Source organism: Wolffia australiana, chromosome 3 (assembly GCF_029677425.1).
Source record: "Wolffia australiana isolate 7733 chromosome 3, ASM2967742v1".
In the NCBI taxonomy this organism is placed as follows: domain Eukaryota; kingdom Viridiplantae; phylum Streptophyta; class Magnoliopsida; order Alismatales; family Araceae; genus Wolffia; species Wolffia australiana.
This window is the reverse complement of record NC_135837.1, coordinates 485380-622117: the sequence shown is the minus strand read 5'-3', so window position 1 is coordinate 622117 and position 136738 is coordinate 485380. Positions and strand designations below refer to the sequence as shown.

General features: G+C 41.2%; 17 protein-coding genes, 2 long non-coding RNA genes, 1 other non-coding gene and 1 pseudogene across 33 annotated transcripts in view; 11 read left to right on the top strand and 10 right to left on the bottom strand.

Annotated features, from left to right (window-relative positions):
• The window catches only part of LOC144700517 (Acyl-CoA N-acyltransferases (NAT) superfamily protein), an 11527-nt gene extending 3297 nt beyond the window's left edge, over window positions 1-8230 (top strand). Inside the window, exons 4-5 of one of the 4 annotated variants that reach the window (XM_078571922.1) lie at window positions 35-1137; window positions 7909-8230. In XM_078571922.1, the coding sequence (XP_078428048.1) occupies window positions 129-1137; window positions 7909-8123 (1224 nt within the window). In that variant the 5' untranslated portion in view covers window positions 35-128 and the 3' untranslated portion in view covers window positions 8124-8230. Of the gene's footprint in view, window positions 1138-1466; window positions 4148-7908 lie in introns of those variants that run through there. The other 3 variants (XM_078571921.1, XM_078571923.1, XM_078571924.1) reach the window with 3 other exon arrangements.
• Window positions 8231-8734: 504 nt separating this feature from the next.
• LOC144700519 (DNA-directed RNA polymerase subunit beta) lies at window positions 8735-10430 on the bottom strand. The gene is made up of 7 exons (XM_078571925.1): window positions 10206-10430; window positions 9808-9850; window positions 9630-9722; window positions 9477-9539; window positions 9285-9380; window positions 9052-9129; window positions 8735-8931 (listed from the first exon to the last, which is right to left on the bottom strand). The coding sequence occupies exons 1-7, from the start codon at window positions 10376-10378 to the stop codon at window positions 8845-8847; spliced, it is 633 nt and encodes a 210-aa protein (XP_078428051.1). The 5' UTR covers window positions 10379-10430; the 3' UTR covers window positions 8735-8844.
• Window positions 10431-13038: 2608 nt separating this feature from the next.
• Window positions 13039-18682, bottom strand: LOC144700515 (DNAse I-like superfamily protein). Its single transcript, XM_078571919.1, has 15 exons — window positions 18547-18682; window positions 18026-18434; window positions 17693-17859; window positions 17508-17573; window positions 16647-16699; window positions 15911-15992; window positions 15742-15788; window positions 15520-15607; window positions 15322-15414; window positions 15188-15220; window positions 14961-15099; window positions 14343-14881; window positions 14054-14139; window positions 13343-13427; window positions 13039-13238 (listed from the first exon to the last, which is right to left on the bottom strand). Exons 1-15 carry the CDS (start codon window positions 18640-18642, stop codon window positions 13182-13184), a joined length of 2040 nt encoding a protein of 679 aa, XP_078428045.1. The 5' UTR covers window positions 18643-18682; the 3' UTR covers window positions 13039-13181.
• Window positions 13694-13804, top strand: LOC144701539 (U6 spliceosomal RNA; annotated as a pseudogene).
• Window positions 18683-18823: 141 nt separating the features above from the next.
• LOC144700516 (Transducin/WD40 repeat-like superfamily protein) lies at window positions 18824-25367 on the bottom strand. Its single transcript, XM_078571920.1, has 7 exons — window positions 24840-25367; window positions 24207-24342; window positions 23800-23881; window positions 23550-23725; window positions 19687-19824; window positions 19228-19367; window positions 18824-19143 (listed from the first exon to the last, which is right to left on the bottom strand). The coding sequence occupies exons 1-7, from the start codon at window positions 24955-24957 to the stop codon at window positions 18908-18910; spliced, it is 1026 nt and encodes a 341-aa protein (XP_078428046.1). The 5' UTR covers window positions 24958-25367; the 3' UTR covers window positions 18824-18907.
• Window positions 25368-25555: 188 nt separating this feature from the next.
• Window positions 25556-25715, bottom strand: LOC144701532 (U1 spliceosomal RNA). The gene has a single exon (XR_013581031.1). It is a non-coding gene; the product is annotated as a U1 spliceosomal RNA (small nuclear RNA).
• Window positions 25716-39884: 14169 nt separating this feature from the next.
• LOC144701459 (uncharacterized) lies at window positions 39885-40553 on the bottom strand. Its single transcript, XR_013581004.1, has 2 exons — window positions 40402-40553; window positions 39885-40088 (listed from the first exon to the last, which is right to left on the bottom strand). It is a non-coding gene; the product is annotated as an uncharacterized LOC144701459 (long non-coding RNA).
• Window positions 40554-41887: 1334 nt separating this feature from the next.
• On the top strand, window positions 41888-50664 carry LOC144700512 (boron transporter 4-like). Of its 2 annotated transcripts, none has more exons than XM_078571915.1 (14): window positions 41888-42048; window positions 42497-42664; window positions 42734-42816; window positions 42979-43171; window positions 43263-43401; window positions 45479-45644; window positions 46564-46730; window positions 46823-46996; window positions 47587-47682; window positions 47782-47895; window positions 48995-49317; window positions 49818-50100; window positions 50171-50275; window positions 50461-50664. In XM_078571915.1, the coding sequence occupies exons 2-14, from the start codon at window positions 42561-42563 to the stop codon at window positions 50545-50547; spliced, it is 2034 nt and encodes a 677-aa protein (XP_078428041.1). In that variant the 5' UTR covers window positions 41888-42048; window positions 42497-42560; the 3' UTR covers window positions 50548-50664. The 2 variants fall into 2 exon arrangements, with proteins under 2 accessions (XP_078428041.1, XP_078428042.1); XM_078571916.1 differs by having other exon boundaries at window positions 41946-42053.
• Window positions 50665-54733: 4069 nt separating this feature from the next.
• Window positions 54734-59096, bottom strand: DNMT2 (DNA methyltransferase-2). 2 transcript variants are annotated; one of them, XM_078571918.1, is made up of 10 exons: window positions 58985-59096; window positions 58791-58901; window positions 58607-58700; window positions 57971-58089; window positions 57785-57907; window positions 56756-56975; window positions 56423-56517; window positions 56278-56340; window positions 56132-56196; window positions 54734-54896 (listed from the first exon to the last, which is right to left on the bottom strand). In XM_078571918.1, exons 1-10 carry the CDS (start codon window positions 59042-59044, stop codon window positions 54878-54880), a joined length of 969 nt encoding a protein of 322 aa, XP_078428044.1. In that variant the 5' UTR covers window positions 59045-59096; the 3' UTR covers window positions 54734-54877. The 2 variants fall into 2 exon arrangements, with proteins under 2 accessions (XP_078428044.1, XP_078428043.1); XM_078571917.1 differs by having other exon boundaries at window positions 54746-55079.
• LOC144700514 (uncharacterized) lies at window positions 55284-57117 on the top strand. Of its 5 annotated transcripts, none has more exons than XR_013580783.1 (4): window positions 55284-55421; window positions 56487-56571; window positions 56645-56675; window positions 56765-57117. It is a non-coding gene; the product is annotated as an uncharacterized LOC144700514 (long non-coding RNA). The 5 variants fall into 5 exon arrangements; XR_013580784.1 differs by having other exon boundaries at window positions 55419-55557; XR_013580782.1 differs by lacking the exon at window positions 55284-55421 and adding an exon at window positions 55444-55613.
• A 9562-nt stretch (window positions 59097-68658) lies between the features above and the next one.
• On the top strand, window positions 68659-73967 carry LOC144700509 (G protein alpha subunit 1). The gene is made up of 13 exons (XM_078571911.1): window positions 68659-68775; window positions 68893-68975; window positions 69098-69170; window positions 69335-69372; window positions 69442-69531; window positions 69636-69713; window positions 69805-69912; window positions 69989-70090; window positions 70161-70216; window positions 70325-70553; window positions 72996-73055; window positions 73154-73233; window positions 73694-73967. The coding sequence occupies exons 1-13, from the start codon at window positions 68685-68687 to the stop codon at window positions 73869-73871; spliced, it is 1266 nt and encodes a 421-aa protein (XP_078428037.1). The 5' UTR covers window positions 68659-68684; the 3' UTR covers window positions 73872-73967.
• LOC144700508 (pentatricopeptide repeat-containing protein At5g50990-like) lies at window positions 73033-75528 on the bottom strand. Of its 2 annotated transcripts, none has more exons than XM_078571909.1 (2): window positions 73660-75528; window positions 73033-73251 (listed from the first exon to the last, which is right to left on the bottom strand). In XM_078571909.1, exon 1 carries the CDS (start codon window positions 75411-75413, stop codon window positions 73959-73961), a length of 1455 nt encoding a protein of 484 aa, XP_078428035.1. In that variant the 5' UTR covers window positions 75414-75528; the 3' UTR covers window positions 73033-73251; window positions 73660-73958. The 2 variants fall into 2 exon arrangements, with proteins under 2 accessions (XP_078428035.1, XP_078428036.1); XM_078571910.1 differs by having other exon boundaries at window positions 73033-73243.
• LOC144700511 (alpha/beta-Hydrolases superfamily protein) lies at window positions 75503-85819 on the top strand. The gene is made up of 9 exons (XM_078571914.1): window positions 75503-75640; window positions 75720-75825; window positions 75945-75981; window positions 76096-76165; window positions 76340-76444; window positions 76517-76667; window positions 76844-76926; window positions 85327-85420; window positions 85504-85819. The coding sequence occupies exons 1-9, from the start codon at window positions 75610-75612 to the stop codon at window positions 85589-85591; spliced, it is 765 nt and encodes a 254-aa protein (XP_078428040.1). The 5' UTR covers window positions 75503-75609; the 3' UTR covers window positions 85592-85819.
• Window positions 85647-88038, bottom strand: LOC144700510 (uncharacterized). The gene is made up of 3 exons (XM_078571913.1): window positions 87886-88038; window positions 85904-86985; window positions 85647-85818 (listed from the first exon to the last, which is right to left on the bottom strand). The coding sequence occupies exon 2, from the start codon at window positions 86934-86936 to the stop codon at window positions 85977-85979; it is 960 nt and encodes a 319-aa protein (XP_078428039.1). The 5' UTR covers window positions 86937-86985; window positions 87886-88038; the 3' UTR covers window positions 85647-85818; window positions 85904-85976.
• A 4230-nt stretch (window positions 88039-92268) lies between these two features.
• LOC144700506 (Translation elongation factor EF1B/ribosomal protein S6 family protein) lies at window positions 92269-94864 on the top strand. Its single transcript, XM_078571908.1, has 3 exons — window positions 92269-92454; window positions 93001-93255; window positions 94427-94864. The coding sequence occupies exons 2-3, from the start codon at window positions 93073-93075 to the stop codon at window positions 94703-94705; spliced, it is 462 nt and encodes a 153-aa protein (XP_078428034.1). The 5' UTR covers window positions 92269-92454; window positions 93001-93072; the 3' UTR covers window positions 94706-94864.
• Window positions 94865-109735: 14871 nt separating this feature from the next.
• On the top strand, window positions 109736-111292 carry LOC144701457 (RNA-binding protein involved in heterochromatin assembly dri1-like). 2 transcript variants are annotated; one of them, XM_078573265.1, is made up of 4 exons: window positions 109736-109801; window positions 109900-110315; window positions 110821-110891; window positions 111033-111292. In XM_078573265.1, exons 2-4 carry the CDS (start codon window positions 109903-109905, stop codon window positions 111044-111046), a joined length of 498 nt encoding a protein of 165 aa, XP_078429391.1. In that variant the 5' UTR covers window positions 109736-109801; window positions 109900-109902; the 3' UTR covers window positions 111047-111292. The 2 variants fall into 2 exon arrangements, with proteins under 2 accessions (XP_078429391.1, XP_078429392.1); XM_078573266.1 differs by having other exon boundaries at window positions 109744-109801; window positions 109903-110315.
• Window positions 111293-114135: 2843 nt separating this feature from the next.
• Window positions 114136-117841, bottom strand: LOC144700463 (cytochrome P450 94B1-like). Its single transcript, XM_078571862.1, has 3 exons — window positions 117336-117841; window positions 114824-114895; window positions 114136-114610 (listed from the first exon to the last, which is right to left on the bottom strand). The coding sequence occupies exons 1-3, from the start codon at window positions 117839-117841 to the stop codon at window positions 114136-114138; spliced, it is 1053 nt and encodes a 350-aa protein (XP_078427988.1).
• Window positions 117842-126104: 8263 nt separating this feature from the next.
• On the top strand, window positions 126105-129565 carry LOC144700503 (Single hybrid motif superfamily protein). Its single transcript, XM_078571903.1, has 9 exons — window positions 126105-126244; window positions 127298-127525; window positions 127872-127942; window positions 128036-128095; window positions 128186-128443; window positions 128527-128589; window positions 129094-129162; window positions 129236-129281; window positions 129394-129565. Exons 1-9 carry the CDS (start codon window positions 126235-126237, stop codon window positions 129465-129467), a joined length of 879 nt encoding a protein of 292 aa, XP_078428029.1. The 5' UTR covers window positions 126105-126234; the 3' UTR covers window positions 129468-129565.
• Window positions 129566-129696: 131 nt separating this feature from the next.
• Window positions 129697-131157, top strand: LOC144700504 (zinc finger CCCH domain-containing protein 39-like). 3 transcript variants are annotated; one of them, XM_078571905.1, is made up of 4 exons: window positions 129697-129775; window positions 129845-129892; window positions 129975-130705; window positions 130790-131157. In XM_078571905.1, exons 3-4 carry the CDS (start codon window positions 130048-130050, stop codon window positions 130963-130965), a joined length of 834 nt encoding a protein of 277 aa, XP_078428031.1. In that variant the 5' UTR covers window positions 129697-129775; window positions 129845-129892; window positions 129975-130047; the 3' UTR covers window positions 130966-131157. The 3 variants fall into 3 exon arrangements, with proteins under 3 accessions (XP_078428031.1, XP_078428032.1, XP_078428030.1); XM_078571906.1 differs by having other exon boundaries at window positions 129972-130705; XM_078571904.1 differs by having other exon boundaries at window positions 129697-129892.
• Window positions 131158-131173: 16 nt separating this feature from the next.
• On the top strand, window positions 131174-132390 carry LOC144700502 (exosome complex exonuclease). Its single transcript, XM_078571902.1, has one exon. It carries the CDS (start codon window positions 131174-131176, stop codon window positions 132371-132373), a length of 1200 nt encoding a protein of 399 aa, XP_078428028.1. The 3' UTR covers window positions 132374-132390.
• Window positions 131952-133443, bottom strand: LOC144700505 (aspartate-glutamate racemase family). Its single transcript, XM_078571907.1, has 2 exons — window positions 132776-133443; window positions 131952-132693 (listed from the first exon to the last, which is right to left on the bottom strand). Exons 1-2 carry the CDS (start codon window positions 133301-133303, stop codon window positions 132412-132414), a joined length of 810 nt encoding a protein of 269 aa, XP_078428033.1. The 5' UTR covers window positions 133304-133443; the 3' UTR covers window positions 131952-132411.
• Window positions 133444-136738: the final 3295 nt, after the last annotated feature.

The following is a 136738-nucleotide window of genomic DNA, read 5'->3' as shown; positions in this document are numbered from 1 at the left end:
TTTTTCTTCTAAAAATTTCAATGGGAAAGTCCAGAACCAGAGCCACAGCCAAAGCAGAAAAGGAGGCTGAGGAGCTGGCTTCCCTAGCTGCCTCCACTCCAGCTGCTGCCCCAGCAGCCCCTGCCGCCATGCAGTTCACCACACCAGTCCAAGGAAGGCCTGTCCTACCGGACCTGAACATGAAGTACAATGGCCTAAATGGCCAAAAATGGATCACTATGGTACAGAGGGCTCTCAAGGCAGCCTACCTTGGGAGACACCTGACTGAAGAAGCTACGTCAGAAGAGGAAGCCGTTTGGGAAGTATGGGAGTCGGAAGAGGCTCTCATTATGAATTGGATGTTGAAGAATATGGAAGACGAACAGAAGGATGACTACCTTCTGATCGACGGCGTCAGGGACCTCTGGTTAGAAGTCAACAAGTCATGTGCAGAAATGCACAGCAATTCTTGGGTCTATGATCTCCGCGAGCAAGAGCGGACGCTAAAGCAGGGAAATCTGACGATCTCCACCTATTCGGCCAGGCTGAAGGCGATTTGGCGGGAATTAGATCTCCTGTGGCCCACAGGTGATAAAAATTCCCCCTCATACCTCCGTGAAGTAAAATTCAGAACTCTGCAGTTTCCGATGGGCCTCAATTCCGAGTACGAGACCCTCCGAAGTCAGCTACTACACCGAGAAAGATTTCCCACGCTAGTAGAGGCAATTTCAGAGCTCCAAGGAGCAGAAATCAGGAAGAAATTGGGTAGAAAGGGAGGGGAAACCTCCAAACCTACCGTTGCTGCTCACTTAGCGAAAAAGGAGTCTCAACCTGGGGCACCACCACAGCCTGTGGCACCATCTTCTCAGCAAGCCAAAGCCCCTCCAAAGGAAGGTAACACCTCAGAACTGATCTGTGGGTACTGCAGAAAGCCAGGGCACATCAAGCGGGACTGCCGAAGGCTGGCGTGGAAGGAGGAGCAGATCAAGAAAGGGACCTGGAACCCAGGTCAGCAGAAGAAGGCCTACGTGGCCAGCGAAGGCGACCAACCACCCTCCACCGAGAAGGAGGAATCAGGGAGCGACATTCAGAAGCTTATTCAAGCGGAAATAAGCAAAATCCTGCAGAAGATGAGCTCAACATCCCTCGTGCAGTCTGGTAAGTGTTTCGCATTTACCACTTTTACAAATACTAAATCAATTTCAGTATCATGGGTGTTGGATTCAGGGGCGACAGATCACATGTCACCCCACAGGTCCTTATTTCAGACTTATGAGTCTGAGAAGGGGAATCTTAAAGTTTTTACCGCCAATGGTGGAGTCCTACGGGTAGAAGGAAGAGGAACAATCCTCATTAAAGGAAAAATCTTGCAGTGTGTTCTTCACGTTCCTGAATTAAAGGCAAATCTTTTGTCTCTAATTCAGCTAGTGGAGAATACCGGGTGGCGGTTCTCCTTGGATTCTGACTGCTGTTTTTTATGTGTAAAGGACACCGGACAGAAGATTTCATCTGTTAGCCGGAGAGGTGGTCTTCTCATGCTAGATGAATCACGGGAAGGAGAAGGGCAGTCGATGGTCTATACTGCCCAGAGCGAGGAGCGGGTCATCCTTCTTCATAGGAGACTAGGACACCCCTCATTTCATATCTTAAAACAGTTGCATCCTCATATGTTTAAAGGAATTCCTTTTGAAAATTTAATTTGTGAGAGTTGCCAATTCGCGAAACTCAAACGATCCCCATACGTCAGTACGAACCACAGAGCCTCCTCGGCCTTCGAGTGTGTTCATAGTGATGTATGGGGCCCCTGCTCCATATCTGGTTTATCCCACCAGAAATGGTTTGTTCTCTTCGTAGATGATTTCACAAGGTATACATGGGTATATCTAATGAAATCCAAGGCAGAAGTACCATCTATTATTCTGTTATTTTGCGAAATGATTCAAAATCAGTTTGGGAAAAGGATTAAATGTTTGAGATCAGACAACGCCAAGGAATACTTCTGTGGAGAAGTAAATAACTACATGGAAATGAAGGGAATTGTTCATCAATCTTCATGTGTGAATACTCCTCAGCAAAATGGGCTTGCTGAAAGGAAAATTGGCCATATTATGACATCGGCCAGGGCACTCCTATTTCAGGGAAATTGCCCTAAACATCTCTGGACTGAGGCAGTAGCTACGGCCACACACCTCATAAATAGGACAGTGTCAAAGACATTGGGACTCAAGGCCCCAATCGACCTATTATCCGCTGAATTTCCTAACATAACATTAAAGACTAACCTGCCGGCCAAAGTATTTGGCTGTGTTGTGTATTGACTACAATGAGACATTTGCCCCGGTCGCAGAACTAAACACGGTCAGAATTCTGATTGCACTAGCAGCAATCTACAAATGGAAACTACACCAGTACGACGTGAAGAATGCTTTCCTACATGGAGAACTTGAAGAGGAGGTATATATGGCACAACCTCCTGGATATCAGGTAAGCGACAAACCCAGCGACGTCTGCCGCCTCAGAAAGTCCCTATACGGACTTAAGCAGTCCCCCAGAGCATGGTTCGGTAAGTTCTCTCGGGCCATGTTGACAGCAGGATACTTCCAGAGTGAAGGAGACCATACACTTTTCATAAAGCACGGTAAGGAAGGTAAGGTAGCAATATTAATTGTTTATGTGGATGACATAATCATAACAGGGAACGATGACGAAGAAATTCAGAACCTTGAAAGGTACCTGTCTTCATCATTTGATATTAAATCGCTTGGACTTCTAATGTATTTTTTAGGAATTGAAGTGGCATACTCAGGGACTGGGATTGTACTGTCTCAGCACAAGTACATTCTAGATTTGTTGAAAGAAACCGGTAAGCTGGACTGTCGTCCAGCCGCCACATCGGTCGACATTAATGTCAAACTGAAGGCACAACAGCATGAGAAGGATGCTCCGGTGGACAGGACCTCGTTTCAGAGGCTCATTGGTAAACTCCTATACCTCAATCATACGAGACCTGATATTGCGCTTGCAGTTAACTCCCTGAGTCAGTTCATGAACGATCCACGGGAGTCTCATCAAGGCGCAGCAGACAGAATTTTAGCCTACCTGAAGAGAACTATTGGACAGGGACTGTACTTCCGGACAGGAGGTGAGCCTAGTGTTACTTTATACACTGACTCTGATTATGCAGGGTCCTTTGAAGACAGCCGCTCTACCTCCGGGTACTGCAGCTTCCTCGGTGGCAACCTTGTTACATGGCGCAGCAAGAAGCAAAAGGAAGTTTCCCTCTCAAGTGCCGAAGCAGAGCTTCGAGCCTTGAAGAAGGGAGTCTGCGAGGGCATGTGACTCCAAGGCATCCTGAAGGACCTACGCTTATATGACGGTAAAGGTATGATTTTGCAGTCAGACAGCAAATCAGCCATTGCGATGGCGAAGAACCCCGTCCAACATGAGCGCACGAAACACGCACGAGTGGCCAGGCATTACATCAAGCAGAACATTGACGAAGGACACATAGTCCCGCAATATGTTCCTACGTTGGAACAGACCGCGGACATCTTCACGAAGGGCATCCCAGGCCCACAATTCCAGGTGTTGGTGTCCAAGTTGGGCATGATCAACATCTATACCCAACTTGCGGGGGGGGTGTTAGGTCATGGAGGATACTTAGTAGGGTTTAAGCTAACTAATGGGCCCAAGGCCTTGTACTCTGTAATAGCCTAACCCTAGGACATATTAATAAAAATAACTACTTCAGGCCCAACATGGGCCGCCTAACTTCCCACTTAGGGCCCATTAAGGGCCCATTAGTGTAGGCCCAGTAGGGCCCATATATTAGGCCCAGTAGGGCCTAATATATGTTGGGCCTGACCACAGTCAGGCCCAACTCTCCAACGGCTGAAACCCAGCCGTTGGAGAGTCCAGCTGCTTTAAAAGCAGCTGGACCTCTCTGTTTCAAACAGTCATATATTCAAAATATATGACCGTTGGAAACAGGGAATATAGGAATATTCCCTTTCTAACAAGTGAAGTTTTTCTTCTATAAAAGGGGGCCCAGTTCAGCAATAAAAATGATTCCTTCTTGCCCCAAATTCTTCTCTCTTCTTTTTTCTCTTTCCATTAATCACATAAACCATTTCGCAGTATTCTTTCTGACTGAGTTCTTGTGGGTGATCCCGTGCAGTACTCTTTTATGATATTGGGCATCTTTACTGGTTATATCTACTGCTTATGCCTGAGATGCCAATGGGAAAAGCCCACAGTTTGATCTGAAGTTATTTCCTGTACCTGCCGTATCTTTGGGTGAATATGCCAAGAATGCATATGAGCAACGTAAAGTCCCAGAAGTTTATGGCCTGAAAGGTCCGAACCTACTGGAATGGTCAGAATATGTGAAGATGATTTTGATGGGTAGGCGCAAGATGGAACATCATCAAAGTATGGTTATTTAGAAAGAATACATACCTCTTTCGTCATTGCATCAACTTTTTATACAGGGCACTGTATAAGCTTCACTCAATGCAAAACGATAAGTTGTATATTTCTGTGCTGATTCTCGAGTCTTTTATTTTGGTTCAAGGAGATATGAGTGTGTATGAGTCTGTCTCAGCAATCTAATGTATATGACTGATCTGGATCATTATCTACCAGTGGCAAACCCAGACTCAGAAGGACACGCTCATGTTCTGGAGGATCTGGTTCACTTACTCATCTGTGAGATAAATTCTCAGTTTGATGCTCTGAATACAATGCTGATCGACGAAGATCAAATTCCTACCTTTGAAGAGGCAGTCAGTATGGCCTTTAGGAGAGAAAGTAGACTCGACTAACTGAATGATGCAGTTTCTACTATTCAAGGGACTACTGTGTTTGGAACCAAGCAAGAAAATCTGAATGGTGTTCAGATTGCAGAAACCCCTGGTACGACATAGAAGCTTGCTGGAAGATTCGTAGAAGACCACAGTTTGGTCTTCTGAAGACTTTTGTTGGTCAACCTGGTGAAGGAGAGCTATGTCTGGTCTCTCCTGGAACTTGTCTTCTTGGGACATTTGGCAAATGCTCTGAACTTTTGATGGGAGAGGCTCCGCTGTAGCGGCTGCTTCCATGACTGTCTCAGCTGATGAAATGGAGAAATTTTGCCAAGAATTGAAACGAATGTATCAGCTGTTGGCAGATAATTCTGCAGCACCACCTTCGACTGCTACCATGAGAAGTATGGATTTTGGATTCAAGAGCTTCTGACCATACGATGCCCGTTAAGAGTTTCTCATGGTTTTGACAGGAAATCAGATGACATTCTAGGTAATAGAACACAAGAGATACCTGTGAGTTTCTTTATCCAATAAGAGTTTCTTTATCAAGTATTCATTTTTTCCCAAAGAGAAAAGTTCCTACTGCAAATGGACTTCTAATCCCGTCGCCAAAAAGTTCTTACGGCATATGGGCGTGCTTGAAATTCCAAAATTAGTCGATTTGATGTAACTATCCATGTTCCACATCTCTCTGCCAACAATATATCTCTTAATCAATTGAGGAAATCTCATGCTCATGACTTTACTGTTACTAAGGATTGACTTTACTCTTACAAAGAGATGGGTTGGATGACTGGTCTTCTCACTGAAGAAAGAGAAGTTCCAAGCCAACCTGCTCAAGTGCTCCCGAGTGCTGTCCTGGATCATTGACGTATGATTTTGCTTCATCAAAGCTTAGGCCATCCAGCCGTTCAGACTCTTGGTCTTATGTTATCAACATTATGTGGTGTGTTAATGAACTGGAATGATGTTGTGCCGTACGTTAGTTGACAACACACATTGAACCAGTTACAGCCAAGTTTCTCAAAAATGTTCTCTTCTGTTTGCCTTAGTGCATAATGACATCTGGGGGCCCTCCCCAATAAAGATGGTCCAATCTCGTTACGTACGCAGTTGTTGTGCAGTGGTGTTCAAAATTTTGATCCATACTTGCCGCAGCCCCCGGAGCGTCCTCGGCACACACCACGCAGACCCTCAGGCAGAGTTGTGCAATTTCAGACAGTTTTTTTCCTTTCTCTCTTATTTTCTTCGCACTTCGCTTTATCTCTCTCTATCGTTTCTCATATCTTTCTCTCTATCATCTCTCTTGTTTCTCATCTCACTCTCTTGTGGATCACCTTTCTTATGTCTCTCTCTTGTGGCTCATCGTTTTCTTATGTCTCTCTTGTGGCTCATCGTTTTCTTATGTCTCTATCTTGTTGCTCATCTCTCACTTCTTGCCTCTCTCTCTTGTTGCTCATCTCTCACTTCTTGCCTCTCTCTCTTGTTGCTCATCTCTTTCTTATGTCTCTCTCTTGTGGCTCATCTTTTTCTTAACTCTCTCTGTCTCGTGTTGCTCATATCTCATTTCTTGTCCCTCTCCTTCTATTGTTGCTCGTCTCTCTCTTATCTATCTTTCTTTCTTGTGTCTCATCTCTTTCTCTCTCTCTCTCTCTCTCTCTCTCTCTCTCTCTCTCTCTCTCTCTCTCTCTCTCTCTCTCTCTCTCTCTCTCTCTCTCTCTCTCTCTCTCTCTCTCTCTCTCTCTCTTTCTTGTCTCTCATCTCTCTCTCTCTTTCTTGTCTCTGATCTCTTTCTCTCTCTCTCTCATCTATCTCTCTTTCTTGTCTCTGATCTCTTTCTCTCTCTCTCTCATCTATCTCTCTTTCTTGTCTCTCATCTCTTTCTCTCTCTCTCTCTTATATGTCTCTTTCTTGTCTCTCATCTATCTCTCTCTTATATGTCTCTCTCTCTCTCTCTCTCATCTCTCTCTCTTTCTTGTCTCTCATCTCTTTCTCTCTCTCTTATATGTCTCTTTCTTGTCTCTCATCTATCTCTCTTTCTTGTCTCTCATCTCTTTCTCTCTCTCTCTCTTATATGTCTCTTTCTTGTCTCTCATCTATCTCTCTTTCTTGTCTCTCATCTCTTTCTCTCTCTCTCTTATGTCTCTTTCTTGTCTCTCATCTATCTCTCTTTCTTGTCTCTCATCTCTTTCTCTCTCTCTCTTATATGTCTCTTTCTTGTCTCTCATCTCTTTCTTTCTCTCTCTTATCTATCTCTCTTTCTTGTCTCTCATCTCTTTCTTTCTCTCTCATCTATCTCTCTTTCTTGTCTCTCATCTCTTTCTCTCTCTCTCTTTGCTCATCACTCTCTTATCCATCTCTCTTTCTCTCTCTCTCTTATCTATCTCTCTTTCTTGTCTCTCATCTCTTTCTCTCTCTGTCTCTTATCTATCTCTCTTTTTTGTCTCTCATCTCTTTCTCCCTCTCTCTCTCTTTGCTCAAAGCACTCTTATCTATCTCTCTTTCTTGTCTCTTATCTCTTTATATCTCTCTCTCTCTCATTCTCACCTCCTCTCATTTCTTTTCTCTTCTGTGACGGTATTGAATGGTTCACAGTTTGGATTTCCCCCCGAGGAAATCTCACTCCATAAGACGTTTGGGGCAGTTGGAAATTTGCCCACATCATCGGAATTTCCACACCAAACTGCTACACTACTATTCCTACTCCCCGACAACAGCTCGTGGTGGAAGATGACTTGTGTCTACCTTATGACCCAAAAATAGAACTCGACCTAAATGTGGAAATTCAGTGATTTAGATCTGATAACTCTAATGACTTCAAAAATGAAGGTGTGAGAATTTTTTTTGTAGACTGAGTAATCCATAACCTATCGTGTGTTGTGTGTGTGTGTGTATCTTCTCACGACTGTTCTGCTGATAATCGCCATTGCTACCCTGCTAACCATGTGCTTTTCTGCCGGTGATTAAGTGGTGTTATGTTATCCTTCAACAACCCTCAAGTTGCTGAGAGAGCCTTTTCAGTCTAAGTTTAACTACTTGCCTTCCAAAAAAAGATTATTGAATGTGTTTCTTATTGAACCATGTGATTTCAAGAATTCTAATTTGGGTCAAATTTTTATGACAGGCAAAAAGTTGCTGAATCACATAATGGATCTCTCAGCGAAGCAGGGGATTCCAGAGATATACATGCATGTCCAGACAAACAACAATGATGCGATTGCTTTTTACAAGAAATTTGGGTTCGAGATCAAAGAGACGATAAAGAACTACTATGCCAAGAACATATCTCCGCCTGATTGCTATGTGCTCAGCAAGTCCATTCCTGCCCCCCAAAAATGAGATTATTTCCGGGAATTATTCAAAATTTCCGGAGTTTTTGTTCTAATACTCTCTTGGATTCTTTCTGATTTTGGGAATGGCGCCTCTTTGCTGACCTAGTAATACAATGGGTAGAAAAATATATATACACACATTTATGGATAGGTAGAGAGGTTTTTTGAGCTTTTTATTACCCTGAGGTTTCTGAAATTCACATCAAAGGTTTGTCTTTGATCTGGCGCAAAAACGGTATCCAGGAGAGAAACAGCGTCTTTGATCCGTCCGGTCAATCAAGAAAAAAGCGCCTTTGATAGATCGATTGGACTATTCATGAACAAATCCTGTCGATCAATCTGATAATTCAACAGACCGATCAGGTTTGATCTATAAAGAATAATCAATTGATCGATCAGATCGATCGAAACTTGATGGCCGACCGGTGGTAAGAAAATGTATTTATAAATTACACTTCCTATTTAAACGTTATCAATCAATTGATTACTTTTCCATAATTATCAATTTTAAGTTATATCAACTGGCCAATAAGAGAGTATGACATAAGTTTTAAATGATACTTCTTTGCCACCAACGGCGATATTTCAACCACAATCCCAACGAGCGGCCCTCGGCGATTCATCAAAAAGAAAAAATCGGCTCACTTGTGGCACGCAGTGTGTGATATATTTATATTTACAAGTATAAGAATATACAAAACAAGTATCCAACCAAGTGGGCATTATATTTAATAAGCGATTTTACTAGAAAATCCATCGCCGTCATGGAGCAGGCTCTCTGTGAGCCAGTAGCCGTCCCAGGAACCCCCTACTCTCTATTAGCATACAGGAAAAATAAAATAAAATTAAAATTAAAATTAAAAACGCTAGATTTTCTCCTGTGAATTAAAAATTTTTGAATGATAGGAAATATTCAAGGAAATTAAACAATGGACCTGAACCATTGTGAATTCGAATTTTTCTTCCTCCTCCGGGCGTGATCCCTGCACCCATACCCTCTGCTTGAACCGATTCTGCCGATATAAGATAAAATAGGAAGATAAATAGTCTCATTTGGAAATTTGAAACGGTAGAAAATTCTAAAAAATAAAAATAAAATTAGATATCGGAGTAGAAGCATCAGTTCTTATGGAGATGAAGAACACATATCTAATCGCAGGAGCTGAACCTCGTCCACCCAGAAACTACTGAGGACCCTTCTCTCCTTGTGACAGAGCAAGACCCTGTACTTGGAATGATGAAATATTCGCCTAAATCGCTCAAACTGAAATTAATATTTCTTCCATTATTCGATAAATCTAAAAAAAAAGACCAAACTGAAAGTAAGCATATAACTAGGTAAACTCGGGGAATTACTGACCTGTCCTAAATCAAAGATTGGTCCAAAATAGGTCGATCTTTCAAATGGGTCGAATCCAGCAAACTATGACCACAACTACCCCGGAAATAATTCAGAATCATTTAAGTATCAAGACATTGTAAGCTAAAGTTTATGAGATAATAGGGCAATTACCCTGTACATGACTTCTATGCCGTAATCTTGGCGTGGTTGGTCGTTGTGCTTCAGTGCATCCATCTGCCATTGGACAGCTTCCTCTGCACTGAACTAGAATTGCATCCTAGATTACATGAATTTTTCGAAATCTAAAGTAACAGAGGATATCGGAATTTTTTTTTCTAAAGCTGAATACATTAAGCCGAGGGCCGAAGGGTCTCTTCTTTCGAGATTCAAGCCTGCGAGTAAGGAAAATCATTGAGCGATTGAATTAAATAGAAGGAAGAACTGAAGCTATCCTCACAGAGGCAAAAATAATATTAATCGATTGATATGAAACTATTGTTCACAAATAATATTACTCAATTACTACGAAGCTTTGGAAAGGCTAAAAATCTACATTGAACGTAAAAAAACCAAATTATCATCATTGAACAAGAGGGTGATGCTTTTTCTAGGGAGAAGTATCTAAGTAATGTAGAGAAAGGAACGATAGTGAAGTCAATTGAACCTTTGTCCGACGTATGTGAGAGGAAAAATTATAAGAAATTATATAATACAACAAGGAATACCCGGAAAGGACAAGCTTTTTACCAATCGGAAGAGAGGAAATCGGGCACGGGGACGCCCGAAGAGGAAGACGGCGATGAGGATGAAGAAGACGCCCTAATTCGAGATGCTTTGAAGGTTAAAGATCTGGGTCGAGCGCCGAATTTCGAATTTGCCAAGGGCAGGGAGATAACGTTGATCGGAGCGGCTTGCGCCATTCTTTCTCCCGCCCTCTCGAAAAGCTTCGTTCTTGAAAGGAAAGCGTAAGACAGTAGATAAACGCAAGACGGAATAGAATAAATGGGCTTTACATGTAGAATTTGTGGTATGAAGTCCGTTAAGAGTCTATTCAGTATAGTCGGCCCACGGAGAAACCTCCATCTCTCTCTCTCACTCTATCTCTCATGCTTTCTCTCTCCCTCCCTCTCTATCTATCTCTCTCTCCCTCCCTCTCTCTCTATCTCTCTTGATTTCTCTCTCTCTTGATTTATGTGTACCTCCCTCCCTATCTCTTTCTCTGGCTTTCTTTATACCTTCCTTGCTAGCTCTCTCTCTCTCTTAATTTCTAAATCCTTCACTCCCTATTTCTCTATCTTTTTTTCTCTATCACTCCCTCTCTCTCCCTTGCTTTCTCTGTCCCTCCTCTCTATTTCTCTCTCTCTCTCTATGTCTCTCTTGCTTTCTTTATCCATCCCTCAATATCTCCCTATAGCTTTCTTTATCCATCCCGCAATATCTCTCTCTAGCTTTCTTTATCCCTCCCTCAATATCTCTCTCTAGCTTTCTCGATCCCTACATCTCTCTCTTGCCTTTACTCTCTACCTCCCTCTCTCTTGTGCCTTCTCTATACCTCCCTCCCCATCTCTCTCTCTCTTTATTTCTCTATTCATCCTTCTCTCTTGTGCCTTCTCCATGACTCCCTCCCTATCTCTCTCACTTGATTTCTCCATACATCCCTCTCTCTAGTTCTCTATATATCTCTCTCTTTATTTATCTTAGGGGAGAAGTCTGGGCCCCCTAAATGGGTCAACAAAAAGGGAGACGAGGTCCATTATGGGGGCCCTTATAAATTGGGCCCCATTACAAAACAAAAAGGGGAAATTAAAGAAATAAAAAAAGAAGAGGGAATCAAGGGAAAAGGGGCAAAGGGAGGCTCCTCCCCCTTGACGATAAAACGGTGGACGGACGGAACACATCGCGAACGTGACGAAAATACGACGACGATTACAGGAAAAGACAAAGCACGCGAGAAAAGAGCGATGAAACAAAGCGATTTTTCGAGCTACTTTCACCCGGTTGCCGACGTCGAAGGCGCGCGGCGCAGATGACATCGTTGACGATCCTTGATGGCGTGCGCCATCATAAATAGTGACATAGAATATTTAAATGCCTTCAAAAGCACTTCATATCTACTGTCATTGCATATTCTCAAAGATAATATGCATGGATTTTATCTCCATGTATTTTTTATAATTAAATTTTTAGAAATTTAGATTAGGGTTACTTTAGATCTCAAAGATAATACCTGAATCTCAAAAAAACATAAGATACCCATGTAATGCATCTGATGAAAGTAAGAAAATGATGTATGCATGAGAATATCGAGCTCGTTTAAAAATAAATAAAAAATTATTTTTAAGTGCACCCTAACTCCAGTTATCATTTAATCAACTCAAAGGTTCAGAAGAAGAAAATTTGATCCCATTATGTCAAGTCTTGCCTCTAGTTCAGGATGTTGATAATCCCGTGTATCTAATACAATGGTAGAAGAATTGTCAGTAGAGACATGTTATGCATGATTAAGTTTGCTAAAATGTATATAGCAAATTTTAATTATAAAAACGAACATTTAGATCATACCTAGTTATAGGTTATTATCCACGTATGATACAAAGCGTTTGTAATAATGTGAAAAAACCATAAATAATGCTATGATGGGCGAATCTCATTATTTATTGACTTCTATCACTCACTTCTATATTTGAGCAACTTTAATTTCAAACATATGATTTAGTATTTAAATTTAAGTAATCCAGGGTGAAGTTCCGTTAAAGATTTTTCTCATAAAATATTTTGTTGTATCACATCAATAATTTAAGGTAACATTTTGAATTATTCTTAGGAAACTTTTGATGATTCATTTCAAAACTTTAGGTTCGAGCCGTCAATGGTTTAATAGTTTGAACTATGTCAATCAATGGATTATGACATGTATTCAAGGCAATAAAGTTCTTCCATTCCATACATGTATGACAAATTCTTCTGTGCAACACAGTGGAATTCCCACCTTATTCAAACTGATGATCACTTGAATTGTGGGGAAAGTGGGATCCCCCAATCATAAAAACATACCAACAGTATTCAATAACCCATTCCAAATGACTAGGAAAATTATGAACGTTAGCCCTGGAAACACACCTGATAATGTTCAACAGATGACTATACATATTTTTATCAGCACCAAATCCTACAAATTATACTATGGCTAACACAATGTATGAGTCCTGAAAGAAGAAGATAGAAATCCAACTTTTAATGAAAAAGTTTTTCCTTTCAGATGTTTTTGTCCAACATAGGCTTATCACTTGTCTTCTGTAAGACTAACAGAGTAAAGAATATAAAAATCTCAGAATCTCTAATTAACATGTTCCTTTGAATGTTTTATTCCAACATAGATTTCTCACTTCTGTTGAAAGGCAAAAAGGGTCAACAATCTAACATTTACAGGGTAACCAGTTGTTCAAAAGATTGAAATTCAATATAATCAGGAATTTAATATTTGATTACCGTGGCGAAATGTAACAACTGTTATTTCACTGTCTCTTGACTCAACATTTGCCAGGCTCGTCTGAGAGCAGCTGCCCGACTCACCTTGGTATGGACATAAATATATATTACGAAACACATATGTCAAGAATTATCTAACGTGTATGCTCTATAAAGAACTTTTACAAATTTCCATTACAATAATCAGATATTGACCTGGTCAACGTCCAAGAATCCAGTGATTTTCCCGTCTGCTCAAGACTTCTTGAAGGCAAATTCACACACCAGAGCAATATGATCACTGCCCCATTTCTGCAAGAAAATTTTAACAGTAACTCGTACAAGGATTTGGTGGAAAACTGGGAGGTGAGGGAGAGAGAGAAAAGAGAGGCCACATAGACAGGGATAAGAAATACCCTTGTGGGGAAACCGGCAGTTCGTCGCAGGACATTCGGTGGTATAGTATCTAGGACTCGAATCGTCTGCAAGCCTTCGGAGCGCCTGATCAACAGGAAGAGCCAAGAACTTCAGCTCAACAGGACTCGAAATAATTGAAGTATCTCTATGTAAAAGATTCTGATAAAAACCTTGAAGTAAGATGCAGCGGAACGAAAGGGATTTTCTAAGATGGAGAATCAGAGAGCCTAGTGTGGGCATCGACTGGAGATGGGAAGATACTGATCCCAAAGAAAGTTTGCTGAATGTTTGGTGATAGAGAAACTCAGAGAGCCAAAGGGGAGGACAAGGAATAGCTGAATGAAGCCACAGTCTTCAATTCATTCTGAGGGCACCCTATAAAACTGGATCAATACAGAGAATACAAACATGGACCCTACGCGAGGATGACATGAACAACTTGAGTAATGGTCCCGAGAAAGGCAAATTTAGAAGTAGACAACCTTAGAAGGAAAAAGAACCTAACCCAGGGGAACTGACAAAGATACTCTTGAGAGCGCATATGATCATATACATGACAGTTATAAAAGACTTGTTAAAGACTCTGTCTCACACCCGAACGATAGTCAGAACAGGTACTCTCGCCAATTAGATATCAAGGATAATAAGATTGAAAATGATTGAATGACTGGCAAGAAAAGGTGTAATTTCGCTAGCAACTGTCAACGTACCATATATAGTCAACCGTACCCATGAATTGCCTATGGTAGCTCGTCACCATGGGCTCTCTGTTAGTACCCTTCGTTCCTGCAAAATCCTACCAAAAATATGCATCATATTAGAGGATTAGAAGAGAGAAAAAACTCAACAGTTAAAAGTGAGAGAGAGAATGAGAGGAAGAGAGAGAGAGATGGAGAAGGAGAGGGAGGGAGTGAGAGTGGGAAGAGCAGGGGGGTGAGAGAGAGTGGGGGAGAGGAAGGGAGAGAGGGAAGGAGGGAAGGGGGAAAGAGAGAGAGAAACCTCCACTTCTGTGTAGGCACTCGTCAGCTTGAGACTATGCTCAATAATTGTTCTTTCAGCATCACCTGTCGGCGCAGCGATTTCCATGGGGGTCCACGCGTAAGGATCAGAATACGAAAACGACTTTAATTCTTCCACCGGCTCCCTTAAATCGGCTGGGCCATGAAGTTCTTCCAGAAATGAATGATTTGGTTCACCATCCTCAGCATCACTGTTATCACAGTTCTCCAATTCAAAGGACTGGCTGCTGGACAATGCTAGGTTCTCGTCCTCGCCAGAATTACATGGCTGAACTTCAAGATCCTTAATTTCTACATCCGAGATGAAGGTAACAGATTCTGAGATCCAACTGCTGGAAGAGGAATTGACAGTAACTGCCATATCTCCATCCTCAGAAACAATACAAAGGTGAGACATTGACCTCTCTTCACTTATTTGAATAACAGTTAACTCTTGGCTTGCAGCTTCTTCTCTTTCTTCGGTAGTTGTTATTTTACTTTGCTGAGGCATATCCACAACCGATGTGTTTATCTTAATTTCTGAAAACCATACGAAGAAATGATTATATCTTAGAGGGAGAGGAAGGGCAATAAGGCATGATAGAAAGAGATGCTTTACCAGAGAATGCATTCTCTTCGTTGTTGGAGTTGTTGGTATTGCTTTTCAGAACCGCTTCCTGAGTGAACGTCCGTGGTGGATAGAAGATGTGGGAATATTGTCCAGAGACCTGACTCCTTGCTAATCCAGACAAATTTAACTGCGCCAGAGAAAACAATGAAATTCATATCATTTTCAGCAGATAATTTCCAAGGAAAGGAACCCAATGCCGAAGAAATTAGGCACACCTTCTGCTCAGAAATGAAATTGTAAAGCGGACTCTGATACAAGAAAAAGAATGAAGCAGTTAGTGAGGCTCAACAAATAACCAAAGAGGGAACCGTGAAAGAAGAGTTTGAAATGCGGCAACAATAAAGCCTACCATCGGGATGCTGTTGAAATCCCCACAGATGATGACTGGGGCGTCATTCCAGGCTTTAGAAACAGTGTGCGCTTGATTTAAGAGTGTTCTGACCTGTGCCACAATTTTAAAAATGAAGTTTAGCCATATCGTTACAAAAGTCGTAAAAAATAAATTCTACTACAATCTCGAACGTTTTGAGTTTTACACTGTCTTTACCTGGCCAAGTTTAATATCTCCTCTCTTTGGATTGAACAGCACATGAATGTTGCACACTACGATTCGATCAATTCCCGGGGGATCCAATCTGTAATTTTCTTTTCTTTGTAAGCTATCATATTCCTAAGTTCTTCGATTTTAGTAATTTCTGATAAAAATCTAATTCTCCTAAGCAAGATGATCTGTAAATCTGGAAAGAAACAAGAAAAAGATCCGATCTACCCGTCTGTTGATGCCTCGGCGAATTTCGAGCGCTGACTCCTTGTTGACTGGCACAGAGAACAGTCACACATCATCATTAAGGGAGGACAGATTAAAGTAGAAAATGCGAAACACAAGTCGAAAATTAATTAACCATAAACTTTTTGATAAAAGTAGTCTTTTTTGATACCTCAAAGACACAAATCTGAGCAACATTGTCTCGAAGGCCAAGTTTGGCAAACTCGATATGCTCCACATGCCTCAGCACAAATCTAAAGGATTAATACGTCCCAGGGGATCAAGGTTTGATTCGGATGTCAAGAAAATGTCGATGGATCTGATAAGGAACTCATCGCAAAAATATTTATAGGAAAGCTGGCGTAGCAAAAAATGGAATAAGAAACTCGAGAATGCATATTTCTGTACATAGTTTATAATAGAAGCAACTAATATAAAACCGAAATAACAAGTTTTAGTAACCATTAAACACCAAAATAAAATATCTTCTTTGGCTACATATACTGACCAACGCTGGCCTAATCTTTCTTTTTGCAAGGTATAAAAAAAAATATATCAACATGATAGAATCGATTCAAACTAAAAATTCTAGGCTCAGCAGGCATTATAAAAAGTACCGACAAAGTAAGAGATGGAAAGTAGACAAAAAATTGAGTATTGGGAATTGAAGATAAATTTGATCTTATCCTTTTTTTTTGAAAGAAAAATTTGATCTTATCCTATAATTAAGAATCTATCCTTCACTGTGCAACTCTTAATTGAATACTTTTGACCAAATACACAAATAAACACACGAACCATGAAAAAGAGAGGCAGAAGGCCAACAAAATGGTCAAAATGAGAAATTTTGATTAATCTAGAAACCGGAACTTCATTCTAGAGATATGGAAATGAGAACAGTACAATACCTACTTTCCCGCCAAAAGATAGCACACCCATCTACTGCATCACCAGTGCGCATCTGTAGATAAGAGCTGTTGAAGTTAATGCCAGGCAAGAACAGAGATGATTATTCACACAAACAAATAGGATTAGTCCTAATTTATTTCGTATTCGTAAACACAAAACTAAAAACAAATTGAGTTCCCCCCTTATCATTTTAACATATTCCCATTACTGTGAATAGGGTTTTTGGAAAATGACTAATTCGTCATTGTTGTCGTTGTCGTCAACCACATGCTTAATCATTGTTATCCATGTTTTGCTTGAACGAATACAACAATGATGATGATAATGAAGACTTCAACAGATGAATGAATGACAATGATGATTATGAAGACTTCAACACATGGATGGATGACAAAGATGATGATGATGACGACTCCTGGAAACCAGATGATGACGACTAGTACGATTAATCATTGTCTTTTTCATCTTCTGCTGGCACTACTTTAAAAAACCTTCCTTCTGACGATGATGATTTGTCAACATCGTGGCCATCTAATTTCCACAAGTTGTCATCATCTTTGTCATCCATCCACCCGTTGAAGTCGTCATCATTATCATTTTTATCCATCCAAGAGTCGATGATGACAATTAACATTATGATTCATCATCAACAGATAGATAACGATCATGATGATGATAATGATGCAGATGACAACGCTTGGAAACCACTGTGAACCAATGCAGATGACAATGGCATGACGATTTGTCATCATCATCGTTTACTCCGCAGCGTGAAACATTAGCTACAAAAATTCGACGACATCAGACGGTGGGAGAACCAAAATCCGTTCCATTTTTTGAGATATACTTAGCTAACCGACCTTCCAAACACCACTGTATCCTCGGCGGTTCAACTCCTCCTCTAGGTCCGGGAACCTATCAACCTCCTGCATAAATATCCAAAGTCAGCAAGCAGTTAAAAAGAAACTTCAAGGGTCATGAAGATCAAATAAACATGAATCTACAAGAAATCTTCAAATCTGCAAGCAGATGTAAGATGAGCAACCTGAAGGCACATGATGTCGGGAGACCAGAGCCCGAACTCTATCAACAACCTATGTTTCCGCCACTCCCAATCCAAAATCTCAGGCGGTACGTGGAAGTAAAGCTTCGAGCGATGATCTCGAGCCAGATAATCAGCAAGGATGTTGTAGGAGAGCACAGAAAATCTCCCTAGAATCCAAAGAGAAACCAAAATTCCCCCATAAGATAACCAATTTTTAATCAAGAAGAAATAGAAAGGCTTCACAAGATTGCATTTGAACATATCTAGAAAATCCGTCATGAATTTGATTATGAATGACTAGAATGAAAATTCGTCACGGATTCGATTACGCACCAGTGTCGGGCGGCGACGGCGACGACGAAAGCAACCACTTTCGGAAATCCGCAGGCGGCGGCCTCTGCCATGATTGCCGAGGCAAAACGCCATTACAGTGAGAACGAATTCCTGAATCCGGACGCAAAGCGCGCCAAGGCGGCGCAGATCGGGGATTATACGGAGGCGCTTGGCGGCGAAATCCTGACGGTTGAGGCTGCGGCAGCGGAGCTTGAAATCGATGATTTGGCGTTCCCGCCGCCGCCGCTGCCGCACCAATTCCAGATCCCCTGTCGACGATTCTCCTTTCGAAGCGATGCGCGTAGTTCTCCTCGCTCGCCGTCCTCTGATGCTCATCTCGGCCGCCGATGGCAGCCGCGCTCTCTCGACCATCGCAGAAGCCCCTTCGCCATACCCCTCGTCCTCCGACCTAGGCCGAAAAGACACGATTCGACGAACAAACCGATCAATCCATCCATTGCAGATCCCGAAATCAGAGGAAGAACGAATCACCAAGGAAATAAGACGGTAGAGAAGCTCACGCGACCACGCGAAGAGGAGTACGCCGCCGCCGCGCGCAGTCGCTCTCGCATCGCCCTCTCCTGCATCGAAGAAACCGCCACTCGAAGAGATGACATTTTGAATCTGAGCTCTTATTATACCTCTTCCTCAACCGACATTTTTTCCCGCGCAAAATGAACTCCGAGCTCACATTTGAATGTCTCTCAACCAACGATATTTCCCGCGCAAACATGAACTCGTATTTAAGCCCCTCTCCATGAACGATCTTTCGGAGCTCGCTCGAGATGGGGGAGGATCGGCGGGAGAAGGTTCTTGCGGAAATCTGATTCGAAATTACATACAAACCGCGGAAGATTTATTTGATAGAGCGGCGAGACGGATTCAGCCGGTGCGATCTGCTTCCTCGTCCTTGCCGATCTGCAGGCCGCCGATCTTCCTCCCGAGATCGTTCGCTGCGGCTCTGTTCCTCGCTCCGTTCTGCGGGACCGCCTCCGGATCGTCGGCGAGGCTCGTCTGCCAGATCCTGATCGTCCCGTCCTCCGATCCCGACGCATAAGATTCTCCGCCCGGGGAGAATCTCACGCAGTGCACAGGTCCGTGGTGCCCCTTGTTGCAAGCTGCGGAACGAACAGCCACCTCAAAAATCTCAATCTCCACGCATCCTGATGATGACCATGACTGCAATCACTACGATGACTCACCGATCTCGTCGCCGGTGTGGAAATCGAAGACGCGGATCCACATGTCTTCTCCGCCGGCGATGAACTTGTTCCCTAGCGTCGGCTCCAATGAGGCAGACTCCACGGTGCAGGGCATGGTGTAACTCTTCACGAGGCCGAAGCTGCGAAGAAACAGATATCGAGTCAGGGAAGTTCAAGCGGAAAAGAAGGAACAAGGTTTGCCTTTCAATAACCGTTCTCTATACAGTTAACACAAGAGATTAACTTTAGTGGATGACGATATGTCAACTCAGTTATCGTCATCCTTACTGTTCTCATTGCCCTTGTCGTTTTGATATCTTACGGTAATGGTACACTACAGTAACATTACCCAGTATCTGATTGCACTACCAGATGACGGTGTCTGGTATCGTCATCCGAGCTGTTCATGTCTTCCATATATGTTTCTGTTGTGGAGAAGGAGAGGGAGGAGAATCTTACTGATTTGCATCCCAGAACTTGACAGTGGCGCCGTCAGCGGTGGTGATGTAGCGGCCGTCTTGGCTGACCTCGGCGCTGGTCACCGGGGATTTGGTCTCCAGAGTGTGGATGACGCTTCCGCTTCGCACGTCCCACAACCTGTACGAGAGAAATCTCTATCAAGAAGATTGAAAAGACTTGAATTTTCTGCAAGGAAACCGAGCAAAAACGTTGGGTACAGCCAGGTGAGATAAAAACTGACAGAAGATTCATTACTAATGGAATCACATGAGATCTTTTAGAATCAAGAATTAGTGCATTTTTTTATTGATGAATGGGCCGACTTTCAGAACATAGCTCGGACCCTGCACGAGCCTCAGACAGTGAAGAACCCACCCGAAAAGAAAACTCCTAAAGTCAGTACATTTAGGGAGCTCAGGAGAAAGCTAATTTGTGACGTGCCACAACTGCTTCTTTCCTCTTAAGAAATCTCTCTTCTTCATGCACATACATATACATAATAAACAGCCAAAAAAAGGAGCCGGGCACTTTGACTCTTGAAGTTCAACGGCTTGGGGAAGGGCTTGCAAAGGTTCTGATTCCTTAGAACAAGAAAAACACCGCAAAGGTTCTGACTTCAGGAGCAAAATGTTATGAATTTAACGAAGATTAAAAAGGTTCTGATTCATCAAAGTTCAAAGGTGCAACAGAGCAAGAAATGCAGATGAAGATGAAAGTTACAAATACAATGAAGATTCAGATAAAGTTCTGCAAGGCCGACTTTTGAGCAGAAGGTTACAAAGTCAATGAAGATTAATGTGAATGTCATAAAGTCAATCCAGTAGAAGAAAAAGGATACAAAGCCAACAAAGATTCATCTGAAGATTCACGCTGGGAATCAATGAGCAGATGGTTAGGAGAAAAGAATATTATGCAGTCAACGAAGATGAAGATTCAGGCGAAACTTCAGGAGCAGAGACTCGGATTTTCTTTTTTTGAACAAAGACTCAGATAAAGAAGATTCAGAAGAAGAAGCAAATTTTTATTATAATTTTAACAAAGAGTTTTTTTTTGAAAGAAAAGTAGGGCAGACCACCCGGAAACCAGTGGTCCACCTATTCCATTAAAAATGCGAAGAATATGTACACATCATATACAGATATGGCCACTTAAGGCCTTCACTCTATCCCCCAGCCCCCAAAAGATAATAAAGCCACAACGTCCGAGATGACGTTTTCAACCAATGCCCGTCCTTCCCTTGAACACCACATCATTTCGATGCATCCATGTCGCCCCCTATTCCGCTCTGCTCCGGTATCTACCAGTCGTGAGTGATGCCCAAAAATCCGAGTCTGAGGAAATATTCACCCCAGAGATATGTTGCGATGCCCATACTCCCCAGGCAATAGGACATGCGAAAATAAGGTGTGAGCAGTCTTCATTGCCCCTGCCACACAGAGGACACGAGACGGGCTGCGGTAGACCCATGTGACCTGTCTTCTCCTCCTCAGCAACCAACCGAAAAGTCTCACCTTTAGGGGGAGTTTTTGCTTCATTATGATATGGCATGTATTACCATTTGAGATGTCGTCCCTCGCTTCCCCTCGGATTTTCAAGTATGCATCCTTTACTGAGAAAGGCGGCCCCTGCCATACCCACCCGTCCCGGGAGACTCCCGAGGGGCTGAGAGGTAGGATGGTCTCATGCATCCCCAACAATTCCACGAAACGATCCACCAATAAAGTCCTAGGAAGGTTAGGGACCCAAGCCCCTTCCCAACATTCGCAGACGAGTCGATGGGAAAAGACACGCCACTGCTCAGCGCGGATGTGTTGAAATGGGACCCCAACGCGTTCATCTGGGAGGAAATCGATTGTGGGAAACATACCGTAAAGCTTTTTCTGGTGGGGTCCGTGGCCTCACATCCCGACGTGTTGGAGGGCATCGCGGCGAATTTCAGGCCTTCAACCAAGCAGGCGGGAGATCTCCTCTGGACCAGCAAAGAAGATCACCCCATGTCCTCAACAGGGCAAGATTCCGGCGGGATCGTCCAGGCGGCGATTTTTGGGGACCACTGCAACGAAGTTCTTGGAGTTATGACTACCGATCGTCACAGTTGCATCCAGACAGCAGGCTCCACCACATCCATGGGGGAGGGTCCCACCGTGCCCAAGGTGAAAGGGCCCCACACACCTCCACATGGAAGGAAAGGGTGGGGGGAGGACTTGGTTGGGGGCCAGGGGGGAGCCAGGAGGGGGTCGTCCCAAGTCTTAGCAGAGCCAGAACAGAACCTGATCCGCCGGAATGGGCAAGATTGCAGCATTCGGACGACGTGAATGGAGAAGGATAAGGGTAAGAGAACCATGTATGCACATCCTGGGCAAGGGCCAGAGCTCCGAGATAGGGGGAGCAGTGTCATCCAGAAGGGGCAAGCGGAAGGAGGGCCCACACCACACGAAATGGAGAAGAGGGGGCGCCGCCAAGAGAGCACCGTCCCCCCCCCCACACAAGCAAGGATGGGGAAGCTCAAGAGGACCATATTTTTGCTGCCGCGGATAGAGCCACGCCCGAAGCATGCCAGAATTGCAAGACGGGAAAGGAAGCCAGGGACGCGGAGGTACGTGACGATGACGGCTGGGTGGAGGTGAGATCCCGTCGAGCAAAGAGGGATCAGCATGTCCCTCAGAGGCCATTCGGGGAGAAGAACATATGGTTCAGATGTTTAACATAAGAATCATATTCACAATCTGCAAATGACAAGAAAAGTTGTTTTGACCGTAAAAAAGAAATGAACTGCACGCAAGGAAGCGAGAAAGTCAAAGAAATCTTCTTCTTCTTTGAAAGAGAGAAGTTGATGAGAGAATGTCAGGAATAGATCAGTTCTGAACAGACTCATGAAGCTGCTCCTTGGAGTATCGTAGAACAATAATCACTCCTTGCAACTCCCCCCATTCAAAGGCGGTGCCAGATTTGCAAAGGCTCTTCAATTTTGAGAAACAACCTAGGAAAAGAAGCTAAACTCGCTCGGAAGCAGCCTTTGCACCCCTTTTATGAAAGTGAGAAAGAATGCACACAAGCTTCCCTGACAAACTAATCATCATCTCATCTGGCACGAAACTAAAAAATTATCCAGCCCTGCCATCAAAGTAGCAGCCACCGACTTACTCATGCTGGGAGCTCTATCATAAGTCAATGATAAAAAATAAAACGGTAGGTTTTTTGCATTATTTCTTTGGGTAACCCTAACAGGACTGGTAGTTGGCAGTTGCAGGTGGAAGGGAAACAAATCAGGAAGTTAACAATCCAGTCCAAAAAAGAGTAAGTGAGGCAGCTGTGAAGGCGCTTGAGGAGATCTGGTATGAAATTTCAATGAGAAAACTTAACATTTTTACACTCCTAAACTTGTATCTCAGGTCTGACATAGTACTGGAGGGGAAATGAATTGATGGTGATTTTATATCATAACAGAGTAGAGAAATTTGAACGCTCCTGAACACGGTCATTTTCTAGCAACCCTCAACTTGTTCAACGTTCATTAAGACAAAGATGAAATAAACGTGAAGACAACGATCAATGAACAAGAGGAAGTTAGTTTGACCCACATCTTGTTCATCATTTCGACAGAATTGCTTAAGATCATTGAGCATCAAAAACAACTTGTTCGACGTTCATTGATCGTTGTCTTCAATGATGAACAAGATGTGAAGGACCAGTGATTCGACATTCATCAAAAACAAGATGAAGTAAAGTCGACCCACAACTTTTTCGACATTCAAAGGAATTGTCAGAGATCATTGAGCATCAAGAATAAATTTCAAGTACAAATAAGTCGGAACAAGAGAAGACTAGTAAAAATAAGATATCGATTGAGAAAATAACTATACCTTACGCCACCCATGTCAGTGCAAGAACTGAGAAGCGTCTGATCGCTATGGAGCCAGGCCGCTGTTCGAACGGACCCAGGCGATTTAGCAACTTCCCTTGGAGGAGCATCCAAACGATTCAGGTCAAAGATGCGCAGAACCTTCTCGATTCCTCCGGTCAGTAATAAATTCGTGTCCTGCAGCAAGTAGATTAAATTTAATTAAACCAATTATTATTTTATAAAACTGATTCTCAGAATTTCAAATTCACCTCTGAGAAAGAACATGCACGAACGATATGCTTGTGCTCGAAGGAATGCAACTCATCCCCGGTCAAAGCATCCCATATCTTACTGCATATCAATGAGCAACATTAATTCAAATAAAAACTTTTCAATTCAAGCGTGTACAAACTGCGCTAAAACCCATTGCTGATAGCGAGGCGCAACTTTTCATCTTTAAGCAGGATGTTGTATTTCGACATAAACACCAAAAATTAACAGATCATTATGACTGTATGTTATGATGTCCGCATGTTCTTCATTATAGAAACTTTGGATGGTGGAGCATTGACGCTTTTATTAAAATCAAGATTTCCGGAATTGCAGTGGGAAAAATTTTTAAAACTTAATTATTTTGAAGAAGGGGAAATAAAAAAAGGGGGGAAGAGAAGTATACGCTGAAAAGTCTGCTGAACCAGATGCAGCACGAAGAGCATTCCTATCAAGACAGCAACTCCATACCGCACCTTTGTGTCCTTCAAACGTTCCAATCCAGTCTCCTGTTTCTCCATTTCTCAACATCGGGCTTGAATCTGCCAAAATTATTAAAAAATTCGTCAACCAAAATGCCAAAAAAGAAAACACAATTGCTACTGTAGTTACCAAAATCTGTAGATCTGAAGAGCACGGGACTATAAGAGAAGCGTTTGATTAATTACTTAAGACGCAAGAAAAAATAACATAATGCCAGAAAAAGGAGAAACAAACGCGTTGACCGGAAGCATATTCAAATAAACTTCCTCGGATGTTAAATGTACCACTCCGTAGAAATTACTGCAATGCAATTCAATCTAAACACGTCGCACCAATCTAAATACCACCCATGACAAATTTCGCATGATTAAATAATCAAGGTTTGCTACAAAAAGCGAAAAAATTAGTACATTTGAAGGAAAAAGGATTGAACTAGAAGTCTTCCATCAATTTCTTGAGACGCAAGAAAAAACTACACAATGCCGGGAACGGAGAAACAATCGCTTTAATTCGTAAGCATATCCAAATTAAATTCCTCTGAGGATACAATTCGTACCTTTGCTGGCGCTGATCAAGAAGAACCCATCTGGGGTAACAGGACTGTAGAACAGGTCCACAACAGGGCGAGAATGTCCATGGCAAACGAGAGGCACGGCCACCTTCTTCTTATCCATTTTTCACTCGAGAAAAAGCCTTTTTAGCACCTGTTTCTCGCCCTAACAAATCTTTCTGTTCAGCGAGCGATGACAATAGAAAACAGACCAGCTGCGGCCCTCGCACAATCGAAATTGGAAAGAAGGAGAAGTAAAAAAACCCTAATACAAGCCGCAGCTAGAAAATTGCGTTCGGCGCCCGACGGAGAAGATAGAACAAGGGAGAAAAAAAAATAGAGAAATCGATTGCTCGCGAGCGGGATAACTCCCAAGGCAGGAGAATCACGAACCAGATTTATACCAACATCTAACCTGTTAGAAATCTACAAATTTCTGGGGAGGGGAAAAAAAACGAAAGAAAGAATCGGGAGGAACTGTTAGGGGCAAGCCGGCGCAGAACAGAAGCCGTTCTGCATCCTTTAAAGGGGCGACTCCGCGGCCGCCACCTAATAAAATCTCTCTAAATGAACTCCAGCCGTTGGATCTTACGCCATGGCAATCGCCCCAATTTTCATTCGATAATTAAAATTAGAAATTTAATCAATTAACAAATTCAATCTAATGATTAAATTTCTATTTCTTGACATTGGTTAAATGCGAGAAATTTAGAGTTTATTTGGAGGGGGCCGCGCGAACGCAGGCCCCCGCTGACACAAATTACGACGTACAGTCTCCTACTTGAGGAGATGTTAGGCTAGCGCCGCACAGAGTGCAATGTGAGCCGCTGCCTTAGGCCATGGGCCTTCTTGATCACCCCTTGACCACGCCCAGGTAAGTGAGGATTCCGAGTGTGACAGGTCTTTATTTATAGGCCCGTTCACAAGTTTGGTTAAATTTTTCGATATGGGATATTTCTGCGCACAGCGCGATGAGTAACCATTGGACGTGCCGCGTGCGCGCGAATTTTTGCTTTTGGGACGGAGTAAATAAATCAAATTAATTCAAGATAATACTGTTGTTACGAGTACATATTGGGCATACTAAATAAGACACCTACTAACAGAGATGTCAACCGATGGAGATGCAAGAGAAGCTTGCAAGTGGAGTTGATGTGTTCATCTGGGTGTTAGAAAATCTGGTGTGATTCATGTTGACGGAAGATAAGGTCAGAGGTTAGAAGTTGAATATGAGGTTCTTACAAAACTAAGCATTTTTTGTTTTGTTTTTTTTTGTTTTTTGGGGGGTTTATGGTTTTTTTTGGGTTCTTTGGATTCTTTGGGTTTTTTGGGTTTTTGGTTTTTTGGGTTTTTTGGCTTTGAGGGTTTTTTTGAGGTTTTGGCTTTTTGGGGTTTTTTCAGGTTTTTGGATTTTTTTGGGGGGGGGGTTTAGGTTTTTGGGTTTTCTGGTTTTTTGGGTTTTTGGTTTTCTGGGTTTTTTGGCTTTGTGGGTTTTTTTTGAGGTTTTAAGTTTTTGGGGGTTTTTTTAGGTTTTTGGAGTTTTTGAGATTTTTTTGTTTTTTGGTTCTTTTGGTTTTTTTGGCTTTTTTTGGCTTTTTTGGTTCTTTTGGTTTTTTTGGTTTTTTTGGTTTTTTATTTTTTGGATTTTTTTGGTTTTTTGGATTTTTTGGTTTTTTGAGGGTTTTGTGTTTTTTGGATTTTTTGTTTTTTTATTTTTTATTTTGTTTTTTTTCATAAAGCATAGTATTCAATGTATATTGGGGTAGTGTTTTTGCTGCTGGAGCAAACTATTTTAAGGCACATCAGTGGTCGAGAGTTATTTCCAAAATTGATGAGATTGGCTTAAACCATTTGACCCACCCAATGGAGCCATCCTAATCATTTAGTTGTGTGCTTTTACTGTTTGTTAATGGACTGCATAGCACATTGAACTATTAAGCTGTTTGCATAAATGTGGGGTCATGATCAAATGGTGCGTATTTCCCTGTAGACTTCCCAGATCTGAAGTATCAGGAACCTAACTAGCAATGTTGATGATGATATCAGCATGACTGGATCAAGAGATGACATATGAGGTGATCAGAACAACTATACTTAAAAGTCATTAGAGAAACAAATTCTCTAGATGTATCCACAAGTATATGCAAATCATGTTAGAACTATATTTTTATTGAATGATGCGAATCTTAAGCACTGATGACAAAGCTTTCAACTCCAAAACTTGCCATAAACATTGCTATGGATTTAAAGATATGAAATTAGAGAAAGTTTGCAACAGCTGTCACTCGATAATACAGAATAGGACCATATCATATGCTTCGTTACATTCCAAGAATGACAGCTTTTAAATTATGCATCTACGTGGAATAAAATGCCCCACTACCATATTGTACTTGAACCATTGTTGGATCATAATCCTACTTATGATGTTGGTGTAGGAGGGCAAGGGTCAAGAATACGGCATTGTATGGAACCCTCTCAACTCCAAGCTCAACTCAACCTTAACCAATGATCCATGGCTAGTTGATATTAAGAGGAATATCTTTGCTTGTTACACTAAAATATTTATTTATTGAAAAAAACTAAATTTGTGTGGAAACTCAAATCATGCAAAACATTAACAAATAGAATATTATGGTTTTGTAAAAATCATGAAAATTTGAAAAAATCATATTTTAAATACAACATAAAGTTATCATAAATTCAAAGGGACTGTATTAAAAATAATTGAATGTCATGTATCTGTGCGAGTTAAATTCCTGAGTCGATGATATGTTCATGCATAGATTATGTATTATAATTTTATTTAATTGATAATCATGCTAAGAAAATTATATTTTGTGTGATTTAATTTATGATATGAATAATTGGTGTGTAATCAAAAGTTTATCACATATCATATCTCATATTTTTCCCAAGAATTTTCGTGAACCTAGGAGTTTATCTTTGTTCGATACCACAACTATGTATACATTAGTATGGCGGAAAGTGAGATCAGAAGGCAGGTAACTTTGATGATATCCTTCCCCCAAGTTTAAATTAATTTTTCCATTATATAAGATTCTTTCTTGGGTAAAAAATATATTTCAACTCTTAAACGATGTTGATGGTTTTTACTCACATTTTTTTTTTGTTATTTAAATTAAGATAATAAGGCGTGTTTGGGACGACATGCTTTTATATTTCTATTAATATGATATAATGATCTTAATAACACTTATATATCTCTGTTAAATTTTTATTTATTTATTTTAAAACAATTAAATAATGGAACGTTAATGTTATTAAATATACACAAACTTAATTTTATGTAATGGTCATATGAGTGTCATCTTCAATGTTTTTAGAAACAATTCTTCATTTCAAAGTTGTAATGACTCAAACAAACTGAGAAAGAAGGGCCATAAGAGATCAGGATGATAACACCCATTATTAAAACATGAAACATAAAATATAAAAATATCCCACTTCCAAAATATATGAAAATTTATGAACTGAAACAACTAATCTACATCCAGACATGCATAATGATGAATTTGGAGAATATCGATCACCATCCATTCAAAAATTGTCCCAATCTTCTTCCGCTCTTTGGACTTGATCCCAATCAGTTCATAATTCTACAACGAAATTATAGATTACTCTGATTTTTTTTCTTCACAAAATAGGATCTAACAATCCGCTTACAAGTTTCACAACCCTCCAAATAATCAAAGATAGTAGTGTTGGGTTCTAAGGCCCCAATCTGGATGAAACAAATGGGATTTATGTAGTGGAAGACTAAAAAAAATTGAAAATGGCGTCAAATCATTGGGGCACATATCGTATGCGTGATTTCTTGGATCCTTAAGAAAGACGTGAAGCCGCTAGACATATATGCATGATCCATGGCACGTCTAATCTCCTCTTTGCCTTAGCGAGCCCTTTTTTATGATCCACAAGTTGGGTTATAAAGGCCTAGATATGGATGAAGAAATCATAACGATACACAGTGGAAGACTTTTGCAAAATCGTCCTACATCGATAAAACCATTGAAACGAAGTACCTTTGCACAGACCGCATCCATGATTTCTTATATCCCAGAGCACGACTAGTCAAGCTTCTAAAGTGTGCATCCTCTATAAGTATCCATGTGGTCCTCGGCACGTCGGATCTTTTCCTTCTTGTTGACAAGCTCTGTTCAACCTTCATCGCCGTCGTTATGTAGTCTCGATCGCATCAAGAGTGCAGAGAGGTCATGGGGAGAGGGGAGAAGAAGGGAAAGGCCCCTGAAAATTTATGGCCTGGGTGAATCTCACTTACGGTCTTCCCCTATTTATACTAAGTGGGTAGTTTTCATAAAAAAACCCCAAACTTAAGTATATCTTTCGACGTCCAAAAGACCATGTGCGTGTGACCCTCTAGGCCAATGTATCAATATAATTAATAACTCGAGCGGCCTAATAACCTTTATTGGCCTTCCAAATTATTAACTATATCATCATATAGATTAATTAGCGCCATATCGATTTAACCTAATCAATAGGTCGAGTCTCTAACACGTGGGGTGCAAAGCTACACCTCCTGCTTTAGAAGAAGTAAAGTAGTGTGTACCGACTCATTCATGTTCATCATCTGTTACCATCCACTTTATGCTCCTTGGAAGACTTAGGGTATGGTCAACTATCAAACCCTAATCGGTCATCCGAGTTAGTACTGATGCATTCGGAAATCATCAGAGAACTCTTCTCCGATATTTCACTGCCTTGGCCAAGGACTTCATCGCATCATCTTCCTTGAGCTGTCGCCTCTTATATCGAGGGTGGACTATCCCATCTTGACCACTCAATCATCTTTTGGAACTTCTTGATGCACCCGAACTAAGACCATATAGAATCCCATGATTAGAGACTCGTTGGCAATACCCAAAGTACAACCGTCTGTCCACAAGACATCTTTGGTGTCTCAGGTCTAAGGACCACTTACACAACCGTGACGTGAATAAACCTGATTGACAGTTTAGTATAATACCATTCAAGTATTCGTACGGATCAATTCAGTAAACTCTTTCCACTAAAGAGCACCCCCTATCTATCCTTAGTGTCGCCACACTAATGGCTATGGGACCGACCATACTCATCATATAAGTGAGGCTAGATAGTGTTATTCTATCTGGATACTTCAATGTCCTTCTCGCGTATCCTTCGAATAGGAATGTCTAGAACACATGCTTAAAGACTAGTGATCTCGGTATTACAATCTCATCATAATTCACTAAGTCCGATCATGTATTCATGGACTTCATTATGAACATCACACGTGCACTATAATGAATATGTTCTATTAATGAACATGGAATGAGATGTGGAATATGTGATTGGCTTGCTGGCCACATATATTTCCATCACTATAGTCAATATTTTATATTAATTAACATTGAATGATATATGAAATGTGCGATTGTCTTACATGCCACATATATTTCCAGCTAGTAGGCTTATAATGTCAAGAACTTTGTGGTCCAATGGAATCACCTTACCACTTCATATACCATGATGGAATTTTGGTAAGAGGTGACTTAGTAAATCATAATGAGATCGTAATACGGAGATCACTAGTATTTAAGCATGTGTTCTAAATATTCCTATTTGAGGGATACTTGAAAGGATATCGGAGTATCTTGCCTCACTGATATGATGAGTATGGTCGTTCTCATAGCTATTAGAGTGAAGACACTAAGGATAGATAGTGGGTGCTCTTTAGTGGAAAGAGTTCACTTAATTGATTGGTAAGAATCCCTCGATGGTATTATACCATCAGGTTGATTCACGCCACAGTTGTGTAATTAGTCCTTATACCTGAGACACCAAAAATGTCTTGTGGACGGATTGTACTTTGACAATGACACATGAGTTTCTAATCATGGGATTCTAAAGAGACTTAGTTCGAATCCATCAAGAAGTTCACGAAGATGATTGAGTAGTCAAGATGGGATCTTTCACCCTTGGTATAATAGGTGATAGCTCAAGGAAGATGATGCGATGAAGTCCTTAGACAAGGCAACAAAATGTCAGAGAAGAGTTCTCTGATGATTTTCCTATGCATTAGTACTAACTCAGATGACTGACTAGGGTTTGACTGTTGTCCATATAAATCATCCAAGTAGAATAAAGTGGATTAGGGGCTGTACATACACAGTAATTGATGATGAACAAATTCAATGAGTGAGCCAATCACATATTTGTATTTTCTAGAGCACGAGGTGTAGCTATCGATTGAGTTAAATCGATCTGACATTAACTAATCTATATGATGATGTAGTTGATTAATTTGAATGTTCGATAAAGGTTATTGGGCTAATGGAGTTATTAACTAGACTGATACATGAGCCTAAAGGGTCACACAAAAATAACCTTTGGAACTCAAAAGATATACTAAAGCTTGGAGGGTTTTATAAAAAATACCCACTTAGTATAGAAAGAGAAGGCCTTGAACATAATTGATGCCGCACATGGTCGGAAAGGTTGTCCGATAGGTAATAACCTAAGGAGATGTAACTAGGTGGTGCGATGCCCAAGGTGGGAGTACGTGCAGGCATGACTATTGGGGGTTTCATCGAGCTCCAAGCCTCGAGGTGAGAGACTGTGATGATGCAGATGAACTCCTGACCCTCATCGGAGTGACGATGGCGACTACGACACCGAGCGGACTATGTCCATTCGCGCTCATGCGTAAGGGACGGGCTTGGCCGGTACCTATGAAATCATTTGAGTAAAATCTCTCGTTGTAGTTTATCCTCTCAACTATTCTAACCCGAGCGCGATGTAGTGCAGCCGAAAAGTATACGACATAAGATAAATTAAATTGGCAAGCTAGGGGAGAGAGGTACCTCTTTGGTGGCATCATCCAAAGTCGAAGATACTCATCGGCGTAGGGAGTCGCACAACCAGATTTGGTGGAATTGGGCCAGAGATGGGCACTGCGTCACTCAATTGGTGACAGGGTCGTGTCTCAAGAGAAGTGACGCTGGGAGGAGGAGATGGGGAGCGAGTGAAGGCTCGAGGACGGCATGGTAGCAGTTGACGGTGCGGCATGGTGCAGAGCAGCATGGCATGTGGGCGGATGTTCAGTACGGGTGCACAGGCAAAGGAGTGCGGCGGCGTACGGGGGCGAGCGGGTGTTGGCAATGGGCGCTGATTATGGGCACGCAGCGAGCGCACGCGTCAGGATCAGAAAATTAACAAGGGTGTGTAGTGAGCAGCACTGGTGGCGCGGTGGCACCGATAGCGAGGCATGGGTGGCATGGGCGTCAACGGCGGCCAGGCGGCAACCGAGTGACGAGCGTCATCGGCAAGGGCATGAGCACTAACAGCAGCACAGCGTGCATCGACGGCGGCAGCATGAGTGCTAGCGGCGGCACGGTGAGCGTTGATGGTGGCAGTGCGAGCATTCGCAGCGGCATCACAAGCGTTGGTGGTGGCGCAGCATGCATTGGCGAAGGCGATCCAAGCGTGAGCAGCGACGCGATGAACATTGGCGGCGGCAGTCCGGTAGGCGATGGCAGCACCGTGGCAGTCCAGGGGGTGATGGCGGTGGCGTGGCGAGCGTCGACGGCGGCGGTGGCACAACAAGCATCAACTGTGACGGCGGCGGCATGAGCGTTGGTAGCGGCGCATCGAGCGGCAGTGGCGGCGCGAGTGTTGACAACGGCGCAGCGAGCGTCAATGGTGGCAATTCGAACGTCGGCGGCAGCGTGGCGAGAGCCGACACCGGCAGTCCAACGGGCGATGACGGCAGCATGGTGAGTGTTGGTGGCAGGGGCTTGACAGCGACGCGCAAATGCAGCGCGATGGCGGTTGGGCGGCTCGACGCGAACGGTGATGGGCCATGGGCCGGACGAGGTGGCTTGATGACTCGCTGGACACTGCGTCTCGACGGGTCACGGTGGCTCCATGGCGAAGCTGTGTGAGTGCACGGGAGGCGTGGCCAGCGGCGAACAGTGGCAGACCAGCGGCAAAAAGCAAATTCCTCTTCCCCTCCTTTTTTCCTTATTCTCCTCTTTCTTCTTCTTCTCTCTCTCACACAATCATGAGTGGGTCCCTTCCAAAAAACTTAACTTGACTTTGACAAGGTCGCTAGGGCGCCCACTCCATCCCTTATGTAGGGATGGTAATGGGCCTCTTTAAAGAGGTCCACAAGAGGGGGATCATTAGACATAGTGGCCCCCTTAAAAACCAAAACAAACGAACAGAAATAAAACATAGATTTGGAAAAAAAGAAGGGTCATGCAAGTGGATATGTCCCAAAACCTATGAGCATGGGCGTATTTTTGCCTTTGCCTTGGCGTGTCGATCAGGCTGGGCTCAGACTGGCGGATGTCGATGACGATGTTGTGGGCTTTGACGACGTCCTTGATGGAGTGGGATTCCTCAATCCATCAATAATTCACCCAAGCCAGAATTGTTCAAGGGAGGTCCCCTTCTTCTCTGTTCTCCTCATACCTCCTCTCCACTCCCGATTTGATCGGGATGGCGTAACGTGATGATGGAGGGTGAACATAGTTTTCAAGGGTTAAGGAGGAGATTCAACACGCCGAGGATAGAGTGGATACATCTAGAGGCCACATACTTGAGCATCTTGACACATCTTGCTTCCCGATCCAAGAAATCATGGATGAAATCCGTGCACAGGCGCTTCGCTTCATGTTTTATTGATTGCGTTATGATTATGTTATGTATCTTCCACTGTGTGGAATCCTCATGCTCATCTTGATTGTCTGTAGAATCCAACATGAATTTTGTTCACATCCTTCCCCTATTTATACTAAGTGGGTATTTTTCATGAAAACCCCTCCCAAACTTAAGTATATCTTTCAACTTCCAAAGATAATTTGTGTGTGACTCTCTAGGCCCATGTATCAGTATAGTTAACAAATCTAGTGGCACAATAACATATATTCTCTCTACTCGTTAATGTCACTGTTGATTCATACTTCCCATTTATGGATGAAATTTCCCAAAATATTCATTGTTTAATGATTGGTGCACCTTTTCAATTATCATCTCTGATTTCCAGGTCCAATTGGAACACATGTTGTGCATAAAAATGATGAATATATATGAGGATTAATATCTGACATGGTGACAAAAGAGACAAAATATTTCAATCAATGCATGATGTGGTGAAACATATTTCTGGCCACATCAATGATAAACTAAAAAAATAGGGTTTTAATTCATTGTTGGTATTTTTAATTTAATTAAAAACCATATAAACTTTCAATCAATTAAAAAAAAAAGCTAGTGATGAGTATGGATTGTCTCCAAAGGAAACACTAATTAAGGATTTAATATTCTTTAAATAATGATTTATTTGGTAAGATGAGATATGTATAAAATATGGAATTAAGATAAGAGAAACTTTAAGACAATCGGGTGATAAAATTAAGATGATCTTAATAAATAGCAGATAGTGATAATTAGAAGAAAGATAGAGATCAAAGTGGAGTGATGATAATGATATAATAAAGTTAATACATAGAAGCTATGAGATAAGAAGAATGAGTTGTGCAAGGAGGATGATGAGTGAGATAACGATGAGACGGTGACATAAGAGATGTGACCATATATGCAAAGATGTAATGTAATGGTAGAATAGAATGGTAAAACGATTGTAACTTAATGATGATGCAAAGAAGAACCAATGTAAGGCAATGATACTTACGATAGATCTTTACATTCCTCTAGGATCATAACAATTTACAAGCGCATGTAAGCTCCCCCTTTTCTCTGTTGTCTCTCCTCGCACACCCAATACAACACAAACAAGCTTGACGGATCTCTAAAACTCAATAGCTTTCAACAAGAACAGAAGTGCAGGAAGTAAGTTTACCATTTTATTATATGCTTATTTCTCAACTCTTGAAGCTCTTGAGGCTGCAACATATGATATTTTTCTAAATTTTCCAAGGTAAGATTCAACTTCTTAATTACCCAATAGGCTCAGTGTTCAATCTCAACAGGAAGTTGGCATGATTTTCCGACGCTCATCTTAAAAGTGGATATCTCAATAAGTCAATTATAGAATGTTTTATATGCCCACAAAGTAACCATTGATAATCATAAATATCTTGTTATTTGTGTTAATAATTTCATGTATTTACGGGCTTATTTCCATTGAAATGATCATAAGTCCATGTTCTTAATGGTTTAAATCATTTGTTTCACTTTTAGAATGAATTTCCCATTTTTCTTGATTTTATGGTGTTATAATGTAATTTTATGTCATTAATTTCATTAACAAAATAATTTTACTAGCCATAAAATATTTATTTAGATTTATTTAAATATGATATCCTGATTTTTCTGGATTTTATAGTTGCTTTATCGAATTTTTTGAAGTAAAATTCATTAGTAAAGTAATTTTATAAGTTAGAAGATATAGTTTTGAATTTATTTAAAGAATTTTAATGAATTAATAGACTTTTTCTGCTCCTACAGGTGTGTTCTGCATTGGCAGTCTGTCATACAATTCAGAGGAGAGAGAAAATTGGATGGCTCATATTGATCCAAATTGAAACAATGATATTTAATGATCCATAATAAGTTTTGGGCTGAAATCTTGAGGGTAGTTCCACCTTTCCCTCTTTCTATCAATATTGGATCTAATTAAAGTTAATAACCCCCCATTTTTGTAAAAAAAGCACCCTTGGATTCTGTTCCTAATTAATTTAAACAAACTAATTTTCTCATTTAAAATATCATTTGGGTTCGTTCTTGTAATCCTAGAATGAAGGATTGAAGGAGTGATGTTCAGATCAAGACATGTGAAGAAAAGGCAACACTCGGCTCGTGGGCCACATATCAATGATTCTTAGTGTGATCTTTTATTTTTCTATCTCACATCACCATCCTTTTCCTAGGTTATCATTGCTGATAACCTAGGTTTTCACTATCATGCATTCCATCTCCAACACCAATTTTTGGTGCATATCCCTCTCCACTCGAGCGATGGTAAAATCACCATCACTCGCCTCATTCTACCGCTTGTCAACACATATCAGCCATTATCTTCATCGCAACCAGCGCAGTATCTTTTTCATCCATTCCACTCCACTCACATCCATTGCCATCAACCATCATCGGGCACTCTCGAAGAGTCGGCTAAGGTACTTAATTTAGTAGTAGTTATTATTTTTACTATAAATAAGATTGAAATTCTCAAAATTATTATATAAAAATTGAATAAATTATGTTGATTAAGATAATTATTTTCTATTATTAGAATTAATTTGATTTTAATTTCACTTCTTTGCTTTTGTTAATTTAGGTTTATTATTGTAATAAACTCTAGAAAACCAAAAAATAGAAATTAAAGCTAAATTTAACCCTTGGTCTTTGTGGATTCAACCCTTACTCGCCCTATGCTCGTAAGGAAAATTATAAATAATGTTGTATAAACGAGAAGACTTAAATGACATATTTTACTCTAATTTATGGTTCATCAACCATCCAGGCGTATCATCTTTTTTAGCATCTTCTTGACCTCTAGATTACTTTAATTTGGTGATTAGCTTGAGGATGTTGAGTAGTCATCTAATGATACAGCCATTCATTTTTAGTGAAGACTTGAGCATCTCCTTAGGTCTTGTTTGCATACTGGATTCTTTCAATATGTGGACCAAGCAATGCTCCTACTATAAACTTGAAAGCATCCCACATGAGTTGAAATGGGTTATTCCAATTGGGAGTTTCTTCAATTTGTGTTTTCTTTTGAGCCTACTTTATCTTCACTAAAGCGTGTGTTCCTGCATCATGAATTGAAAATTTCACATCTTTGGCCAGTAGTTAAGTTAATGGTTTATATAATTAAGCAAAATATTTGATAAAACATCTGTAGATTTATGTGTGGTTGAGGAACCCTCTAATCTCCTTGATGTCGGTGGAAATTAGAAGATTTGTTATCACATCCATTTTGGCCTTGTCCCAATTCTATTCCCTCTTGGACTATAAAAAGTGAATTTTCCCATCTAAGCACTCATAGTTTCTCCAATAATTTTGACCTAAAATAGAGAAGTCATCCATAAAAGATTCTAAACAATCTCCATTTTGTTTTGAAAATAGGGCAGTTGTTCATCTTTGAAAGGTAGCAGGAGCATTGCATAATCTAAGAAGCACTCCTAAACTCAAAATTTCTGAATGGACAAAAAAGTATTCTTTTCTTGATCTTTAGGTTAAATATCTATTTGATTATATCCTCGGTATCCATTTAGAAAGCATATATAATTTTGACCTGCAAATTTATCCCAAATCTGATTTACGAAGGGTAATTGATAGTCATCCTTTTTGGTGACTGCTTTGAGTTTTCTACAATCTATGCAGGTTCTCCTACTAGCCAGGAATTTATTTTGAATTTCTTCCACTTGATAATTTATGGTCACAGTGATTCTCTAGCAGGTTTAGCATTTTCCTTAGTAAAGATTCTACAAACTCATGTGGATGCCCTAAATCCCTTGACATCATAAATAGACCAAGCAATGTAAGATTTATAGTTTCTAAGCATATAGAGTAATTTATTCTCCCAATGCAAAGACAAAGATGAAGGAATGATAACCGTGAGGTCATTTTTTAATCCTAAAAATCCATATTTTTTAAAGTCGATGGTGACGGTTTCAAATAAATATTTTCTTCAAGGGAGTACACATAATTCTCAATAAATTTCAAGGTATTAGAAAATTTTAAGATGATGCACATAAATAGCTGTAATCATCATGCTAAAAAAACATCAAGAAAGCATATATATTTAGATGATATAAGTCTATATGCATAGGAAAAAGACAAAAGGCACTTTTATTACTCAAAGAATCAATGTGATGTGGCAAAGCGTCATCACACCATGTCACCACTTTTTTATTTTTCAATTAAACGGCACGCGTCAGCATGTCAGTCTCACCAGAAAAGGCTAAAATATTCCCAATTATGGTGCTACATGATGACACATTTCCACATGACAGGTCAGGATCTTCTGCTTTTAATCAATTAGGGTGGTACATGAGCCCGCCATACGTACCACCATAACTTTTGACTTTTCAAAATGAGTTTTATTCATTTTTCTCTCGATATTCAAATCACACTTATTTTTATTTAAAATTATATTTTTTATTGGTCGATGTAGCCCCTGCGAATAAAAAATAAGAAAACATGTCAGTAATGATTGGGCATTATGACCTCCTTAATTTGTGATGCCATAATTTGACATTTTTGCAATGATTAGCGCGGTTAATCATTGTCAAAGCTCTTGATTCGTCACCATTCAACCCAATCGAAGGGCAACACGCAGTGGCATGCAATTTTATATATAATATAGTAATAAATCCATATAAAATAAATTGTGAGTCATAAAAATCTAATAAATATATATTCCAACATTGTATGAAAATTCTCAATATATCCACAAATGTAATGTGAAAATTATTTGTAGAATTATATTCCAAGTAAGACTTAATTTATTTAAGAATATGATGCCACAAAATTCCATTAAAGTAACATTGAATCCATATAAATCATAATTTTACTTTAAAATATATTTAATCATTTTAAGCTTGATGACATTCATAAATAATAATTCATAATGCATAAATATATAAAAATTGCATAGAAATAACCCAATAATTTGGGTGTTACCAGTCAACACATGTTTTTACTACCTTAACTTTGAGGAACACATATCCTTATTTCATGGGGATGCCATTCTGACTTTTATTATATTTTAATAATGTATTTTTCTATTAGTCCACATCATCCTGTGGATTTAAAAAATAAAGAATCATCAAATAATCATGGATCATTACAACATTGTGATTGGAGATGCCATAATGATTCCTTTTACAATGATTAGATGAACTAATTATTGCCGCAAACCTGTATTCACAGCATTATATTGAATTGAATGGCTACATATGGTGGGTGAAAATTTAGGACCGAGAACATTAAATAAACTCTACTAATTAAAATGCAAGTTTTAAATTGTAAGAAATTTAGATTCTGACTTTGAAAAATAATATGCACCTGAATTTTAAATAAAAAAATCATAAAAATATTTTTTGACGCAGAAAAATAAATTCTTTAAAAATGTGAAGTGGGAAAATCCTGTAAAACACCAATGAGTCAAAAAAATAAGAATATCTTTTCAAAATAGATTTAACCATTTTAGGCGTGCTAATACTGATACAAAATTATTTTAATGCAGAAACATGTATTAACTTGTGTGTTATCAGAAGTCAATCATTGTCTTCACATTAAAATCAAATGAGAGGTCATTTTTTTTTAAATGAGATGTATTCTGACTCTTGTTCCTTTGGTGATAGACTATGGTTCGTTTTCACAGTTGAGATATATTCTCTTCAAAACATGAGATCACACAAATGTTGGACCTAATATGTGGGCTAACAAGCATAAGACTGGGACGACATGTTATCCCAATGAAAATTACACTATAAAGGCTGAGATTAAGGATATTCCTATGGGTATTGATGAAAATTCATGTAGAAACCAGGTCAGTTACAAATACTGTGATGTGTAGCTTTGTAGTTTGGTAACCTTAATGGGGGGCCTATTTAAAGGTTTGTGGTCCCTGTACTAGAAAGTACGAGAGGCTCTCTGTTAAGGAGTCAGCACCAAGTGCGCCAATTCGCTCAAATCAGAGGCCTGCTGAATAGGGACTAATCAAGATTAGTTAGTAATTAAATAACTAAATAAATATACTCGTCAGAGAATTAGTGGCTAGGATCTAACATAGGGTCAAAGATTTCAGGATTCAATATAGAGGGCCAGGATTAAATATAGAGTGTTCAGATCAAATCATAGATAGAGGGAGCACGAGATCGACTCAATGGTCGAGATCAGTGCACCTACTCTTATTATAACAGTCGGGATCTAATCCCCGTCATAACAGGAAAGACTGGTGCACCGATCAACGGTTATATTCGGTGCACCCACATCAGTTATAACGGTCGAGATTAAATCAACCTATTCAAATATATAACCATTGTATCTGTTACAACGGATATATGATTATACGGAAACGTACTATTTTACGATTATGGTATTACGATATAAATATCAACCCATGTTATCCAAAACGATTCGAGGAATACAATGATCTAATCTCCATCTATTTTCTTGGTGTGTTCATCTTCTTCTTCTTCTTGTCTCTCTCCATCTCTTCTCCTTCTCTCAAATCTCTGTCGAAGATTCTTTTCACTCTCAAGTCTCCACCTGCATAGAGAAATTATTCACTACTGTGAAGGTTCGGAAGATCCACTTTCCATCTATCTAACTTGATGGATTGTGGCCTCTCCAGTCTAAATACATTTCTATCAACAGATTGATCAAGAATCAGGCGAGTAATTGAATCTTGAATCATGGGATCTATCACAATAAGGAATCCATGACGAATCAACTTTAGACAAAGACCCATTAATTTTTCTGCAAAAACCAGGCTAACGTTTATTATTTAGTATTAAGCATAGCATTAACTCATGTATTTAAGGTCGTAGCCACGGTTGTGAATGTTAAAGATCAAGCTAACCCAAACAAATCGGACCCCGGTAGTTATGTTGCTTCTGCCTTCACCCCTGCAAACATAGAAAACCTTCTGAGAAAACAAATTTCAGATTTCTTACGCTTGAACTGCTGAGAAAACAAAGCCCATTGGCTCCTTAAATAAGGGTAGGAGGATAAAATAACAGCGATGACTCGGCATGTCAATCCGGACATGGATAAAACGGCGAAGACATCAAGGATGGACTTGCCCAATCCCACGGCGCTGTACGCGGCAACAACTTGGCTATTACTTCTTGATACAGTCAACGTACTTACAATTACAACTCTGGCGGCGGAGAAGAGAAACTTCCATACAATCCCCATTGAAAATAAAACAATAGTTTTTAAGGTTTTATACGCGCTTTGCCTGACGGCGGCATCTTCCAAGAACAATCCGTATCGTTGTTCATTGCGCCGACAAGCTTGACCCAGTAGGAATTCGCCAACTGTCTCGTTCACCTGCTCGCCGCATGCAGCATGGAGAATTAGATGGAGACGGAAGAGAGGACGATAAATTAATTCAAGTTCTCACTCGCCCAAGATCAGGCGACAGCCTGGAAAACATAGAAAACAACTTATTCTCATTAAAACTTCCAAAATCGACGTGGAAGTTTAATCAGACGGATATTGGATCGACAGAAAGTCCACTATTTTCCTCTTTTGATCGATTTTCGTTTGTAGTTTGACCATAGAGTCAATCTAACTCATGAATAATCAGAAAATATCATCGTTACCGGCAGACCTAACTTTGGGGTCCCACAGTCCGTGGCTATAAGTCGATTGCTTTACGTTTCGATGGTTCTCGGATCTTAATAACCAAAATTATCTTAGATAATTCATAAAATTTCCACATTAAATCTTACTCTTCTTTAGTCCTCCGGGTAGGATCATTCACTTCAACAGAAATTATTTTTCACTTTATCGATGTAGTGTCCAGATAACTCATAATTTATCGCAATAGACATATCTCTGTGAGTCATAAGATTATCCACGAGTGGGGGATAGAGGAGAGAAGCATGATAAAGAACTTTAAAATCTTTTAGCTGACCTGTGAAAAATGAGTTTGTACAATATATAAACACCCATCTCGAGTAAATCTTCAGAACATCAACATTGAAATAGATATTAATCACTGGGTGGATTGTATATTAACTTCTTTGTTGGAACTGGGGTCCCATTCTTGCAAGAACTCGCGTTAAAATTGCGCCAACCGTTGACCCAAGAGAGAGACAGCACACCCACACACGTTTGTGCAAAAAAACAGGCTGGTAACAGTAGATATTGGCAGCGTTTAATTCCAGGGGCGGCTCCCAAGTCTCCATCTGATGGTGACAGTCTACCTTTCTTATTGGGCCCAACGTGGCGTGATCTTGGGGTTCGATCCAAAGGCCTCTTTTGTGAAAAACTAAGCAGGGCCTACCAATCGAAGCTCTCCGCTATTGGGCCGGTCTTTGACCGGTTTTCATGGCGCCACCCCCCGTCCTCTGCGATCTGCCGCGAAGGTGATACTAGAGAGAGAGAGAGAGAGAGAGAGAGAGAGAGAGATAGTTATATATAGTGAGAGAGGGAGTATTCTCTTTGATCATTCTTCAGTTCTGTGGAACGTGGAGTGATGGGTTGTTGATTGTTTGCGGTAAGGTGGTCTTTTTCTATGAATTGATGTTGCTCAGATTCCTTGTTTTCGTTTTGATTCTGACCGCAAATAATTTGCGGAAGTTTTTTGTGTTGTCGTGTTTATTTGAGAGTTTTATGATGTTTTAATTCTTGAGTATGTCGATTTCGGGTGATTCTGTCTTTCTTTGATCGGTTCATCTTCTCGATATCCGTTTTTCACTCCCCCCCTCCCCAATTTTACTGATCGATTCATCTCCTTTCTTCACGTTCATCCTCTTATTGAGGTGATTTCAGAGGTCCTCGATCTCATAAAAGAAAAAAAATTGTTCGGAAACGTGAAGTCAGGGATGAATTCAATCTTCCGTGACCCGATTGAATTCTCTGAATGCCCACGACCAAGATTAATTCAGTCGTTTTTATCGCTCAATTGGATAATTTACAATGTATCTTGGTTTCTGATGTTGCAGAGAAGACCGCCCCATGTTTCTTCGAATTTCTCGAACGAACTGACGCAGAAATCCCACGTTGGCGATGGAGCACTTGAAATCTCCAGGTCGCGGAATCTTGAAAGATGTTAAAGCGAGATTGTCCTGCTATACCGAAGATTGGAGAGCCGGCATACGATCAGGATTTCGGTAAATCTTTCATACTCAATCTCTTTAATTCCAAAAAACAGTCTTTCTTGATCCCAATTTATCTTTCAGACTGCTCGCTCCCACCACTTACATCTTCTTCGCGTCTGCCCTCCCCGTCATAGCCTTCGGCGAGCAGCTTAGCCGTGAAACAGGCGAGTGCATCATTAAAAATATTACGTTTTAATCTTCTTTAATGGACACTCATTTACGTTATCGTAGGTTACAAGCTATCATACTGTTTGTTATACGTTCGTATTTATTTCTTTCATCATTCAAAGTAACTTTTTTCTTCTTTTTCGTGAACTTTAATGAAGATGGATTGCTGAGCACGGTAGAAACGCTAGCTTCAACAGCAATATGTGGGGTCTTGCATTCTCTAGTGGGAGGCCAGCCGCTTCTTATACTTGGAGTTGCAGAGCCAACCATTGTCATGTACTCGTACATGTACAATTACGCAAAGGGAAGGAAGGATTTGGGCAGTCACCTGTTTTTGGCCTGGGCGGCGTGGTAAGAAGAACGAGGAGGAGAAGAAGAGAAGAGAAAATTGAGTTGTGGGTCGTTCCATCGCAGCCGTTGAACTCTTGATATATTGTCGCAGGGTGTGGATATGGACGGCGGCGATGCTTCTGCTTCTCGCGGTGTTCAACGCCAGCGCGCTCATCACGCGGTTTACTCGGGTGGCGGGGGAGCTCTTCGGGATGCTCATCGCCACCCTCTTCTTTCAGGAAGCTATTAAGGTTTTTCCTCGCCCATCATTCCTTCACGGGTAGAGAGAGATAGAGAGAGGGAGGCGAGAGATAGAGTGAATGGGAGATAGAGAGTAAAGGGAGAGAGAGAGACAGAAAGAGAGAAAGAAGGAGAGGGAGACAGAATGGAAGAGAGAAAGAGAAAGAAAGAGGGAGAGGGAGACAGAAGGAGAGAGAGAAAGAGGGAGATGGAGACAGAAGGGGAGAGAGAAAGAGAAAGAAAGAGGGGTAGGGAGACAGAAGGGGAGAGAGAAAGAGAAAGAAAGAGGGAGAGGGAGACAGAAGGAGAGAGAGAAAGAGAAAGAAAGAGGGAGAGGGAGACAGAAGGGGAGAGAGAAAGAGAAAGAAAGAGGGGTAGGGAGACAGAAGGGGAGAGAGAAAGAGAAAGAAAGAGGGGTAGGGAGACAGAAGGGGAGAGAGAAAGAGAAAGAAAGAGGGAGAGGGAGACAGAAGGAGAGAGAGAAAGAGAAAGAAAGAGGGAGATGGAGACAGAAGGGGAGAGAGAAAGAGAAAGAAAGAGGGGGAGGGAGACAGAAGGGGAGAGAGAAAGAGAAAGAAAGAGGGGTAGGGAGACAGAAGGGGAGAGAGAAAGAGAGAGAGGGAGACAGAAGGGAAGAGAGAGGGAGAGGGAGACAGAAGAGGAGAGAGAAAGAGAACTAGAGAAAGAGGGAGAGGGAGACAGAAGGGAAGAGAGAGAGAGACAGGAGGGAGAAAGAGAGAAAGACGGAGAGAGACAGACAGAAAGAGAGAGAGAGAGAGAGAGAGAGAGAGAGAGAGAGAAAAAGGGGAGGGAGATAGAAGGGAAGAGAGAGACAGACAGAAAGAGAGAGAGAGAGAGAGAGAGAGAAAAAGGGGAGGGAGATAGAAGGGAAGAGAGAGAAAGACGGAGAGAGACAGACAGAAAGAGAGAGAGAGAGAGAGAGAGAGAGAAAGGGGAGGGAGATAGAAGGGAAGAGAGAGAAAGACGGAGAGAGACAGACAGAAAGAGGGAGAACGAGAGAAAGATGGAAAGAGACAGACAGAAAGAGGGAGAAAGAGAGAAAGACGGAGAGAGACAGACAGAAAGAGAGAAAGACGGAGAGAGACAGACAGAAAGAGAGAAAGACGGAGAGAGAGACAGAGATGGAGCAAGAGACAGAGAGAGAAAGAGGGAGAGAGAAAGGGTGGGCATTCTTTACCATTCAACGTCATGGACATCGTTGGCGTTGATGTTTCTGAGATCGTTAACGTCAACGTTAACGTGGATACAGTTGACGATGATGTCCATTGACGCCAACGTAATGGGTTACCGTCAACGGCAACATTAGGTTGACTGGACTTGCGCTAGTTAACCTTCAACGTCATTGACCTGGTTAACATTGATTCCTCTAAGGTAGTTGACGTTGACATTGACCATGGTACAGTTGACAATTGCGTCAACGGTAGAGTAGATCTCCAACCCATCAATGTCAACGTTATTGACAAATAACGGTGCCGAGTACGACAAGCTGGGGCCATAATGGTGATCCGATCCAGTGGTGCCCTGGTCGCCTCCCAGGAAATTTTATTTATGTAAAAAACAGAGTTCAAGGCTATGTTGAGGGCCCAATAGAAAGGCCATAACAGAACTCAGAGAGACTTTTCAGCAATAGATACCAGTCAACGTTGTAGACCTTGCTGACATTGACATTTATGGGTTGACTGATGCTAACTTTGACGAGTCTACACTTGTAGTTAACGAAGACATTTCTGGGTTGACTGATGCTATTGTTGACGAGTCTACAATTGTAGTTAACGTTGACGGGGGCGATGATGTCAACCCATCAATGTTGACCTTATTCGATTAGTCGACACTGGCATAAAATTTCGAGTCTGAAGGTTGACGAGGACGGATAGTTGAAGAGATGGTGAGAGATAAATAGATAGATAGATAGAGAGAGATAGAGAGATGAATTAGAGAAAGAGATAGAGAGAGATAGAAATAGAGATAGAGAAAGAAAAATAAAGAGAGATGGAGAGAGAGAGAGATGGATAATCTCAAATGGGTTATGGTGATCAACGTCTATAACGTGGTACTTCTGCTTGTCAGGGGTTGGTTAGCGAATTCAAAGTCCCAAAGAAAGGGGATCCGAGCGACATCCAACGACGGTTCGAATGGCTTTATACAAATGGCCTGCTGGCGACAATATTTACTTTTGGGGTGCTTTATACTTCGCTCAAGTCCCGGAAAGCGAGATCATGGCGCTACGGAACAGGTCTGTGGAATCCTCTCTCCCCCTGTCTTCCTCGTCGTCTCTCTCCCTTCTCTTTCTTCCTCACCCTCCCTCTTTCTTCCATTATCTAGCCTCTTTCTTCCTCGCCCTCTCTATTTCTTCCATTATCTAGTCTCTTTCTTCCTCACCCTCTCTATTTCTTCCATTATCTAGCCTCTTTCTTCCTCACCCTCTCTATTTCTTCCACCATCTAGCCTCTTTCTTCCTCACCCTCTCTATTTCTTCCACCATCTAGCCTCTTTCTTCCTCACCCTCTCTATTTCCTCCATCTAGCCTCTTTCTTCCTCTCTATCTCACTCTTTCTCCACTATATTTCTTCCTCTCCCTCTCTCTCGATCATTTTTATTCCTCTGTCTCACCGTCTCTGATCTCTATCTTCCTCTCTCTCTATTTCTTTCTCTCTGTCTGTCTTTGTTTATCTATGTGTGTCTCTCTCTCCTCTTTTTTCCTCTATGTCTCTCTCTTCGCTCTCCCCTCTTTTTTCCTCTATGTCTCTCTTTTCGCTCTCCCTTCTTTCTTCCTCTATGTCTCTCTCTTCGCTCTCCCCTCTTTCTTCCTCTATGTCTCTCTCTTCGCTCTCCCCTCTTTCGTCCTCGATATCTCTCTCTCCCCTCTTTCGTCCTCTATGTCTCTCTCTCCCCTCTTTCGTCCTCTATGTCTCTCTCTCCTCTCTTTCTTCCTCTATGTCTCTCTCTTCGCTCTTCCCTTTTTCTTCCCCTCTCTTTATTCCTTGCTCTCCCTCGCTCTCTCTTCTTTCTTCCCCTCTCTCAATCTCTTGCTCTCCCTCGCTCTCTCCTCTCTCTTACTATCATTCTCTCTCGCTCTGTCTATTTCTTCCTCTTCTTGTCTGTCTCTATCTGTGTCTCTCTCGCTCTCTCCTTACAAGGGTTGATCGGTGTAGGATGGCTGCGAGGCTTCATCGCGGACTACGGAGTTCCTCTAATGGTGGTCGTGTGGAGCGGTCTGTCATTCGCAGTGCCGGGGAAGCTCCCGGACGACGTTCCCAGACGACTGGACAGCCCTCTTCCTTGGGACTCTGCTTCTACCTCCCACTGGACCGTAGCCAAGGTCAGCACCCACCTTAATTCACCTCGCCTTAACGCAGTAAACTTCGTTTCTTCTTTGAATTTTGAACAAGTTCCGCCGATATGAATGCGCAGCATCTTCTCGACGTTCCGCCAGCGTACATCGCCGGTGCGCTGATTCCGGCGACGATGATCGCCGGTCTTTACTTCTTCGACCATAGCGTGGCCTCGCAGATGGCGCAGCAGAAGGAATTCAACCTCAAGAACCCCTCCGCCTATCACTACGACATCCTCGTACTCGCTGCCATGGTCAGTGCTCATGCTCCATACTTTAATCTTCTTCACCCCAAACATATCTATCAATCTATCCATCTACAATGCTCTATCTATCTATCTATCTATCGTATTCCATGAATATATACCCTCCCCTCTTATATATATATATATATACACACACACACACGTATAAATATATTTCAATCTATCCATGTATAAATCTATGTATGAAGTCCAGCCAGAAACAGGGGATATCCTCTCCCTTAATTAAGTCGTAGTCATTCATCGAATGATAAATAACTACCAGGGACGGAGATACACTATTTAAATAATGGAAAAACCGATATTTGACAACTGTATATAGAATCACTGGTAAAGGGGGAAAAAGACCGGATATAATTTGATCATTATATGTCAATCCAAAATCGTTATATTTATATATTGGTCTTTCTGTCTATATGTCATATCTCTATATTTATGTAATATATATGTAAATACATATGTTTGTTTGTTTATCCATCTACCTATCTCTAGATATGCTTGTGTATCCATCAATCCAATTATCGTTCAGTATCTGTTTCTCTCAAATTCTCTTCTTGATCATTGGATGATGATAATGACAGGTGTTAGTGTGCGGCTTGCTCGGGCTGCCTCCAGCAAACGGCGTCATTCCGCAGTCTCCGATGCACACAAAGAGCCTCGCCGTGCTCAAGAGACAGGTCTAGCGTCTTTTCTTCTTCTTCATCTTCTTCTTTATCGGGCACGAAATCATTCCTTGCAGACGAAAGCCTTTGTTTGATCTCGCCTTCTTCCCGCAGCTTATACGCAAGAAGATGGTGAAAACCGCCAAGGCTGGCGTGACGAAGAAGGAGAGCGGCTCAGAAATCTACGAGAAAATGAAAGAAGTTTTTCTCGATATGGACGGCGGCAGGGTATATCCCGCTCACTCTCTCTCTTTCTCATTCTCTCTCTCTCTCTCTCTCTCTCTCTCTCTCTCTCTCTCTCTCTCTCTCTCTCTCTCTCTCTCTCTCTCTCTCTCTCTCTCTCTCTCTCTCTCTTTCTCTCTCTCTCTCTCTCTCTCTCTCTCTCTCTCTCTCTCTCTCTCTCTCTCTCTCTCTCTCTCTCTCTCTCTCTCTCTCTCTCTCTCTCTCTCTCTCTCTCTCTCCCTCTCTCTCTCTCTCTCTCTCTCCCTCTCTCTTTCTCATTCTCTCTTTCGCTATCTCACTCACTCTCTCTCTCCCCCCCTCTCTCACTCTCTCTCACTCTCTCTCTCTCTCTCCCTCTCTCACTCTCTCTCTCTCTTTCTCATTCTCTCTTTCGCTATCTCACTCACTCTCTCTCTCTCTCTCCCTCTCTCTTTCTCATTCTCTCTCTCTCTCTCTCTCTCTCTCTCTCTCTCTCTCTCTCTCTCTCTCTCTCTCTCTCTCCCTCTCTCTTTCTCATTCTCTCTTTCGCTATCTCACTCTCTCTCTCTTTCGCTATCTCACTCTCTCTCTCTCTTTCGCTATCTCTCTCTCTTCTCTATCTTCCTCTCTCAGCCTTACTTTATTCTCTCTCTCCTCTATCTTCTTCTCTCCAGCCTTATTTCCTCTATCTTCCTTTCTCAGCCTTACTTTATTCTCTCTCTCCTCTATCTTCCTCTATCCAGCCTTATTTTCCTCTATCTTCTTCTCGCAGCCTTACTTTATTCTCTATCTCCTCTATCTTCCTCTCTCCAGCCTTATTTTCCTCTCTCTGTCTCATCTATCTTCCTCTCTCCAGCCTTATTGTCCTCTCTCTCTCTCCTCTATCCTCCTCTCCCCAGCCTATGTTCCTCTCTCTCCTTCATCTTCCTCTATCATCCTCTCTCCAGCCTTGTTTTCCTCTCTCTCCTCATGCTCCAGTCCCATTGTCCTCTTTCTCTCTGTAGTATGGAGCATTATTCATTTCTCTCTCTCTATCTCTATCTATCTATGTACCCATCAATCTCTCTACATATTTGTATGTTGCTAACCAGATACAATAATGGAAATTGGTGGGTCTGCACCGCAGAATTCCAACGGGGTGGACGAACTGAAGAAGCTCAAGGACGCGGTGGTTAACGGGGAGAACGGACACGGAGCGCCGCAGACAAGAGTGGAACTGGAGAAGCACATCGACGCTCACTTGCCCGTGCGAGTCAACGAGCAGAGGCTCAGCAATCTGCTTCAATCGCTGCTGGTCGGCGCCTGCGTGCCCGCCATGCCCTTGATCAAGAAGATCCCCACCTCCGTTCTCTGGGGCTACTTCGCCTACATGGCCACCGACAGTCTCCCCGGCAACCAGTTCTGGGAGCGTATCCTCCTCCTCTTCGTCCCCCCTCAGCGGCGTTACAAGTAAGCCCTAAACCTTTAAACCTTAAACCCTGAAACTCCAAATCTTCGACTTACCCACTAAAAAAACTCGAATATGATACCCTAAACCTGATTCCTAGACTCTAAACCTTAAACCCTGAACCCTTAACACCTTTTTATCCCTCAGACTATGGAAAGGAGAACCCTACAGACCATATCTTAAAACCCTTTTTTAAGCTATCTATGTTTCATTTCTAAAAAAGAGAATTATTCAGCCCAAACACTAAACCCTAAGGTTTTTTAAAACTCTCTAATATTTCCTTTCTTAAGAGGAGATGAAACTAAGCAGTTTTTTTTAGCTCTTTCATGGTTCATTCCTGAAAGGATGAACCCTTCAGCATAAAAGATCTTAAACCTTAAACCCTGAACCTTTTTTTAACTCTCTAATTGTTCAGTTCTAAAAAACAAAACCCCTAAGCCTGAATCCAAAACCCTGAGCCCTCTTTAAACCATCTAATTGTTCACTTCTTTTGGTTTCGCAGGGTGCTGGAAGATGCCCACATCTTGTTTGTGGAGACTGTGCCCTTCAAGTACATAGCCTCGTTCACGATCTTCCAGTTCTTGTACCTGCTAATGTGCTTCGGTGTTACGTGGATCCCCATAGCCGGGATCCTCTTTCCACTGGCTTTCTTTCTGCTTATTCCCATAAGGGAGTACGTTCTGCCAAGATTTTTCCCCCCTCAGCACTTGCGAGAGCTTGACGCTGCTGAGTACGAGGAGATTGCCGGAACATTCAACCGAAACCTCAGCTTCCGGCCAATTAACGTAAAGAAGAAGACATGATATCCTGCATTCTAGAGCTCGAGCTTATGTTGGTTTCTGAAATTGGTTGCAGGAACAGGAAGAAATGAACTCCGACTGTGATGCCGAGATCCTCGACGAGCTTACCACCAACCGCGGTGAGATCAAGCTTCGAAATGTCAGCTTCAATGAAGACAGGGTAAGTCTCTAGCTCTACCCACTTAGTCTATATATCCATCTCTCTCGTGTATAAATATATATATATGTGTGTGTCTCTGTCTATCCATCCATCTCTCTATCTATCGAGATATCTACGCATCTATATTTATTTGTGCATTTGTTTAATTAGTTCTATTGTCACCCTTATGGGGATGTATACTTCAGGTGCATCCAAACTCCCCTCGAGGAGCTGAACTGACGCGCAGGACATCAAATTCGCCGTCGGGATCCCATGAAGTCCGGACGGTTTGAGATTGAAGGGCTCATGAGCTCAGCGGCGTAGATTCACTCCATTGATTCTTCTTTCATACCCCTCACCCCCTTTAATTTGTCAGCGGATAGGCCTATCAGGTTATTTTTTCCTCTCTCTCTCTCTCTCTCTCTCTCTCTCTCTCTCTCTCTCTCTCTCTCTCTCTCTCTCTCTCTCTCTCTCTCTCTCTCTCTCTCTCTCTCTCTCTCTCTCTCTCTCTCTCTCTCTCTCTCTCTCTCTCTCTCTCTCTCTCTCTCTCTCTCTCTCTCTCTCTCTCTCTCTCTCTCTCGATATTCACACCGCAGCTACCAGATAGACCGTATGCAAACCCAAAAGGGATATCACCCCAGCGATTATCATTCTTTCATAATCAGTGATTACACATTAATCATGAATATTAGCATTAGCGTTTCATTTTGCTTTTTACCATTATTTCCAAGTAGTTATGTCACTTCCAGTATGGGGCATCTTGTTCAAACAGATTCAGGAGAGGTGAAGAAAATGAATTCAATCTATGGCCTACACATCCTTGTATATGAGTGGGAAATCTTCTAGAGAGTACTAGAAATAAGAGAGTCAGGAGTATTGACCCATCCTAATTGAAGTGTATTCGATTAAATCCCATTTAATCTCAGAACTGAAGATGGACAAGGTACCCCTATTTTTCATCTTTGATTAGAGGGAGAGGCTGTTGGGTGCAACCTGGAGAGGATATCATGTGGCAGTGGGAGAAAGAACGAATACACAGTTTTTTTATCTTTCATCTCCATCTGAATTTTTCTCTCATGGATTTTCAGCATCTTTGTGCATTTTGTGGATCCTCTTTCCGTTTATGAGTATCATTTGCTGTTTATAAATCCATGAGTTTAATGGCTTCATTCTGATCTTTTTGCCCATTTCAATTCCTACTTTGCCAAGATCCTCGACAAAGAGTATGATTATGTCTCTAAACTATGACGCCGGCTCGAGTCCTTCTAGGCTTTCAGGCTTTCTTTTACATCCACCAATGTATGCGTCACATGTTATAGCTAATTTTTTTAAAATTCATACCAAAGTCATCAATCATTGACAACCTTACCATTAATTATTTTTGAATGATTAAGCATATACCTTATTATATATTACAGCTACAAACTTTTTCATACACCAAAAAACATAAAATCGAGTCGTAATTTACAAAGATTCATCATATATCCATTTGATGCGAACATAAATTTTTCAAGGTTATTTGACTACGTTGATCAAGTGGAACTAAGGCTTCTATCAGCTCCATCTAGGAAAAGAATTTCAATTTTGACTTTGCAACATGATCCAGTAAAATTTCAAAATAAAAACTGGCGCAACTCGTCTGATGCACATTTTACCTCATAAGATGCCCTTTCATGCTCACTATATAATTCAGTTGGAATTTATCAATAAAATCAGTAAAAGGTGATAAGACCATCACGAATGGCATTCAATGTCAGAGGCAAAAATTGCATAAAGCTTGTCATTGGTACCATAGTTCTATGAAGCTAATTAAATGGATTTCTTATTTAATTCAGATGATAACTCGCATGGAATTTTTTTGTGTACATCAAATAGTCGCATCCATTTAAAATGATTAATAAACGAAGTCAAATATCCTAATAGTGGCAACAGATATTTTATTTTAGCGTTATAATTTAACTAAGTTTCATTAAGTTATTTTGTGAAAATTAATTTAACAATTATTGATCCGAATACAAAATCTTAAACATCAAACATTAATTAAAACTTTACGCCTCATAAAGAGCTTTTTTATTTCATGGTAGTCCTTTCCTGACCATTTCGTGACGATAATATAATTTAAAATAATTCAAATTATGTATTCAATTTATTTACATGATTTCAAAATTACTTGATGAACTTTCTTTGAAAACCTATATTTCCAAGAACGGCTCTAAATTCTAAGACTTAATCGAGGAGCAGAAGGTGTATGATAACATCAAATGTTGCCTTAAACCATGATTAGGCGATGATTAGGCAGCCAAGCACAGTTCATCCATAAACCATGAAGTTAATCACTGGATACTTCTTAGTGCATACATGTAATACTTCAATCAGATTAGCTAATAAAAAATTTTCCAGAAATCTGATAACCCATTCCTAAACCTTTTTTGTCGGTCGCCTAAAACGTTATAGACACGTAAGACATCTCATGTATGTCTCCAGCGCACTGAATTAAACGAAGGACATGCTCTGCAAAAAAAAATCCCACTGGACATGAAAAAATGATGTTTGACTAGATTCTCTCAGGAACAAACATATAAAAAGAAATATTACGTTTATTTTTTTTATTTTTCCATGTGATAAATGATAGTAATGGATTGAAACCTCAAGAGGTAAATTTAACAAAAAAATCTACACTGAAGTATAAAATTCCGACTAGAAGTGTTCCTGTTTGATCCTTTGTGGCTTTATTCAAAGCTAGTATCATTATACCTAATCAAACTTGATAAAAAAATAATCTGATTCTCGTTGATTTTCCTTGCTGTAAGAATAAAGCTAGAATATCTTGTGACGCCGATGGTGAGGTTTTTGGTGGCCACTTATTTTATTTGAGGTTATCATAAACTTACGACGAAGGGTTTACTCAGATAATAAGACCATCAAAAAATCTCAATTTTCTCTATTACTATGCGAAGATGTCACATATCATAAATCCCAAATCACATGCGAGGGAAGAAAATGGGCTCCAACTGCTCTCGGGTCTGAGACTTAATATTAGGGCTTCACAATGAAAGTATAACAAATTGTAATGATTTATACTCAGCGGGGAAATAACTTTTTTCAATAACCTCATTCATAAGAAATTTCAATATCACAGCAAGGAAATTTATTTTTTTCAATAACACAGGGGAAATTATGATTTTTCAATAACGTGGTTATCGTAAAACATATTACAGAAGAGTTTTTTTTAATTTGTGTTATTCACTAAATGTATTTTCATGAATAAAGTATTTCATGTTCTTATAAATAGCTCTATGCTTTTTGTATACAGGGGTACAGTTGGTCATGAATCAATCCTGTCGTTGGTTTTGGAATGGTCATGATGGGATCCCCGATCGATCAGCCAGTCAAAAATAATATTTGAATAATCATCGGTCCATCCATCCAATCAATCAATTTGATCTAAAAGATTAAAAAAAGAGAACAATAATGACGAGGCAAAAGGACCTATAAGTATGCAAAACATGACTAAAAATATAGGAGAGGAGACCAAATGTCCCCTAGGTTTATTTAAGAGTATGAATTCATGTTGATCAAACCAGGATGGATCATCATGATATGATTGATTTGACAGATCTTTGATTAGATTGATCCATCGAATCAATATTTTGGTCAGATGAATTTGATTGAATCCTCAACTTCAATAAGAATTTAATATGAAATAAATGAGCAACCCGACTAATATATAGAATAGGATATGCGATTAACTCAAGAAATCCTAATTTTTATAATTGCTTAGGTTAATTCCCTCACCCAGTTCCAGAAGAACGCAACAATTCTCTCGTACTTAGCTGCCTCCATTGTTCTATAACACGCCTTTAAACTACATTTTTTACTCAAATGCCAAGTTCGATTGAAATGGACAGTAACAGTAGGAAAGCATCATGCGATCAGACCTCACAGAGTAAGGTGAGGTTATTCAATTGAAGATGCGTATGTATTTTTTATACACAGGTAAAGAGCCAAATTGGGTAGTAAATCTTATGGGCGATTGGACCCAAATAAGGATCTATACAAAGTTTCATAGATACATAAAGAAAGAAATGGAGAGAGAAAGCGCCATGGTCACTCAACCGGAGAAGACAAGGAAAGCAATACACGGCCATCATCTCTTTCGCTGCTCATCATCATCAGCCCCGCCACCGGCAGCCCGTCATAAACGGGCAAGTCTTCATCTCCGCCACCAACGCCGACCTCGGTCAACATGCTTAGCCGGCCATCGCTACTTAATCCGACCTCTGGATAAAGAGCAATAATTTTAAGAACCAGGGAAGACGATATGAAGGGAACAAGAAGAAGGGCTTCGAGGCTTACGTGGGGAACTGGAGAAGAACCAGAGGATCATAACACAGGCGACGAGGACGATTGGAATCAAATGAATGAGGTTCTCCGCCGACCCGGGTTCGTGCCTGTCTCTTTCCCCCGACAACATCCGCTTCGTCACCATCTCAGTCGTTGCTGCCGCCGCCGCCACCACACCAAGCAAACCTCTTCAGCAAGCGAGAACAAGAAAACTCTGCCGGAGAAGAACAAAATGGCCAGCCAGCCCAACCTTAAAAGGGCCACAATTGATGTGACTTGCTAACCACCTCTCTCAAACCTGTGGTGTTGCGGGAGAGTTAGGTAGAAATTGACCGAAGTGTGAATAGAAGTGGAGTCTGAGAGATGGGTTTGAAGTAACAGGGTGCTGCGTCGATTGAATTTTCATAGCGGATCGGAGAAGAGGTACTGGAGAAGAGGGGAAACTACGGCGATGCTTAGGCTGTTCCCTAACAACGCATACCTGCGGAGGAAGATTCACAGAAATATCAGCCGAAAACTTTGACTGGTCAATCGTTGACCCGTTCACATGGATGATTGGCTAACCCGAAATAAAAAAACTCAGCGATTGATCCACGGCATGACGATTTTTATTTAAAATCTCTCTTCCATTTTTACAGAGAGACACAAGTTCAGATTGCCGTGAAACTGGATGAAACAGGTTCAGAATTCTCCTCTCTTTCTGTCTCTCTCTGTCTCTCTCATGAAAAATTCAAGACTATGGATGAAACAGGTTCAGAATTCCTCTCTTTGTCTCTCTCTCTCGCTCTCTCTCATGAAAAATTCAAGACTGTGGGTGAAACAGGTTCAGAATTCCTCTCTCTCTCTCTGTTTCTCTCTCTCTCATGAAAAATTCAAGACTATGGATGAAACAGGCTCAGAATTCCTCTCTCTCTGTTTCGCTCTCTCTCATGAAAAATTCAAGACTATGGATGAAACAGGTTCAGAATTCCTCTCTCTCTCTCTCATGCAAAATTCGACACTATGGATCAGACAGGTTCAGAATTCCTCTCTCTCTGTCTCTCTCTCTCCTCCTTCTCCCTCGAGATCTCTCTCTCTCTCTGAACAGGTTTATATTTTCATGAAATCTTCAAAATTCTAAGACGGGTTTGGAATTTCTCGCAGCCTCTCTCTCCTTCATGAAAATTTCATGAAAATTTGACAGGTCCAGATTTTCAAGAAAATTTGACAACTTTTACATAGATTCAATAATTCTATCAGCCTCTCTCTCTCAATTAGAAAGACTGAGGTTCAGATTTTCATGAGAATTTCAAGACTCTGACACAGGTTCAGGTTTCTCTACAACACGAGAAATTTCACGAAAATCCCAATACTACGAGTTAAGATTTTTCTTTCTTATTTAAAGAAACAGGTTTAGATTTTCAAGAAAATCTCAGTTTTACCCTCTCTCACTTGAAATGATGAAGATGAATTTGCTATTGGGCGAACATAAAGTTTCCTTAAAAAAAGAAAAATTCCCTTAATATCAATCACGACATGGGCGCAGTTGATTACCTCTGTCGAAGGCTGACATGAGCAGGAAAATCGAAATCTTCGGGGAACGAATGCAAATTGGCAACCTAGCAATGAACACAATCAAATTGAACTATATGAAAATTTTGTCAAGAATAAGCATAATCCAAAGCCAGCAAAATCGTCACCTCTTTCGGGGTGAAATATCTCAAACCCAGATCTCTCAATGCTGGTTCATCCTGATCAGAAGGCTGCCCAAAAAAAGCAAATATCAGCTAAAAGAAATTACCGCTTTATATTAAGGTTAAAGAATTAAGTTATTTGATCCCTCACTTGAAGAGTCGCCAGTAGTGAGCCAGTACCCTTCACGTAACGATAGTAGCTCTTGGTGAAACAGCAGCAGCGTTTGGAGCTGGGGAAGACGACATCTGTCATCAAAGTCAGCGATGAAGCACAGAACCAGAGTAAATTCTCTCTGAAAAGTACAAGTTTACCCAGACAGTCCTTATCACTATGTCTAAAATCCTGGTTATAAGGGGTGTTTTGTTCTTACAGAACTGTTCTTGCCTGCATATGATACGAGGGGGTACTTGGGTTGAGAACACACTTATTATCTATTCTCATAAATTGTACCCCTATAATTGACACCTAATAAGTGTATTTTACCCATGGCAGGTCCCCATCTCTCGATCAGATGGTGGGGAACAGCGAACACACCACCAGTTCCATCAACGCCTGCCTGAAGAAAATTTCCCAGCGATTGGCAAAACTCGAAGCTGCCATCCGTCGCTAAGACGCTGCTGTTCTTGTTCAGAAAGGTGGACGGCGAGGTGAGAAGTTGCCCATCTATGGAAGAATTCTGAAAACAAAGGGGTCTCCTTTTCGCCTGCAACCAAGGGAGAAATCGTCGGCATCTGTTTCCATTATTCATCTCGGGAGAAAAAAAAAATTAATAGAATATAATTTTCTCCACTAGATGCGACTCTTGATGCCTCCTTTCAGATAATGAGAAGAAGAAATTGATTTAATCCCCAAAATTTTAAAAGCAAGTTCGCCACCAGCGTTCGTATGCCGCAAGGGTGCCCATGGTAGTACAGCCATCCATATCCAAAAACCAGGGGTTGACAATGCAGATGCCATTTTTAGATGAATTCAACATCATCACTAAAACAAGAAGACGATGACGGGTCAGTCAGTGTCCCCTTCTCTCTCGTCCTTGCGAGAATGATGATATGATCCCCAAAACCCTTGGTGACATTTTCCGTAGTAATTATAAATAATATTGCCCACCCGCAGAAGAGTGGACAAGAAATCTCCCCGGGGTTCTACCCGTGAGGCACAGGTACAGATCCGGACCTATCAACATCGCTACGATTCTTTCTTTATTTTCATAGCTCTTTCCCTTCTCTATTCAAGATCCCTCACTGATAGAAATCTAAACAGTGGTCTCTATCTGATGATCATGAAGTTTATGTCAAATCATCCATCTTTTTGTTAACCTCGCTAATATAGAAACCGGCATCTCCATAGCCCCTCTGCCGCGGCAGGATAAGAATAGCGAAATGGCTCTGGACAAAAGCGGCAGTCAATGATGATGCCACGTTTTTTGAATGGCGATGACGATGAAAATTTTCTTCATCATCTGCAAACAATCTAACCCTAATTCACGAGCTTAAGATCAATGAATGAGCTTACCAGGCAGAAGTATCGAGGCCGGGAGTAGGGAACCCCAAACTGCACCGGGCTCAGGATGAACTCTTGCAGGGTGAAGCCAGCTTTCGTCAAAATCTCAATCAAGTGTTCATGAGTATCCGATTTCTGCACAGAATTTTGATTCACGAACTGTTGCTGATGGGCCAGTGTTTGAAGGGAAATATTTACCTCAAAACCGACGACATTCTCCACAAATAAGATTGACGGAGGCTGCTTTAGGTGCGGGATGAGCTCGATAATCTTGATAAAGGATGATGCCCGAGCATCTGCTGAGTGTCTCTGGAGACCTGAAGATAAGATAGCTTAATATCCTTGCGAAAAATGACATGGGCCAATTGAGGAATCCCAATTCATCAATCCTTTCGATTCAATCAAGTAGATTGCCACAATGGCGTGATATTCAAGGACCCCAAACAATGTGATATAATAAAATCATCATCTATCTGTTGCGGGTTGAGGGTTCCTTTTTTAGTAGAAGGAGAAGAAACCCTCAATCCGAAACAGATAGATGATGATTTTATGAAATCACATTGATTGGGATCCTTGAATATCGCGCCATTGTGGCAATCCACTTGATGAAGACGTGTGGGTGCAATATTACACGGCAGGGATGGCAATTTTCCACAAATTTCCCATTTTTTCATTCAACGACGGAATTCATCTGAATTCTTTTCCTGAGGATTGAAGAAAAAAACTGATATCTCTGGCCCTTACTCTCCGTTTGAATCAAACATTTACTAGAAAAAATTTTCAGCTCCGGTAATTTTACAATCCAAGAGACGAACATTAGACAAAAGAGGGGACCTTGGCGAGTATAGGGCTGGCAAGGCGGGGACATGAGCCAAGCATTTGCTCCGTATCTATCCAGCTCGTCGGAGGAAATACTTTGGATATTCCCCTATGAAGACCCATCAAGAGAATGTCACCACAAATGCGAAGGCCGCGACGAACCGAGCAAAAATCAAAAGAGCGCAACTTTTAAGTTCACCTGGAAAGGCCGATGGCCGAAGTTGTGCTGGTAAACGTCGTTGGCGCAGTCGTTAATGTCGAACGCCTCTACGATCTCGCATGGGAAACCGGTCTGCTCCAAGGAGTACCTCTTCGAGAAAAAACCAACGGCAATGGCGTCAAAATCCGAAACCCTAGAACGGAATCAAAGGGGAAGATGCATAGCCAACATACCATGCCTCCGATGCCGCTGTAGAATTCAAGAACTCTCCACGGCGGCTTCTCTGCCTCCATGGCCGGATTCGCGCTCTGCAAATCTTACCGTTGAAATAGAAATTAGGGCATGGCGCGTTCTTATAGCGTCGAAGTAGAACGTTAACGACGACGGTGAAGGACGGTTGACGAATAATCAATGACGCCTAAGTAGGGATTAGTTGATTAACATCGTCAACCGTTGATACTATGAAACTGGCTAGGGAGTAGTTGATTATCTGATCGATTAAATGTGAGACCATGAACATGCAAGAGAGAGAGAGAGAACGAGAGAGTTCTTATTTTTTTAGAACTGTTTGATGTCATCTGTCAAACAATTAGAAGAATTTTTCAATTGATTTCAATTATAGAAATCAGATCAATTGATTATATAGATCTACCTTGAACAATTACATTGTTTGATTGAGAAATCCAATCAATTTGGATTAAAGTGAATTATAATTGAACGAATCTTTCTATCAAAGTTTGAATGATCTGATTTAATTTGATCCCCAGTCGCAATCTGCAAATACAGAAATATTCCAACAATTAAAACTTTATTAAGCTATCAGCCAATGAAAGGCTTCAATTGGTAAACCTAAAAATGAATGAATGAATAAATAAACACTGAAGGTTGATTTGGCTAAATGGCTACATAATACCATGCTCAAGTTGAAGACAAGGCTTTCTCATCTAATACTTCTGGTTATGCGAAAAAGGCCAACGGTTGCTTCAAACTTCATTAATCAAGACAAGTAGTAAATCACTTTCGACATTCATTATATTGATAATATTAGTTTTCTCCTTTCGAAACTTTCCCATGGAATATGTTTTACTCTGAATAAAATTAAATACTATAATTAATGGAATTTATAAAATGTTTTTTTTTTAATTATGAAGCTGTTTCTTAATCATCTGAACTGTAAACATGTTCATACCCTTGGTTTATGAATGGTAAAACAGTAATAATGTTTTCATTCCACTTGCTCAATTGAATATAATTAACGAGGCATTTTAAAAGATAAATATGGAATTTTATGCATGATACCTTAAAACTCAAGTATATATGGCCAATACTTTGTTTAAATTTTAAGTTTTTTATTTATATGGTATTTTAGTATTTTTATTGAAAAAATGAATCTTAATTCATTGTAGAAAAACTAAGAATGTACCACTGGAGCTTAATTAGTTGTAAAAATGGGATTTTTTTAATGAGGAACTCAAAGGTCAAAACACAACTTTCCATTAAAAAGATGTATTTGGTGGTCTTAGGTCTAAGAATCACTTGCACATCCATGACATGAATTGGCCTGGTTAATAGTTAGGCATGAAACCATTTTTGGACTCGTACGTCATAATGAAAAAATAATCATCTTTCTATTAGAAAATAAAAGGTTGTATCTTCTTAGTGCCTCCACATAAATGGTCGCAAGATTGACCATTCTTATTGTACTTGAAGTATTATATCACATTATTCTATCATAATATTTAGATGTGTTTTTTAAAATCCTATGAATAGGAGTGTTTGAAAGGTGCATTTAGGATAGGTAATCATCTTATTATAATCTTCCATTACTTCACTACTCATTGTACATATACTCGGAGTTCATTATAGCCATCACACATTCATAATAATGAATATTGTTTGTACGAATGAATATTAAACAATATATGGACTATGTACACTTTTAATCAATGTTATGATGAACGATAAAGACATGATACATGATATCATGATTAATAAGGGTTTAATCCGCAAACAACTAGAATAAATGATATTAAAATAATAGATAAAACTGATTAGAGGGAAAGAGGGAGTGTTTGAATCGTCAAGAATGTTCTGATCATATTTTAATGATCAAGAAATTTTAAATCAAGTTTAGAAGAGTGTGATATGTTTAAAAGATGGTGAATGATTGATAATGCACTAACTAATTTTAATGGTTTTAAATGTTGAAAGTACATATGGCATCTAAGCCGATCACACTTTGCACATTTTTTCAAAATACATTGATAAAATGTATATTCACTACAATACATGTGTAATGATTATCATTAAAATCAATTAATAACTGCAATCGATACAAGAATTATGATGAGATCATAATATGGCTTTGAGTAGTATTTAAACATGTGTTCTAAACTTTCATATTTGGAAAATATTTGAGATGGGCATCAAAATATCTGAAAGAATAACACTATTTAGTATCTGGCCGCATGATGAGTATGGACGATCCCATAGCCATAAGTGTAGAGTTAGTAATGACAGATAGTGGGTCATATTTGAGAAAAGAGATAATAATCATAAATAACATGTTATGTTATTAGTAATTTCATATATTCTAGTCATTTATTTTAATTGAAATGACCATAAATGCATCTTAATTAATCTTAAAATGATTTCACAGTTTTTTATTATGGATTTCCATTTTTTCTAGAATTTCTAATATTTTTTGTTGGGTTATCAAGATATAGTTTGGTGCTCAAAAAACACCTTTCAATGTAGTGGAATTTTAAGATAAATTCTTAGTTCATCTTTAAACTAACTTGTGGGGTGTTCCACCTTTTACTTGCTCCTTGGGAGAGTGTCTTTAAGCCATTCATGTGCTCGGCCTCTAGAAGTATATGTGTAATCAAATAATTATTGGATCTCTTATCCTTCGTCTCAAACTCTTATTAAAAATTTCAGCATTAGAATGCTATATCATCCTTATCTTTCGGTACCTTTCCTTGTTTATATTTTTCTTTTTTTCTCTTTCTATTTTCTTTTCTATTTCAACGGGCCCAATAACATAAGGGCCCATTTTTAACCCCATTAATGGGGAAAGACGAATAGAGGTAAGCAAGTTGTTTTTGTTTTCTTCTTAGAAACCATAGCCATTGCCTGGTCGGTCACTAGCAAAAGAGGAGGCAGGAAGGTTGATGATATGATATTAGAATGGGTAATTTTTGTATTCTGTCTAACCCTACCTTGAGCGATTCAGTGTGTGGATACTCGAGTGAGCAGGGAAGTGAGATATGTGGTTCACTTAACCATGTCAGTTTACCTTGGTGAGTCAAGGTTAACTGTTTAAGGGGATACTACAAGCCGAAGACAGTGTCGAGCGTTGTTTGAGTCACTTATTCATCACACTCACGACTTGGCAATGACACGCTACTTAGGATTGATGACCAAACTTGTTGAAAGTTGGAGAGAGGGTGAATATTTACTAGACAGTTGTGGGAGTTGATCTTTAGTTGCTCCTATTGATAGAAATATATATGTGGCCGGCAAGCCAATCACACATTTCACATCTCATTCCATTTTCATTATTAGAACATATTCATTATAGTGCACGTGTGATGTGTATAATGAAGTCCATGAATACATGATCGGACTTAGTGAATTATGATGAGATCGTAATACAGAGATCACTAGTCTTTAAGCATGTGTTCTAAACATTCCTATTGAAAGGATACGCGAGAAGGACATCGAAGTATCCAGATAGAATAACACTATCTAGCCTCACTCATATGATGAGTATGGCCGGTCCCGTAGCCATTAGTGTGACGACACTAAGGATAGATAGTGGGTGCTCTTTAGTGGAAAGAGTTCACTGAATTGATCCGTATGAATCCCTGAATGGTATTATACCGAATTGTCAATCAGGTTGATTCACGTCACGGTTGTGTAAGTGGTCCTTCGACCTAAGACACCAAGGACGTCATGTGGATGGACGATTGTACTTTGGCTATGGCCAACGAGTCTCTAATCATGGGATTCCAAACGGTCTTAATTCGGGTGCATCAAGAAGTACACGAAGGCGATTGAGTGGTCAAGATGGGATTGTCCACCTTGGTATAAGAGGTGACAGCTCAAGGAAGACGATGCAACGAAGTCCTTGGCCAAGGCAGTGAAATATCGGAGAAGAGTTCTCCGATGATTTCCGAATGCATCAGTACTAACTCGGATGATCGATTAGGGTTTGACAGTTGACCATACCCTAAGTCGGCCAAGGAGCATCAAGTGGATGAGGGATTATACATAGAGGGTAACCTATGACGAACAGGTTCCATGAGTGATTCGATACACACTCCTTTGTATCTTCTAGGACACGAGGTGTAGCTTGGCACCCCACGTGTCGGAGTCTCAACCTATCAATCGGGTTAAATCAATCCGGCATTGATTAATCTATATGATGATATAGTTGATTAATTTGGAAGGCCAATAAAGGTTATTGGGCCGTTGGAGTCGTTAACTAGACTGATACATGGGCCTAGAGGGTCACACGCAAATGGTCTTTTGGACGCTGGAATATACTTAAGTTTTAGGGGTTTTATGAAAAATACCCACCTAGTATAAATAGGGGAAGGCTCTGAACAAAATTCACCCATGCCAAAATTGTTCAGGGGCCTTTCCCCTTCTTCTCCACTCTCCCCACACCCCCTCTCCATCCTTGATGTGATCGGGACGACGTAACGACGCCGACAGAGAAAGAATGGAGCTCGTCAACGAGAAGGAGGTGATACAATGTGCCAAGGACCACGTGGATACGTCTAGAGGTTGCACACTTGAGCAGCTTGACTAGTCTCGCTCCGAAATCGAAGAAATCACGGATGCGATCCGTAAAAAGGTACTTCGTTCAATGGTTTTTGTCAATGCCATTCAATTCACAAAAGTCTTCCGCTGCGCATTGTTTTGTTCTGTTCATCCAGATCTAGGCCTCTAGAACCCAACACCTATGACTTGTCAGCAACTTACAATGACTACCAAACTCTCTGAAGAGACAAAAGGTCGAGGAGATCAAGCTTATGAAAGTTGACACTAGAGGAAGATGTGAGGATATCATTATCCGATGAGAATGAGGGGGAAATTTTAAGCCAATAAATTTTCCCAAATTTCCCTGAAGTGGCAACATATAATGGTTTCAATCCGATGGATTGGAGCCAATATATTGAGCAACTCCTATAAAGTAAAGGATTAGTTCACCGCTTGTATGGAGGAGGTGGATCTAAGCAATCCTAATTATAGAGTTCAGAAGAAGGAAGACGCCAATGTACATTCATGGCTCCTAGGCAGCATACGTGGAGACAGATTTTGAAAGTATATGTACTTAAAGATTGCCAAGAGAATCTGGGACCAACTACACATGAACAATGTGAAGAAGAGCTATGCCTAGAGAGCCTTCGAACTAGTGACTAGGACCACCACATCAGTACAAGGCAAATTTTACATCACTGAATTTTTTAGGAGCTTCAGGCATTGTTGTGAGAGATTTACCACCTCAGGACAGTTACACACCATTAGAATGGTAGTGTACACTACAAGACTGTGGGTTTATGTGCCTTATGGGATTGAACAGGTAATATAACGGGTTACAAAGTTAGATCCTCAATCAGGAATGTGTTCAAGACCTAGAGGAGGCAAGCCAACTTGTGTTAGACAAAGAGAGGTGCATAGCGTATGGGAAAAACAAGGAGGACAAGGGAACATGGCTGATGACCAAAACTAAACAACAAAAGTATCCACCAGATTGGCGCAAAATACAAAGAAAAACACTAAAAACATTTTAGACTAATTTTTAAATTTTAAGTAACACTGGAAATAGGAAATAAATATTTTTTGAATTTTCTTGAATTTAATTAACACCAAAAAACACTAGAAATATTAAAAATGAGAGATAAATATTTTTAAAGAATTTTTGTAGATGTTAAAAATACTGAATATTGATTATATTAATTTTAGGGATTTTCTGACTTTTTTGATAATTTTAAATACGGAAAATAAGGAAAATACCTTGTCCGGCTATCGCTGGCGGCGTCGGAGCGGTGGCAAGGCGACAACAGCGGCGGCGGTGGCGGATCAGATGAGGCGGTGGTCCTTGTTTGGCCCTTATAGGGCTGGCCTTAGTGCGTCAGCCCACTAAGGTTCAGCCCAATTCGGCTAAGTCAAGACTTAGCCAAATGGGCTAAGCCCTATAGGGCTTGATCCAATATGGTCAGTACTTAGTCGATTCGACGAAGTCCTACACACTCCAATTTTTTGCCCTAAATGATGGAATTCAAACACTTTTTTTTTTTAATTTGAAAGGAATAATGAAGTATGATCTAGAAATATACTAGTATGGATTTTAGAGAGAAAAATAAATGGTTTTAGAGAGAGAAAATGACTGAAATGAATAGATAGATAGAGAAAATGAACAGAGGGTGTACAATAAGTTTGAGATAGAATTTGAAGGGCAAATGAAGTATACTTTTTATGAAATTTCGAGAGGTTGAACTAGGGATATGTATGGAGATCTAGTGAGAGAATGAAACGATTCTCGAGAGACAAAGTAGGAAAAATTAAATGTTTAGGGTGAGAAAATGATGAATTTTAAGGGTAAATGGATGGATGATGATGTGAAAATGGAAACCTAGATTCCATAAAACTCAATTTAAGGCTGGTGAGTCCTCAATGCTTCCTCTAAAGTCTGGATCCTTATATTTTTCCAGGATCAGGCATTTTTCAATGCAAACAAGAGATGAGATTGAATGAAAACTTCAACAAACTTACATTGAGCAGGTTTAACAACCTGGATTTTGAAATATGCCTTGTCCTGCTGTCCAGAAACTTGATAGAGCATGTCCAGAATGAGGGGAAATGAGGGAGAGAAGATTATTTTAGATATTGGAAGAATTATTAAATTACCCTTAGTGTATTTTCGTATTTTCTTTTCTTGGCATTTTTTGCCTCTTTTTCTCCATGGGTTGAGAGTTCCTCCTTGTAATCTTCAACTTCTTTCTCTGGAAGGCTTTTGAGATCCCAATGGACAGGTCAGTTATGGCCCATATTCCTCTGATTTCTCATTTGAAGGCCCAAAACACCATTTTTCTCCTTTCAAGCCCCCTTTTGAGAATCACTAAACTCTCAAAAATTGTCCAACTCATGAAGAATTATATCTTCTCATTCATGTGAATTTCTGCACTTGTGAAACTATAGAATACTCATCAGTAGTAAAACTACTTGACTTCAAAGAAGTCTAGGAATTCAGTCAAAAATAACCATAATGTGCAAAAAATAGAATTTATAGATCATGCATAAATATTTAGTTGATTCAAATAATAACATGATAAATTCTGAATTAATAATACCATAATCATTTAAAATGTATCCAAATATCCATTCATTTATCATATTACCAGATAAAACTTAAACTATAATGAGACCTTAATGAGACCATGACATGATCTAATAATGCAATTCCAAACCTTCGTAGCTTCAATTAATAATGAAGTTCATGAATAAGATTTTTGAGCCATTATGGGATCATTCACCCTTGAAAAAGAGGAGGCAACCTAAGAAAAATTAAGTGATAAAGACCACAAATACATACAATGACTAAGTAAATTGTTATAAGACCATAATACAATGATCATTAATCTGTGAGAATGTGTTATAGATATTATTATTCAAGAGATACTTGATAAAGACATAAAAATGTATACGATGAATAACATTACTAGTCCCACTCATATGATGAGTATGACCAATCATGTAGCCAATTGTGTAGAGATACTAAGGACATATGGCATCCATGTAGGGCATTAATGACAATGGTGACATACAATTGACAAATAATCCATGACGCCTATATCGTCCTTGTCATCATCAATCAATGATGCAATTAAATTTGGGTCAGGGAGTAGTTGATGTTCTGGTTGATCAAATGTTAAAACTTGAACAAGCAAGAGAGAAAGAGAGAAATAATGAGCCAGATAGTGCCAGAGAGCAAGAGTGTGTGTGTGTGAGCACGAGAGAGCTAGAGAGTTCTCATTTTTTAGAACTGTTTGATTTCATCTATCAAATGGTTTGAATAAATTTGCTATCAGCATTGATTATTGAAATAAGATCAATCAAATCTATAGATCGACCTATAACAATCACATTTTTTATTGAGAAATAAAATCAGTTCAGATCGAATAGATTTCTGACTGAAAATTTTGAACGATCTCATTCAATTCAAGCTCCTGTCACAATCTGATTATATTTTTATCATTCATCTGAAGCAAGTAGGATGATCATCTTATGATCTACCTAGTTTTACCATTATTAAACAATGGTTAAGATGGGATCAAATGTGAATCAGATCAGGCATCTGAGTATGATCCACATCTGATATGACATCTGATCAGATTCTAATGCATGATCCAGATTAGTATGATCAGATTTTGATCAACATGTTTCTAACCTGTTATTAAAATCTGATTGGGAGGTGCAAAGGTCAGTACTGGCTTTAGTCTATATACCCCAAGAATGTTGTAGAACGAGATTTCCTAGTAACAAAAGGGGATCTTGGCGGCCTGGAAAGAAGACAACGCTCTATAGAAGTTTGTTAAGTGTTTCATGTAATAGATTGTTTGGTATTCATCTCATTGAAGCAATCAAAGATGAATTTAATTACGGATGATTTAATAAGATGGATCTTTTGCTGATTGACACAATCTGACAGTTTATTTTTAGAAAAAATAAACATGAATATGCATCTATTAGGTCTAAAAGACTTTGCTTCATGAGCAAGGGAAATTATAACATAGCAATTGACACAATCTGAGAATTTATTTTTAGTAAAAAGAAATTATATGAAGTATATGTTGGGTTTGGTAATTTGGTTCGTCCAGGGAAAACACATTTACATGGATGCGGAAGCATGTTGATCGATTCATAACCGATCTTTAAAACATATATGGAATGTAGATTTTGGGGAACTCGTTCCACCTTTGACTTTGCCGCTCTGAGATCATTCTGAAGCCTACATCTAGAGATAAAATAGTATTCAAAATAAGCGACATGTGTCAGTCTGACTCGACAGCTTCTAAAATAGGGTGGCGCTGACCTTGTTTTGGCAACAATAATGATGTTGGAGTATCGTTGTGCCCGAACTTTATTTATATTTGGACGTCTGTTTGTCTTTATTTCGAAGAGGTCTCTTCTTTTTTAAAAGTAATTTGTTTTTTTCATTTCTCTAGGGTGGAACAAGTTTAGTACGCAAAAGAGCGGGCAGAATATTTGCTGAATAAAATAAAAGTAGAGGAGGTGCGCTCTTCTAAATTGATCCCATTTTCATGTGAATCATTTGTGCCATTTTTATTTTCTCCTAATTTATGTTCCATTCTGCATCTACATTCATTTCATAAAAATTCAATTTGTTAAACCTAATGCTCTTAAAATATTAATCATAATGCCCCTAAGTTTGAATAGCCTTATATTTATTATCTATCCTTTGTGGTGGAATCCAGTCATTATAAACTTAATTCGTGACTCATAAATATTTTATAATACTTCAAGCCCACCTCAAACCTTATCTCCCTAAAACATTTATCATAATGACCCTACGTTTGAATAACATCATGTGAATTCAAATATTTTTTGCACTGAACTGGTTTTGAAGTTTTTTAAAGCATAAGAGGGCCCAATCATTGGTGAGAATTTTTTCGATGTGCGCAATACAAACTAAGTTTCTTGATCGGAGCCTTACACACTCCTGCCTCACTTTCTTGATGTTTTGGTCAATCTGAAGAGCCTAGTTAATGAAGTGAACCAGATGGAAAAATTCTCAAGCTTTGCCAGCCCGGCCCATTTTGAACTCGGCCCCCCAGCGGGCTCGACGAATAACAGGGAAAAACTCCATCTTTTCAACTCTTCGGTCACTTCTGAACGCTGATGGGGGACGCCACAGTCTCCCCACCAGGACACCCTTCAAGCCCAGAAGATGCCATTACACTTCTAGGCTGCTCTCTCCGCCAGCTCTTATGTGGGTATCATCTTTCTTGCAAAATTATACTTTCTTCTTCTTCTTCTGATGTTCATCTCTTTGCCAGATTTTGTTTATTGAATCGCATCTGGGTATTTTCATGCATTTCCATTGGAGGGATTCCTGCTCTCAAAGACATGGGCTGCTTATTCGCCAAACAGAAGCCCTCTCGTGATGCTGACGCTGAAGCACATGCGAAGGTGGAAGACTCCCAGTTGAAGCCTTTCACCCTGTTGCATTTGAAATTTTAATTTTGAATTTTTTGTCGATTTTTCCTGGTATTGTATGATTTCTTGCTGTAATCGCGTGTTTTAACGTTCAGGCTGTTGAGATAGACAGACGTATTGCTCAAGAAACTATCGCCGAGAAAGGCCTCCAGAAAATATTGCTTCTCGGTTGGTATTGTGAAATGTGATAATTATTTCTTTTAATCTTATATCGAAGCAAATTGATCTTGATTTTTTGCTTCCATTTTCCTCTGTATGATTTTTAACGTTCCATGAAGTTTGTACTCCTAGATTTTAATATGTTTTACTTTACTGATATTCCGTCTCATCAGGGGCTGGAGAATCAGGAAAGTCCACTATATTTAAACAGGTCCGCATTACCTGCTAAATTTTAATGAAAAAAATGACCCATCTGATTCTTATGGGTCAATTTCCACAGATTAAGCTCCTGTTTCAGACCGGATTTGATGAAGGAGAACTTCGGAGCTTCATACCGGTCATTCATGAGAATATATTTCAGACAATAAAAGTATGGATTCCTCAAAAGGGTGTGCTTATTACGTTTCTCCGATAGGAATGAACGATCCTTGAATAATTTATTTTCGTTGAGACTCCATTGCTTGTCTCCGACAGATCTTGTTCCAGGGCGCTGAAGAATTTGCCCGAACTGCTGTAGATTCTACTCAATTTACTGTCTCCCCCGAAAATAAGGTTCATAATACTAGTCATTTGGTTCCTCCTTAATCTGTTTTAAGAATGTAGCCGTATATTCTTATATTTTAACGCATGGTTTGTTTTATAGGTTCTAGGGGAAAAAATTTTCGGAATTGGGATTGGAAAGAATTGCCCTTCTCTCACTGCTGAGCTAGCAAAAGAGATAGAGGCTCTGTGGAATGATTCCGCAATCCAGGTTCTCTGGTTTCTTGCATCTTTGATTGTAAAAAAGGAGGAATTTCTTGATTTTCATTGTGTAATTTCCAATTTAGGAAACTTTCCAACGAGGAAATGGACTTCAAATACCAGACTGCACCCAATATTTCTTGAAACACCTTCACCGGGTCTCCGATACCAACTACCTTCCTACAAAGGTTCCGAATCTGAATTTCTTTCCTTTATTGCTGACGATGAACTCAGACTTTGTTTCTACACAAAGAACAGGAGGACGTCCTTCATGCTAGAGTGAGAACAACAGGAGTGGCGGAACTCCAATTCAGGTACCCCCTTGGTGTTTTTTTTCTTGTATAAAACAATGTAATATTAAGAAGAATACACAGTCCCGTTGACCGTTGACATTGACGGTTGACGGTGGACTGGTGGTGCAGTCCTGTGGGGGAGAAGAAGAAGAAGGGGGAGATGTACAGCGTCTTTGATGCCGGAGGGCAGCGGAACGAGCGGAGGAGATGGATCCACTTATTCGAAGGCGTCAGCGCTGTCATCTTCTGTGCAGCCATCAGCGAGTATGACCAGTCACTCCTCGAGGACGAGAGCCGTAACAGGATGATGGAGACCAAAGCCCTTTTTGATTGGGTCCTCAAGCAGCCCTGCTTCGAGGTCCTCCTCTTCTTCCTCTTTTATCTCTTTCTTCTTTTTAGGCTTCTTCTTCTTCTGAGTTTTCTTACTCCTTTTCTTAGTCTTCTTCTTCTTCTTTTATCTCTTTCTTCTTCTTAGGCTTCTTCTTCTTCTTCTTCTGGGTTTTCTTACTCCTCTTCTTAGTCTTCTTCTTCTTCTTTTATCTCTTTCTTCTTCTTAGGCTTCTTCTTCTTCTTCTTCTGGGTTTTCTTACTCCTCTTCTTTGTCTTCTTCTTCTTCTTTTATCTCTTTTTTCTTCTTCTTATTCTTCGTCTTCTTCTTCTTAGTCTTTTCCTTCTTGTTCTTGTTCTTCTTAGTTTTTTTCTTCTTGTTCTTCTTATTATTCTTCTTCTTAGTCTTTTTCTTCTTCTTCTTCTTCTTTATAGTCTTTTTCTTCTTGTTCTTGTTCTTCTCCTTCTTAGTCTTTTTCTTCTTGTTCTTGTTCTTCGTCTTCTTCTTCTTAGTCTTTTTCTTCTTCTTCTTCTTCTTCTTGTTCTTCTTCTTATTCTTCTTGTTTGTCTTTTTCTTGTTCTTGTTCTTGTTCTTGTTCTTATTCTTCTTCTTAGTCTTTTTCTTCTTCTTGTTCTTGTTCTTGTTCTTATTCTTGTTCTTCTTCTTAGTCTTTTTCTTCTTGTTCTTGTTCTTGTTGTTGTTCTTCTTCTTAGTCTTTTTCTTCTTGTTCTTGTTCTTGTTGTTCTTGTTCTTCTTAGTCTTTTTCTTCTTGTTCTTGTTCTTGTTCTTCTTCTTCTTAGTCTTTTTCTTCTTCTTCTTGTTCTTGTTCTTCTTGTTGTTGTTCTTCTTTTTATTGTTCTTCTCCTTCTTAGTCTTTTTCTTCTTGTTCTTGTTCTTGTTCTTGTTTTGTTCTTCTTCTTCTTCTTAGTCTTTTTCTTATTCTTCTTCTTCTTCTTGCTCTTCTTCTTCTTCTTGTCTTTTTTTTCTTCTTCTTCTTCTTCTTGCTCTTCTTCTTCTTCTTGTCTTCTTCTTCTTCTTATTCTGTCTTTTTTTTCTTCTTCTTCTTCTTTTTCTTCTTGTCTTTTTCTTCTTCTTCTTCTTCTTATTCTGTCTTTTTCTTCTTCTTCTTCTTCTTTTTCTTCTTCTTCTTAGTCTTCTTCTTCTTCTTCTATCGCTTTCTTTTTCTTAGTCTTCTTCTTCTTCTTCTATCGCTTTTTTCTTCTTAGTCTTCTTCTTCTTCTTCTTCTATCGCTTTTTTCTTCTTAGTCTTCTTCTTCTTCTTCTATCGCTTTCTTCTTCTTAGTCTTCTTGTTCTTCTTCTTCTATCGCTTTCTTCTTCTTAGTCTTCTTGTTCTTCTTCTTCTATCGCTTTTTTCTTCTTAGTCTTCTTCTTCATCTTCTTCTATCGCTTTCTTCTTCTTAGTCTTCTTGTTCTTCTTCTTCTATCGCTTTTTTCTTCTTAGTCTTCTTCTTCTTCTTCTTCTATCGCTTTTTTCTTCTTAGTCTTCTTCTTCTTCTTCTTCTATCGCTTTCTTCTTCTTAGTCTTCTTCTTCTTCTTCTATCGCTTTTTTCTTCTTAGTCTTCTTCTTCTTCTTCTATCGCTTTCTTCTTCTTAGTCTTCTTCTTCGTTTTCTTCTTCTATCGCTTTTTTCTTCTTAGTCTTCTTCTTCTTCTTAGTCTTTTTCTTCTTGTTGTTGTTCTTCTTCTTCATCTTCTTCTTAGTCTTTTTGTTCTTCTTCTTCTTCTTCATCTTCTTCTTAGTCTTTTTGTTCTTCTTCTTGTTCTTCTTAGTCTTTTTCTTCATCTTCTTGTTCTTCTTCTTCTTTGTCTTCTTCATCTTCTTGTTCTTCTTCTTCTTCTTCTTCTTGTTCTTCTTCTTATTCTTCTTGTTCTTCTTCTTAGTCTTTTTCTTCTTCTTCTTCTTCGTCTTTTCTTCTTCTTAGTCTTGTTCTTCTTCTTAGTCTTTTTCTTCTTTTTAGTCTTTTTCTTCTTCTTATTATTATTTTTCTTCTTTTATTGCTTTCTTCCTTCTTCTTTTTAGTCTTCTTCTTAGCCGTTTTCTTTTTCCTAGTCTTTTTCTTCTTCTTAGTCTTCTTCTTCTTAGTATTATTTTTCTTCTTTTATTGCTTTCTTCTTCTTCTTCTTAGTCGTTTTCTTCTTCTTAGTCTTCTTCTTCTTGTTAGTCTTTTTTTTCTTCTTAGTCTTCTTCTTTTTCTTAGTCTTTTCCTTCTTCTTAGGCTTCTTCTTCTTCTTAGTCTTCTTCTTCTTCTTCTTAGGCTTCTTCCTCTTCTTAGTCTTCTTCTTCATCATCTTTTTCTTCTTCTTCTTAGTCTTCTTCTTCTTCTTCTTAGGCTTCTTCCTCTTCTTAGTCTTCTCCTTATTCTTAGTCTTCTTCTTCTTCTTCTTAGTGTTCTCCTTATTCTTAGTCTTCTTCTTACTCCTTGCCTTAGCTCGCTGCACTCACCTTGCAGAACACCTCCTTCATGCTCTTCCTCAACAAGTTCGACATTTTCGAGGAGAAGATTCATAAGGTAAGTAAAACGAGATGGAGAAAGATTATTTTTCTTGAAGAAATTCATAGAGAGAGATTACCGATGGAGACAGATATTATAACTCGGCGGGTGTACAGGTACCATTGAGCGTGTGCGAGTGGTTCGGAGACTACCGGCCGATGGCTTCCGGAAAGCAAGAGGTTGAGCATGCATACGAGTGAGCCCACCTAAAAAGCTTCAATTTTGGGGAGTGGGCAAGTAAAATAGACGACTATTCACAAACCGTCATTCTCCTGGCCAGGGACGTAGACGATAATGATGATGAAATCATGATAGTCTTTCGCCCCTGACAGGATGGATGATAGTTTTCCAAAAGCATCATCTTTTGTGATGATCATGATGATGATGGATAGGGATTGGAAGTTTGTTGTTCAGCACCAAACGAACAATGTTTGTTTGTGCTAGTGTTGGTTTGTTCGCGTTCATTCCTGAACGTTCGCAAACCAATGAACCGCCATTGTTCGTGTTGGGATTGCTCACCTGGGATTTTCCCGTTCTTGTTCGTGTTCGTTCACCGAATTCGTGAAGGAACAAGGATTTTTTCCCCAACCCCTAAATTGATGGATGATGAGTAATTAATTACCTGTGGGGGGCGATTTCTCTGGGTTTCTGTGCAGGTTTGTGAAGAAAAAGTTCGAGGAGCTCTACTTCCAGAGCAGCGGCCCGGACCGGGTGGACCGGGTGTTCAAGATCTACCGGACCACCGCGCTGGACCAGAAGCTCATGAAGAAGACCATCAAGCTCGTGGACGAGACCCTCCGCCGGCGCCACCTCCTCGACGCCGGCCTCCTCTGAACCCTTCCACTCTCCTCCCCCAACACTCGTCCTTCTTCTCCTTCATCTACAAAGAAAGAAAAAAAAAAGGAAAAAGAATCTCCTCCTTCACCAAAAGTCCCGGCAAGAACAGGAACCGCGCTCAAACCGATGGAAGCGGGAGCGATCCCTCACGATAATGGCGCGCGCGAGGTGCTTCGAAGCGGCTTTCAGCCACGAATGGCAGTCCGCGCAGGTGCGCAAGTTCTTCCTCACTCTTATCTCTGTCGCCGGAGCGGTCTTCAGCACGGCGAACGCCACCGCTACCCTCTCGCTGTGGTACATCAAGTTGCCCTCTTTTTCCTCTTCCAGGAGCTCCGCCGCGGCCGCCGGCGGCGCCGCCGAGAAACCCATCTCCCTCGCCGCCGTAGTCAGCGCCTCCAGCACCCGCTGCACCGCCCGGGCTTCCGGCCTGGACCGCCGCCGAGCCCACCCCAGCCCGGCCCTGAACCGCTCCGGACCGCCGCCGAGCTCGACCCAGCTCAGCCCCGGCTCCTTCTTCCTCACGCCGGCGGCGCGCATCGCCTGCCAGGCCGCCGCCGCGCAGCCCCAGCGGCCCGCCTGCGAGTGCAGCCCCGAGAGGAGGAGATAGTCGCCGCTGCACCGCGCCGGGCCCGGCGCGGGTGCGAGGTCGGGCCGGGCCTGGTTCCGGCAGGCGCTGAGCAGCGCCCGCCAGACCGCCGCGTCGGGCGGCACGGGCAGCGTCTCGGCCGCGCGGCGGGCCTCCTCGAGCCGCCCCGCCCGAGCCAGCAGGTCCACGGCGGCGCCGTAGTGTTGGATCCCCGGCTCCAGCCCGTGCTCCAGCTTCATGGCAAACAAGAGGTGCAGCCCCTCCTCCACCAGCCCGGCGTGGCTGCAGCCCGCGAGCAGCGCCAGGAAGGTCACCCGGTCGGGCTCGGCGGCGCGCTCAGTCCGCATTCTCTCGAACAGGTGGAGCGCCGCCCGGCCGCCGCCGTGCACCGCCAGGCCGGAGATGAGCGCGTTCCAGACCGACGCGCTGGCCCTCTCGGCGGCGCTGGCGGACTCGAACGCCACCGCGCCCAAGTCCGGCCGGCCGCACTTGCAGTACATGTCGATGAGAGCCGCGGCGAGGATGGGGTTCGGGCCGGCGCGCGCGGCGCGGACCAGGGCGTGGACCCGGCGGCCGGCGGCTAGAGCCCCGGCTCGGGCGCAGCCCGAGAGGACGGCCGCGAAGGTCCGCGCGTCGGGTTCGAGCCGCATGGCCTCGAACAGAGCCACGGCTTCCTCCGGGCGCGGCCCGCGCGCACAGCCCGCGGCCATGGTGTTCCAGGAGACCAAGTCCCGGCTGGGCATTTCCTCGAACAGGGTCCGGGCCTGGGCGAGCCGCCCGGCTCGGAGGGTCGCCGCCAGGAGCAAGTTCCAGGGGCGGGGGTCCGAGGTCGGCATTTCGTCGAGCAGCCGGCGGGCTTCGTCGAGGCGGCGGCTCTCCAGCAAGACGCGGAAGAGCGAGCGCTTGAATTGCTCCCCGCCTCCCGTCTTCGTCATCCTGGCCAGCGTCTCCATGGCCGCCGTCGAGTTCGGACTTTCGGGAATATCAAAATTATAATCATATCGAGAATCGAGATCGAGACGGACCCACCTTGGCGATTATCCGCGGGTATAAATTCGGCCGGTTGTCTCCGTTGAAGTCTCTCTCTTTCTCGGTTTCTCTCTCGTGTCCTTGATTTTACTTGTCTGGGACGGCAGGCGTCTCGCGGAGATGAACCATGGAAGCGCTTCGATCGCCTCTGGTAGGGCTCTTTCATTGTCTGTGCTGGAAATCTTTGGATGGTTGAATGGGAGGCTAGGGTTTTGACGGAGGGGTTGCAGGGGCGCGAAGAACGTTCGATTTTGGAAGAACCCATGTCGTGCGGCCCAAGGGAAAGCACGAGGCCACCGTTGTCTGGCTTCACGGGCTCGGCGATAATGGCCAGAGGTACCTACTCCCTCCCCATGATCATTCAACTTCATAATTCGGTTTTTTTCCGATTCCAAGAGCTTCTCCCCACGATCTCCGTTCAGTTTTGATGATTTTTTCCATTTTCTATTCATCAGCTGGTCTCAGCTCCTGGAGACGCTTCCCCTTCCAAATGTACGTTGTGATGCACTCGGAAGCCGCGTTCATCCCCAAATTTTGAGGGATTTTCTTCTGCACAGAATGAACAAATTTTTTTCTGAATTTTGAGTGAGTTTAAGTTTACTGCAGATTAAATGGATATGCCCCACTGCGCCTACTCGACCGGTGTCAATCTTTGGCGGGTTCCCTGCCACGGCTTGTAAGACAAACAATTAGATCATCCTCAACTGGAAAGTTTGGAATGTTTTTATCATATTCAAGCATTTACCAACTGTGCTAAAAGATATAGCGAATAGCAAAAGCGCTACTTTTCATCTTTAAGCAGGATGTTGAATTTCAAACAGTTTTCAAGTGGAAATTGTTTGTGTTGCAGGGTTTGATGTAGGGGACTTGTCTGAGGAGGGGCCTGATGACGTGGAGGGGTTGGATGACTCGGCTGCCCATGTGGCGAGCCTGCTCGCCACCGAGCCTGCAGAGAGTGGGCACCCTGCACTGTCAAGTTCTTCCTTATTGGGTATTGGGTTGACCCTTTTCTTATTGACTTTTCCAGTCAAAATTGGCGTGGGAGGGTTCAGCATGGGCGCTGCGGCTGCATTGTATGCAGCCACGTGTCACACTATGGGGAAATATGGCAATGGGAGTCCCTACCCGGTCAACGTCAGGGCTGCCGTTGGTTTGAGTGGCTGGCTTCCCTGCTCCAGGTTTGATTTGAAGGACTCAGTTTCTGGAGGAGATAGAGATAGATAGGTAGATAGATAAAGAGAGAGAGAGAGAGAGAGAGAGAGAGAGAGAGAGAGAGAGAGAGAGAGAGAGAAAAGTGTTGTTCATGGGTAAGTTGACTTACTGATGGGTGCGTTGACTTTTGTGATGGGATCAGGAGTTTAAAGACCAAGTTAGAAGGATCGTCGGAGGCCCCAAGTCGTGCTGCGGATTTGCCCATCTTGCTCTGCCATGGAAAAGGTTGGTATAATTTTTGAGCTTGTGATCTCACTTGATGAATATAGTTTCCTTGTGTTTTTATTAAAATATTTCTTTGAAAGGAAAAGGAGAAGATCACCTGGAATTGGTGATCAACCCGATACTATCTAGGTATAAACATGTGTTACAAGGATGACCAAAGTTCGCCTTCCCCATTCATGTTTTTCTAAACCATCAAGCAACAAGACCCTCCGCATCTTGAATATCCCCGTCGGTCAAAGCTGTCCCCCATTAGAAAACGATATCCTTATGATGCAGCTAGTAGCACCATAAATAGCTTTTCCCACTCGGTCTCTCCTGAATGCTTCATTCCAGAGGGAGGCCCAGAAGGCCTCGTCTGAAGTAATGTCCGCCCATGGAGTCTTCTGGCTGGCTCCAAATGCCTGAGCAAACAGGCACTCAAAGAATAGAGTAGAGCAATATTCTTCACCATCTGTGCACAGAACACAATCGGTCAGAGTGTTGGGGAATAGCTGCTTCTTGAAGATTCTCATGACACGTCTTTGGTCGAGTAGCAAACAACCAAAAATTTGCACCTTTAAGGGAACCTTCTGCTCTCATATGATCCTACATGCATGAACTGTCGAGAGAGGAAGGAAGAAGATAATGACATCACTGAATAGAGTACATGGCTGGGTATACATATACCCTAGGAGAGAGAGAATGATAAGAGGGCTAATGGGCTTATAGAATAGGGCCCATTAGCCCATAAGGCTGACTATCTCACTAACACCCCCCCGCAAGCGAAGTATGGATGTCATCCATGCCGAGCTTGGACACTGCAGGTTGCAGGAGAGGTCTAGATAGTCCTTTGGTAAGGACATCAGCAGCTTGATCAGCGGATGGAACAAATTCCAAGTCAAAGATGCCCTCGTCCACGCGCTCCTTGAAGAAGTAGCGGTGGAGTTCCATATGCTTGATCCGTCCCTGTTGGCCAGGGTTCTTTGCCAAGGCGATTGCCGACTTGTTGTCGCAGTAGAAGTGGATCGGGCCGGAATACTCCACACGAAGGTCATGGAGAATTCCGTATATCCACTGGCCTTCAGAGGCCCCATCGGCAAGTGCCCGGTATTCGGCTTCAGCACTGGAGCGGGACACTTTGTCCTGCTTGCTGCTCTTCCAACTGACAAGACTGCCGAAGACAAAAGTGCAGTACTCCGTGGTGGAACGACAGTCCACAACTGAGCCGGCAAAGTCCGCATCAGTGTACACCTTCATGGTTCGCTCCATACTCCGAGAAAGAACAAGCCCTTCCCGGGGCAGCCCTTTAGGTACGCAAGTACCCGGTTGGCCGCTTGACGATGGATCTCCCACGGAGAGTGCATGAACTGACTGAGGAGGTTGACGGCGAAACTGATGCCGGGGCGGGTGTGGGACAAGTATAGGAGTTTCCCCACCACCTGCTGGTACTGATATGTGTCCACCGGTGCTGAGTCCTCCCCCTTACCCAACTTGACGTTAGGGTCGATGGGAGTAGTAACCGGTGCACACTCAGTCATTCCGGTCAAGGCCAGTAGGTCAACGGCATACTTCTGCTGTGACACAAAGATCCCCGGGGGGAGTAGGCCACCTCAAGGCCGAGGAAGTAGTGAAGAGGCCCAAGGGCCTTGATTTCGAACTCCTTGGCCAACGCAGAGCTGAGGCAGCCGGCCTCTGCAGAATCGGACCCCGTGATGAGGATGTCGTCGACGTACACGGCCAAGATGGAGACACCCGCGGAACTGTGACGGAAGAATAGGGAGGCATCCCCATTGCTCTGAGTGTAGCCCTCGGTCTTCATGACCGAAGAGAACCGACCGAACCACATCCGCGGCGACTGTTTCAGGCCATAGAGAGACTTCCGCAGCCGGCAAACGGTGCCCGGAGGGCCAAGGGTATACCCGGGAGGTGGCTGCATGTACACCTCCTCCGTCAAGTCACCGTGGAGAAAAGCATTCTTCACATCGAACTGTCGTATCGGCCAGTCGGAATGAGCCGCAAGCACCAAGAGGAGACGGACTGTTTCCATCTTCGCCACAGGAGAGGTCTCGAAGTAGTCCACGCCATACGACTGAGTAAACCCCCGAGCCACAAGTCGAGACTTGAGGCGCTCGAGAGTACCATCAGCATGATGCTTCTTGGCATGAATCCACTTGCAATCCACCGCCCTCTTGCCAGGAGGAAGTGGGACGATTTCCCAAGTGTGGTTCTTGAGCAAGGACTGCATCTCCTCATCCATCGCCGCTTTCCAATGAAGAGAAGCAAGAGCATTAGATAGGCGACGAGGGAGGGGATGCGACTCGATGTGAGAAAGAAAGGACCGGTAGGAAGGGCTTAGCCGATCAAAAGAGAGATAGTGAGATAAGGGGTAGAGAGGTGTGCGAGTGCACTGACGAACCCCTTTCCGAAGGGCGATAGGCCATTCCAACTGAGCATCATCATCAGTAGACGAGGGTGACGCATCGTCCGACGGAGGAGCAGAAGCAAAGGAGGGAGAAGAAGATAGCTCCCCGGGGGTAGGGGGAGGCTCCCCGGGGGAAGGTGGTGCACTAGGAGAAGGATACGGTGCACCAAGAGTAGGAGGTAGCTCCCCGGGGTGAGAGATGGACTTCCCGGGGTTAGGAGGTGCCCTAGGGGGAGGATACGGTGCACCGGGAGGTGAGACCGTAGGAGGCAAGGGAGAGAAGGTGGCTGGGGACGGCGACGGTGGAGGAATGGGTCCCACAAACGGAAAGGGTTCCAAGGAAAGAGTCGAAGACGCCCCAGCCAGCGGAAGGCGTGGCGAGGTAGAATCACCGAAGTAAGACTCATGCTCGGCAAAGGTGACGTTTGCCGAGATGAAAAATCTCCGAGACGGAGGGTGGTAGCAACGGTAACCTTTCTAGAGAGAAGCGTACCCGACGAAGACGCACCGGAGAGCTCGAGCATCGAGCTTCGTGCGAGAGGGAGCCGTATCGTGGACGTACACCGTGCACCCGAAGATGCGAGGGAGGAGTCCAGTCCGCAGTGAGAGATGGGGGAACGCCGTGGAGAGACGATCCAGTGGGCTGACAAACCCGAGGAGCTGGGAGGGGAGACGGTTTACGAGATGGGTACTCGTTAAGACCGCCTCACCCCAATACGCCCACAGAACAGAACAGTTCAGCAGAAGGGTACGGGCGGTCGACGTGACATACCCAATCCGACGTTCTGCCATACCGTTCTGTTCCGGGGTGGCCACACAAGAGGACTCGTGGAGAATCCCATGGTCAGCAAAGTACGTGGCCAGCTCGGTGTTGACGAAGTCCCGGGCGTTATCAGAGTGGAAGCGCTGAATACCTCGACCAAACTGAGTACGAACCATGGTGCAGAAGTGACGGACCGTCGGAGCAACCTCAGATTTGGCGGTCAACAAGTAGACCCATGTGTAGCGGGTGGCCTCGTCAACAAAGATCTGAAAGTATCGGTGGCCCTTTAGGCTAGCCTGCGGGGAGGGTCCCCAAACATCACTATGGATGCGAAATAATGGAGTGGAGGAGTGCGAGGTGGGCGGAGAGAATGATGAACGACGGTGCTTTGCCAGTTGACAGGCATCACACGCGATAGTCTGAAGGTCCAATCCAGTACACATCGAAGGAAAGAGACGCTGTAAAACTGAAAATGGCGGGTGACCCAGCCGTTGGTGAGCCAACTGGAGACGTCCCATACGCTGCACATCCGCCGGTCGGAGTTGGCGGTGAAGCAGGAAGCACCGAGAGCATCCCCCATCGTCCAACAACAGCAACCCGTTCTCCCGCCTAATCGGTGTAGTCCGACCCACCTTGTCAGACAGAAACATCCCGTCAGGCTGGAGGTGAAAAGAACAGGACAAACTGTCAACCAAACGCTGAGGAGACATAAGTATAGCTCGCAGGGCGGGGACATGAAGAACATTGCTGACCACTCCGAGGCCGTCTACAAAAACTGCCCCAATTCCAGCAACACGCAACCGTCCACCACCGGCTGTAAGAACGGTACGGTCCCCACTATGCCTTTCGTAGGATACAAACCGGTCATTGAACGGGGTCATGTGTTCGGTTGCCCCCGAATCAAGAACCCAGCTCATATCCGATACGAGAGGCGAGTAAGAAGCCATACCACAATACCACTGTTCAGACTGAGGGATAGAGAACGCACCAAATCCACCAAAATGTGCTGTCGACTGAGTCGGAGTCTGCATAGTAGCCACTTGGTCATGGAGACGGGCCAAGTCGGCTTGGAGCTGCTCAATAGTCGTCGGGCTGGTAGAAGAGGTAGAGGAGGAGGCAACCATAGCTTTCCCTTCGGTAGCCTCCTTTTTCCGGTTGTCGTACTGACGCTTCTTGCACCACTTGCGAAGATGTCCAGGCTTGCTGCAGTAGGAGCAAATCAGCCTGGAGGGGGCCGCCTCCGCGGGGGGAGCAGGAGCGGGCGAGGGAGGTCGGGCGAGGAGGGCAGTCGAGTCATGAGCTGTTTCCGAGGAAAGAGTGCCAATGACATGAAAATGACTCTCCTCTTCCTGGAGTTCCTTCACCAAGTCATCAATGGAAGGAAGGCCTTCCTTGCGATGGAGGGCACGGCGCCGAGTGTCGTCATACTCCTTGTTTAGGCCATAAAGAAACCCCAAGAGGCGTAGGCGAAGAGTGTTCTGGAATGACTTGCACGTCGGATCATCCGTCGGCAAGTAGTAGTCCACCTCGTCCCACAGCTTCTTGTGTTCCAGCGCATAGTCCGAGATGGACAGTGCGCCTTGGCGAAAGTTGCTGGCTTTGGCAACGAGCACAAAGAGGCACCAGTTGTCCCCTTCGCGGCCGCAAAATTTGTTGGCCTGGTCCCAAAAACCCTTCAAGGTGGAGCAGCGAGGGAACCTTTCACGGAACGAGGGTGCCAGGGAGGTCGTGTAGAGCCATCCAAGGACGAAGTGTTCCTAGGCTTCCCACGCCGCATAGTGTGGATGGGTCGATGGAAGCGGGGCTTGTGTGCAATGCTTGAACAGTTGGCGAGCCTTGAGAGTAGTCTCGACAAAGTGACGCCACTGTAACAAATTCGGGCCCTGGAGACACGTCGTGTCGGGAACCGCCGGCAGAGAATGAGTAACCTTGTGTGACAAGGGTTCTCGTTGAAAGTCTGCATCGGTGAAGCCATCATCTGGGACGGCCGGTTGACGCGTCTGGCCCGTGGAGTAAAGTTCCTCCGACATCAGAGCCGTGGTCTCTACAGAGACGGCTGTTGTGACTGAGGTTGCGGCCCGTGCTGCGGCTGCGGCGGCGGCTGCGGTTGCTGGCAGTGGCTGCGGCTGCTGCTTCGGCGGCGGCTGCGGCTGTTGGCTGTGGTTGCTGCTTCGGCGGCGGCTGGGGCTGCTGGCTGCGGCTGCGGCGGCTGCTTTGGCGGCTGCTGCGGCTTCTGCCGCTGCTTCGGCGGCGGCTGAGGCAGCTGGCTGCGGCTGTGCGCGGCTGCGGCTGGCGCGCGGTTGCGGCTGCGGCTGTGCGCGGCTGCGGCTGCGGCTGTGCGTGGCTGCGCCTGGCGCGCGGTTGCGGCTGCGGCTGTGCGCGGCTGTGGCTGGCACGCGGCTGCGGCTGCGGCTGTGCGCGGCTGCGGCTGGCACTCGGCTGTGGTTCCGGCTAGGGCTGCGGCTAGGGTTTTGGCTGCGCCTGGTTCTCCGGAAGCTCCGCGGGCTGGCTACAGATCGCGCTGTAGCTGATCCGTCGGTCACGCTCCGGGTTCGCTAGACAGCGAGAGGGTGATGTCAAACCCTAGATGGAAGAGCTCTGGAGCTCTGATACCATGTCAAGAGAGGAAGGAAGAAGATAATGACATCACTGAATAGAGTACATGGCTGGGTCTACATATACCCTAGGAGAGAGAGAATGATAAGAGGGCTAATGGGCTTATAGAATAGGGCCCATTAGCCCATAAGGTTGACTATCTCACTAACATGAACGGTTGCCATTTCTTCCCCCGTCTGACCTTTCCTGAGCTTTGCATAAATCACCGTGTAGGAAAAGATGTACCCTCCCACTCCCAGTCCTGCACTCTGCTGATAGCCCTGACATGTATTAGAGAAATTTGAATGCACAAAAAATCCTCCACCCTTTGATCTGACAAAACACACTCAAAGATCAGATTCCATGTGCTTCTCCAGCAACCGCCAATTGCAGCTTTAGGGTACTGTCTGAGGGTGAAAAGGGGTAAAAACTCGTCTAGTAGAATGCCTCTAGCTGTCCAAAACACTAATGTCCCTCTAACCATTCCCGAGTTTGGAGTAGAAGAATTCAAGAGCACGGGGAAGACCTGCCCCAATCCCTGCCAAAACACTAATTGTCCCTCTGACTGGAGCGGTCTGCCCTTTCCAGTCTAGCCACTTGCCATAGGTGTCCTTCAGGACTTTCAATGTCAGACCCCCCTCCCCTCCCCCCGCCTGAACTCATAATTTTGAACACTTACTTTGTCAGAAGCCCAAAGTTCATTGTTTGTACCTGCTTTTGTACCTGCAGAACCCCCAGCCCCATAAGTTGATGATAGTGCTAATCACATCCCAAGAGACCAATGCCATCCCCCTATCCTCTTCAGACCCTGAGCTGTTCTGAAAAAACATTTGCATCAACCCTTTCAGCTGATTTTTGACTCCTGCCAATAGCTTAAAGATGAGAAATGAAATTGGGGAATAGCAGAGAGCACCGACCTCGGTGGCTGTTACGTTCCCTCCTCCAAGGATCTTCAGTCGATCAAGAACGCGTCTAGCCCCGTAACAGAAATCAAGAACTCTCGTTCCAAGAACGTGGAATAGAGGAAACGAGTGGAATAGGAAAGTGTTTGCTAACAACGAAAAATAGAAAGAAGAAAGAAATAGGAGTCCAATTCGAATGGACCTCCTCCCTCTGGTTCGGGTGTCTCCCGCTCACCAGGCTCGCGACTTCTAAAATGCCAAAAAGACCCGTTTCTTTCTCCCGGTGCCTTTATTTATATGACTCCTTTGTTGACCGCTACGCCATGTTTGACCGACGGCGCTTGGTCCTCTGGTAAGTCCTTGGCAGGGTCGTATCATTACTCCCTCCCTCCAAATCCAAATTGTCCCCAATATGGAATTCTGGAAATTGGCGAGTGATTGCCTCCGAGTCTTCCCAGGTAGCTTCGAAATTGGGTAAACCTTTCCACTTGACGAGCAGTTGCATCCCGGTTCTGTTGAATCTTCTTTTAAGCACTGTTTCAGGATATACCTGCCATTCCCCATCATCAGAAATGTTAGAAGGAACAGGTAAGATATTAACGTCATTTCCCACAACTTTTCGTAAGTTAGAAATATGAAAAACAGGGTGAATGGTTGCAGTTTCTGGGAGATCCAATTTATAGGCCACAGGTCCAATTCTTTTCACAATTGTGTAGGGACCAAAGTATTTAGATGCCAATTTTTCTGAGAGTCGTCTTGCTAATGATTTCATCCTATACGGACGTAATTTCACAAATGCTTTATCTCCTTCTTGGAATTCAGTATCCTGGCGATGGCGATCTGTCTTCCTTTTCATCATAGCTTGAGCTTTGGCTAAATGAGATTGTAAATGGGACAATATGCAGTCTCTTTCTGTGAGTAGGGAGTCTAGTGAATCATTAGGGCTTGGTGGTGACCCGTAACGTATGATAGGGGGAGGATCTCGTCCATATACAGCTTTAAATGGTGTCATTTTTGTTGATGTGTGGAAGGAAGTGTTGTAACTGTATTCTGCCCAAGCTAGCCAATTTGCCAATTTTTTTTTCATCTCAGATGCAAAGCAGCGTAGGTAGCATTCCAAACTTCTGTTCATGTCTTCTGTTTTCCCGTCTGTTTCAGGGTGATATGATGAACTGAGCTTCAATGTTGTCCCTTGTAGCTTATGTAGTTCCTTCCAGAACTGTCTGGTGAAGGTACTGCCTCTATCTGATACAATAGAACGAGGAATACCATGTAACCGAACAATCTCCTTAGTAAAGAGGTTAGCACAAGATGTCCCCTCCCCCCCCTCAACAGTACCCTGTCCTGTCACCCCTCAAGCCTCAGCACCTTCTATGTACATAGACCCTTTGTCAGTGATAGGCCCAAATATGTTTTATGTAAGTTACAAGTGAAAATTTTGGTGGGTGTTGTACAATTTCATTCCTGGGCTTGTTCTCAGATGGTCCCTCCTTAAACATGTTTAAGTCGAAATGGGTGAGTAATGTAAGAATTTATTTGTGTAAAGATCAGAATTTGTTCAATTGTATCCATCTTTTACATCTTTCTTCGTACTTATTCCGTTGTCTGGCGATTGATTTCTGGGTTTATTCTATGAAAATCAATCAATCTCTCTGAATATATTAGAACGGTTTGCTGAGTAATCTAAAATATTCAAGAGAATCAATCAAATCCCATCGCATTTTGTTGACTTGATTCAGGGGATGACGTGGTTCTATACAAACACGGGGACGGATCCGCCAAGCTGTTGGCTTCCTCTGGGTTTCACAAGCTCTCCTTCAAGCCCTATAAGGGGTAAGGAAAATAACCTTGTCTTATCCTTCATTATCATCATCATCATTATAATTATCCGATTAAAAACCGATTTCTCTGCCCAGGTTGGGGCATTACACCATCCCAGAGGAGATGGACGATGTCTGCCAATGGCTGAAGGCAACATTGGCTCTCGGCGCATCTGTCTCTTAAAATCAATAGGCATTATCATCATCAATCATTATCATCTTCTGTGTTGCTGCATCAGTTGAACAAGTCAAGACCTGTCTTCTCGATCAAGGCTCTACAATGTTGAACTGCCCAACCCGCAGAATTCATTATACAAACGAGAGAGAGAGAGAGAGATAGAGAGACATCCATAATGACTCGGACACCATTCACGTCTATTCACATGTTCTTCTTGACTTGAAACGCCTCATCTGCCAAAGGAATAACCCGCTGATGAGAAATAATGGAGGAAGAAAAAAACCACCACAATCAAATAAAGGAAGGTAAGGGTCAAACCAAAGAAGGTGATCTGATGCAAGGCCTGCACAGCCACAGAGCCAAGCTTCTGGCTCGAGCTTGAAGAAAAACATCAGAGCAAATCCTCATCATCATCAGACATCCTCATCCATCTTCTCCGGCGCCGCCGCGATGGCGGCTGCAGTTGCTGCTCATCATCCTCTTCATCACCCTGGCCTGCTGGTGGCTGCTGCTCGCCACGGTCGATAAGCTCCCCCCACTGCGGCCTCGGCCGCCTCTGCCCCCGGGCCTCACCACTCCTCGGCCCAAAGGAGATGACCAGCCGAGGATGGAGCTGTGCCGCCGTGCCGTCATCCTCCTGCTGAGTCGGAATCCGCACGTACAGTGAAATTAAGAACCTGGGGCTCATAAACAGGGATGCCCCGAGCTCGTCTTCGTTTCTCCCATCAAAGAAGAGAGGCTGGATGGTGCTGAGCAGGTCGCCGATGTCCCGCTGCCGTTCCATTCTTGTCCAGTCCCTTTGCCTCTGAGGGTTGGCATCGGAGGGGCGCTCGGCGGAGTGCTCCGTCCTCGCATGCTTCCTCAGCTCCCCATAGGCACCACTGAACTTGCAGGACTCCAGGGAGCAGTCGCGGGCCTTGCTGTTCATGAAGGCACGGGCAGCGGAGACGACAATCCAGCTCTTGACTGGCCCACGGCAGAGCGGGCACATGAGATTGAGGGACCTCTCGTCAGCCTTTGGCTCCTGGCATGGGGCGGAGCTGGCGGAGGCAGCCTTGCGGAATTGGTCAAGGCAGTTGGAGTGGCGGTAGCTTGTGTCACACATGTAAGGGCGGCAGCCCTTGTCGTGCGACGAGCAGACGAGGAGGACGGCGTTGTGGGGGTGCTCCATGCACACGGGGCACCGAGCTTCTTCCCATTCTCTCATGTCTGCTTCTGATGGGGGTGGCTCAGTGGGCAGCTGGGAGGGAGCTGGAGATCCCCTCTCATGGCTGGATGACCCCCGACAGCAAGGAGAATGCAAGGTATTTCGTTCATGGGGCAGAGATCGTCCTCTTCTATCCTTGGCCATGGCGATAGGCAGAGAAGACAAGCTTACTCTCCTTTTACTCTGGAAAAATCTACCAATAGAAACGACAGTGCTTCTTTTCAGAACCATTTAAGAGAAAATCGCAGCGAGATGGATGGATGAGGAAAGCTCTTCATTGAAGTTTGGGCAGAGGGAAATAAAAGAATGGAGATCGAATATGAGTATAATCATGAACACTGCTATGGGCATTTAATTACCCAAAATCATATTCAATATTAAAAACATAGGAAAATAAGAGTTTCAAAGAATGATGCTTCATAATCCTGGATTATAATGTTTTCGGGCCAATTCGAGGTAGAAAGAGTATCAAAAACAAAGAGATTATACTATGTGCATGACAGAGGAAGTTGCTTAAAGTAATCAAACCCAAACAGAGATATTTCTGGGCTTTGCGAACCAGGAGAGAGCGTATTAATTCTCCATATAAATTTCACAACAATCTCCTCATCAAAGAATCCATGTGCTCATAGCTCATGGCGAAACTGAAGCGCTAGTTATGACAATTGTTCCTGCTAATGGGTTTTTAGCGTGCGGGGCAGCAAACCTACCTCGGTAACCCTCGGCCCTTCAAACGTTTAACCCGCTCAAAAGATTACGAAACAGAAAAACTATGCGGCATAATGATAAAAAAGCTCTTCGCGATAAGCAAACTGCCGATAAACAAATTCCCTCTTCGTCACTTAAACTATAGAAGAAAAAAACCCCCAAAATTTTAACGAATCCGCCGACAGACAGCAGATAACCCTCGTTTCAAATCCTTTACATTCGATGCACAACCACGAAAGACAATTAGAAGCAAAGATTGACCGAGTACGCGCATCAAAGAGGGTTTAACAAGCAGAGAAAAAAGATCATAAATTTAAAACGATACAAGAAATCGAACACATGGGTCGGGATCGTCGAAGGCCCTAGGTTTCCGTTTTCAAATTACCTGATGATCTATTATCCAAATCAGCGGTCTTGAGAACAAAGTCGACCTCTTCGCGTGCAGCCCTCCGACGGTCGGGCCCCGGAAGAGAGCGAGAAGGTAGCAATAACTTCAAGAGACGCTTACTTCCTCGGTATTTATAGCCTCGGATCGGGGGCTGACGGGGACTGCCGACGGTGTGGTCTGATCTGTCACGGTTTTCAGGGACTAGAAATATCAAGGGTATTTATAAAATAACAAGGAGTCTAGGCTTCAATGCAAAGTTAAGGGACCAAACCCTAAATGAGTTCTTAATGAAAACATGAGATTAGGGTTTGGTAGCCAACCACAACAGTTTGATTGTTACTTGTCATCATTTAAAATAATCTGAGGATGATTAGAAGTATCCAACGATCTGGAATTGGAGGTGCTTCGAAACCGGACAAAACTTGAAATTATTTCTAGAATTCTTTATTATAACCACTGCTGCTAATAAATTTGAAATAGACTAGGTCAACCATTCTCAAAACCAAGGCATTAAAATTGCTTTGATCAAGACGTGATTTACATGTACCATTTGTACTTGGCATCCCATTGGTCTTATAGCAACACTGTAAAATCGGTAAGGCATGTACCATTTGCACTTGTCATTCTTATACTCAAGTAACTTGCTTAGAAAAACATGGTCAAACTGAATTTTGGTCCAACGAGATTTCAATGTACCGTCCATCTGGTTCAGATAACCATGGGTGAATTAGACCACAGGAGAAAACGTAGCCTTTATTAAGATCTAACAGAAGGATATAGAGGCTTCAAATAACCATAGGGGAGGCAAGGAAAAATACAGTCTACAGCTGATGTGGTTTTTTGTTGATGCTGATGATGAGGATCCCCCTCAGTCTGGTATTTTCCCTAATCATCCAATCCTATATAGACAATGTCTGTGAAATGACATGTACTCCATCTTTAGGTTAATTGGATCATAAGTTGTTGAAAGAGAAAAAGACATTTCAAAATGTATGTATATATTTATATATTTACTATCCAAAAGAGTACCTCAAAGCCGTTGGCATGTCCAACTTCTAGATGTATCCATGTGTTCATTGTAACAACAGATCTCCTCTCAAGTTTATTCAATCTTCCTTGGAGATCTACTAAATCTTCTCAACATCCAGTCACACTTGAGGGAGTGAGGTTTTGAGGAAGGGTGAATAAAAAAGGGGGGCCACATTTGATTGGCATGGACGCCAAATGTGAGTGCCTGCCTCCATTTATACTAACTATGAAACTTTTCATAATAGCCCTTAGAATGTCAGCCAACTCCCATAGATCTTGTGTATGTGACTCTCTAGGCCCATGTACAGGTCCAGTACAAAAATTTAATGGGCCAATAACATTATTAATTAACTATATCAACATATAGATTAATTAAACTAGGATCAATCTAACCCAATCAATTTGTTAACTTTCCAACACGTGTAGTGTCAACCTACAACTCATGCTCTAGGAGATATAGAGTAGTAAATGTACTCTCTCATAGAAGCTTTATCTTCATTGATTACATATAATCCTTCATCACTGCAATACACCCAAATGACTTAGGGCAGGGTAACGGTCAAAAAATAATCCACCACTCTAGCTAGTACTAATTTGTAACGAATATCATTGGACAATGTACATATTTGTAATATGAGTATGTTTTTAACTACACATGGGATTAAAATCATTTAACTTGGGTATATAAAGAAGTAAACTAAGGTGATTGAGGGTTAAGATGGGGCAGTTTGTCCTCAATAGTAGGGAAGACTAACTCAAGGAATATACATTAAATCATATACATTAAGTTCCTCGTAGCACGAGAGGCACGGTTATGATGGGAATGGTGAGATGAGAGGAGAGGTTCTAAGTGTTGGATGAAGACGTCACTGTCAATGTAGAAGTAGTTAGGGTGACGTGAATAGATTGGATGGACACAAGGGAGAAAAATGGGTGAAGATGTAATGCGAAGACGTAGAAGATGAATAGGATATAAGGTGGATGAAGATAGTGGTTTAGGGTTTAGGAAGTAGAGGAAAAGTATGTGATCAAATCGTGATGACATAGGTGATGGATGGTGGGAGACAGTGGTGGATGATGGTGGATACAAACAATGGATATGATCTACCTAGGTGAATGTGTTGAAGATGGATCAATGTACGGCAATGGACTAACCTTAAATCCCTACGTTCCATGAAATAAAGGTCTTTCCTAATGTGGATCAACCTCCCCACTTCGATACCAAGAACACCCTTGATGGACCTTCCAAATCCCACTCTCTTACAATCCACTTATTTAGTAGGAAGTGAGTTTAAATATGTTTCTTAAAAACATAAGGGGTTCAATTTACAACTCCACCATAGATGGATAGAAGACAGAAAGAAAAAGCTGCCCTTAAACTATCAACTTGATCAGAGTTTTGGATTATCGAATATCAAGCCATAAATTTGGACGTTTCTGAGTCATTGATTTGACACCAAGATTTCTCTCTCCTCACCTCATCATCGCTATTTAGGGTTTTGAAATCATTATGTCCCTAAATGCAATCATTGGCTTGGATTGGCACGCATCATCCATGATCAACAGCTCCCATTGTAGCATGTGTTGTTTCCTGAAAAAGATAAAAATAAAGGCACAACGATATTTTATATATAAATAATATTTAAGGAGAGGGTTGTGATGCGGCTTCATGTTAGGTAATTTTTTATAAAATACAATGAAATAATGACATGTGCTCGCCACATATCTTGTGATATGCTGGTTACGCTGCTATTTTTTACCCCTCAAAGGATAATTTTTTTATGAAAGTCACTTGCCTTGGTCCGCTCACCCATTTATTACTAAAAAAGAGCAATTTTTTCTGATTGGGCCATGTCATTGTGGAATAAAAAGGATAAAGAATTCATTAGCAATAAATGCCATTGTGGCATCAATAATCACAATGTGATAATGATTTTGCCTTTAATGACTGGCTGATGCCAACCATTGACGGTAAGCGTTGGTTGGTTGTTGTTCGACAAATTGAATGGTGACACATGGCATGATGGAAATAAAACCCCAAAAATATCAAATGATTTATAGAAAATTAAGTACAAACCAACAAAGAAAACTAAATATACATTTCAACTTATGAAAATCATATATTAATGTGTAAAATGTCAACAAAATTAGAAAAAATCAAGTTCTGACTCTAAAAAATATTTTAGTTCATGATATAACATTAGAAAATTCCCTTAAAATATTTTAAATTTTAAGCAATTAAAAACATCATTCTAAAAATGGAACTAATCATTTTAGGCTTGATAACATACATGTGTGCTCAATTTAATGTGAATAGACATGTTAATATCATCGTATTAACCTAGTAATATTATGTGTTATCATAACATCAATAGACGGATGTCGTGTCTTTAGTTTTTTGCCCTCCATATTTCCCCATCTGTTCTGTCAACAAGGCATTAAGATGGGAACAAAACAAAAATTTCTGACTCTAGGTTAGTATTCATAAGTCCAATATCTGATATCAGAGAACTTTTTTTTTGAAATATCTAATATCCATATGAAGTTGAGACGATTTTAGATACTGGAATATTGTATCTCTGCCGTGATATTTAAGAAGAATATTAGATATTGATATCCATACCAAAAAGTTGTATGCAGATATCCATATCTGAGATCCAGATATCCATTTAATTTTCTAAGAGCACATTATATCTTACAAAAAAAGAGCGAAACAATATAATTTTTTTTATAAATTTCAGACATCTTAAGCATCAATTGTGAGCTCGAGGAATCACTCTTGCTATGGTCTGACGTCGTTAACCCAGACTTAGAGTTCGTAAAATTGTTTGTTTTTTTGGCTGGGCAGGGCTTGTGAAAGTAACCCATCTGAATTTCAACATTTCTCCCACGACTTAAACCTGCTAATTTGATTGAATATTTTACAATTAACTGAACTATGTCCATATTATTCAAACACAGAAGAGACAGGTCCAATAGCTTAATCATGTATTAATATGTATCATAGAAGGACAAAAAATTAATTAAATAATATTTGAATTTAAATGATCGATATTGAAAAAACCGATATCCGACATAGATATCCCATATCGTCATTCAACCCCTAAGGCGATTATGGATGCCGGTATCCAGATTTCCCATTTCTGATATTGTGTAGAAAATCTGTACAAGGCTTGGGGCTGAAGACTGAACACTACTCTGTGATGGAAGACTAACCCAGTCACCATTTTGTCCATTCCTCTCCATCTGCACTCAACCTTCACCCGTCATCCGTCATCCATCGTCCGTCACCGGTCATCCGGCGTCCATCATCCGTCGTCCCATCCCAATCTTTGTTCTCTTTGTTAGGGCAGTCGATGTTTGAGTACTACCACTGTCGTTGCCCCGAGAGGGCAGCAGTCTCGCGGAGCGCCTGGGAGCGATCGTCTTCTTCTTGTACTCTTCTTGGATCGGAGGGCTGCTCGGCAACCCTTCGTCTGGGCCTCTTCAAATCTCGGGTCTTTGCGGATCATAGGGTAATTTGAAGGATATCAGCAGGTAATTTGTAAGCGGAAACCTGCATTGTTCGCCGATCCCGTGTTTTTTTTTTGGGAGCTCCGCATCGGAAATAGCAGCTTTTGGATGTTTGGTTGGACAAAATAGAATTTGTAGGGCTTGAAAGAGGGGATATTTCTCGGGTGTATGTCTGTCAACGCCTAGAAATGTTGGGTTTTGATCTTTCCGAAAAAAAAGAGAAAGAAATGTTGGGTTTTATTCCTGCATTTTGACCAACGAGGAAGAAATCCGTCTTGCACTGCCGGCGGCTGGCGCACCCCGTTGTTAAGTTGTCAAGTTGGGATAAGGGATTTACTAGATCTTGCCTGTCTTGCAAAGCCCAGAGATATCCCTCAATTTGTGGGTTCGCAATCGTCTTTCTGTTGACTCACTCCTTGCTCCGATTACCCCGAAACAGAAAACCTTGGAACGATTTTTACAGTTAAAATCTATGTTTTCTATGTTTTCCGCACTTTATTATGTTCGTTCCATGTTTTACATGATTGTTATTCTTGAAATTTCAAATGCGTTGATCGCCATTGATTGCAGGGAGCAAGAGGAGTCAAGCTTTCGTTTGATATTCTGGGAATTTCTGTGAGGGCATTCATTGGGTTGAGAAAGATGCCTCTTTATGACTGCCTGATGCTGATGAAGTCCCGTATCGACAAGGGCCAGGTGAAGGACCTCGTGCGCAAAGTGGCAGCCCACGTCTATTCCAGGCATGGAGTGCTCACTGACATCAAGTCCTTTGGCTCAGTTCAGCTGGGCTACGGCATCAAGAAGCTGGACGGAAGACACTACCAGGTGCTAACCTGCTGGATCGCTATCCCCTCTTCTTCGCCTTCATCTGGTCCTTTTTCTTGGATTTCATCGTCTACTTCTTCTTTGATTCGACAGTATTATCTTCATCTTCTTGGTGGATTTCGTCATCAGCATCATCATCTTCTTTCTGCTCTTCTTGGATTTGATGATGACGATGATGATGATCATCATCGTCATCTGCTTCTTTGATTTCAGCATTATAATCACTATCTTCTTCTTAGACTTTGTCATCATCTTCATCATTATCTTTTTCTTCTTCTTCTTCTTCTTGGACATCATGATCATCGTCATCATCATCATCATCATCTTTTTTTAAATAGGCTTCATCATCAATATCTTTTGTTATGGTTCTTCTTCTTTTTGGCCTTTCATCATAGTCATCATCAGAATCGTCATCTTCTTCTTTAAAAAAAAAATCACCTTCTTCTTCGTGGATTTCAACGTCATCATCTTTTCTTCTTGAATTTCAACATCATCATCATCAATTTTTTTTTCCTTCTTCTTGTCTTTCATCATCATCACAACTTCGAAGTTCTAGATTTGAGTTTTATTCTTCTTCTCCTTCTTGTATTTCATCATTGATACGAACCTGGATCTAAGCTCGTATCGGAAGGAGAGTAGGGGACGAGGAGGGTAGAATTTCCCGGGGTAGAGGGGTGAAACGGGAATGATAAGAGGGGTCGAACAGAGGGGGTAGAGGGGTCGACCAGGGACGAGCCGGCTGAAGATCCGGTGAGACGATCACAAGGATAGGGGATTGTAGAGGGAGAGAAGGAGACCGGACCCAGATGAGGAGAGGGGAGACAAGAATTTCTTTCTTCTATCTTCTTGGCGGCCCTCCTAAAGAGAGGGCATCCCTATTTAAAGGGAAATACATAATAGAAAATGTCTAAAATGCCCCTGTGGGCTAAATGACGAAACTACCCCTGGATAGGTTTAGGATCCTATCAAGGATCCTATCAATCATCATCATCTTATTCTTCGGCTCATTCTTAGATTTGATGATCATCTTCTTTCTCTCCTTTGATCTCAGCTTCATCATCTTCTTCTTATTATTTTTATTATCATCCCTCTCTTCCTCTGTCTCGCTTTCAAAATGTTTAGGGCCATCTGTTGGTGGATTAATCTGGGTTTTGGTCAATGTGGTGGGCAGGCTCAACTGATGCAGTTGACAATGATGGTGCCGCCGAGCTTCCCCAAAGAGCTGCAGTATCTGAGCAAGGAGGACCGGCTTCTGCGGTGGCTCGTGGTGAAGCACAGGGGCGTCAAGTATGGCATTGAGTTCCTGAACGAGGAGGAGGGCAGGGGAGCCTTGAGATTCACATCCAGCAGTAGCCTCACCCTTCGGGATGAGGATGATGATGAAGATGATGACGAAGATGATGAGGAAGATGATGATGCTGAAGAAGGCAAAGATGAGAACCATGTCTAGATATGTATGGGCAGTTGGGTGTCTCTTCTGGTCAAGAAATCCATCTCTTTTAGTGGGTTTTTGATGAAGTGTTCCACTCTCACTTCAGTTCTTATGCTGGACCCTGCAACTTTCTCTCACTCACTAACCAGTAGCTATGAAGGTGGTTCTCTCTCTCTCTCTCTCGCTCACTTTCTCCCTCCCTCCCTCCCTCCCTCCCTCCCTCCCTCTCCCTCCCTCTCTCTCTCTCTCACTCACTCTCCCTCCCTCCCTCCCTCCCTCCCTCTCCCTCTCTCTCCCTCCCTCTCTCTCTCTTTCACTCTCTCTCCCTCTCTCACACTCTCCCTCCCTCTCTCTCTCTCATTCACTCTCTCGTCCTCTCTCCCTCCCTCTCTCTCTCTCTCTCTGTGTCTCAGAGGGAAAGGTACTGTTAAGGAACATGAAGAATAATCATATCAGCCAACTATTCATATGGTCCCATGCATTAGCCAAATATCCAATGGCTGTTATGATACACGAATTAGTGTCCCTAGGATACTTCCCGCTCACCTGTTGCACACTGTTGCACACTAAGTTAAGTAGACTCAATTAGAAAATTCACTTTTTCCTTCTTTTCTGTTCTCACTTCTTGATGGAAGACCATCCAGGAGATCCAGCCCAAGCTCGTCAACAGCTGCGTCACGGAGCCCGAGCCAACATGAAGAACCCAAATTTCCAAAATCAGGTTTGAAGACAGCTTCCTCGCGTCATTTATTTCTTGCATGTGTCTTTTCTTGGACTTTATGGAGGCCCCCCCTGTGTACGGACCTCCCATGCCTGTTTGTTTTCATGGCTTGTCTTTTTTTGTTGTTGTTCAGTCCTTTAGGGGAGGGCCCATGTTTGAACCTCTTCCCTAAGGTGGCCAATAAGTTTTACCCCTATATTTGACTTCTAATAAGTGTATTTTTTCCCCTAAAGAGGGCCGAAGTTTATAGGTGTATTTTAACACCCCCCCCTCCCCCCCTCTATATAAGGAGGTAGAGGGATGAACAATGTTTTTAGAGACTTTTTTGGACGAAAAAAAACCTATCTAGTGTTGCACCAGGGGGGGTCCACACCTTTCCCCTCCTTGGAAGAGAACTAGTTCAGTGTTTGTAGGTAATTCCTGAAGCAGGAAGCTCCCTGATCGCTGTCGCCGACGAGCCGCCAGCAACCTGGACTGCCTGCCGCCGTCGAGTCGCTCGAAAGCCCTGACTTGGGTCTGCAGTGATCCATCCTCTGCTCTGCTCTGTTGAACTTGGTCGCAGCCCACCGTCGTCCATGCGTGTCGGCAGAATCTCAGTCATGCCTCCTTCACCTCAGCCCCGCCCCGTGATCTTCAGCCACAGACTGAAGTGGACCAGCCACAACCTCGCACAGACCTCTCCTTGCACCCAGGTTCACGTACTTCTGCCATTGGCGGTCCCCTGCCGCACGCCTGTGCGGCCCCTTCTGTGTTCGATCCTACGCGCTGCCGCCCCTGCGCGTGGCCACTGCTGCACTATTTATGGCAGTCGTTGTTCCGATGTGCAACCCCGCGGCACCCGCAATCCTTGCTGCACTCAGTTCTGTCCTGTTGTGCCATCCGCAACACCAACTATCGCCTCCGCCGCACCTTCGTACGACCTCTGTATGCTGTCCACGTCTGGATTCTTCCTCGTCCCAGAACTTCCTTGACAATCAGCGACAGTTGCAGTTCGCCCAAACACCCGGGCCTGAGCCTGCAGGTCACGTCCTTTCGAGTCGATCATCTGGGCCATTGGGAGTTTGTTCGTTGCCAAAACCCCTCGTGTCGACTATCTGGACTACCGTCCTAGGTCAGTAGGTTATCCATTGTACTTCTCGTAGATTTTCGAGCGACGCATCATCTAACCACATTTGCATCACGCATCATCAAACTCTTCATGTGGTGTAACACGAGACGTCGATCCCGACACTTCGTGTTACATCACTTCTTTCTCCTTTTCTTCTTCCTCTCTTCTCATCTGCCTCATAGACTCCACGTGATACCAGGACAATAGCCATTGAAGCTGCAGATGTTCAATTGGTTCCACAAGTTTCATCTATGGAGTGATCTTTTACTCTTCTCCTGCTACTTCATCTTCCTCGGCACCAGCCGTAACCTTACCTCCAGTAGCATCATATGTGCCATTGATTCCTCTCAGAATGGTGAACCCTTCGGCAAAGGTGTTCCCATGGCCTTTTGTCTGCAAGATCAGTGTGTCAAAACTTTTAGTCTGAAATTGTTGAAGACATGAAGAGAAGTGTCTACTCCTATTGTTAAGTTTTTAGATCAAAAAAAAATATTTGATCAGTCATATATCATAGTCAACACTAAATTGCATTATTCTATTAAATGCATATTTAGTTTAATAAACCAAAATTTAATGTGTATTAAAGTCAGAAATCTAATTATGCATTCTCGAATGCTGCAGACAAATGTATTATATAAATTTCTGTAAAGTATCGATGTAAATGAAATCAAAAAATGAATACCTTTATGACGAACTGAAATTCATACATTCATTGTTTTTTACAGCATTCTTTTGTGATTTTTAGTGACATGTAACTGATAATTTCCAAAAATAATTATCCATCCATGAAATAGTTATATTGTACATATATAACTAGTTGAGAAGTAAAATGTTGAGTTTTTTTAACATAAATGATCTTCCCATTGATATTTAAATAATATGTTTCACATTTCAGGTGCACCATATGTTAACTGGTATTAGACTTATTGAGTTATAGGAAAAAAAGAAAAAAAGAAGACAAAGAAAAAATCAACTAAAAAAACTTCAAAAATATAAAATAAACTATAACTCGACAAAAATAATATAAAATAAAACATATATTTAAAAAAATTTAGAATTTAATATAAAATTGAATAACAGTCAAAGTATAATATAACTAAATTAGAATAAAACAAAATAACAGTCAAAATAAAATAAAATAAATTTTAATGTAATTTTAAATAGTAATAAATAAATAAAATCTTAATAAATTAAAAGAAACTTATAATTTATATAAATTAAATAACTAAATTAGAATGAACAATGACAACAGTAAAATAAATACAAATTATAATAAAAATAAAATAAACTTAAAGTAAATAAAAATTAAGACAATAGAAAATAAAATAGAAATTAAAGTAAAATCAATTTAGAAGGCTTTATGTAGAGAAGTGGGCTACGGGTCAAGGTTTTGTATAATTTTTACGTGGTAGTCCACATGGCAGAACCCATTATATGCAACCCAAAGAGCAGATTCCACTAACTTTCACGGTCCTTGTGTTGTGCTAAAATGAGAAAAATGAAAGGATAGTCTGAGGGCCCCATTCTATTTGGGTTTCCATTGGAGTTATTGAGCGTAAAACAGAACACGAGCTGTGCATCAACCGCGAGTGTGAGACACCATCTAGGCATACTTTCATTGGTTAATGCAAATATATGTGGCCAACAATCCAGTCACTCATTTCATATCTTGTTCCATGTTGATTGATAGGATGTATTCATTATAATACAAGTGTGATGCTTATAATGAAGTCAATTAGTACATATGCTGGCTTAGTGAATTATGATCAGACCATAATATGGAGATCTCTAGTCATCAAGCATGTGTTGTAAATATTCCTATTCAAAGAATACTCAAGAAGGACACTGAAATATCCACATATAATAACACTATCTAGTCTCACTCATATGATGAGTATGGTTGGTCTCATAGCCACTAGTCTCACTCATAAGAAGGACAATGATATCGTATTAAACTGTCAATCAGGTTGACTCATATCACGGTGGTATAAGTGGTTCTTAGACTTAAGACACCAAAGACATCTTTGCGGACGGATATTTTTACTTTGACTATGACCTATGTGTCCCTAATCATCGGATTCTAAATAGTCTTAGTTCAGGTGCATCAAGAGGTTCATGAAGATGATTGAGTAGTCAAGATGGGATCGTCCACCCTCGGTATAAGAGGTGACAACTCAAGGAAGACGATGCGATGAAGTCCTTGGCCAAGGTAGTGAAATATCAGAGAAGAGTTCTCCGATGATTTCTGAATGCATCAGTACTAACTCGAATGACCGATTAGGGTTTGACAGTTGACCATACTCTAAGTCGTCCTTGGAGTGTCAAGTGGATAAGGGACTATACATGCATTGTAATGGGTGATCAACAGGTTTCATGAGTGGTCCGATACACACTCCTTTGTATCTTCTAGAGCACGAGGCATGTCTGGGCAGCCCATGCGTTGGAGGCTTAACCTATCAGTTGGGTTAAATCGATAGGAAAAAACTGAGGCCTTAATCTGGATTGAGCGAGATGAGTCGAGCTCTGCATGGTACTTCTTCATTCTCGATGCGATCGGGAGAACGTAACCATGATGGCTGAATGGAGTTTGTCAAGGCGAAGGAACAAATTTGATGTACCCGGAATGTGTGGATACATCTAGAGGCTTCACGCATCAGCAGCTTGACTCTTCTCGCTCGAGGATCCAAGAGATCACGAATGTGATCCATGCACAGGTGATTTGTTTCATGTTTTGTTGATGATGTTACGCTACATGATATCCTTATGTTCTTATAGATTAAGGCGTGCATAACCCAAGAGGCATTGTAGAAGGTCCATGAATACCTGATTGATGTCAACACAAAGGACGTGAGCTAAGAATCAACCAAAGTCAAACGGCCACAATTAGACCCCTTTCCTTTATTTGATTCAAGGGGATCAAGTCCTTTAGGAATTCATATGGTTGAATTTGATTATTTAATCTTAGTTGAAGTACAATGATTTGGAATTTATCAAAGTTTGAATTTAAATTATAAAGATACTCGTATTCAGGTATTTCATCTAACACATTGCAACACGCTGGAATTCTAATATTCATTTATTATTTTTTATTTATCTTCTAAAAAAATAACTTCAAGAAGTATTTGACATTATAATTCTATCTATGTTCACTACTTCTTTAGTTAATGTCCAGCTTCCATCTGCAAAGATTATTAATCATTAGTACCCTAATATTATTTTTCTTGTCCCCGAGTCTATTCCTCTCTATATTATCTACTATAGCTGATTAAAAATTAAATATGCCTTATTCACTATCTCACCAAACCTCTATCCTTATTATAATACAATGAATTTTTATTTTCTTTGCACTATATTACACTACATCTCACGTAAAAAACAATATAAGAAAGATTTCCTCACGTAAAGATATTATCCCTATTATTCTCTCTTGTCTCTTTTATCTATTATATTGTATTCTTATGTCATATTGAGTTGATAACTTTAGTAAAATGATATATATATATACACTTACCTTTATTATCAGTCCCTTACACCTAATTTTACATTATTGCATAATTATATATATATTATCATTTCCATTATTATTATTATTATTTCTACCTAGTAAATTAGACTTATATCTAAGCACCAGTGTCTACAAATATAATATAATTTAATTAAATAATATTAAAATAATAACCCATACCCACACTATATCCCTTAATTTGCTTCATCAATCTATTGGGAAATCTGAATTCATTTGGAATGGCATTGAAATGATAGTCATAGTGTTAATAAAATTATACATGACAGTTATTTTATCAATCCGAAGAATACATAGAGTTTCAATGATGATCACTTCAAGTTTAATTTTATGTTTCCAGGTGAAGAAAGAATAATTAAAATTATTGCTTTGATTTTTTGTTTCAATGATTTTTTAAAAAAAATTGGAAAAAATAGTTCATATTTTATACCTAAAAAAATGAACAAAATAAGAATAATGCCATTTTTTGTCTCACCTTTTGTTTTAAATTTCAATTTCATAGTAGAGCCTGATGGCTGATAACATGGTAAATGCATGTATATTTCCATACATTTTAGATGTTTTGGTATTAGTTTATAATTTATCATGTTATTATTTGAATTGACCTAATATTTATGCATTGGTTAGAAATTCCAATTTTTGCACATAATGGTCATTTTTCACTAACTTCCTTGATTTCTCTAAATTCAAGCAGTTTGGTTACTGATGAGTATTTTATAGCTCCAAATGTGCTGAAATTTACAGGAATTAGAAGATACAATTCCTAGGGAATGGAGAATTTTTGGGAGCTTAGTGATTCTACAAAGGGGCTTGAAAGGATCAAGTAGAGTTGTGGACCTTCAAAAGAGAAATTTGAGGAAGATGAGCCACTACATGACCTGCTTGTTCGGCTTGCAAAAACCTTCCAAAGAAATAAGTTGAAGATTACAAGGGGAAGCTCTCAACCCATGGAGAAAAAGAGGCAAAAATGTCAAGAAAAAAGAATAAAAAAAACAGCCAAGGGGTATTTTAATAATTCTTCCTATGTATTTATACTCTTTTCTCCCTCATTTTCCCTTACTCTGGATGTGCTCTAGCAAGTGGCCGGCCAGCTGGATAAGGCATATTTCAGAATCCAGGTTCTTCAACCTGCTTAATGTAAGTTTGTTGAAGTTTTCATTAAGTCTCGTCCCTTATTTGCATTGAAAAATGCCTGATCCTGGCAAAATATAAAGATTCAGACTCTATAGGAAGCATTTATGGCTCACTAGACTTGCATTGAGGTTTTAGGAACCTAGATTTTTATTTTGCTCATCAATTATCCATCCATTTACCCTTAAAATCCATCGCTTTCTCACTCTAAACACTCATTTTCCCTATTTTCTATTTCTAGAATTGACTACTTCTCTATCAAGACCTTCATCCATATCCCTAGTTTAACCCCTCGAAATTCCATATAAAAGCTCCTTCATTTTCACCTTCAAATTCCCCCTCAAACTCCTTCTACACGATTTCTTCATTCTCTCACGATCTCCTCATTTCAGTCATTTTCTCTCTCTAAAACCATTTACTTTTTTCTCTAAAAATTCATTCCAATATTTCTTCATATCCTCCATTCTTCATTTTAAATTCCAAAAAAATCTCATTGAATTCCATCATTTAGGGCAAAAAAAGAAGATTTTTGCTCTTATTGTCGCCACCGTGCGTTGCTGTGCAGCGCGCAAGTGGTAGGAGCACTCTTTTGCCTGCCGGTCCTTGGGCCAGCAGTGCGTGCACCCGCCGGGCAAAAGAGAGCACTGTGCAGGACTGATAATCTCAATTTTAGGGTTAAAATTTGTTGTTGGTGATTGAGATTATTCAATAAAAATATGTTTAACCGTACTTGAACATACTTAGTTAGTGATGAGTACGGATCGTCTCCACAGGAAACGATGATTAATGAATTACTTTCTTAAACTAGTGATGATCAATGAGAGGATCGACAAAAACACAATTCAAGGATATGAGCTAGTGATATTGATTAAGAAGTACTTAATTTTTATGTTATTTTAACTTCAATAAAAGAGTAAGTGATTGTGATAGACACGATGATGAACGACAATATGAATGAGGATAGTGGTAGGATGGGGAGTGGTATGATGGCAAGGATAGGAAGACGAGAGAATGGGGACGTAAGTAAGTGAATTGATAAATGAAACGTTGATTAAAAAAACTATAACTATGATAACGGTGATGTTGGGAGAGAAACAACATAAGGCGAAGACACTTACCTTAGATCTTTACGTTCCGCCAGGATCATGGCGATTTGCGAGTGCCGATAAGCTCCCCCTCTTCTCTTTTGTCTCTTCCCACACACCCAAGACACCAAGAACACTCTTGATGGATCTCAAAACTCACTATCTTTCAATCAGCCCACAAAAGTAGGAAGCAAGTTCAAGATGATTTTTACAATGATCCAGGCCTCTATTTATGGATCAGAGGGTATGGATAGAAAGAGGAGGGGAAGATCAAAACTTATGGCTGTTGGAAGTTGAAGCCATCCTAGCCTTTAATTTCTTCTCTCTCCTCATCAATGTCATCGGTTTTGTGCTAGTTAAGAAGTCAAAGCACTTAGTATTCTGTGGCTTTTCGTATTATATGGCTTTTTGTATTCCGTGGCTTTTCATATTCCATGGCTTTTTGCATTCCATGGCTTTTTGTATTACATGGCTTTTCGTATTCTATGGCTTTTCGCATTCTGTGCCACATGTACATGACAAAAGGACAAAAAACAAAGAAAAAAATCTCTTTCTTGATGCTGACGTGGCGACATATCGGCGCACCACGTCATTCTATACCATAAAAAACCAAAATACTTAAAATTTCATATTAAATAAAATAAAAGCCCAAAAATACATATAAATATATTTTTTGACTCAGAAAAATCATATCTTTCCAAAATTAATATCAAACAATTTCAGAAAAGTCATTTTCTGTCTCAAAAGTTATATTATTTTATAATATATATTTAAAAAATCCTAAAAAATACAAAAAATTCAGAAATTTGTTCTAAAAATAGATTTAATCATTTTAAGCTTGATAACATTCAAATATGAGTAATTTAATACATAAAGACACAAAGATATAATAATATAAGGCACTAGAAATGCATGTTATCAGACCCCCCAAGTTAAATCATTGCTAGTCCCTTAGTAATGGCATTTAAAATCTCGTGGTTGATACATTCACCTTATAGTCTTAACAACATGAGCTTGAAGTAATTATGATATCAATTACAACTCTAAGTACGATTATACCCATGTAATACTAGAATGCGTATGAGAGACTCCCTCGTGGTTTTGGAAAGAGCTGGTGGTCATGAGGAGTGAAGCCTACTTCTCGCCGGGTATAATACTAAAATCTAGGTAATGCTTTCCTTCACTTTCTCACATCACTCACTCACACATGATTGTTCCCCTCTAAGTTTGCTCCCTCCTAAGAGTAAAAGGTAGTCATTATTCACTTCTCATGTAAACACAGAATATCAATTGTGTATCAAAGAATCACGTGTGACGAGGCTCCTATTTAATTATGTGTAAAGAGAGAAGAGAATGAGGAATGGCTCAAAAGAATGGGTGAAAGGTATGTTAAGGATGATTGACGGGCTTAGAATACTTAACTTACTCCCCAAATAGACAAAAGAGTAGAATGGTATGAGAGAATGAGTGAAGATGGAGGTTATTGACAAAGCCTGGGTGATAATTTAATCAACATTCATAACAAGTAAACATAGATGCTTCAAAGATAACAAGAAAAATCCCAATTTTTTTCTCTTTTTTTATTTCTTCTTTTTTTTTCCTTTTATTTTTCCTTTTTTTTCCTTTTCTTTCTTTTTTTTTTCAACAGGGGTGAACATAAATGGAAGCTTAATATGGTAATGATAATGGTTGAAATTCCAAAAATAGAAAAAAATAGAAAAAATCCCAAAATTCATGAAATCAATTTCTAGTGATTTTAAAATCCAAAAAATCTAGAAAATCTAAAAAATCTCTAACTCTCATTTCAATATTTATAGTGGTTTTTGGTGTAAATTAAATTCCATAAAATCATAAAAATAATTATTTTTTATTTATAGTGTTAATTAAAATTAGGAAAATTAGTGTAAAATATTTTTGATATTTTTACTTGTGTTTTTTAATCAATTTAAAACCATAGAAAATTAAATAAATTAACTAAAAATTGATAAAAATCCCAAAATTTCTATCACATCTTTAAACTCGTTTCCTTTATTTCAACCTTAAAAAAAATTCCGAAATTAAATATCTGCCTCTCTTTGGATTGACCCCTTTCTTGCCCTATATTAATTATAGAATATTTGAGTGGAAATTTTCATAAATATTTTTGGTTAAGTGTGAATTAAAACAACAACATAACACCCCTAAATTTGGACTTATCAATGGTTGAGATGTAAAAACCCAAAGTTCAAGTAAAAAGAAAGATAAAAAAATGACATTGATAAAATGAAACATCCATTTACTTGAATCTATGAGCAAGAATTATTTTTGAATCTATGAATTTTTTTTTTAAAGCACACCTACATCAAAATAATCAGTAATAAATGTTTTCTTAGTACGAGTGGTAGATGCTAAAGAGCAATGAATACAACTAGCCACATGAACACAAAACAGTTCATGAATATATGTGGGATGGAATAGATGATTAATTATGAAATCAAGCATTGCTTGAATGGCAGAATAAAACTGGGTAAAAAATGTCAATGCCTTGTACTGCTTGCGAAATAACTCATGTCAAGTTGTGGTCCTGGTGCTTCACTAGATCATAGTTTTATAAATGACATTTAAAGAGAAAGGTTACATGTGGGGACTACATATATCATCATAACTATGAAATACTAAGCTCGTGAGAATAACGTGGACTCTAAAGTGGAATCTAATGTTCATATTTTTATAGTGAATGTGACACGTCAAATTTTAAGAGTTTATGTTGATGTTTTAATTTGGACTTAAACAACAATATTTATATAAAATTCCACTTAAATACTAGAATATATATACGTCAAGCAAAGGGTGGATCCATAGGGAGGAAGCACTTCACATTTCAGAATTCTCTTGATGTTTTTAAGGTTTCTTTTGGGGTCAAATAAATTTATTCAAAGATAAAATAACCTTTTTGGGATTTCTTTTGGTTTGTATGAAATTTTATATAGTTTTTAGGATATATTTTAAGGAGAAAGGCAAATAAAGTCACTAACAGAATTCAAATGATTTTTCCTGAATTTATTTGGAATTAAGGAGCATGAATATATATTTTAGATTTTATAGATTTTCATAATTAATTTATCACCAAAAATAAAAATATGGCACTTGGTTAATTGTATAGAAATTTATTAGAGGTTAGAATGATTAGATTTGCATAGTATTATTTTACTATATTTTTCTGATTTTTGGAAAATTTTAAATGAGTAAAACACCCTATTTATCTTTCATGGCTATTGACGGTGGCAATGGTAATGGTGGGCGATAGCAGCTGGCGTAAGGTAGTTGGAAACAGGTAATTGGGCTGGCTGTCACAATCTAGGTCAGTTCAAACTAGTCTATACCCAATTAAGGGCAATTCATCCTGTTCAAGACTTGGCAAAATATTTTAAGCCCAACAAAGGGAGCACTGGCTTGTTGAGCCACTGCTTCTTGATAAAGTCAAAATTAAGGTAAATTTATGTCATTGTGAAATTGATTTCAATCAATAATGCTTATAAACTTATATACTCATAAAATAATATAGTTATTTAGTGACGACTAAGGGTTATCTCCACAGGGAAAAAATATTAGGGAAGGAACTCTCTCAATCAAATGAAGTCGAGAAGAGTTACGTTTAGCGTACAAGCTAGTGAATGGGTAAAGATAATGATTACGATAGAGGTAGGAGGAATTTAAGAATTAGGGTTTATAATATAGGAATATGGAAAGACAAAATGAGATTGTGACAGTGGCGCTGGTAGTGATGTGGGCGGTAGTCAATGCGGTGATGGAGGTAGTGAAAATAAGGCAGAATGATGGTAAAAATGGGAGAGATAGTGATATATATTTTCTGAAAGGGAAGAAGAGGGGTAGGTGATGAGATTGTAACGATGTGGGGGAAATATGAAATGGATAATAGTGGATTCTAGATAGGGATGATAATGGATGATGATGGAGGTGGATGAGTGACGGTGATAGATCGAGGTAAGGGATAATGATGATGAACAAACTTCCTAAATGTATTGAAGAAGACTCAATGTAAGGCAAGAGGATAACCTTTGATCCCTATATTCCACCAAGATAAAGTCATCTTCTTGATGCAGATCAACCTCCCTACTTGTTTATTGAACCTCTCCAGGCACTAGAGACACCAAGACACCCCTAATAACACTTCAAAACTTCACTCTCTTTAAGTCTGACTCTCTAGGAGGAAATGAGCTTAAAGATGTTTTTTACAAAAGATAGGGGGCTCAATTTAGAGATTTAAACCATTGAATAATAGAGAACATAAAGTTGAAGCCACCCTTAACATTTCAGCTCCATCAGAGTTGTAGATCATTGGATATCAAGCCTGAAAGTTGGAGGAGTTCGAGCCGTTGATTTAATCCAAAGATTTCTCTCTCCTCTCATCGTCACCGTCGTCACATTTTTTGGTTAGGATTTTTTCTCATCTTAACATTTAATGCGATGACTGGTTGAGATGCTTCCACAATTGACGGCTCTTGTTGTGCCGCGTGTCACCCTAGGGAAAAAGACAAAATAGAGACCGAAGAAATAAAATAAATAATTGATTAAAAGCACGTGTCAAGTGGCGGCACGTGAGCGCAGCCCACATCATTGCGTTCTCCCTAAGGACCTATTAGAAAATTATTCATGTGTGCCACATGTATATGTGCGCGCCGTGTGTACACCTAGTGCCATGTGTTACATGACACATGGCATTACAATTATTGTTGATTGGTCAACACGAAAAGAAAAGGCACTTTTTAGTCCTTGCTCTTCGGTTTCCGTGTGTCATTAATTGCAAAAAATGAATCCCTTTTTTTATTGGGCCACGTCACCTTGTGCCAAAAAAAGCAAATCCCTTATAATTAAATGCCATTCTAGTATCATTATTGTAATGCCATAATGGTTTAGGTAAATGATTGGTGTCAGCCAATCATTAACTGAGCTAGTTGGTGACCGTTCAACGAATCAAACAGCGACGACACATGGTGTCGCAATAATAAAGGAGTTAAAATATGTTCTAAAATTATGTATTATAGAAAATAAAGGCTTAAAAATATAAATAAATATTTATTTCAACTTAGAAAAATCATATCTTTACAAATTTAATGTTCTAAAATTCCATAACAAATATATTCTGACTCAAAAATTATATTCTTTAAGGATTCTATGTCAGAAAAATTCTCAAAAAATAAATGAAAATGCAGAAAATTAAGAATATCATTTTAAAAATAAATTTAATCATTTTAAGCTTGATAACATGTATATATAATTAATTTAATGCACATAAACTTGTAAATATGGTCAGATTCAGCTACTAAAAATGCATGTTATCACTTCCTCCATAGACTGATGGCCAGATGGATGTGTCTGGGACTGGCCTATAGTGAGTGTTGTCCACTCAAGGCCCGAGAAGCAATAATAGGCAAAAAACCATATATCTGGAGGACTAGGTAATGGAATTTTTTTTGATTTTTTGGAGGTATGAACTAGATATGTAGGTGGGAATATAGAAAGAGAAAGGGATGGATTCTACAGCGAAATTGGTCGAAATGAAGAAATAAATAGAGAGAGATAAAGCGAAGAAATTGCGTTGGACGAGTTGGGAATTGAACTTGAAGTTGAAAATGGGTGATATTTATTATGAAACTCTATTCAAAAAAAATAGAGACATGGATGAAGGTGTAGAGAGAGGAATAGATGATTCTAGAGAGATAAAGGAGGGAAAATAGGTGTTTAGAATGAGAAAATGGGAGGATGAGGGGGAAAATGGGTAGGGAATGGTATGAAAATAGAAAGCAAAGTTTTATCAACCTCAATGCATGCCTCCTGAGTCCTTGATGCTTACATTCATTTTTTAATCCTTATATTTTGTAAGAACCAGGCGTTTTCAAGTGCATGCTTCAAAAACTTGCATTAAGCAGGTTGAACAACCTAGAACATGGAGAATGCATTGTTCTTCTGGCTAGCCACTTGCTAGAACACTTCTAGAATGAGGGGGAAAAGTAAGAAAAGTGATTTTTATATATTTCTGATAATTACTAAAATATCCCTCTTTGGTTTTCTATTCTCTTTCCTTGTCATTTTTGCGTCATTTTTCCCATTGGTAGAGGGCTTATCATTATAATTCTATTTTTTCCTCTTTTAATCAGAGATTATTTGTTAAATGTGTGTATGAGAAGATGGCCCAGACTCCTTTGATTTGCCGTTGAAAGCCTAAAACAATGTTTGACCTCTTTAGGCTTGTCTGCCCTCTAAATTAGCTCCTATAAATGCTCCAGCCCAATGTTAATTGTGCCATATAGTTCAAGAAATTTTCTACACACATGGAGCTAGAAAGTATTCATCGGTAAAATAATTATTGGCTTTAAAGAAGTCTAAAGAGTTGGCTAAAAGTGCCCAGAATGCGCATAAAATAAAATTTGAAAGTGACATATCAATATTCAGTTAAATCAGGTGATGACATGATAAATCAAGATGAATGAGTATGAAATCATCTAAAAGACACACAATTAACAGTTGATTTATCATTTTATCATAATGTCTATATCATTTTAAAATATCCTAATTTTTTCTTCGCACGTCACGTTCTTGTGACCCATATCTAAGCTTATTTCAGGTTGAAGAGATTGAATGCCCTTCCAAACCAAAACACCTAGGCGGTAGTCAGTTGGATGCATCTGAAGGGCCAGGTGGGGCCAAGGACAGCCATGCAAGGGCAAGTAAAGCCAAGAAGGTCGCATGTAGTGGCATCTCTTGGAATGGAAGCTTTATGTACTGAAGGGCTTAATACCCTTTCTTAGAATTTCTATTTTCTTCTCGATGTTTTGATACAAAGAAGTCATACCAATAGTTTCTTTAATTTAGTGAATTTAAAACCGAAACGGTGTCTCAAATGATTACCATTAACTCTCTAACTCTTTCCATTTACTTTTTGAATCAAAGCATGTATTTTCTTTTTCTTCTTCGACTGTGATTCCAAGCGGGTCTATTAGCTTCACCATCCTGGCATCCCCCATTTTTTCACACCCAGCTTTTGCCATGTGGCAACCCATGGTTGGACGAACAGGGTCCTTTGTGCCATGTGGCCACCATACACCCAACAGCACTAATCCACATATCAAACTTGACTTAATCCTTGCATTTGCTGGATGAAACTAAGCATCTATCAGGATTGAAGACGCCTAAAAAAACAGAGAATTGTAACAACATTCTTGGGGACTTGCAATGATTTAGTGCAAGTTTTCTCAAGTAAACTATTTCACTCTCTCACGTCAGCATAGTACGATCCAAGAGAGAAAGGTCATGAAAAGAAGAGAAAGGCGCACAGGCCGAGTCTTTGAAGGACGACGATTAGACCCATCCCCATAATCCTCGCGTCATCTAAGAATATATGCACAGTCGCCTCCGTACGACGTCGCAGCTCTTCATCTCCCTCTTCCTCGAAAATACCGGCTATAAATAATCCCCCGCACTCCCCCTCTTACTTCAGAGCTCAAACTCGCTCGCCCAGACAACGAAGAATCGATCAACTCCCCAGGTGGGTATCGTTTGTTTGATCTTGTTTCTCGCTAAAAACGAGATTGTTTCACGGTTTTTTTTCGCTAGAATAAGTAGGATCGTCTTGTTCTTGGATAGAAGATGAACAGGAAGCCGGGGGATTGGGACTGCGGGGCGTGCCGCCATCTCAACTTCAGCCGGCGGGAAACGTGTCAGAGATGCGCCGAGCCGAGGCCGAGCGAGTGGAGCGAGTTCGGTGCGTTCTTCGGCGGCGGGCGGAGCGAGTTCGGCGGCTTCGTCGGCGGCGGCGGCGGCGGCGGCGGCGCGCAAGTGCGGCCCGGCGACTGGTACTGCTCTTGCGGCTACCACAACTTCGCCAGCCGCGCCACCTGCTTCAAGTGCGGCTCTTTCAAGGATGATCTCGCTGCCGTCGACCCCTTCCGCTTCCGTGGCTTCGGCGGTGGCGCCGGCGGGTTCGGCGGCGGCGTTGCACCAGTAGGCGGCGGCGGCGGCCCCCGGTCCGGGTGGAAGTCCGGCGACTGGATCTGCGCCAGGTGAGCTCTTGTCTCTCTTTCTCTCTATATATATGTGTCCTATATATCTATCTTGTTAGACTATCTCTATCTTTATCTCCGTCCCTCTCTTGCACTCTACTTATCTCTATCTCTTGTTACACTCTGTCTCTATCTATCTCTCTCTTGCTATCTACTTATCTCTCTCCCTATCTCTATCTCTGTATGTCTCTGTCTCTTGCTCTCTCTTCCTATTTCTCGCTTTCTCTCTATCCATATCTCTATCTCCTCTCAATAGCTCTCTCTCTCTCTATTCTCTGTCTCTTGCTCTTTCCCTATTCTCTCTTTCTCTCTCTATATCTATCTCCTCTCTCTCGCTCTCCATCTCCATGTTTATCTCCTGTTTGTATCTCTCTCTAGCTCTGTCGTTTGCCCCACTTCCATTTCCATCCCCATCCTCATCCCCATCTTTATCTCCATCTCCATCTCTATCTCTTTCTTTATCCATTTCTCTCGCTTATTATTGCTTGATACTTGGGTTACTTAGGATGGGTTGCAACGAGCACAACTTTGCGAGTAGGATGGAGTGTTTCAGGTGCAGCGCGCCGAGGGAAGCGGGTGAGTGTATATTCATCGTCGTATTCAGAGATAGAGATAGAGATAGTTCGAGATAGAGATAGATAGAGATAGAGATAGAGATAATCAGATAGGCATAGAGATAGACAGGTTTGGCTTATTCTCTTCTCTTGCATGGGCCAGGTGCAGGGGCCTGAGCACCTCCGCTGGGGAATCTGGATCTACTGAAAAAGCTTTTTCGCTCACTACGGCTGATGGATGATCGATCTTTTGATCCGTCCGTCTTTATTTCGCTATTTCTCTCTCTACCGCAGTCTCTCTCTATCCATGAGACTCTTACATTATATCTCTCTCTGCATAAGTATCGCAAGCATGGTGTCTGTTGGATTCTGTACGAGCAGGAACAGTTTCTACTTTCTGCGTTTGCCATCTTTTTCTGGTCACAGCATCTGCCTGTATCCTGAGAGATAGATAGAGACTGAGAGACACACAAAAAGCATGTTAAATATCAAATATATTATTCACAAATGCGCATATTTTCATATTTATAATTGAAGTATTGTCATACATAAGTATGCAAATACTGTTTATGTGAAGGTATTTAAAAGCCTGCTTGTGTTTGGATATAGTTTCTTATTTGTCAGAGAGATATATAAATTTTAATAAAACATATGTCATACTAAAATTGTCTATTCATAAATAAGCAAGTATTTGAAAGTTAAGATTGAAAAGATGCGACATTTATTAATATAAATATCATTGCGCATAAGTATGCAAGTACTGAACATAAAAATATATAAAAAAGGCCGCTTCTGTGATGTAGATAGATTCTTCTTTGTCTGAGATATATATCTAATGAAAAATATATTATTAAATATTGTATTCATAATATACACAGATTTAAATATAAAGTATATTTATTCATAAATGTGCCCATAGTTTTAATCCTAAAGTTGAAAATCCACGGAATTTATAATACAAGTACTAATGTGCATGAGTATGCAAGTATTAATTATGTGACGACATAACAATGATTATATGATTGAATACATATTAGTCTGTCTGAGAAAGAGACACAGTTAAATAACATAAAAGTAATTATTATTATTATTATGTATTTTTATTCACAAATGTAAATGTATTTGATATATTTATGCCATTGGCTCTATGTCTAAATTTATGTATGGATCTTGATGTCTAAATTTATGTCTAAAGTTTAATGAATTTACCATATGGTCTTGAACTTGATGAGTCTGCATGCACCTTTTTCAATCAATGATCATTCCATTGCCTACTTATTTACAAAGCATTACAAAGCCAATTGAAATCATGTCTAGAGAGTTTTCGGATGATTTGGAAATTTAAAACCATCTCATATATTCACTCATCAACTATGCTCAAGGAATGCTCGGGCATAGTTGACTTAACCTGTGAGGTCAATATTTTAATTCATTCGTGATCAAACCCCAAAGTCTTAGGGCAATTCAAATTTGTTTGACCTGTCAAGATATTGACCAATGAATGAATGATCACTATTTTTGGGTCAACTCTGAGTGATTTAATTAAAAATTTTATACTTGAGAATGTAAGTTGAATCAATCATTTAGCTTGAAATAAAAGTTTCTCTAATATTAATCAATAATCTTTGAGTTTTTATAATAGAATTTCAAGAAGAGTAATTGGACCTATAAATTGGGGTTAGAAATGTGGTTTAAGGCTTTTGGTTTATGACAATATTTATATTTTTGTCAAGAGCACAATTCAGGAAAGGGTCAAATCCACAGGGAGTAAGTATTTATCAAATTAAATTTATCTTCGATTTTTACTTTTTTGGATTTTATATTTATTTTATGGGTTAATAGCACGGTACATCCCAAACTATGTCCAAAATCTGCGAGTTAACCTTAGCTTTTTTTTTGGCGTGGTATATCCCAAACTCACTATGTCGACTGAGATATATCCCGGTGATGGCGTGGAGTCCATCGTGGCTGCCAGGTGGATCTTCGGCCAGATTTTTACCTGGCGGAACCCACCTGGCAGCCACGCTGGATTCTACGTCATCACCGTGATATGTCTACCTGCCAAGGGTTTAACTTAAAGAGAGAGAGAGAGAGAGGCATTCTAGAGAGAGAGTGAAGGAGAGAGAGAGGCGTGCTTGAGAGAGAGAGAGAGGTTCTAGAGAGAGAAAGAGAGGTGTTCTATAGAGAGAGGCGTTGTTCTCTAGAACGCCTCTCTTTCTCTCTCTAGAAAGAGAGAGAAGGAGAGTGAGGTTCTTGAGAGAGAAAGAGGGGTGTTCTAGAGAGAGAAAGAGAGGTTTTATAGAGAGAGAAAGAGAGGTGTTCTAGAGAACAATGCCTCTCTCTCTAGAACACCTCTCTTTCTCTCTCTATAACCTCTCTCTCTCTCTCTCCTTCTCTCTCTCTCTCTAGCACGCCTCTCTCTCTCCCTCTCTCTCTAGAATGCCTCTCTCTCTTATCAAAAAACCCTTGGCAGTTTCTAGAGAGAGAAAGAGAGGTGTTCTAGAGAGAGAAAGAGAGGTGTTCTAGAGAACAACGCCTCCCTCTCTAGAACACCTCTCTTTCTCTCTCTAGAACCTCTCTCTCTCTCAAGCACGCCTCTTTCTCTCTCTCCTTCACTCTCTCTCTAGAATGCCTCTCTCTCTCTCTCTTTAAGTTAAACCCTTGGCAGGTAGACATATCACGGTGATGACGTGGAATCCAGCGTGGCTGCCAGGTGGGTTCCGCCAGGTAAAAATCTGGCCAAAGATCCACCTGGCAGCCACGATGGACTCCACGCCATCACCGGGATATATCTCAGTCGACATAGTGAGTTTGGGATATACCGTGCCAAAAAAAAGCTAAGGTTAACTCGCAGATTTTGGACATAGTTTGGGATGTACCGTGCTATTAACCCTTATTTTATTAATTAAATATAATTTAATGATATCACTTTAGTGAAAAGTAATTTAAGATAGTTTTAGAAAACTTAGAAAATATTGATAATATTGATAATTTTCATAATTTTGATGGAAATTTATAATTAAAAATATTAATTAATCCTAATTAAAAATACATTTGTCAACGCCTTGGCAGCACTTAATGGCGGTTGATGGAGATGGACGCAAGTGGGGCGAAGTGGATGAAAGAGATATTAGATCGCTTGTGATGGAGATGATAGCAGACATGCACTGAGGAGTAGACATGGTTGTTCTGTTCTGTTCGTTTAAAACGAACAGAAAATTCGCACAAACGAACCGCACAAGGGTGTGTTCGGTGTGCTGCTCTTTTTATGTGTGAAAATTTGAACAAATGTTCGAACAATTCGCACAACCGAACAAAATTCGCACAACCAAACAAATTCGCACAACCAAACAAAATTCGCACAAGCGAACAAATTCGAACAAACGAACAAATTCGAACAAAACGAACAAATTCGAACAACCAAACAAAGGAGGAGAACCAGATCCACCGAACAAAGCCGGTAGGACGTCGTTCTCGGCGGCGTGTTTTGAGTCCCACGCCACCGGCAGATAAAGCCTCATGCTCTTGCACAGACAAGCCTCCAGCCACGTCATCTCCTTCAGCGCTCCGTGATTCAACTCTCCCTTGGTCGTCACAGCCTCGTCCGCCGCCCCCGCCTCCGCCTCCGGGTGCTGGGACAGCACCCAGAAGAACCATGTCTGCGCAGACGACGTGGTGTCCTGCCCCGCCATGATGAAGCTCACCACCATGTCTCGAGAGAAAGTCCGTCCGTTGGGTTTGCTTCATGTTCTCCTCCGTCTTCCTGTGTTTGATCAGCTTAACTACGACATCGTTGATGGAGCTTCAGACCAAGAGTGGTTAAAGCTATAGATGATATTCAAGAGATATACATATCTATACGAAAGATAACATGGCCAGTTCAATTAATAACTTATGTTGAACGTTAACCCAGCACGACGCATCGCCTCCCTCCGAGCCCAGGCAGCTGGGGTCTATCCCATGGAGACCATGCAAATGGTGTCGAAGGCAAGCCGCCGAAGGAGCTCCTGAAGGTCTACAGTGAAGATTTTAGATTTTTATGTGTTTTTATGAATTTCAAAATAAACTGAGAAGAGATAACAAAATGTATGTTTTTATTTTGTTATGATGAAAGTTACAAGGACATTTTGGTAAAATGAAAAATGCCTTTGAACGTGAGCATAGAAAAGAGGTAAAATAAAAAGGGAGAAGTGGGGATGAAAGAGCTATCGGGTTGGAAAGAAAATTGCAGGCTGAACGCAAGAAAGAAGAGTCCAGAAATAGAGAAAGTCTGTTGGTGAAGAAAAAGGTTTACAAGAAATCGACAAGGAAGATAGATCAATCTCCAGTACAGCTCCAAAGATCAGATTTCTCAAGCTGATAATCAGGCTCGTTTTTCTTTTCTTTCTTCTGTTATTGATCTTTCAAAATCGTTCATCTCTCTTTCTGTGTTTTTGAAAATCAAAATTTCTTTTGTCGTTATCTTTCAAAATCGTTCATCTCTCTTTCTGTGTTTTTGAAAATCGAAATTTCTTCTGTCGTTATCTTTCAAAATCGTTCATCTCTCTTTCTGTGTTTTTGAAAATCGAAATTTCTTCTGTCGTTATCTTTCAAAATCGTTCATCTCTCTTTCTGTGTTTTTGAAAATCAAAATTTCTTCTGTCGTTATCTTTCAAAATCGTTCATCGCTCTCTGTGTGTTTTTGAAAATCGAAACTGCTTTGTTATTGATTTTCAAAATCGTTCATCTCATCTCTCTGTTTTTTGAAAATCGAAACTGCTTGTTATTGATTTTCAAAAACGTTCATCTCATCTCTCTGTCTTTTTGAATATCGAAATTGTTCTGTTATTGTTTTTCAAAATCGCTCATCTCTCCATCTGTGGAAAATCGAGATTCATTTGTCTGCTGAAAAATGAAATTCATTTTTTGTTTATTCTTTTCTAAATCATTTGATTCATCAGTCTGTTGAAAAATCGAAATTCATCTCTTGTTATTCTTTTAGAAATCATTCGATTCATCAGTCTGTTGAAAAATCGAAATTCATCTCTTGTTATTCTTTTCTGAATCATTTGATTCATCAGTCTATTGAAAAATTGAAATTCAGGACATTGTTTCTAAAATCGAAATCTCTGAACATCGTTCTTAAAATAAAATTTCAGAACATTGTTTCTAAAAACAAAATCTCAGAACATTGTTTGTAAAATTGGATTTCAGGACACTGTTTCTAAAATCGAAATCTCTGAACCTCGTTTTTAAAATAAAATTTCAGAACATTGTTTCTAAAATCAAAATCTCTGAACATCATTTTTAAATCGTTTTTCAAGAGAACAAAAATTCAGATCGACAGTTCAGAGATTGAATTTTAAATTGAATATTAAATTGTTTAAACTGAGAATCAAATCTTATAGTGAGATCTGTTGAAATTTTTGTTATCTCTTTGAAGTGTGATTTTATATCCTACATTGATAACTGTTAAATTTTCATCTTAAATTTCTGAAGTGGGAATCAAATACTATCTTCATAACTGTTTAAAATTTCAGTTTGAAATCTCTGAATTGCAAAGAAAATCCTACAGTCATAACTGTTAAACTTTCTCTTTAAAATCTCTGAATCTCAAAGTTGACTTCTAAAATAACTGTTGATTCTGCAGATTTTAACATCCTTGTATTTGAAATCAAAAGATAAAATCGTTACTTTGAAATTTTACAATTTCAATTTTCAGAAATTTGAACTGAGTATTAAAACTCTTGACTGTTAAATCTGTGTCTTACAACTCCTTTATCTCATATTGAACTTTAAGACAGTGATAGTTGAATATTTCAACTGTTGTGAATTTCAATATCCTTACCTTGAAAATTTTATTGTCCTAAAGCTAATCCTAAATTCTGGGTTAACTTGATCCGAATTTAGAGAATATAATTCTGGTGCAGAAGTGAAAATTTCTTGTTGAGATTGATATTGTTTCTTAGCTAACTTCTCAGGAACGTGGAAGACATTTTGTTTGAATCATTTCAAGAGTTCTTACAGCATTTGTGAGACTAGAACTACTACCTCAACTAAAGGCGATTTTTGGAAGCTGGGAAGGACTTGAGTGGTCCAGTGGAGAAGAAGTGAAAGCAAGGATTCCTTAAAAGGAGCTAAGGGGGTTCAAGGACATTCTTGTTTTTCAATTTTCTAGATAGGAGGTATCCGTGTATCCCTATTACCAGGCGGTTTTAGCTTGGGGGGCTATAAACTTGGTTAGGGACATATTATAACTCCGGTTGGATACCCCGGGACAGGAGTAAGGGATTAGCCCTAACCTGTATAAAAATTTTGGGTGTCCACCTCTTCCCTCTAGATAATTAGATATTAAAAAAATAATAGTACAATAAGTAAATTAGGAAAGAGGGATTGGTCTAATTCACCCCCCCTCTTAGACCATTCGTAGGATATAAATCCAACATACAGCGGCGATGCCGTCCGCGACCGCCGCCAGCGCGGGGACTAGACGCCCGCCACCGCGGCCGCCAGCGCCGTCTCCGTTGCGGCCTTGCCCATCCTCGCACTGAACTCGTGGCTCACCAGCTTGGGCTGCGCGCGCCATAGCTCGCCATCGACGTTGAAGATGCCGGTCCCACGCAGGTCGCTGAGCAACTCCGAGAACGGCCTGCCCTTTGGGTAATTCTCGAACCTGCTCTTCAAGATGTGCTCCACGTTCTCCGGGTTCCCCGTCACCACCGTGCGCCGTACGTCGAGCTGGGCCACGACGATGGTCTGGATGGGGGACTCGGCCAGCAGCTCCGTGTACCAGTCCAGAAGCCAGCGCTTGTTCTTGTTGAAGGAAACCAAGCCCCCCACCAGAGGATAGCCCCGCGGCCCATGCTCCTGAATGTCCAACTTTCTTCTTCTCCCTCCGAGGATGAGCCACACGGCGAAGTTCAACCCCGCGATGAGCATGAAAATAAATGGGAGGAATGCTGCCGAGAACATGGCAAAGGAAGAAGATCCCATCAGGAGACGTACAGTTCAGTTCTTGAAGAGCAGAGATGGAGAGAGCGATAGAACGAGAACGAGAGGCTGGGACTTTGGGTCAAGGTCACTCAGAGTCAGTGAGAACGAGAACGAGGGAGGGAGACTGAGAGTAACGAGAACGAGAAGGAGGGAGGCTTTTTTCTAAAAAACCTTAAAAAAAATTTGCGCAATTCGCACAAAGCGAACCGCACAGCCGTCTGTGCGAAGTTCTGTTCGTTTTCAACATTGTTCTTTTCGGAAATCCGAACAGAATGCGCAATTCGCACCAATTCGAACAATCAGAACAGAACGACCACGTCTACTGAGGAGCTACGAAGCAGGGTTGAGTGATGATGACTTTATCATTGCTGGTGTGACAGATATGGAGGATAATACACGCCAATGAACATGGAGTTAGAGGCGGAGTGTGTGATGGTGGAAATGTAGGTTATCAGTGAAGATAACCATAGAAAGAGGAAAAAAGTGCGTGTCTTGGTTACACTAATCTCATAGTCATGTGTTCAATGAGTCACGTGACTCTTTCAATCCTTCGCTCTTGGAGGGCAAAAATAGATCCAAACAATATTTTGAATGAGCATATAACTTTGATAATTGTATCGAAAAACAAAGTCCAAGGGAGACATTTTTAAAAGGATGGGGAATCTACTTATAGATCTAAGATGGATGAATGGAGGAGAGAAAGATGGAACTACCCAAACTCATATTGGATTATTAAATTTCATCGCTTGAATTTGAAGCAATCTGATCCCTCCGAGTTTTTCTCTCCTACGATTAGTGTGGTGGGTTACCAGAGTGACATATAATTCTAAGAGTGGAAAAGTAAAAAAAAAACATTTAAAATATCTAAATAAATTTCTATTTTATATTTTATTTAATACTTTAATCTCGTAAAAATAACAAAAAATCCATAAAAATCAAAATACCAATTTGAAATACAATAAAGCCCTAAAATTTTCAAAAAACTATGATAAGTATTTTTTTCAATTTTATAATAAATGTAAGTTAAATATTAAAATTCCACCAAATCAAGAAAAAATTGAATTTATTTATAAAAGACTAAAGCATTTAAAGCTTTAATAACTTGCATTTGTGATCATTTCAATGAAAAAAAGGTACATAAAACACATGAAATTACTACTAAAAGTAACATGATATTTGTGATGATTAATAATGTGTTAGATAGATATGTCCAAATCATAAATGGATTAATGTACTTTTGTATTGGTTCAACTATGCATGAATTATAATTACCAATTTTTAGACGAGTTACAAGTGGGTGAGTATTGCACATGAAATGAAGGTCTACAACAATTTGATTTTTTTTATTATAATGACATATTATCAATTTCAATAATTCACAATAGCAAAGAGTATAAGGGATACAACTTTATAACACCATAAATTTGGTCTTTATTTCATGCTATTAGCAAAATTTTATGCATTTAAAGAGTTAAAATGGGGTTGTTATCATATATTTACACATAATTAATGTTTCAAAGTGAATTTTGATTTTTCCCTTATTTTCTGTTAATTTTATGAATTTTTTGGGATTTATTTAAGCTTGAAAAAATAATTTTTAAATAAAAATAAAAGGTTTAAATTTTAATTTTGAGGTTAATTAGTGAGGGGATAGATTACTGAATTTTCTACAATTTTCTGCAATTGTCTAGATTTTTTAGGATTTTATTGGATTTTTCTGGGATTTATTTGAGGAAGAAATGAATTTTTAAAGAGGAAAAGGATATATTATAAGGGGAAAATGAGTGTTAAAGTAATTTTCAAACTTCGAGGGGATTTTCGTAAATACTTGTTGCAATTATACCCCTAAAAATGGCTCTCGGTCATTTCGACAGGGGCATAGATACAATTATGTAAAAGTTTCAGGGATTTAATTGAAAACTGTCATGGTATTTTTGTAATTTCAGGAAAAATCAGAGGAGAGAGAATGAGGAAGGGGCATATAATGAATTATTTGTGGGCAAAGTCAGGCAGCAATTTCCCTATTTAGGAAGGACTTTAACGCAAAAAATCGGGCGATCGACGTGGCCTCATTACGACCATCGGATGAGAATCAGACGACGCTTGATGAGGGGGGCCACCAGGAGGTAAGTTCACCGTCCGCACAGCGCATACAACGTGCACGCACGAGCGGTGATGTGGCGTCATTTTACTCGTCCGTGCTTTGAAGAACACATGTTTAGATGCGTGTTATAAGTACCTCTCATGTTTTTTTAATCTTTTCTTTTGGATTTTATTTTTGCCAGGGGGTACGTGGCGCTCGCAAATTCAGCCCAAAAAAAGATATTTAAAATGTGCCAGCCAATCAAAACAAGACACATCATTGCGTGTGTAAAACGAAAATTAATAAATAAATGGATTTAAATCCAATGGCTAAAATTGGTTTAAATTCATTTATTCATAACTTTTGATCCTGAAGTCCGACTGAGATAATTTTTTATGGATTTGCTCATTTTGACCTCCTCTTTCTATATGTAGAGCTGGATCATTCAGGTGAATCCTACATTGATAGGTAAAAATTAATTACTCAATAGGGGTAAAATGGTAATTTTTACCATGTAACCTAAGTGTAAAAGCTGAATTTCGAGAGGAGAAGCTCATTTTGGAGGGTGCTCTATCACAGCTTCAAGACAGAGAGGAGCTCCAGCTTGGATCAACCTATTTGGTACCTTTTTTCTTCTTTGTATTTGAAGTTTTAATGTATTTTGGATGATGTTTTAGTTAAATTTCTTCTTCGGTTCTTCTTGATCTTGGTCTGAACTTCTAAATCTCTGGGCTTGAACGAAATGTACAAGCCCTTACTGAGATTGAGAGGATAGATTGAGAGATTTACCTAGCTATTCCAAGTGCACATTAAAAAAACTATAAAAAACTTCAATTTCTAGGAGATTAAATTTCCCTTTTTATTATCTAATAGTGTAGTTATTTCTGAATTATCAAACCTACAAAACCAACCAAACCAAATCAAAAGTTCCCTCTCAACCTCTCTAATTGACCCCTTTGACCCTTCTTTTTGGATCAAAGAAGCCAATCTAGAGCCCCTTATTTCTTCTAGTCCTCTCATCTCTTCTACCCCCCTTTTCTAACTTCCTTGTCTAATTAGGTTGATTTGATCTTCATTGAAGATCAAATTAACTCTAATTAGGGTCAAATTACTCAAGCAGATCATCAAATTGGATTACTTACTAGCTTCCCTTGGACGATACCTTTACTTATCACTACACATCTTTAGTAGGTTTTTATAAATTTTATTGTACAAGCTGAAATTCACAACGACAAGGGATTAAATTCTTTCAAAATGTCTCCCTATTTTTGGCTTATCACAATTCCAACATTAACCCCTTCATGCTTCATTCCTTTGCTCTTCTCTATTTTATTTGCATTTATCGCATATCATCCAAGAACAAAACATGAGATATAAAGTAGAAGATTAGAAGAGGAAGCCTATCTGTTGGGCTCTAGGGCCTCCGAATGATTCTGAAGGAAAGACTTAAAACAACATTGTACTGGCATCAAAAAAACATGAAACAAATCACCCAAGAACATATTATATATTTGATTTGTTTGATCCTCGATTGAGTCATGGCGAGCTGCTCATGTGTGTCGCCTATAGATGTATCAACACGATCATGGGATAATGAATCTCTTTCTTCACTTTGAAAAAATCTGTTACCATCTATCATCATCATTACACTGTCCTGATCGCATTGGGATTGGAGAAGAGCTACGGGGAGAAGGGAGAAGAAAGAGATGGCCCCTGAACGATTATGGCCTGGGTGAATTTCGTTCAAGGCCTTGCCCTACTTATACTAAGTGGGTATTTTTCATAAAACCCCCAAAACCTAAGTATATATTCCGACGTCCAAAATATCATTTGCGTGTGACCCTATAGGCCCATGTATCAGTCTTGTTAATGACTCCAGTGACCCAATAATTAATTATATCATCATATAGATTAATCAATGTCGGATAAATTTAATCCAATCGATAGGTCGAGTGTCCAACACGTGGGATGCCAAGCTACACCTTGCGTGCTAGAAGATACAAATGAGTGTGTATCGACTTACTCATGGAACTTGTTCATTGTCGGTATTCGTTTATGTATAGTCCCTCATCCACTTTATGTTTCTAGGATGACTTAGGTATGGCCAATAGTCAACCCTAATCGGTCATCCGAGTTAGTAATGATGCATTTGGAAATCATCAAAGAACTCTTCAATGATATTTCACTATCTTCACAAAAGACTTAATTACATCATCTTCCTTGAACAATATCCTCTAATATTGAGGGTAGACGATCCCAACTTGACCACTTAATCGTCTTTGTGAACTTCTTGATGCACCTAAACTAATATTGTTTAAAACCTCGTGATTAGAGACTAATGGGTCATATTCAAAGTACAATTGTTCCTGCACATAATGTCTTTGGTCTTTCAGATCTAAGGACCACTTACACAACCGTGACATGAATCAATCTGATTGACAGTTCGGTATAATAAACTTTAGGGATTAGGTGAACTAACAATATCAATTTAGTGAACTCTTTCCGCTAAAGAGCACCCACTATCTATCCCTTAATGTCTCTATAGTAATGGCTACGAGACTAACAATACTCATCATATGAGTGAGGCTAGATAGTGAAATTCTATCTAGATACTTTAATGTACTTCAAGAGTATCATTTAAATAGGAATATTTAGAACACTCACTTAAAGACTAATGATCTTTGTATTACGATCTCATCATAATTTACTAAGTTTGGTCATGTATTCATGGATTTCCTTATATTTATCACAGTTACACCATGATGAATATGTTATATTAATGAACATCAAGCGAGATATGGAATGTGTGATTGGCTTGCGAGGCACAAATATTATATTTCACAACCTCGGCCAAGGACTGCATCGTAGCATACTCTTTGAGCTTTCTCTTCTTATACCAAGGGTAAATGATTGCATCTTGACCAATTAATCATCTTTGCAAACTTCTTTAGGCACTTGAACTAAGATTGTTTATATTCCCTTGAGGAGAAACTCATATGTCCTTATCAAAGTCTAGCTATCTGTCCACGAAGCATCTTTATTGTCTTAGATCTAAGTATTGTGACATGAATCAACCTAATTGACAATTCTGTTTAATACTATTCAGGGATTCATACAAATAAATTCAATGAATCATTTCCAATAAATAACACCCACTATCTATCCTTAGTGTCTCTACACTAATGGCTATGGTACGGGCCATATTCATCATAAGGGGGAGGATATAGAGTGCTATTCTATCCAGATAATTTGATGTCATTCTTGAGTTTTCTTTGAAAATAAATATTAAGAACACATACTTAAATGCTAGTGATCTCCATATTTAAATACCATCATAATTCACAAAGTATGATAATGTATTCATGGTTTTCATTGCAAGCATTACATGTGTAATGTAATGAATACATTGTATTTAAAAACATGGAACAAGATATGGAATGTGCGATTGGGTTTTGGCCACATATTTCCATCACTATCATTGAATATGAATGAATAAGAAAAAAATCTATGCTCACATACATGCTTAGGTACACAATTTGATTTCTCTTGAATTGAATATAAAGACTGAAAATGAAATTAAACTAAAAGATTTTTAGAGGTTGTTTGAGAGGAATAGAGATTACATTGAACCTAGCCCATGAAGAAATTATCTGGATTTGAATAAAAGTTATATTGTTTCTAAGTGGGAGAATAAATATTGAGAACTGAGTTTGAGAAAGAGAATTTGTGAATTGAAATTTTATTATATGAGATAATATGGGGTTTACGTTTAGTAGAGTTTATAATCTGGCTAGTGAAATAAAATTTATAGAGAAAGAAAGGAAGAGAGATGAGGAATACATAATTGACACTAATAGAAATCAGGGATTGATTTGTCGAGAAATAGAAAGAGAGAAAGAAATTATTCTTGAGAGAATTTTCAAGAATAAAATAAAATAGACATTGGGGATATGCAGAGAAGGGAAAAGTGTGCAATCTATTTTAGGTAAATATAATAAGTAAGGAGGCCTAACTGATACGATCTGATATCAAGATCATATTCTTCAATAGATAAAACCAAAATAATCCCTTCAAGAATAATATTTCAACAATTCCCATCCAAATAGAGAGAGGAAAAACCTCAACACGGTGAAAGAGAATGCAATAGATAATGGGAATGGGTGTAGACTTGTCGAGAAGGATTTACCAATCCTTCCCCCCTTCTTCTAGTTGCAGCCTTCTGCCTCAACAGCCCATAGTGTAACAACTTATTGAACAGAGAAAATAATATCCTCCACTCCCATTCCTTCCCTGTTATTTATGAGTATCTGGACTTTTAATTTCACATGTGTGACTCCTCCACACATGCAAGTTGACTTACCTTATTCGCTGTTGAAGTGTCTTTGATATGTTTTTGAAATGAATGTATCACTAACCTAGATTGATTCTGACATGAAAGACTTGTGATTGAATGACATAGATAAATGGGTTGGATTAAGAGTGTCATTGGGCTCTAAATTTGATTTTTTTTTATTGGGATAGTTTGAACAATTATAGTTGACTTATAAGAGACTAATTGGGATATCAACTTGATTCTTGGGATTGAAAGTCAGAGAGAAGTTTGAGTTGATCCAAATTATCAACACTATTTGGGAGAGGATTAATGGAAAAAGCTTTTGTGAAGGCAATATTGTTTTGTTTTATCAAAATATTGAATATTTAAACAGAATTCAATAGTAAAAAAGGTCAAAATCAATAGGTTGACTTTAGGATAAAAAGTTAATCATCTTAAAATTGCTTCACATTGATCTTGCATACTCTTTCCTGATTATAAATGCTTCAATTATATCATTTTTGGAAAGTCAAAGGGATACTGATTGTAGTCTCTAGACTAGGTTAAGGAGGATACTTCAGTGGCCTGTGTTGTCAAACACCAATATCATGGTAACCTTGTTTGCGGTGGCTAAGGGGGGCCCAATGAAGTTGTCCCGTGTAGTCAAAACAAAAAAAGACACACGAAGTTGACAAGGCTAAGGGGGCCAAGGAGTGTTGAGTTTTTCATCAATTTTTTTGTTTATTTTGATATATTTGTATCCCCTTTTTTAAAGCAATCGCTTGAAGGGCTATGAACTCATGACAGAAGCAAGGAACTAGTGCTAACCACTATGTCAATCATTCATCTCCTTTCCAGTAGATTGGTATAGAATCCTCTAGAAATTGAAATGGAAAACTAAAAAATAAAAATTTGAATCCCTAATTCACTCCCCTCTTAAGTATAAACGTATGCATATAAAACCAACATGCGATTATTAATGATGCAAATATATAAAAATTATGTTATGATAAATATTATTCTATGTCCAACTAGGAGAGATGGATAAATAATATATGAAAACATTTAATATTAATTATATTAATAAATACACATGCAAAAAATACTAAAATTCAGCATGATAAATATAAAAATTCATGTGCAGACGTGCAAGTACTGTTAATGTAAATATATAAAAGGCTTGTTTGTGTATTTAAACATATATCCTTCTTTGTGGGAGAAATACATGTATATTGATATTTTATAAATATATTTAATATTAAGTATGTTTATTCATAAACGTTCACATGTTTTATATTAAAATCGAACTAAATATTTATAAATATAAATACTGATGTACATGAGTATGCAAGTACTGTTCATGCGAAGACAGAAACAATTAAGCTTATGTATTTGCATCTAATATTATTCTTCCGAAATGTAGTATAAATAATATAAATAAATTTAATATTAAACATATAGGGTCATAAATACACACGTAACTTGATATAAAAGTTCAAAAACTTACCAATTATAAGTATAAATAAACGTACTTTTTAAATGAAATTGCAAAAATTCAGCATTTATAAATATAACTAGTAGTGTACATAGTACGCTAAAGTACTCTTCATGTTGAGATAAAAAAAGTCTGCTTCTGTGTTTGGACGTAGACTCTTCTTTGACCTGAAAACGACCGTTAAATGAGCCCGTTGAAGAAAAGGCCCAATAAGAGGCCACTTAAGAAAAGGCCCAGTTTCCTTACTGTGCAAAGTGCGGGACTTCGTTTCCATGCTTCCCCACTTAGAAGAGAACACGTGTCATTATTTACACGTGGATGTTTACGATTAGTTGGCGCATTTAGTGAAGCAAACCTACTATGAATCGCAGGGTTGAAATTTGCCATATCGTCTCTGCTTGAGCCTTCAGGCGGAGTTTCCAAGTCGATTGCGCATTGTTCGTATAGTTTAATCCGTTCCGCGGAGGAATCCGATCAGAGAGGGCGGAGCTGACGCGCTACGGATGGCTGCATGTGAGTGATTTAATTTTTTTTCTTCTTCTCTTGTTCGTAATCGGCGCAAACGTCGTAGTGCCTTGATCTGTGTTGTTCGTGCGCTTTACTCTCCTCCGAAGTACGAATTTTTCGACAATTGAATCGGGAATGATGCTGGTTTTCTTTGCGGTTGAGTTTTTTTCTTCTTTCCGTCCTATTTATTTCGCGGGACATTGATTTGGCAGTGGTTGTTTTAGTCTTTGTTTTATGTCTTCGGGTTCCGGCCTCATTTTGACAGCATTTACTGTCTCCCAAGTTCTCGAAGATGTCTCAGTCTTTGGAGATTTTGTTTTATTCATGATTCAGAAAGTAGGACCTCCATTTGGTATACATGCATGTAAGAACGTTGAATTGAAACCCTCGATGAGCAGTTCTCTCTTGTATCCTACGCTAGATCAACAATCATCCTCCAAATTCCTTTGTGATGACACTTATCCTCCATATCACATTGCTTCCGTTGAAGTGGTTATTTTGCATCCACATTAACTGCCTAAATCAGAGTTTATTTCCTTGGAAATTGGGCGTGATACTCAACGACACTTCCATTCAAAACTTGTCCGTGGACTGAAACCCACATAGAGCCTATTTTTATGGTGTTCTTTCGTCAAAGGTGTTCTTCCACTTTTCCAGTCGTTAAGACTTCCCAGGAATGTGAAACTAAATGTTACCAGAATACCTTTTCTCCCTATGTCCTGATAAATTTTTGCTGCGTATTTCTTTACAACTCCACAGATGGCATTGCTCCCCAATCATTGCTAGATCACGTTGGAAAAATTACCCATTTTTTTAATTCACCGTCCTGAAAGTAGAAGATTACAATAGCCAAGTTCTGTGGTCAATTTTCTCAGATGGAGACTAATCTCTAATTTTATAATTTTAAGTTTGACAGTGAATTTATATACCTAGGATTCAATATTTCTTAGAAGACAAGGAATTCTTAATTCCCCAAGAAAATTTACTTTCTCTGGATTTAGTTTATGTTTTCCTCATATGCACATCAGGCGTCGAATTTTTTTCTCAATTCATTTCTAGGGAGTGTTGGAGGAGCTGTGAGTGTCAGAATTTTGAACATGGACCTGCACAAGACCAGGTGTGCAACCCAGGAAACACTAATCGGGACGAAACCTATTCAGAAACAGTCGCTCTGCAGCCTACGAGCAACTTCGCGAAAGAAAGAACAGGTGGATTTTTTGGGTGCAACGAGAAGGACAAAGAGACTGTCAAGATGTGTGACAGTAGCATGTGAATCAACTTCTCAAAGTACGTGCCATTTATCTTGCTTGAGGATTTATTTAATTTCTCTTCTACCCTTCAAATACCTCTAGAGTTACAAGTTCTATAGTTTCTTCATTCCTCTTCTGCTGGAAACCAATCACAATGTACGTTCAGTTCGAGCCATAAGAGGACGAATTGTTCACTTATTGAATGGCGCTAGCCCTAAGAGAATTAGCACATTACCTCTTTTAAATAGCAGGCCAAGTTTGTTGAACTTTAGATTTATATCGAATTATCCTGTATTTTTTATTGTTAAGAAGCTATCGAGGGAAATGAATATAACATCAGAATGCATTTTTTCCGCTTCCCCTGAGATGTCTTCCCTGCGTAGTTGTCGAAAACTCCACAAATGAAAATAAGTCTGGGCGGGAAGCTACGTTATTCACTCCAAATTCGTCACAGGTAGGTACAAAAACTACATATTTGGCGCAACCGGCTTGATTTTTGTTTTTATGCTCATGTACATTTACTCTCAACTTTTGTTTTTATGCTCAGGTGGAGGCTTTGGTGGCGGACATATGTGATACGACTTCCATTGCGGAGTTTGAACTTGACGTAGGCATAAAATCATTTTAATGATTCATTGGCTTATCCATTCCTCCAAAAAATTGAAGAAATAAAATAATCTGATTGCTTTTTTCCCAGTTTGGTGGGTTTCGATTGTACCTGAAGAGAAGCCTGCAAGAGAAGAGCGCAGTCGCTCTGCCGCCGCCAGCGGCTTCTTCCTCGCCGGCGGTCCCTGGCGTCCTACGTGCCCCCGAGGAAGCCTCAGCTGCCTCTAATGGGCCTGCCCAGAGCACAACAGCTCTGGCCATTTCAAAGCCCAAGCCCGCAACAACAAGGATTCAGAGATTGCTGGACTCAGCCTCAGACGAAGGATTGGCCATTCTCCAGTCTCCCAAGGTCAGTGAGCAAAAGCAAATCCATCAAGGTGAAGAATTTCTTAACACTGTCGGCGTTGTTCAATTGGTTTTGACTCTCTGCAGGTTGGATTCTTCCGCCGGTCTCGAACCATCAAGGGAAAGCGCGGCCCACCATCTTGCAAGGAGGTATCAATCTCGCCATTGATTATGAGGATCATATTCCATGATGATAGTTGATGATTAGGGATGGGGGATCAATCCGAAATACCGATCTGATTGCATCGGTGTCTGATCAGATCTTGATGACACCTCGGATGGTGCCACAAGGTTTATGATTAAGCATGAGTAGTCCAATTGGATCGGCCGGTCGATCATGATCTTGTGTGTGTAGCCCTCTGATGATTGCTCAAGGATCCATTTGTCCTCGTTGTGCCACTTGTAACCCTCAGATTAATTTTTGAAGTGTTTGATTGTTCTGATCGATCCGAGTCAGGATCTGTCCTCTTGATCGGATCAGATTGATCATAAGTATCATGATCAGACAGATCAAATCGGTCACAGAGATTATGATCAGATGGATCAGATCTATCAGCGCGGCTGACCTGATCAAGTTTTGTGCGGTCCAACCAATCCTATCCGATCCGATCTGATTCGCTCTCTATTGATGATGGATGATGATGGTGTTTGCAGAAGCAAGTGGTGAAGGAAGGGCAAGTGTTGTGCTTCATTGAGCAGCTCGGAGGGGAGATCCCCATCGAGGTAACGACGCTCCCTGCCATTTGATTCATGCATAATTTTTTTTTGTTTTTATTTTTCATGTTCTTCTCTGCAGTCGGATGTGTCTGGAGAGGTGATAAAGATCCTCCGAGAGGACGGCGGTGAGCGCTCTCAGAAACCCATCTCAGCCTTTATCTCTCTCTCCTAATTCCATCTCTCTCTCCTAATTCCATCTCTCTCTCCTGATTCCATCTCTCTTTCCTATATGCGCAGAGCCGGTGGGCTATGGGGATGCGCTGATCGCCGTCCTCCCCTCGTTTCCTGGCATCAAGAAGCTGCAGCAGTGACCGGAGTTTTTTTTTCTTTTTTTGGTTTTTTTTGATAATTTTTCTTTTTGGGAGCAGAGACTTATCGAGTATAAACCAGAGCTTGTTTCTTTTCTTTATCACTCTCGCCCCCCTCTCTCTCTCCCCCACTTATCGGGTAGTTGGTGGGTCGGATCTAAGTCTGGTCATTGAAGTTTATTTCAGCAAATTTATTTAACTTTATTTTATTCCTCAACTCGATATAATCAAATACCCAAAAATATAAAATCTACACAACTGGTGTCGGTTGTTAGGGTTTTTGCAGTGCCAGCGGTTTCTGCGGGTTTGAGGTAAGAATCTCGATCCCAATCCATGATCCGGCTTCTTGTTCTTCAATTTTTCTTCGCGGCGCGCGGCAGGTTGATCTTCTCTCGCCAGGTTCTCATCCTCTGACGCCGCTATTGAAGGTTAGATCTTGATTTCTGTCATCATCATCATCTTCTTCTTCTTCTTCCGGCGATGTTCTTGATATGTTCTTGTGATTAGCAGGTGGTGTAGCTAGGGTTTGCGCTCGGAATCAGGGGGTTTCTTCTTCGGAGATCCTCGCTAGGGTTCGTCAGCGATGGGAACGGCGGAGACTCCACCCCCGTTCTTCCCTCTCCTCTCGCCGCCCGGCCTGAACTCGGAGGGCGGATTCTGGCCCGGCGCGCGGCCGCTGGAGGAATCCGACGGTCCGCAATTCAAGAGGCACAGATCTTCCGAAGACGTCCAGGTCCTCACCGATCCCAACCGTCCGCTTTGGCAACACAACGGCCCCGGCATCCTCTCCTCGGCGCCGCCGCCGCCGCAGAACCCGCCGGCGCCGGCCATGAAGGGGAGCAAGATCTTCTTCAAGACCAGGCTGTGCATGAAATTCAAGTCTGGATCGTGCCCCTACGGCCAGAACTGCAGCTTCGCCCACGGCCCGGAGGAGCTCCGCCGGCCGCCGCCCAACTGGCCCAGCCTCGCCGCCGGGCTCGACGACGACCGCGCCGCCGGCAATCGCTCGAACAAGCTCAAGATCTGCCGCAAGTTCTACAACGGCGAGGAGTGCCCCTACGGCGAGCGATGCACCTTCGCGCACGTCGAGCCGGGGACGATGCGCGAGAGCTCCGCGATCAGCGTCGGCCTCACCGAGACCGCCGCCGTGACGGCGGCGCAAGATCCCGACGCCGCCGCCGGCGGAGATTCCAGCGGTCTTCTTCACCGATCCTCCGCTCTCTGGAAGCCGAAGCCGTCTGGTGATGACTCTCTCCAGCGATCGATTCTCTCTTCAGCGATCGATTCTCCGGCCTGCCTCTGATTCTTGCTTTCGTTTCTTGCAGATTTGAGAAAGTATGGCGGCCCGGCGGAGGCGGACGCCGGCGCGGCGGCGGCGCCGCCGCGCCGGCTCGGCAGCCCTTCCGACGGTGGCGGGCCGGCGAGCAATCCGAGAGGGTTCCTGCGTTTGCGGGGCCTCCGGAAGATCACCAACATCTACGCGGACTGGATCGACGACTGAAGATTGGAGAGTAGATCTGATCTGTCTGGGAAATTTCCCCGATCGATCTGCCGACTGATTTTTGCCGTAGGTACTAGGTAGTAGCGAGCGGATAAACAGAGGCGAGGAGAGAATTTTCTCTTCTAGGGTTCCGCGAAACCCTAGAAGCTACAGGCGCCGCTATATTTCTCCTCTATATAGTTATTTTCATAAGAGATTTCGCTCTGGAATGCGACGGTTCCTGATGGGTCTCGCCAAGCTCTTCCGCCGGACTCCGGCGTGTTTCAGCGGCGGCGGGCGGTGGTCTCTGCTTCTACGCCGCCGCCGGAGTGGCGGTGAAGAAGAAGGAGAAGAAGAAGAAGACGAGCTTCTTCCGGAGGAGTGGAGACGAGCGGCGCGCGGGCGGCTGATCAGACTCGCCGGCGGGAACTCCTCGGCGGAGTTCAAATCCCTGGCGAGATCCGTCATCTGGTCGTCTGGTTCGTCTCCCTGGTCGACGGGGAAGAAGAGGGGCGCGGTGGCGCTGAAATCCCTGACCGGCGTCTGCAACCTGCTCGAGATCACGGCGCAGCAGAGGAAGGCCGTGCGCCTCGCCATCTCCCCGCAGGTAACGGAGCACCGGATCTGGCGCGGCGCCGTGGAGGGGGTCCTGCGCGAGGTCGCCGCCGCGTGCAGCCGCCGGGGGCCGCGCCGCTCGCCGGGGGCAGCCATGGCGGAACAGATCGCCGCCTGCTGCCTTCAGTTCTTGGCCGCCGGCGAGCAGGAGACCCCTCTGTGGATGCAGCTGGCCCCGGAGAGGAAGACGGAGCCCGGGGAGAGGCGGCGGGACTGGGCGGAGGTGCTGGAGATGGTGAACCATCTCTGCGCCTGCCTGGCCAAGGAGAAGGACAAGGAACAGGAAAAGGAAAAGGAGGAGGAAGAGGCGCTCTGCGCCGCTCTGGAGAAGGCGGAGGCCATGAAGGAGGGGCTGCGCCATATCAAGGATTTGCTCTTGGAGAGGGAGGAGATTGGGTACAAGGAGGCGCGCCGCCAGGACTGCCTGGTGCAGAAGCGGCTCTGCAAATCCCTCGGCCACACCTCCCGCTGCCTCTTCCTCCTCCTCCTCCACTACCTCTACGGCAGCATCGGCGGCGATGACAACCTCGCGGTGGACTTCTGCGTCATCCGCCCTGGCGCCCGGGACCGGAGAGAGATGCACGCCGGCGTGATCCTCTCCGCCGGCGACGCGGCAGCCGTGAGCCACGCAGTGAGGCAGCTGGATCGGGTTTTCGGGTTGCTTGAGCTGGTGTGGAAGACTGCCGAGGCCAAGAGCGCCCTCGAGCTGCATGGCCACATCTGGTGCCTGGGCGGGGCGGCTGAGAAGAGCGAGTCCATTGTGCTCCACAGCCGTGGCCGGCAATTCTTCATCCATCACCTCATCAAACCCTAATCAGTCATTCGAGTTAATAGGTCGAGGGGGTGAGTGAATTAATGTGAGTCGGTGGCAATAGAGAGGAGGGAAGACGCGACGAGGGCATCCACGGGGTCGATGCAGCGCTTCCAGAGGGGGTCTGGATCTTCGTCGGGGAGTAGAGTGCGCATGTCGTCGGACGCGATGACAATGACGTTGGCGGCGCCGACGAGGAGCACTTGCAGGGCAATTCGGAGCAGGGTGCGGGCGCCCTCCATGTCCTTGCGCTGCAGCGCCTCGGCCGCGGGCACCACCGCGTGCTCCATGGTCGCCCTGTCCGGCAGCACCACCTCCAGCCCCTGCGCTCATCAGTCAGTCCACGTCAATTAATTACACGCTAGAAGAAGAAGAAGAAGAAGAATAAGGGTGGGGTGGGCGAACCAGGGCCTGGAGCTTGTCGAGGTAGAAGGAGGAGGCGGCGGGGACGGGGGACGGCGCGGCGGGGGGGAGGATGCCGACGCGGACGTTGCGGCCGGCCTCGAGGGGGCGGAGATTGGCGGCTGCGACGCGCTGGGCGACGCAGTCGGCGAGGTGGAGGAAGGGGACGGAGCAGCCGGCGGCGATGTCGGCGTGCCAGGTGTGGCAGGCCTGGCAGGGCATGGCGATGCAGCGCACGCCGGCGTCCTCCAGGAAGATCCGCTGCCGCCGGAGGCTCTCCACCGCCGCGGCGGAGGCGCCGCCGTCGAACAGCCCCGGATCGCGGGATAGGAGCACCGGCGGCGCCGCCGGCGCCGCCGCCAGCTTACGCAGGAAGTCGACGGTGGCGGAGACGGACGCGCCGCCGATGACGCCGACGGCGCGGGCGGCGTCGGAGAAGGGCGGCGGCGGCCTGGCGGCGGACGCGGCGGCGGGGCGCGGGGCCCGGCGGCGCGGGGAGGGAACGGCGGGGGCGTGGGAGGAGCACTGCATTGCCTATTTGCCTGTTTGCGTTTGAGTCGGTGGAGGGAGAAGAGTCTGGGGCTAGGGTTGGTCGTCTGAAGCGGCGCGGTGGAGTCCCATGTCTTGTTCTCTTCCTGGAGCTCTCGTCTGCAACTCCCTTCCAAGTTCCAACTTGGCCTACTCTGACTCCTGATACCCCTCCGATTCCTCACTGACTTTACCAGTCTACCCGGATACTCTCTCTCTCTCTCTCTTATCCGCCAACCCGTTTTTTTTTTTCAAAAGATAATGGGCCTCTTTGTAGCCCATTAGCAACTTTTGAGGACAGTTGTATGCCACCATCGGCGATATCCGAGTATCGTGTTGTTTGCGGACGTAGGATATCGTTCCAGATAACGGTTGTCGTTATCACTTATCAGCACATGTCTATTTCCAGTATTTTGACGTATCCCAATAAAATAAATATTATGAATAAATATGTTGACGGGCCTTCGGGGAAAAATTTCCAGTATGTTGACGGACCTTGCTTGAAGATAATTGTACCGAATATTGACACACCCGATACCAACACGTGCCTTATCGATATCTGTCATCCAACAATGGTCTCAGCTATTGTTCATATCGGATATCACTAAAGACCTTGACGGGTATTTGATATTATTATTGGGCGTTGATAGAACGACAGTGTGTGGTCACTAGGTCAGAGTGTCCATATCCTTACTTTCTCTGCCTTTGTGTTGACAGAAAGACAGTGTGACTCTTCAGATAATAGTACCTTCACTAGAATCCTTGTCAACCTCCTCCCTGGATCACCTCCATCATGTGGATCTACGCAAGCATTTAGCTCTTTATTAACATAAGTAAATTTGATGTTCTCTTTGTAAGCCTTGCGTGCTTCAAGTTCTTAGTCTGATGGAGAATGGCAATTATGCATGGCTGCTTGTGGCAAGGATAGCAAGTACCACTTGTGTAGCTTTGACAGCCATGACTTATCAAGAACTTTTATCTTTGGGAAGTATAATGATCATCTTATAACAAGGGTTTCATTTTATTTAAATGAATAATTTGAATACCTATGGGCAAGTGAAGAGAGACCTACTTACATAATTATGACGTTAATCGACCTGATTGACGACTTGGTATACTATCATTCAGGGATTTGTAATTATTAATTCAATGAACTCTTTATGTTAAATAATACCCACCATGCATCATTAGTGCCAACAAACTTTTGGTTATGGGATCATCCATACTCATATGGATAATGAACAAAGTGTATTTATGAACACGGAACAAAATATGGAATGTGTGATTGGCTTGCTAGCCACATATACTTCCCTCACCAAAACTCTTTTGGTGATGGTTTCTATGATCATATTTTTGGATAATACTGAACCTCCTCTATCTACCTATGTAAACATGTATTCCTAATATTCACGCTTCTTCTCCCAAATACCTTCAAGGATAATTTTTTTTTTATGTCCATTCTGTCATCTGTGATAAAAATCATACATGATTTACAAAGACCAGAACTATCATCTACACAAAGACTAATGAAAGTACACATGGTCTTTATGTATACCCATATGGAAGTAATCAGATATTATCAATGAATATGTAAGGTTTGATCGTGTTATTTCAAGGGGCTAAGGTATGAACTAACAGGGACGTATGCAAATTAAGTTATTAAAAATTTATTAAATATAATATAGATTACAGTATCATATGGTCTATCTATATAGGTAATGAAATAGATAATTGGGTAGACCTTGTTTTCTTTTAGATAACTTAGGCAAGGCTTTCCAGATGTTCGGGGCTAACAAACACGAGGTGGTGATGAGCCAAACTTAGTTTATGTAAATTATCCCCAATCAAAAGATATGGAAACACAGCGTAACAAGCAAAACCAATAATTATAATTTTGTTGAGCTGATGTTATCCTTGACCCTCACAGCGTTTCATGGTACAATGATGCTTGACCTCCTTCGACTTGACCCGAAAGCCTCCACATGTTTAGAACACAAAACCTTCACCTAAATGACCCCAACGCCTACAAGGATACCATAAAATTTTGTATGTTAAGTTAATCCAAATACTTAAAACATATGCAGATAATTTCATCCATATTTTGATTCAATTACATTTAATGAGTAGTCATCACCTAATGTACATGGTCCAATATACGTTCCTTTTAACTATTTCCTGAATCTCTTCTCCCCTTCTTGTTATATCGATCTCCTCTTAAATCTTGCTGTAGATTTACTCTTCACAGTCAAAGTTACCACCATTTAAGACGTGCAGATATCTAGATTCTTCGTTTGAAATCTCACTTAAGCACATTTGGATTTGTGCTACTTTTCATACTAATATCTTGCAAGATACTGCACCGAAAATTAATGATAAAGTACCTTGGTAGTCAGGATTACCTGAATTATAATCATTAATTTATTTCTTGATGAATATTGAAGTAAATCTCCCCTAAAATTTTAGCCAAGTTAAATATTTTCTTCCATGTGTCGCTTCATAGTGTCATTCTTTGTTCCTTTGCAACTTCTGTAATCCTGCATCAAACGGAAGGATTCTAGACTGTTGAGGTTTTTGTGTTTTAATGTACATTAAATTACAATAGTAATCATGACTTTATAAATTAATAAGTTCTTTGAAGTTAAAGGTTTTTAAAGGTTTTTGAATTTTTTTTAAAAAAACAAAAAAATTGTTTTAAAATATTAAGAGCTATTAATATAATTTTTAATAAAAGTTGTTAAAATCTTCTCTATAATTAAAAATGCTTTTTAAATATTCTGAAAATTTTTTAAATGTTTTTAAAATGTTTTAAATAATATAAAGGGCGTTTTAGGTTTTAAAGTGTCTTTAAAACATTGATTTATATTTTAAAAAATATTTTAAAATGTCAAAAAATAAAGAAATTAAAAGAATTTTTATTGAACGAGAAATGGTTTTTTAATCATTTTTTATTTATTTATTTTGGGTTATAAAGGGCCCAATAAGACCTAAATGGGCGGAGCCCATTAGCCTTAGTGGCGGACCCGACGAGCGGACTTAACCAGTTAAGTCAGCGGTCGGGTCCGCAGTAGAAAGTTTAAATAAAAAAAAAAAAATGGGGCGGGCGTGAGTCGAACCCGCGACCTCCGCCCCGGCAATGTGGCGCTTTACCAATGCGCCAGGTGTGCACTTTAATATAGAAATAACATTTCTATATTTAACTTACTTTGAACTCGATAAATCGATTTAGGAAATTCGATTTATTCCAAAGGTCGGGTCCGACGGTTGACTTTCCAAAATTCATTTGTTATTTCTAAAAATCATATTTTTTCGACTTTTGGAATTCCTATATTAAACCTAACTACTTTAATTAGCACTAATTACTATAATTAATTTTTTAATTAAGGAAACTTTCTATACAACTTTTAAAAATCATAAAAAATTAATTACAGCTCCTTTTGA

Excerpts from the sequence above, each read along its gene's own strand:
- LOC144700519 (XM_078571925.1), bottom strand. The coding sequence starts at position 10,378 with ATGGCGCAAGCCGCTCCGATCAACGTTATCTCCCTGCCCTTGGCAAAT. Across the intron at positions 9,851-10,205 it reads GATTTCCTCTCTTCCGATTG|GCTTGAATCTCGAAAGAAGA; the intron begins GTAAAAAGCTTG and ends CCTTACTCGCAG. Across the intron at positions 9,130-9,284 it reads GTAGTTTCTGGGTGGACGAG|AATCGGTTCAAGCAGAGGGT; the intron begins GTTCAGCTCCTG and ends TTATATCGGCAG.
- LOC144700504 (XM_078571905.1), top strand. The coding sequence starts at position 130,048 with ATGGGAACGGCGGAGACTCCACCCCCGTTCTTCCCTCTCCTCTCGCCG. Across the intron at positions 130,706-130,789 it reads CTGGAAGCCGAAGCCGTCTG|ATTTGAGAAAGTATGGCGGC; the intron begins GTGATGACTCTC and ends CGTTTCTTGCAG.
- LOC144700515 (XM_078571919.1), bottom strand. The coding sequence starts at position 18,642 with ATGTCATCTCTTCGAGTGGCGGTTTCTTCGATGCAGGAGAGGGCGATG. Across the intron at positions 18,435-18,546 it reads ACTCCTCTTCGCGTGGTCGC|GTCGGAGGACGAGGGGTATG; the intron begins GTGAGCTTCTCT and ends TTTTCGGCCTAG. Across the intron at positions 15,100-15,187 it reads ATTTCATTTCTGAGCAGAAG|TTAAATTTGTCTGGATTAGC; the intron begins GTGTGCCTAATT and ends TCTCTGGCGCAG.
- LOC144700512 (XM_078571915.1), top strand. The coding sequence starts at position 42,561 with ATGGAGCACTTGAAATCTCCAGGTCGCGGAATCTTGAAAGATGTTAAA. Across the intron at positions 47,896-48,994 it reads TCGATATGGACGGCGGCAGG|AATTCCAACGGGGTGGACGA; the intron begins GTATATCCCGCT and ends TCTGCACCGCAG. Across the intron at positions 50,101-50,170 it reads TCAGCTTCCGGCCAATTAAC|GAACAGGAAGAAATGAACTC; the intron begins GTAAAGAAGAAG and ends AATTGGTTGCAG.
- LOC144700511 (XM_078571914.1), top strand. The coding sequence starts at position 75,610 with ATGAACCATGGAAGCGCTTCGATCGCCTCTG. Across the intron at positions 76,166-76,339 it reads CGGGTTCCCTGCCACGGCTT|GGTTTGATGTAGGGGACTTG; the intron begins GTAAGACAAACA and ends TTTGTGTTGCAG. Across the intron at positions 76,668-76,843 it reads GGCTGGCTTCCCTGCTCCAG|GAGTTTAAAGACCAAGTTAG; the intron begins GTTTGATTTGAA and ends TGATGGGATCAG.
- LOC144700506 (XM_078571908.1), top strand. The coding sequence starts at position 93,073 with ATGCCTCTTTATGACTGCCTGATGCTGATGAAGTCCCGTATCGACAAG. Across the intron at positions 93,256-94,426 it reads TGGACGGAAGACACTACCAG|GCTCAACTGATGCAGTTGAC; the intron begins GTGCTAACCTGC and ends TGTGGTGGGCAG.
- LOC144701457 (XM_078573265.1), top strand. The coding sequence starts at position 109,903 with ATGAACAGGAAGCCGGGGGATTGGGACTGCGGGGCGTGCCGCCATCTC. Across the intron at positions 110,316-110,820 it reads GGCGACTGGATCTGCGCCAG|GATGGGTTGCAACGAGCACA; the intron begins GTGAGCTCTTGT and ends TGGGTTACTTAG.
- LOC144700463 (XM_078571862.1), bottom strand. The coding sequence starts at position 117,841 with ATGGGATCTTCTTCCTTTGCCATGTTCTCGGCAGCATTCCTCCCATTT. Across the intron at positions 114,896-117,335 it reads GCCGCGGTGGCGGGCGTCTA|CTTCACTGTAGACCTTCAGG; the intron begins GTCCCCGCGCTG and ends AAAATCTAAAAT. Across the intron at positions 114,611-114,823 it reads TGCATGGTCTCCATGGGATA|CAAACCCAACGGACGGACTT; the intron begins GACCCCAGCTGC and ends GAGAACATGAAG.
- LOC144700502 (XM_078571902.1), top strand. The coding sequence starts at position 131,174 with ATGCGACGGTTCCTGATGGGTCTCGCCAAGCTCTTCCGCCGGACTCCG.
- LOC144700510 (XM_078571913.1), bottom strand. The coding sequence starts at position 86,936 with ATGGCCAAGGATAGAAGAGGACGATCTCTGCCCCATGAACGAAATACC.
- LOC144700505 (XM_078571907.1), bottom strand. The coding sequence starts at position 133,303 with ATGCAGTGCTCCTCCCACGCCCCCGCCGTTCCCTCCCCGCGCCGCCGG. Across the intron at positions 132,694-132,775 it reads TCGACAAGCTCCAGGCCCTG|GGGCTGGAGGTGGTGCTGCC; the intron begins GTTCGCCCACCC and ends TGATGAGCGCAG.
- LOC144700503 (XM_078571903.1), top strand. Across the intron at positions 128,096-128,185 it reads TTGCGGAGTTTGAACTTGAC|TTTGGTGGGTTTCGATTGTA; the intron begins GTAGGCATAAAA and ends CTTTTTTCCCAG. Across the intron at positions 129,163-129,235 it reads GAGGGGAGATCCCCATCGAG|TCGGATGTGTCTGGAGAGGT; the intron begins GTAACGACGCTC and ends TCTTCTCTGCAG.
- DNMT2 (XM_078571917.1), bottom strand. The coding sequence starts at position 59,044 with ATGGAGGCAGAGAAGCCGCCGTGGAGAGTTCTTGAATTCTACAGCGGC. Across the intron at positions 58,902-58,984 it reads ACAGCGGCATCGGAGGCATG|AGGTACTCCTTGGAGCAGAC; the intron begins GTATGTTGGCTA and ends TTTTTCTCGAAG. Across the intron at positions 56,976-57,784 it reads GGCCTCGATACTTCTGCCTG|GCGAAAAGGAGACCCCTTTG; the intron begins GTAAGCTCATTC and ends CCTTGGTTGCAG.
- LOC144700509 (XM_078571911.1), top strand. The coding sequence starts at position 68,685 with ATGGGGGACGCCACAGTCTCCCCACCAGGACACCCTTCAAGCCCAGAA. Across the intron at positions 69,913-69,988 it reads GGAATGATTCCGCAATCCAG|GAAACTTTCCAACGAGGAAA; the intron begins GTTCTCTGGTTT and ends TTTCCAATTTAG. Across the intron at positions 70,554-72,995 it reads TCAAGCAGCCCTGCTTCGAG|AACACCTCCTTCATGCTCTT; the intron begins GTCCTCCTCTTC and ends CTCACCTTGCAG.
- LOC144700516 (XM_078571920.1), bottom strand. The coding sequence starts at position 24,957 with ATGGATAAGAAGAAGGTGGCCGTGCCTCTCGTTTGCCATGGACATTCT. Across the intron at positions 23,882-24,206 it reads GGTTCAGCAGACTTTTCAGC|TAAGATATGGGATGCTTTGA; the intron begins GTATACTTCTCT and ends ATTGATATGCAG. Across the intron at positions 19,825-23,549 it reads ACTGACATGGGTGGCGTAAG|GTTGTGGGACGTGCGAAGCG; the intron begins GTATAGTTATTT and ends TCTCTCGTACAG.
- LOC144700508 (XM_078571909.1), bottom strand. The coding sequence starts at position 75,413 with ATGGAGACGCTGGCCAGGATGACGAAGACGGGAGGCGGGGAGCAATTC.